General features: G+C 44.8%; 2 protein-coding genes, 1 long non-coding RNA gene, 2 other non-coding genes and 1 pseudogene across 5 annotated transcripts; 2 read left to right on the top strand and 4 right to left on the bottom strand.

The window, feature by feature from the left end:
• Window positions 1-5,001: 5,001 nt before the first annotated feature.
• Window positions 5,002-14,403, bottom strand: LOC115323865 (late histone H2B.L4-like). The gene is made up of 2 exons (XM_040220607.1): window positions 14,148-14,403; window positions 5,002-5,345 (listed from the first exon to the last, which is right to left on the bottom strand). The coding sequence occupies exons 1-2, from the start codon at window positions 14,298-14,300 to the stop codon at window positions 5,079-5,081; spliced, it is 420 nt and encodes a 139-aa protein (XP_040076541.1). The 5' UTR covers window positions 14,301-14,403; the 3' UTR covers window positions 5,002-5,078.
• Window positions 14,404-15,202: 799 nt separating this feature from the next.
• LOC120848610 lies at window positions 15,203-19,352 on the top strand (annotated as a pseudogene).
• Window positions 19,353-30,972: 11,620 nt separating this feature from the next.
• Window positions 30,973-100,536, bottom strand: LOC120848609 (collagen alpha-3(IX) chain). Its single transcript, XM_040220609.2, has 39 exons — window positions 100,456-100,536; window positions 99,472-99,638; window positions 92,706-92,922; window positions 77,723-77,896; window positions 75,207-75,278; window positions 72,394-72,510; window positions 69,212-69,301; window positions 68,367-68,411; window positions 68,156-68,209; window positions 67,952-68,005; window positions 67,749-67,808; window positions 66,635-66,685; window positions 62,950-63,003; window positions 61,136-61,189; window positions 58,708-58,761; window positions 57,428-57,484; window positions 57,256-57,309; window positions 56,321-56,374; window positions 55,757-55,810; window positions 55,264-55,317; window positions 54,380-54,433; window positions 53,541-53,594; window positions 52,724-52,777; window positions 52,178-52,231; window positions 51,980-52,033; window positions 50,837-50,881; window positions 49,568-49,621; window positions 48,299-48,352; window positions 47,056-47,118; window positions 46,892-46,963; window positions 45,921-45,956; window positions 45,698-45,751; window positions 45,488-45,520; window positions 44,962-45,108; window positions 43,155-43,209; window positions 39,471-39,572; window positions 35,032-35,121; window positions 33,177-33,254; window positions 30,973-31,189 (listed from the first exon to the last, which is right to left on the bottom strand). Exons 1-39 carry the CDS (start codon window positions 100,534-100,536, stop codon window positions 30,981-30,983), a joined length of 2,979 nt encoding a protein of 992 aa, XP_040076543.2. The 3' UTR covers window positions 30,973-30,980.
• Trnav-cac lies at window positions 83,608-83,680 on the top strand. Its single transcript has one exon. It is a non-coding gene; the product is annotated as a tRNA-Val (tRNA).
• Trnav-cac lies at window positions 83,866-83,938 on the bottom strand. Its single transcript has one exon. It is a non-coding gene; the product is annotated as a tRNA-Val (tRNA).
• Window positions 100,537-100,653: 117 nt separating the features above from the next.
• Window positions 100,654-125,559, bottom strand: LOC120848612. Its single transcript, XR_005717740.1, has 4 exons — window positions 125,520-125,559; window positions 103,425-103,485; window positions 101,623-101,700; window positions 100,654-100,803 (listed from the first exon to the last, which is right to left on the bottom strand). It is a non-coding gene; the product is annotated as an uncharacterized LOC120848612 (long non-coding RNA).
• Window positions 125,560-129,848: the final 4,289 nt, after the last annotated feature.

Below are 129,848 nucleotides of genomic sequence, written 5' to 3'. Positions count from 1 at the left end.
GATTCACGTAATGCGTTGATTCAGCGTGATGCCACGCATTTGAGGGTGTCTCTTGGATCCTTGCAATGCTCGCCTTTGACAGTGGCAAAATGGTGGCCGAAATAACACATAATTTGCCTTGGTTTTCTTTTCGGGGAAAATATTGCGGGCTTATTTTTCGGCTCTGTACAACACTCAAATATCGATGACAAACGCACGTTCAAACGAATGAGGTGAGTGAGGTATCAAGCAGGAACTAAAACCGGTAAAGATAACGGTACGATTACCGTTTTTTCTTCAAATCGGTTTCATTTTGGCGTTTTAGGGTTTCGGTTTTTATCATTTCGGTTACCGGGTAACCACCCATAGAAACTTTTTTTTTTTTTTTTTTTTTAATAAGCCGATTTGTCTTTGTTATATTATGCAATCCTCGATCATCCGCACCGGTGCGCACCGGGGCACTGAGGTGCGCCCCTTTATCTTCGATCAAGTGCACCGGTGCGCACCGTACGTCCTCGATCAACGAAGCGCACCCTCCCGGTGCGGCTTTTCGTTGCCCCAACGCGCACCAAGAAAATCGGCGGTGCGCCGGGGTGCAGTCCCATCAGGCATTGCGGCCAGGAGCGGGAATCGAGAAGATGGCGGGAGTAGCAGACGCGCAGACTATCGAGATGGCGATCTTGCAAAAACGAACACGCCTCGCAGCTGCACTAGATGATTTCCTCGGGTCTTCTGACGGCGAGACGACGAGCTTCTCACAATTGCCGCGATTACTGGCGATTGCTGCGGTGGCAAGGAGCGCCCGAAGAGCACGAACTTCGTGGAAAGCGGCGCGAGGCGTTTCGATGACAGCGAGGTACGGCTATTATCTGGCGTTTCGTTTTCTTGAACTAATAATGATGGCCAACATATACATGTGGAATTGTCACCCGCTTCGTGACCCCATCGACAATCACGTCCACGATGTTTATTTCTGTGGGACCGTGAAATCCGCGAGTAAAAAAATAGAAGAAATTGACAGCAGACGGTCACCGTGTGCTGACCTACGCAAAATAAACGAACAAAACGCGAAGTGACGCAAGGTGGAGCTCGCCGCGGTGCACCGGCGCGGCGCAGTTTGTCCTCGATGTTGCACCGACATCGCGCTGCACGACCGAGGAGCGCTGTGCACTGTGCTGGTTTCAGGGCGATTCCGGTGCGAGTTGATCGAAGATGCTATTAGTTTGGTAGCACATCACCTTCACAAAGGTGCTAATACTGGAAACCGGGGCAGTATAGTGCGTTTTCACGTGACGTCAATCCGCCATTTTGTTGTTAGATGTCAGCATGATGAAACTTTTCTTTTTGTGCACTGCCAATTGGTGGGTGTGATGAGAATATTCGAATGTTCGCCTTCTGCACGCGCAACACTATTCTTAAAAACAAAATAGTAGACGATATGACGTCGGTGAAAGCAGCCTTTTCACGGAACTAGAAAAGGACGAAGAACGAGAAGAGACGGCACTCAGCGCTGCGCTGAGTCCCGTCTCTTCCTTGCTCTTCGTCCTTGCCCAATGCGGAGACAAGTTCGTCTGCTACTCGCACATATGTTACAATGATGCCAGAACGCCGAGCTCTTATTGGCTAATTGAACAAAATAGTGGGTAGCTTCAAGGCATCTAGCATTAGGGTGTACCCACTATAGCCAGTCAGAGTTCAGCGTCGTACTGACATACCGTAACTCCTGCACAAGAAGCAGACGACTTGCACTCCACATTGCGCTGTTTTTATATACCGGGTGTCTCAAGTAGCGGCCAGGGTCTTTAAATCGACCGCAAAATGCGGTTTCTTGACCTATCGCGCTACGATTTTGTGCAACGTTGCCCACAGGTGGTGCATTTTTCCTATAAAATTTGCAAAGAGCGCACTTACCCGAGGAAAATTAAAAAAAGAAAATGAAAAAAGGCTTAACTCCTATGGAAATAATAGGGCGACCTATTGATTGAACGCCGGTGGCTTCGTTGTTTCCATAAAAGGTATGCTTTTTTTTTTTTTTACTTTTTCCTTGGGTAAGTTCGTTCTTTGCAAATAGAAAAAAAAAATGTACCACCTGTAGGCAACGCTGCGCAAAATCGTGGCACGATAGGTCAAGAAACCGAATATTGCGGTCGATTTAAAGGACACATGCAAGAGAAAAAAAAAAAAAAAAAACATATTTTTAAACAGCTTAGATGGAAAAATGATGTCATAAAACAATTTTACAACCAAGAAAAAAAATTTTAGAACTATATTTACGGCGCTATACGAATTTGTAGTAGGCGCCGGCGGGCGCCGCGGAAAAGTGGCCTTTGACGGGCCCATATTTGTCACGTGGTGCTTGCGCCCTTTCGGAAGCTTCCTATGGCCTCTAAAAGTAACTTATTCATCTTTGTTTGAAGTATAACACAAAACTAAGATGGATAAGTAACTCTTAGAGCCCAAAGGAAACTCCTGAAAAAGCGCAAGCAGACGTGTAGACCTGTGCGCCGGTCAGACGGCGGCGGCGGCGCCCCGAAGCAGACGAACTTGTGCGGCGGCGGCGACGGCAGCGTGGAGAAACGTGTTGAAGCGGCGTTCGCACAACGCTTTTTTCCTTTGCATGTGTCGTTTAAAGAGCCTGGCCGCTACTTAAGACACCCGATACTTCAATTACATTTTACGATATAGGAATCAACCGTTTAAACTGAGTTTATTGACATGTGTTGCCCCCCCCCCCCCCCCCCCCCCCCAAACAAAATCCTGGCTACGTGCCTGGTGCCTCCCCACCAAAATATCTGGACTTTCCATATGATCGTGTATTCTCTAGCTATCAATCACACTATTTCGGGAATAGAAAGGGCACATACCACGTCGAACAACCTTGAGCCGCTAAGCTTTTTTTCGCCAGTCGCAAACACACAGTGGCGTCAAAAGTATTTTGGAGGGGGGGGGGGGGGGGGGGGGGCGGATACGGTTGGGGGCTATGAAACAGTTCGAACAATATAAAATTTAGAGCGAAATTTCCCGCTAAATTTAGCAAAAATTTCTCCACTAAAGTTAGCGGGAAATTTACAAAAAATTTCTTCCCTAAATTTAGCGGAGAAATTTTTCCGTTAAATTTAGCGGCGAAATATTCCCGCTCAATTTAGCAGCAAATTTGTCCCTTAGCGAGAAAACTGAATTAGCGCTGAGGTACCGTGACGTGAATTTCCTCGCTAAATTTAGTGTGGAACCTTAACCTGCAGAATATAACGAGAAAATTTCCCCCTCTAAATTTAGCGAAAAATTTCCCCGCTAAGTTTAGCGGGGAAACGTCCCATAATGCAACGCGTGGTTACGTCGACACTAACGCCGACGCCGCTCAACCCGGACACGGGCTCCAGAAGAGCTGCGTTCTAAAGCGCGTTATTTTTTCGCTAGAACTGGAGATTGAAGCTAACGAAAGCACGCTGGGATTCCCATGTATTTTGTCAATAAAGGCAACGTGGGCGTTATCTTGTTTGTAGAAGTTCGTTACATGGCACGTAAGCAGCGTCTCGGTAAGGATCATTGCCTGGGCCCAGGAAAGGGGGGGGGGGCCTCTGCCCCCCCCCCCCTCCCCCCGAAGTCTACGCCTATGCCACGGTGTAAGATAATACTCTTCAGGTGAGGACAGCTCGCTCCTCGCGGCGTGCCCGATAAAGTTCGCTCTTCACTCTTTCTCACTATGGTTTCAAGCGGCGCCGGCAGGTGACTCGTCGACCCATGGGCACGTACAAGACGGCTCGTGCCGCCTCATGTGTCATATCTACATTTAATTTTACGCTATCTATACTTCGTTTTATGAGAGATCCACACTTCGCTTTATAGGAGATCTATACCTTATTTCATGAGAGATCCATACGTCGCTTTACGGTCGCGGATGAGTTCGTGGACCGCAAACACGCGTTTGCGTTTCCGGAACTCATATGGGGGGATCGGTGGCCGAGTGGGCTGAAGCGCACACCCAGCTCGACGCGGGTGGAGCGAAAGATCGCGCTGCAGAACCAAGGGATCCTGGGTTCGAGCCCCACCCCTGCCCGTTTCGATCTGGATGAGCATCGTACCGGCGTGCGATCGTGTATCACTACCGCGTGGTGCACGTTAAAGACCCCAGGCTAGCGGTTGTACTGCACTGGCTAAGTTGCTCATCTACAGCGTGTGACTTGTCGCAACTTTAATGGCTGACCAACTATACGCTTTATAAATATCCACACAACCCAATTTTTTTTTAACTCATGCGACCATGGTTGGGTCTACATGAATCATAGCGCATCGATACGAACAGGTACCAATCACACGGACCCTGTCTTTCCACTACTTCCTCTTCTGCCCATCTGCTACCAATCAAAATCAAATCTCGATTCCATGCGCTACGGCCGCATCCATGTAAATGCAATCATTGTAAACGCAGCCGATGGCAGGCTTTAAAAGGGGATGCTTGTGCGAGCGCTCAGGGGTCCACTAAGTTCATCCCCCAGAACCTTCATCCCGGGACACTTCACCCCAGACACTTTATACCAAAAATGTTTCGTCCCAAGACGTTTCGTCCCAAGACGTTTCGTCCCAAGACGTTTCGTCCCAAGACGTTTCGTCCCAAGACGTTTCGTCCCAAGACGTTTCGTCCCAAGACGTTTCGTCCCAAGACGTTTCGTCCCAAGACGTTTCGTCCCAAGACGTTTCATCCCAATACGTTTCATCCCAATACGTTTCATCCCAATACGTTTCATCCCAATACGTTTCATCCCAATACGTTTCATCCCAATACGTTTCATCCCAATACGTTTCATCCCAATACGTTTCATCCCAATACGTTTCATCCCAATACGTTTCATCCCAATACGTTTCATCCCAATACGTTTCATCCCAATACGTTTCATCCCAATACGTTTCATCCCAATACGTTTCATCCCAATACGTTTCATCCCATGTGCATTACATGTCAGGATATTTAATACTTTGAAGTCTCATGATGTGCACGCGCGTTCTTTACGCAAACACCTCTAGTTGACCATCAAGTTGCGTTTAATATACGCTCGCAGCAGAAACAAACAAAAAATGTTCGACGGAAAAGTCTTTGGTTTTCACGGTTGGGACGGGATGGCGAGGGCGGCGTTGACGTAGGACGTGTACTTTGCCACAGCCTTGGTGCCCTCCGACACGGCGTGCCTGGCCAGTTCACCCGGGAGCATCAGCCTGGTCACCGTCTGGATCTCGCGGGCAGTGATGGTAGACTTCTTGCTGTACACGGCCAGCCGGGCCGCCTCCTCGGTCAGCTTGTCCAGGATGTCGTTGACGAAGCTGTTCATAATGGTCATGGCCCTGGCAGAGATGCCCGTGTCTGGATGCACCTAGATGACACGAAGAAAAGTTAGACGTTTACAAATTTCTGTAATGCGATATTAGAGCGCAGCTATTGAGGAGGAGGGGAAAGTATGCCCCTCCCCCTTTCTCCTCCCCTGCTCCTTGTCCTCCCCTCCTTTGCTCCTCTTTTTCCTCCTCCTTCCATCCTCATCCTCTCCCCTACTCGTCCTCCTGCTTTCTTCCTCCTCTACCCCTACCTCCTCCTCCTTTCCTCCTCCTTCGTACCTTCCCCTCCTCCACACGTGACGTCCATGTTCTCGCTAATTCTTGCGGCAAATTGAATTGCTGTTGTGGTCACGTGACCTCGAATGCAATTATCGCCCCCATCCCCTTCCTAAAAATACCTACAACCTTAGAGCATGGTACGACAATGAACACGACCAGGCTTAGAGCATGGTGTCCCCTCCTCGGAACCAGCGGCTTGCCGCTGACGAGGGAGTCACTATAGTCAGTGCCCCTCAAAGGGAATCAGATATCCCTCCGCCACCTTTGCATCCAATAGCGTCCCACCGTTTCCGTGACGTCGCGGCCAACGCGCGAGGAGGGTCTTGCCTTTCTGTACATATTTGCTTTATCTTTCGACTTTGACTTAGCATTGTGGAAGCCACGAGAGGGAGATTAGAGTTCTCCCCCACCGACGGAAACAAATACGACTTTCGGGGATTAGCTTCCTCCCCGATGGATACAAAGGCTGCTTTCAGGGGCTTGGTTCCCTCTCCGATGAACACAAAGGTCGCTTTCTTAAAAAGTGGGATCGGAGACAAGTGGGAATCCATTGAAGCGGAACAAGGAGCGTTTCCAGTGAACTCTTCTTTCGACTGCGGAGAGATTTGAAACGGGCGCATCACACTTGTGGGAGGAGCTTCTCCTACCTTCTTGACTTGTAACCGACTATAGTCCTTTTTTGATTTATCACATTTCGCGATACAGATATACATTAAGTAAGAATTGCAAAAATACTGTACTCTAGAATGCCAATGAAAATGCTGTCAAACACAAGGAGACAGGCTTCGCCCAACTCACTACAGCCAAACAAGTAGTTAAAGGGCACAGTTTTGGGCTGGAATAAATAAATTTATATTGGGATTTTACTAATAGCACATCGTTCAGTGGGCCAAAAGAAAAAAAAAGTAGGAAGTAAAAAGCCCGACTTTCGGTACGAAAGTTTGAAAACACAGCGGACTATTTCGTACCTCCTCCCCTTCGTCCTTTTCACTGTGATACATCCGCGGTTCCCAAAGCGCGTCACCAGGTCCAAACGCACGTCACACGATACCGGACCTCACTTAATCCCTTCAACCCTAAGCTGACAGTGCGGTGGAAGCTACGCGCTTGCCCGACCAATCAGCCGCCTCCCTTTCATCACCAGACCTCATTCTCTGCGCGTGGGTATGCGCGAGAGAGCGTGATCACGTGGCAAAAGTGTGGCTGGCCCAACTAGGCCCAACGAGCACGTAGCTTTCACAGCACTGTCGCCTCCGGTTTAACGGGGTGGGGAAAGCAACTTTTGTCTGAATTTTGAGCGACGGGCTAATCTTCTAGGGGGATTCCGAGCAAGAGGAGGACTCCCCCTTTCCGTCTTCTTGAACTGTTTGGCAGAATGCCAGATTTATGAGTTGAGGAGAAAAGCTAAACATCAAAAAGTTTGAAAAGCGCTTCATGACCCCGTTAATGAGACAGGAAAGTGCGCCCGCAGTGTGAGACTTCGAATAAAATAAGGTATAGACCGACACTCTGTTTACAAACAAGCCCGCGTTTGCCCACACCAGGTGTGGGCACTGCGCGTGCGCACAAACCGAACTCGGGAGGAGTGAAGCGTCTGCGCACGCGCAGTGCCGTCGACAGCGCCACCGCAGCTGCGTGACGTCAGGGCCGCGTGTTGGTCCATACAGTTCAACGAACGATCCACCTACTTTGCGCGTACTCTCATTTCAGTTTTCTTTATAACAGTCTTTCTGTTCGAAATTCAGAAAATATAAAAGTGAGAACGGCAGACCGCTCCAAAATGAGTGCACGAGTGTAGAAGTCACAGATTGGAAAAAGCTAAGAACTTCACCTTTAATGATACGATCTTACAAAAGCAGAACAAAAAACTCCAGCATTATCAAAAGAAAAGTAGACCATGAAATATCAATTTCCTTAAAACAATCTTCTCATATACAGAACCCCAGTTACAATTGATTCCCGGGGCCAATTGCTGATCAACGCCTACCTACTGATTCATTAACGTTGACAATAAATCCAGGCTCTATCTGTTTTTGCTACCAGTAAATTTTTGGCAGTTTATATTTCTGGACTTTGCCATTCATCTATCCCTTCATCTCCCATTAGGGTGACCACCCGTCCCGCGACTCGCGGGATTGTCCCGCGTTGAGGGCTCGTGTCCCGCGTCCCGCGAAGAAATTCCCCAAATCTTCAAAATGTCCCGCATTTCATACTGTCGTAAAATTCACTCTGCAACTCATGGTGCTGCCGAACAACGGGGCACAGGGAAGCGCGGAGGTCAATGGTAATTGTGTGAATCGCAATGGTGTGTCATTTTCTGTCCAAGCATTGCGGGAACCGACCGTCGTTCTTGCAGGAGAACCGACGCGCATGCTCCTTTGTGCCTCTCCCCTTGGTGGCAAAATATTGTAAGAAAACTTGCTCGCCAAAAGTTTAAATATAAAATATTGTAATCACTTTCAAATCGCTGTGTCAATGCTAAAAGGTTGCTGTGGATTTTTTTTTTTTTTTTTGTGAAGGCAGCCACACGAGGCAAAGAGCCTGCAACTCAAAACGGTCGAAAACGAACATAACGTTAATAATGTGTGTATAGGACCATGTTGGTAAAAGTAAGCGTTGACAGGAAACAATGAACCGAAAAGATTTATTCTTTCTTGATTTAATTTGATGCACTAAGTTCTCCTGCAGTTGAGTTTTATGCTTTCAACTTTGACACATTTAATAACATATTTGGCATAAATATATCACTGGGAGTGAAAATTATTTTAGCCTAATTGTTGCAACACAATTTGCAGGTGTGCAAACAGCACAGGACATTAAATGTGTTTACAGAGCCTTGGTTCATATAGAGTGCTTGTTGATAAATCCCCCCCCCCCCCCCCCCCCCCCCCGCGTGTCCCGCATTTCGCTAGTAGGACAGCGGTCACCCTATCTCCCATAGTTTTCGCTATCACCAACCAAACCTTAGCCCTCGATAGGTAATGCTTGGTGTCTTTGCTCCATTTCAGAGTTCAATAAAATCAGCGCTGTCCACCTCTGTCTGGGGCTGGCATACCTTATCAACATTAGTTTTACCCGGAAACATCCATCGTTATTTAAAAGTCGGCATATATGTAAGTGTTAAGGTGAGAGCGGATCGTTTGACAAGCTGGATTTTCAAAGCCGGAGGTTGCTCATGGGGACCGGGACAAGAGTTGCCTGAATAAACACAGATGTCCCAGAGGTTACTCTTCTCTTCCTCCCACTAGATGGACTACCGTGATAAAAAAAGCGAGAAAAAAGTTCCCAATATTCTCTCATTTTCTTGACGCTTCTCGGCCAACTATGATGTAATAACATAAGGGAGTAGGTGGCGAGCTCTTAATCATGCGAGCGGGATGTCACGTGTGAAGGAAAATCCAAAGCCGGCAGTGACAAAGCGGCGTCTGACGTCCCTTTTCTGTGTGTGGGGTGGTGATACTGTGTTATAATCCGCCAGTCGGTTGTGCTGACGACTTGGTGTGAATTTGGTTTAGCGGAACTGCATTATCCGAAGGCGAAGCCCCCCAACCTCTTCAGAGGGTGATCACCACCACTCATGGTCGGAGTTTTTTGTGAATCGTCCGTACAAATGGTTAACAGGGAGTTTTCGTAGATCGTTCCCGCTGTCCCGCAACGTTCTGCGCAACCTGCTACGAAATCCGGGACTCTGCAGGCAAAGCTAGCGTCGCGCATGCGCAGCAGTCTTTTACGGCCCTCGAATGAGAGGTTATTTCTCCCTGCCACCGCAGCTCTATGTGGTGGCTGAGACCTTACTTGCTTCTCAATATTGGCCGCCAGCTTATTGCCTTTTATAACACCTCGGCGCACGCGCAGCCAAAGCCCGGCGGCCTCAATGTTTATGGCCGTACTGCGCAGGCTGGATTTCTCATCTATACAAGGACACATCAGACGCCCCGCTTTTCAAACACTACACTGTTCGCATGCGAGCGTTATATTTAGTCTACATGCTGATAACTTACCATCAACGTGTAATTTTAGATATGCTCACTGACGAACTGGTATTCCTATTTATTTAAATCCTTACTCGTATAAAAACAAAACAAGACTCCAAAATCACCTTTTTATGATCAGTACATCACCGACACTCGAAACCACGAGGTTCAGTACTGCTATATAAAACGACGGGCCTGATTTTTTTTAAGTCATTTTTTTTTATGGGAAGCTATTTTTAAGATGGCTGCCACTGTAGACTGCATGTCCCCTTTCCACCGGACTTCGAATGGATTTACGCCCATGTGGTGGATTGTGTGCACAGCGCTGCTTTTTAGTACGATGACGCTCCATGGCAATCCCAAGGACCCTTTCGAAGCTTTGAACATTTGAACGGACCAAAATGGCGATTGCCACGGCGACAAGAACCGTCTGCATATGTTAGTGTCTGTTTGTCTGGATATGTTAGTGTGTTTGTCTGCATATGTTAGTGTCTGTTTGTCTGCATATGTTAGTGTCTGTTTGTCTGCATATGTTAGTGTCTGTTTGTGTCCGGCTAGCAGGCAGGAAAGACATGGGCGCTACTTTCCCAGGACACGGCCGGACTGGAAGCGCGCGCTCTTTCTCTTCTTACGGCCTTTGCAATTGGGGTAATCGCCACCTCCCACCGCAATTCGCGGGGGGCGCTGTCACCTCACCCCTGGAGGGGCTTTAACCCCTGGGCTACCCTTTGCCGTTTGCACAGAGCGCGTCTGACAGTGTATCTCAACGCTGTCGCAACTTGCGGCCGAGATTCTTATAGTCACACCTGATCCTTACGTTCAGACCCTCATATACTCTAATGCGCTACTGATGAGCCCAAAACGGTAAATATTGGACGCACATCTCCGAGAGATTGGGGAGTAAAAAGTAGTAAAAAGAGACAGCGAATGCGATTGCGGAAAAACTATACTCGTCTTTACCTCCAGGACTTCTGTTGCAACTTAAAGGGGTCATGAAACGATTTTCCTACTTCTTCCTCCTTAGCTTTAATCCTCAACTCAAACGCGAATTGTTAAATCACGTGGTCGTGACATTCCTTCGGCCGGTGCAATGACTCCTAGCTTAAAGGACCGGTGCAATGACTCCTAGTTTCCACTGTGCTTTTTATGCACACTATAGAACTTGTTATTCCCCAGGGACAAGAAGTTTCGTCAGGGCACTCATTGGCCACGAACGCGAATCCGAATATTCGTCGACGGATTGGTTGTTGACGAGCGCATACGTCCGAGTGACGCAGTTCTCGTGTACAATGCAAGAGCTGGGCTCTGCCGACGTCAGTTTGGCGCCGGTGACGCGCTTTTGGAACCGCGGATGTATCATAGTGAAAAGGCGGACAGCTTTCGAAGGCGAAAAGGTACAAAATAGTCCGCTATATTTTCAAATGTTCGTACCGAAAAGCTGGCTTTTGACTTTCTAGCCTCTTTCGTTTGGCCAACTAAACGATATCCGATGAGTAAAGTCCCAGTTTAAAATCATTCATCACAACCCAAAATTCGTTTCATGGCCCCTTTTAAGAACAGGAGGAGATGGACCCCTTCTACATGGAGGAACTTTAAAGGGGCGATGCAACAATTTTCGTACTTTGCGCAAATACCACTTAGAACGGATCCCTGACATTGATATGAAACACGGGTTCGTTCTTCACCCCAAGCAATAGAAGTCCCAGAAAAAAAATTAAAGATAAACGAGCAGCGTTCACCCCCTCAACTCGCAGCCAGAACAAGCGGCCACGTGATCTGGAGCCGATTATATGCCGCCAATGTAGATCATAGCCACGCGCTGGGGTTGGCAAAGCACAGGGCACGCGCCGAGTTCCAGATATTGTTATGGCTCGGCTATTGTCGTTGCAGCGATTGGACACGGGCCCCCTACCCGAATGCTTCTCGAGCTATTAATTATCACGAGCCCAAATCGTGTGCCCACGCAATGCTCGGGTGCAATCTATGAACAGCATTCAAATATCGTCATATGGGTGTACTGCGATACCCAAGTTACGTCATGAAATTTTGCAAAGGAGAGATTGAATGAAAATGATCGCTTTTGTCCTTGAAATTACACCACAACAAAGGGGTTTCTTGGCCAGCGGTGTTGCCTGCTAGTATCCTTGACTCCCACTAGTGCCAGTAAGCTCGTGTATAGTGAAAAACATTCCAACTGAATATCGTTGCACAGCTCCTTTAAATGATAATTCGTACACTCTCGCGAAATGTAAGCAGGCCCAATCTATCTATTGCCGTGGTCTGCATCATCATTTCATAGGCCTCACATGAAGTCGGTCAGCTGCTCTAGACGAGGGTGTAGTAGACTGTACAATTTTTGCACAGTGCATAATATAGCCTAAAGTGCTTCCTCGAGGGCTTGTGCACATGTCCAGCCGATTTTTCGTTACTGTTCGTGACCGTCTTTGCATTGTTAATCAGAAGTATTCTGAGGAACTTGTTGCAAATTAAACCAGCCAAGCGCTTTGAGTGACTGTTGTCAATGCCCTCTGGGCAACTTAGGATTGGCGCGTCTTCAAGATAGGGTGCAATGAGTTGCACCCTATCTAGTTGCAGCACCTCGTTTACATTTGTACGCGGAAGGTGCTTAACAGCCTTTAAAAAAAGCAACAATGTTGTCCAGAAGGGCGACGAACCTAGGATTTGGATAATGAAGTCCGCTTTTATCCTGGCCTTGCAATAAGACGAACAGAGGATCACCTCGTAGTCAACAGCACAACGCAGGCGTCGCACCCAAACTCACCAAGGAGTTTCACCAGATAGCCATCGACGTACACCAGACCAAAGTTGCCAAAAACTACAACCTACGAAGCTCGAACACCAGCGCAAGGCAGCTAGAAGGGACTCTCCGAGTGGGGTGAGGTGGTTGCGCCCCTGGCGGCAAGCAAGTGAACTACATACGGAGAAAAAATGACATTGACTCCCGGGCGATTGCGGAGGCCGTAAAGGGGTATTAATTCACACGAGGTATACACGGGGTATTCACACGAGGGAGAAATCCCGGGGATTTCTCCCCGGCACGCGCGCATCACGAGATGAAAACGCGAGGCTCTTGCACATCGCAAAGCCTGACGTTTTCGTCGTGGGATGCGCGTGCCGGGGAGCAAAGCCTGACGTTTTCGTCGTGGGATGCGCGTGCCGGGGATTTCTCCCCGGCACGCGCATCCCACGACGAAAACGTCAGGCTTTGCGATGTGCAAGAGCCTCGCGTTTTCATCTCGTGATGCGCGCGTGCCGGGGAGAAATCCCCGGGATTTCTCCCTCGTGTGAATACCCCTTAAGAAGACAAAGAGAGCGCGCGCTTCCAGTCCGGCCGTGCCTTCCAGTCCGGCCGCTTGTCCTTTAAAGGGGTACGGAAACCAAATTCTGGAGCTCATTTCTTTGTTTCAACACGACGCAGGTAGCAGCACAACCACAGAAACATAAATATTGCGCTAGAAAACGCAAGAAAACATATTTTAAAGTGAATTAAACGATAATCAAAAACCACCCGGTAGTTGGTTATGATTCATGAAGCTTCAATGGAATGTCGTGACGACAACATGCCTCTGAAAGCAGCGCCGCAGCGGTATGTCCGCTCACTGGTATAGATTGCCTAGGCCTGAACGCAATACCGAGGCGTCTTGCTGGAAAGAGCCAAAACGAAGTGAGCCACCTTGGTTTCAGCTCTCGCGCGACGTGCAAACGCGTGCTTCGGTTGTTCTCAGGTTTGGTGCGCGTGCTGGCCCCGCGATATCTACAGCCCTTGGGTACTTCGACAAAGCGAGATTGTAACGCGTTGACGCCTCCAAGTGGCAAAACTCGTCAATACGGTACGCTTGGTCGTCCGAGGCATGATGACGTCAAGACGTCTGCCGGATCTCCCGAGATGCATCGCGCTCCTCCATGGCTGATTTTGAAGCGCTCGCCAAAATCGCGGCATTTAGAGCATAAAATATAGCCATCTGCTCAAAATACGACCGTGCGATTATTCATTACAGGCTTAGCTGATCATATTGAACTCATTTCTTGATGTTTTCTCTATATTTCAAGTTTCGATTCCGTATCCCTTTAAGAAGAGCTACAGTACTGCTGGTGGTGCGAAAAGCGCCTAGTGGAAGCTCATCGGTATAGTTTGATATTAGCAGCATATAACCTTCATGTATAGATGTCCCGCCTTCAGCGTGAGCTTCCAGTCTTTGGCAACACTTCGTCGCACGTGCTGCCAAAGTCCGGCCGAAGCCAGTGAACGCGTGCTGGAGGCGGAGCTTCTTAGCCGGTCGGTCTGCATTTGAGGTGCGACGATACTCGTCTACGCTGTAGATGGGGAATTTTGCCAGTGCAGCGTACGACTGCTAGCCTGGGTTCTTTAACGTGCACCACGCGGAGATATATAGTGACACTTGACAGCACGCCGGCACGGTGGTCATCCAAATCGAAATGAGGGCTGGGGCGGGGATTGAAGTTCGAACCCGGAATCCCTGGGTTTTGTATAGCTCGAGCTCGAACTCCACGTGCTCCGTGCTGGAACTGCGCTAGCACAATCGGCTAGCTTGGCCACTAATATCCCACCTGTTTGAGCACCTTGAAAATATATGTGGTGAAGCTCTCCTTGCGCCGGCGGTGCCGCTTCTTGGCGCCGTTGGCTGACGAGGGGGTCTTACGCACTGTCGAAGGCGACTTCACCTTCTTGCCGGATACGGAGGGCGGTAAGGCGGCTGACATGGCGGCTCCTTTCCCGTCGCTGAAACGGCGAGGACTGACTGTTTCTGCAGCCAGAGAACGCTGCCCACGCTGTGTCTGCAGGGTGGCGTTCGGTGCTCACAACGAGTATTCTTATCAGGGACGACGCGAGTGGGTGGATGCGTCTCGAACGTATCGGGAGGTGTATTGCGCTGCGTCATCTGATGTGTACCGGCCACGCATCGCGAATAGATATTCCAGATCAGATAAATTGTTTGATTTGTTTGGTTTTCTTGGGAGCTCACGATGCGGAAGGCACTGCAACATTTTTTTCTTTCTCTTTTTAGTACACTTTGATTAAGGAACTTTCTTTTTCTTGTCATGCAGCTTGAATGTATCCTTCTTTTCATCTTAGGGTGAAGCAGAACTAAAGGTACGGTAGCCAGGTATAATAACGAGCCGTCTAGAAATCACGTAGTAAATTTATTAATTTATTTATAGTTATTTCAATATCTTCAATGCCACATGGCATTACAGAACGGAGCGGGGAAAAACAAAAGCCCAAAAGATAGAATTCAACATATATTAGTTGACTGTTAACATAATAGTTTTCAATGGCAGACTTGAATGCGGGAGCGTCTGTGATTGTGGCGATGGAGGTGGTTAGGTGGTTCCTGTCATTAGTAGTCCTTGGGGTGAAAGAATCAAAAAAGAGCTTCGTGTGACTGAAAGGAACGTTGACTCTATGGCGATAATCATTTCGATGGGATACATACGATGGTTCAGAAAAAAGGAAGAGATCAGTGAACCGATTTGATGCCTGAAGGAAGAGATCAGTGAACCGATTTGATGCCCGAAGGAACGCTTCAATAAAGGGCTGAGCTGGCAGGTGCCCTTTTCAGCGTTCGTGCGCATATCGTGAGCTTCGCTCGCTTTCCAAAGCCATGAGCGCATATGTATGATGCGGCCCGTATGAACCCTACAATAATCGCTACTTCGTCTACTGGGCTGGCAACCATGTAACAAGGTTGCCAGCGGGTGACTGGCAACCATGTACACACATCGTTATGCCGGGGGAAGGATGCGGGGAGGAAGATGTTTTTGTTTTTTTTTGTTTTTTTGCCCGATCCCCCAAAGGTCATTTTGGTGACACCCCACACTGCCTGGTGATACTTAGGGGGAGAAAATTGGCTTAGAAGGGCGGGAGGAATCATATGTTTGTCTTTTTAGACTTAAGCTAGTTGGCGCAAGCTATCGCCCTTTACAATAGCCTTTAGCATCCATCCATCCATTCGGTGGATTATCCGGCGTCTCTCAATCGGTTCAAAATCAAACAACGATCAAAGCACTACAAGATGTACTGAAACGTGCGTGCGTTTCAAATTGCCGCACGTTTTTAATTAAAAATTGTACTCTTACTGAAGGTAACTTTGATTTGGTTTTGAAAAGTGAGGCGTTCGAAGAGAGTTTACTATAGTTGGCCTGCTGCCAAATACCATGCGCCGCGAGTTAGCGTCGCTATAGCGTCGCTCTGCCTTCCATGATTGGCGGAATGCTTACTATACTTCGTTTCAGCTTAGGTCCGAGCGCGGCCGATGTAATGAGCCGAAGGGCCAATCGAACAGCGAAAGAGGCACAACGTCATGGCGTGCTCTCTGCAGTTGAAAGGCGGGATTCGCCGTCTCTCTGTGCGTGCTCCTCCACCCGGCTAGTCCTCAAGCGCAGAGAGCACGCCATGACGTTGCGCTTTTTCCGCTGTTTGCTTGGCCCTTCGGTTCATAACATCGTCCGGGCTCGGACATAAGGTGAAACGAAGTATATGACCTCAGCAAAGGATTTCTCATCGACGGAAGTAAGAGAAACATAAGAACTTCAATTTTGACGGTGTTGGCAGTGTTGGTTTCAAGGGCCATGACAATGATTTCATGATAGTGCGGCCACCAAACAACCATCTTGCATGCCTTTTTTTTTTTTTTTTGCTAGCGTTGCGGAGGCTGGCGGCAGCGTGCTAAAGACATGATTTCTACTCGCTCGTCGTCATTCGCCGAAGACGTTCTTTAAGATCCTCTGTGAGGCGTGATACTCGCCGTTGAGAACACGTGGACATTTTTACGAAAGCACAGTGCCGCAGGAAAAAGGCACAACTCGTCGAGAGCAAATTTCGCCGGTCTGGCGGCGCGTTCAAAGCTCCCTTGGCACGCCGAAGTGCCGTGTCTTTGTGCCTTCGCACGCTTGGATACCGACCAGGTACCGACGCCGTGTGGATATGTTTTGCGAGTGCAATCTGCGTGAAGCCGTATGTAAAGATACAACTCGTCGAAAGCAAGTGTCGCCGGTCTCGCGGCGTGATCAAAGCTTCCTTGGCACGCCGAGTGATGCATCTTTGTGCCTTCGCACGCTTGGATACCGATCAAGAATCGGCGCTGCACCAAAGTTCTGAAGGAGTGTCGCGCGTAGATGTTTTTAGATCGTATATATATTTATATATATATATTATGTAAGGATCGACGGGGGCTCCGCGGGTTGGCCGTTAGCACCAGAGTGCCGCCTGTTCTTAGGTGGTAGGAAAGCGTTGGCGTAAACACTTACCGTAGTGGGCGACCTTCAGAGACAGGCATACTTTACGACGCGAGGTTTGGAACGCGCGTTTTCTGCCGAGAAAATAGGAACGTGCGTTTCGGGCCGGGAGAACGCGATGGTTCTGGTATCGGTGTACAGTCTTTCCCGCCCGCGTGTTAGAGAGGGCTCGGTGGCACGGTATCACGACAAGCGTCATACCGCGTCTGGCAGAATGAATGAGGGGATGGCTCAGTCGGCGATATCCACACCGGGGTCGGCTGTCTGACTCGCCTTGCGAATTCTAGACATATATATATATAGTTTGCTTGCATCCGAACCCGACTGACCTTTGGCCATGAGATATACGCAGATCGCGGGGTCTCACGCGGGAATGTAAGCAATAGACCGGTCTCACCAAGCGTTCCACGGATGCGTGACGCCGCCATAACTGTAGTTCGAAGGAGGCAGATGTTCGTAGTTCGTAGTTCGTTGGATGCCAGTTCAAGAGACAGCTCATGCCAATCGTGCTCTGCTCGCGCAGACCTCCAGCAGGGTTGTCGCGCGTGCAGAACGACTACAGCTCCCACGATGCGTGTCGGCAGCGGTGGCGTACTCAAACTAGCTGGGGGGATCGGTCTATTGTACCACGGTGTGAAAGTTAGCCGATTGGTTGTGGCTTTTCGGCCAGTGGGAAACGCTTGCCTGACGACGCGTCGACAATTCGCCGGTCCACGAAAAGGGAATGGGCCAACGAGCGAATTTGAGTGGATACGCAGTAGGCGGTTTCAGTCTGTGCTGGAGCTCGAGAGCTAGCGCCCCGGAATCGAGTCAGGTCGTGGGATTCCGAGGGACCTTTGTCCCCGTATTCGGGACGTAATCGACAATAAAAGCTCTACATTTTTTAGAAAAAAAAAATAGAAACCGCAAACAAGGCCCGCGTTACTTCGTCGATCTTTTTCGCGACCTTCCCCATTTCACATTCTTTCAGTATTTCTAAGACATTTCCTTTTATTCCTTTCAAATTCACCGTGCAAGGCTGGAACAACCGAGACCGCTGCTCTTTATCTCTCTCGAAATACAAGACACCGACAGAAGCGCAAACCTACCTGTCTTGTTTTTTTTGAAGCAGACACCAAACCGGCTTCTGACTCTTTCTTCACCTTTTGAGGTCTATTCTTATTACTTGCTAACCTCGAGGCAGTCTTAACGGACCGGCCTGCCAAACTTTGCTTTTTAGCAACAGGAACTTTCGTAGCTAGGAACAGGAGCTTCGCAGGATTATCGAGGCCCTTGTGTGCTCCCGTGTACTGTACCAGCTTCCATATCTATCCATCACCAAGACTCAGCTCTCCAAATTAAAAGCAACGCTCCGAAAATACACCCGACTAGCCTTAGGAGTGCCACGATTTGCCGCAAATTTTCTAGTGGCCTCGACTGGTCTTTTTAACACACTTGAAGAACGTACCACTATTTGCCGCCAAGCACATATTGCAAGGCTTCAAACATCCCCCAAGGACGCAAGCTCATCGAGCATCAAGGCTACGACACCACCACCTTGCCCACTCCTACTCCTCCCCTCCCCCCCCCCCCCCCCCCCCCCCCCGGTGAGAGTCCCTACCCCGCGTCACAGTCATGTCCATACCTCAACATATGCGTCCGGACAAACATGCTGCCCGGCGCAAACAACTAGTCGAACGGATAGACCGCGAGACACCAGGAACGGATACCACATATTACTACACAGATGCCAGTCACAGTCTCAGCAGAAGCATAGCGGCTGTAGTAGGGCCTGGCTTTGAGCATATTAATGAACACAGCAATGTTCCCACCCCATCCGCCGCGGAGACCCTAGCGGTTCTTGAAGCCATCACTCGACCTCACCATCCTACTCACCACATTTGCATTCGAACAGAAAGCCAGGAAACATGCCGCAATTTTCGTGACGGTGCGCTACCCGGACATATCCACAGCCTTTTGCAACGTCACCTTGACGCGCATCCCTCCCTCCATGTTACTTTGCAATGGATCCCCGGACATCAAGGCGTAGAGGAACACAACCGAGCTCATGAGCTCACCCGCGTTACGAATTTTCCGGGTCCTCCGTGCCTCTGGCGGTCCGACTATGATCCCAAGGAACACAGAAAACTCTTGCACAAGGAGCGTACATCCCTCTTAAGAGAACTACGCGCTAACACCGCCACAATTATCGCTCCACACCAATCCCTCTCGCGGGAAGACAGCGCCATTCTCCGCAAACTTCAAACCAATTTGATCGTGACTCCCCTCTTTCGCCACTATATCCAGGGCCTTGCCGGACGCCCGAAATGCCCCAACTGCGGCGGATAGCCCTCTCTAGAGCACTGCCTGTGGCAATGCTCCTACATTCAACCTACCCTCCTATCCTCTCTTTCCTACCTATCCCACAGTTTTCAACCTCACTCAGGGATGGACTGGCTTAGTCCGCCTACCGATGCCCATATTCTCCTGCCGGCACTCATTCAGCACGTGAAAAACGTGTTGGGTGAGGACTGGTAGGTGAACACATACAACTGAGCGCCGGACCTTGGCGCATAAATAAAGTTTTTTCTCTCTCTCTCTGTTTCGTAGCTATGTCACGGATACTAGAAAGACTATATTCTCGAAGGCCCCACATTCAGGCAAAACTTGAGACATTTTTCCAACAGGGAGGCAGAACGCTTCGATATGTTCACGTTCATAAAGTTCATTAATTTTGTCACCTTTTTTATTGGAACCGAAATTTTGTGGCTTCTACTGCGTTGTTGTGAAACCCCAACATGACCAAAGCCTCTTTCCTACCGTGCCACTGAACCCCTCCAGGAATTGGCACTTCGCCGAATTAAGAAAGTCAACTCCCCACCGGGCAGTACAAAACGACTTATACAATTGTAAGAGTTCCTTGAGTTTCATGGTGAGACTACTCCGGTAGGACTTGAGTACCTTTGCCTTGAAATTCCAGTGGCAGCTCGAAGACAAATGCTTGAACTTCTGCATCATTTCTTGAATTGATTGTAAAAAAATACATAAATTGAAACAGGTCAAGCAATTTGTTAATTATAGTGGTGACGATAATGCAATTAATTCTAATGTGCAAGCGAGCTGGACAATAAGAAAGATATTGGAGATTTGTATTTGTCCTTTGTCTTTAATTGTCCCAGAGATTATTTTTATAATTATAGTTATGCGGAGGGCAAGTTCGTCTGCTTCTTGCGCAGGGGGTAGCAGTGACGTCAGAACGCCGAGCCCTGATTGGCTGATCGCGACCCCCTATCTGAGCGTCGTCTGCTCGCAACGTTGTCTGCGTCTGCCTTACCTTTGCTGCGACTTTCGGAAGTGCAGAAGCTAGATTCACGAAACGATCTTACGCCAAAAATGTGCGTAAGACAAAACTTAAAAACAAATTCGTATTCACGAAACGAAGTTTTCGTAAGTTTTGCGCAGGTTACGACGACAGCTCCGAAGCTGTCTTACGCACTTTTTACGATCAAATCAGCATGGCCGACAGCGTCGCGGTCGCGACGACCCACGGACGATTATTTTTCTACGTGCGCTTCTCACGCGTCCCGACTTCAAGCAGCAAGAAAAAAGTAAAAGTGCTTGAAACAGACCATGACGAACAAGAACGCTGGATCCACAAACACCCGGGAAAAGCTCCAACGTCCACGATATCACCGAACGCGACCAAGCGAGCTTTGCAGTGGCGACCGTCCGCCCACGACCGGCTGGCGTGCTGAATGGAATATGCCTGCGCGACCCTTGTGAACCCTTCCCGTATTATACTTTGATCGCTGACCTCAATTTTAGCTTAAGAGGTCAATTTCTTCCTCTTGTTATCTCCTTGTTTCCCGAGGCAATGGTGACTCTCACCGGTAAAAAAGCGGTGAATCTACAACAGCAGGAAAGGTAAAGCAGCCATCGCTTTGACTAGCAGACGTAAAGCAGACGACGCTAACTGCTCCAACCCGCCGACGCCGTTAAACAATGAGGGATCTCGCCGCACAGGAAAGGAGGGAAAAAGTATTTGGGAGGGAACTTGCGGACACTAGACGCTCACTCGGTTCTTAGCAAACAAACCTCGGCGCCTCGGGACACCTCGCCAGTGAGTCCTTTGACTTCCCCCCTTGATGTGCGTCTGCTAGTTGTTGGACAAAAACAACGTACCGCTCGAGTTATTTCGTCTGCCCTCTCTGAAAGGCGAAGTCGAGCTCGCTCGTAAAGACCTGCACTTCTGAAAGTCGCAGGATACGTAGACAGACGCAGACGACGTTGCGAGCAGACGACGTTGTAAAGGAGCAGACGACGCTCAGATAGGGGGTCGCGATCAGCCCATCAGGGCTCGGCGTTCTGACGTGACCGCTACTTCCTTTCTCATGCGCAGAAGACGAAAATGAGCCCACTTGCGAGGCGTATAGCTTTCGCAATAGAGCATAAGGAAACAAAATTCCGGTATAGCGAAAAAAAAAAAAAAGATTTCTTCCGGTCTTTCCGATTATCAGCTTGGAACAAAGCGTCCGATTTGAAACCCCCCTCTCTTCCCCCTTTATATATATATATATACAGGGTGTTTTTTTTTTTGTTTTTTTTTTAAGCTTAACAGATTTGTTTAAAAGAAAACCGTGAAAACCGTGAAATATTACACTTATGCCGCTTGTGGAGGTGAGTTATACGGCCAGGGGGACATAATATAGGGGGCTAATCGTAACGATCAATCGTCTAATTAATTAAAATTTGTTAATTAACTTTTTAATTAATACAAAGAGACATATGGTTCCAATTAGAAACTTGCTCAGCGTCATCGAAAACCACTAAATTAGTCGTCTTCAGAAAGACTTTCGGCGCGTGAGAAGCGTAGTATTGTACTAAAGTTACCACTCGTGGAGCAGGTACAAAGCTGGGGCTAGATAAGAGACGGAAAAATCGCGCGGGCGCCTTGTCGCAACCGCTAGCTTTGTACCTGCTCCACCAGTGGTAACTTTAGTGCACTACTACGCTTCCCACGCGCTCAAAGTCTTTGTGAAAAAGACTGATTTAGTGGTTTTCGATGACGCTGAGCAAGTTTCCAATTGAAATCATATGTCTATTTTCATTAATTAAAGAGTTAATTAAAACATTTCAATTAATTAGTCGACTGATCTTTAGGATTAGCCCCCTATAATATGTCCCCCTGGCCGTATAACTCACCTCCACAAGCGGCATAAGTGTAACTTTCACGGCTTTTTTTAAACAAATCTGTTGAGCCTTAAAACTCTCTCTCTCTCTCTCTCTCTCTCTCTATATATATATATATATATATACCCAGACAGCACACGACGTCGGGCCAATATTGGTATTCAATTGGCAAACAATGGTCCAATATTGGGCCAATGTGGCCATCGTAGAACCAATATTGGTGGTTCAGTGGAATATACTGGCCAACGTTGGCCTGACTTGACCAACGGCTCACCAACGTTGGTAATCGATTGGCTTAGGCCGGCCAACATTGGCCTACCTCAGCCAATGGCTTACCAACGTTGGCAATCGATTGGTTTAGACTGGCCAACATTGGCCAACCTCAGCCAACGGCTTAGCAACGTTGGGTATTGTTTGGCTTAGGTTGGCCAACATTGGCCTGTCTTAGCCAATTGGTTACGAACATTGGTAATCAATTGGCTTAGGCTGGCTAACATTGGTCTATGTTAGCCAATGAGTTGCCATCATTGGTAATCGATTGGCTAAGACAGGCCAATGTTGGCCAGCTTAAGCCAATCAATTACCGACATTGGTAATCGATTGACTTAGGCAGGGCAACATTGGCCTGTCTTAGCCAGTGGCTTACCAATGTTATATATAATTGGCTTAGTTCTTTTAATGTGCTGATCGCGCACGCTGAGAACAATCTCTAGCTATGCCTCCGGGGGGGAACGATTCTTCTGTTTTCACACGCAGCGCTAGTTAGCAACTGAATTAGAATGCTGTATGCATTGCGAGCTGTAGCAAGTTTGAACGTCCACGCAGAAAAAAACCGTGTTCGATGACAGGTTAAAAATAAACGCTGGGGAGGAGGTCGACTCCTCCTGATCTTTCGATCTACAAATATGGAAAGAGATGGGAGGAGCTTCTACCACCTGTCACCGACTATAACTAACACGCGTCTTCCCAAAACGGATAGTTATGCTTAGTAAATTCCACACAAAATACAAAATGCACGCTTCCTTCGATTTGTGTATATGTTTATACGGCAAAAAGCATAGTGCCTCTTCTCTTATGCCCATTTAGCGACGCAGCCGGGAAACCTTTCCAAAGAGGGGGGGGGGGGGGGGGGGGGCGGCGGCAGGGTTCAACCCCGAAATTTCCACCCGCCTCCCCAACCTAGGACACGGGTGTATTGTCAGCTGGATGTGATCTTAAAAATCTCAAGGCAACCCGCTTTGCTGAGCCGCAAAACGCGGCCTATAATTCAGACTGAACCGGACAAAATTAAAAAAATAAATAAAAAGCACTAGTAATTTTAGCAAAAAATAAAACGTTAAACAAATATCCAGCGACTGATTAAGCAATTACATGTCTTCACGAATAAAAAATTGCGTTGAATTAACATCTCGAACACCCTATGTTTGAGGTAGGAGGTGACATAAAGCTGATGCGCATTTCAATCCGCAAAGAAAGGTTATCACGCAACATATAGACCTTTCCAGAAAAGGGCTGCTGGCCGGTTTCATTTTCAGTGTTCGTGCATATCGCGCGTGATTTGCTCGCTTTCCGAAGCGACGCACACGCGCGCGCTGAGCTGTGGAGATCGCACGCTGAGCTGTGGATTTGTAAACATTGGAAAGGTCTATAACAGAAGAAGCTGAGCATTATGCCTGCTTGCCCAAAAATGACTTCAAAGTGCGTACAAAATACGGCAACTGCAGTACTGACTACGGTAGTGACAAGGCCCTCAGAAATATAAGCTGTAACAGAGCCAACGGGTTACCAAAGTTGGCAATCGATTGGTTTAAGCTGGCCACCAATTGCCTGTCTCAGCCAGTGGCCTACCAACGTTGGTAATTAGCGGCGAGATGTTTTGGTGGCGCCCTCCTATGGTTCCCCCTTGTGACGTCATTACCTTGCGAACAACAAGTTCGATGGTGTTTGTAAATAGCATGGTGGAAGCCTGAAATCATTGCGCTCTCAAAGGAACACTGCCAACACCGTCGAAATTAAAGTTCCTTCATTCTTATTTCCGTCGATGGTATACCCTTTCCGACGTCATAGTCAGCTTTCGGGCCAATCGTGAAAGGCCGACCACAGTGACGCTTTCGGTCGCGCACGTCGCCAATTGATTGGCTTAAGGACGGTTCAGACACTTGCGTTTGAGCGCGTTTGACTGCGTTGCGTCGAGTACCGAAAGCGAGTCACCGGCACATCTGTGCTTCGTATGAAGCGTGGAATCCAATTCAAGGAATCATCTTGGCACGCGATATAAGCAGCAGGGATGTCCTGGTTTCTCGCTGCCGCAACGCAGTAAAACGCAGTCAAACGCAACTGTCTGAACCAGGCTTTAGTCTGGTGTGATGAGCGATCCCGCGACCAGCCGAAGAGGACGAGAAAGAAGAAGACGAGGTGGGGGCATGCGAGGAGCGCGAGAGGGGATTCGGGCGGTTGACAAAGGACGGTGCAGACGCGACCAGGCCGGACCTCCGTCGGTGTGACCAGACGTCAAGAGGCCCGACCCACAACCCACTTCTCACGCAGTCCGGGCGCCAACCTTCCGGAGGTAGACAAGACTGCATGCGTGGCGCAGTTGAACACCCGCTGCCACTCCGTGCCACAGACGTTCTGAGCCTGACTCAAGCCTTCGGCCAACGCCCAACTGCCTCGTCGCTACGTCCTTCGGCCCAGACCTTGGCGGACACCTGGTCATAGGCTGCCACCGGCGTACGGGGCCTGATTCAAGCCTTCGGCCATCGGTCAACTGCCTCGTCATTACGTCCGGACCTCGGCCCTGACGTCGTAGACCCCTGATCATCGGCTACCACGGGTGCTACGCCGCAAGGACTGAAAAGTCGTGAGCGAGGGACTTTTTAGGGGACACTCGAACCTTAACATTTGTTGAAGTGCTGCTTGGGAGTGTGCTTTACTAAGACCAATGTGGGTTTGAAAGCGTTGATCTTTGACCTTTGGATCTTTTCGTAGATGCCATCAGTGCGAAGCTAACAATTGAAGAATCGGCAGCTTAAAAATGGTGCGGAAGTGGCTGCCAGGGTCTTGCGACACGGGAGGCTGCAGGAAGAGGCGTTCGGAAGCCGTAATGGCTCCCCAGCCCCAGGACTCGCCCCAGGACCTTCCCCAGGACCAGGCATAGGCTCCCCGCTGAGCTTCCTCCCTAGCCCCTTTCAATAAAAGTTCCGAAAAAAGTATTAATTGGTCTTGAAATAGTCATTTGCTCGCCAGATAAAATAGTGCACAGACAAAGCATAGGAGGACCTTGCCATTTGTGCCCAGAATGTTTTTCGTGCAGTGGGCTGCTAATAAGAAACAGGCCAGGGGTTCTTAAAACCCAATGTTGGAATAACCAGGATTTAAACACATTGCCATCATTGCATGGCCAGCATTAAAGATATGGCATTAACACTGGGACATGCCAATGAAATATGCCAATTTTGGCTTTCACACTAATTCAATGGCTATGCCATCATTGGTATACAAGTTCAATAATTGAATAAGCCGTTATCTGCAGTCAAGCTGATTCATTGGCATGTCCCAGTGTTAATGCCATATCTTTAATGCTGGCCATGCAATGATGGCAATGTGTTTAAATCCTGGTTATTTCAACATTGGGTTTTAAGAACCCCTGGCCTGTTTCTTATCCATCATTAGCCATCATTGGCACCTTTTTTAGGCCATCGTTAAACCAATATTTCAGCCATCGTTGGCATCCACACTATGTCGACATAGTGTGGATGCCAACGATGGCTGAAATATTGGTTTAACGATGGCCTAAAAAAGGTGCCAATGATGGCTGGATCATTGGTTGAACGATGGCCCAACGTTGGCGCCAATGACGGCTGGAAGGTTGGTTGAACGATGGCCCAACGTTGGTGCCAATGATGGCTGGAACATTGGTTGAACGATGGCCCAACGTTGGTGCCAATGGCTGGGCCAACATTGGAAGAAGTTGCGCTCGGCCAGAATACCAATGTTGGACCAACCTCCGGAGCCAGCGTTTGCCATTGTTGGCCCAATGTAGGTCCAACATTGGTGTGCTGCCTGGGTATATATATATAAATATATATATAAATATATATATAAATATATATATATATATATATATATATATATATATATATATATATATATATATATATATATATATATATATATATATATATATATATATATATATGAACGACTAAATTTTCGCGGGGACCTAGTTTTAGCGAATTTCGCGAATCGCCTATAATTCGCGAAAAATACGTCCCGTGAACAATTCGGGCAATATGTGAACGCTACGGAAGCTACACTCGATTCGCGAAAATTAGAACCCGCGAATAATTTCAAATTTTCAGCTTTGGCCCGATTCGCGAAAATTTGAGCCCGCGAAAATTAAGTCGTTTACAGTATATATTTATTTTGGGTCCATATCATACGAGCGAATGACATTTTAGCGAACAGCGACATTTGAGCGAATGGACGTTTTAGCGAATACCGGGGCGCGCGTTAACCCATCCCCCGCGCTGCGCTTTACGCCGCTTCGCAGCGACAGTCTGCGGCGGCTCATTACAAAGATGTGAACCCATTTGGCCCACCCGAAAACGCCGCTTCGCGGCGTCCGACTATTCGCTAAAGTGTCATTCGGTGAATCGTGGGCGTTCGCTAAAGCGTCATTCGATCAAGTGAGTGCCTCCCATTTATTTTTAGTATAAATTTCAAAAACAAAGGACTCAGTATATTGGTAGGGAGGCTGTTGTGGAACATGGGGGGCGCGCGTTTCTAGCTTCGAGAGGTACCCCTCACATATACAATGCTAAACAACGTTTTATGCCATTTTGCGAATTGGCAAACCAGCACGCGCCACAGACGACGGTGCGTGTTGCATGCTTTATGTTTAGATTGAGGACCAACCACAACGCTTAGAGGGGCGATGCGACAATTTTTGTACTTTGCGCAAATACCGCTTGGAACGGATCCCTGACGTTAATGACCTATGAAACACGCGTTCGTTTTTCACCCCACGCCAATAGAAGTTCCAGAAAAAAATTAAAGGAAAACGAGCACCGTTCACCCCCTCAACTCGCGGCCAGAACAAGCGGCCACGTGATCTGAAGCCGATTATATGCCGCCAATGTTGATCATAGCCACGCGCTGTGGTTGGCAAGGCACAGTACACGCGCTGAGTTCCAGACATTGTTATGGCTCGGCTGTTGTCGTCGTTGCACCGATTGGACACGGGCCACTACCCGAATGCTTCTCGAGCTAGTAATTATCACGAGCCGAAATCGAGTGCCCACGTAATTCTCGGGTCCAATCTATGAACCGCATTCAAATATCGTCATTGGAGTGTAATGCGATCCCCACGTTACGTCATCAAATTTCGGAATGAAAATGATCGCTTTTGTCCTTGAAATTACGCCGCAACAAAGGATTTTCTTGGCCAGTGGCGTTGCGTGCGAGTATCCTTGAGTCCCGCTAGTGCCAGTAAGCTCGTGAAAAGTGAAAAACATTCCAATTGAATATCGTTGCACCGCTCCTTTAACCAGGGGTGGATTTTCGGTTAAGCCTTGGGCAAAGGGGGGGGGGGGGGGGGTTGCAGAAAGATTTGACCTTACGGACGGATGTTACGTCACGGACGAAGGAAGGGTTGCCCAGATCTATTTTGTTTACCCAATATTTGCCTTTTCAACAAAAACAAAACAAAAAAATAAATAAAAAAAAGGTTGGTGTGTGTCGTTTTTCAATAAGAAAAGTTTCCTTCCCAACTTTAAATCCGACCCTGAGTTGAACCGTCAAGTAGTCAAGTGATATTCAGAAGGCAAGCAGTGCAACTGCGTTTTGACGCAGTCTGCAATAAAGCACCGTAAAAAGACAACCCGTTTTTTTATTTGGTAGGAACTTCTGTTTTGACATTATGTCAGACCCAACTCTTAATTGTAAACCTGTACTATCAAACGCTCAAGAATTTTTATTTTTACAGTATTGGGCACAGGGTGTTAAAAAAAAAGGAAACAAAAGAAAACCATGTCTTTTCCTTCACTGCAAACTAAAACAGGAATCGCGGAATGCATTGCCCCCGTCCAAATGTAGTGCTGGCAGTTGGAACCAGATGCCAATAAAAAGTTTCCGAACTTACCATCATCTAATGAAGTTCGGAAGCCCTCGGTCACTGTTAATTCAAGACCCTTGACAGTAAGTATGATGGTCTCAGAGAGGCTTCAACGGTCTGTTTCAAGCGAAAACTGCATAAACAACAAAAGCTGATTCTTTATTCTCGTTTTATTTGGCAGTGGTCGGTGAGGAGTACATCTGCCCATTCGCGCATGCGCACATCAGCGATGTTACATGGAAACGTGTCTGGATCTAGTACCGAAATGTCATCGTCATACGTTACCGTTAGCGCGTTCGCACCTGGCATTCAATGTCACCTGAGAGCTTCGGTTAAGGCCTAACCAAAAATGGGATAGAGAACCTTAGAACCTCTTAGCACCCAGCGCCACACCACGTCAGCGACTATTTTCTCAACCACATGCATTCTTCCAAACACAATTTGCGACGGCGGACTGTGTTTCTGAGAATGGCCGCTGCCGTGGCATGCCGCCAAGTGCCAAGATTACCCAGTTTGCCGTCCGTTTGCCCTCACTCTTTTACAGCGGTGGACAATCTCCCGTGCTGTCGGCGATGTGTCAGGCTTGCCCCACATAAAGGAGGCATGCTCCAGGTTATGCTATGCTCGAATATGACACATTTTTATTTTAAATGTTGCTTCGCATGAATCTGGCGTAGACAAGCTTTTTTCAGAGTGCCTCAGATCATATCCCTTGTCACAAGTCATTGTGACTGTGACCTTCCGCTACAAATTGTCAAATGCCCCCCCAAAAAAAAATTCATGAGAGCTTAAACCGCATAATATACTTTAAACAAAGCCATAGCACAAGTCCCTTCTTTGGAGAATGGAGTGACAGGATTCATGCAGCTGTGTCTTATTAGAAGTGAATGTCCTTCAATGTTCGGCATAATCTCATCGAAAAGAAAACGGCTTTAAGTAACATTTCACCAGGAGCAAAACTTTTCCTTGTGATCTAACGCAAAAGCTTTAAACCGCAGCATAATAACGGACATCATTCCCAGTCCACATCCAGAGTAGCATTTCCATGGGCTGGTTCCAGCTTGGACGGTGTTAAGATATCCTCTTTCTTGTCCGCTTGTTTCTTTTTTCTGAAAACAAGAACGTAAAAATTAAAGGGTAACAAATGCACCATAAAGCGAAGGTTCATCTTTAGAGACTTATTCTCTTTTTATATTTCTTTTCCAGGTTTGTGCAACGCTTCCTGGATCTTACAATGCACTTGGAATAAAAGTGCATTTAAACATCTATATGAATCATTAAAAACCTGATCAAGCCCTAAGCCAAATCAATTTGGCTTAGGGCTTGATTGACGAAAATAATGTCTAAAAACATCTATAGATGTCTCCACAGACATCATTTTTGTCAATCATGTTTTTTGTTCTGTTTGTGATCAGTTGATTACTCTTAGGATCTTAAACTGCTGCTAATAAACACGTAACGTGCCTCCAAATCAATAATTCTCGCTTTAATGGGAGGTCGGTGATAAGTTCTCCCAGAGTGGTTTATAATGGGAAATGTTTCGCCAGCTAGAAAAAGTCGACTTCCTTGTAACACTTCATGAGGTGTTTTCTCATCGAGAGACACACATGATTTGTTATGCTTTAGCAACACGAGAGGTGGCGGGGGAAAGACCACATTCCTCTCTTGTTACGCTTCCAGCCCTTGTTGCTATCTGCATCTCCGAAAGATTGCCGAGCGTAGTCCCAGTAAAAACGGGTCCGACAAGTTTCTTCGAGCCCAGATCCACTGTTAAAGCGATTAGCTTTCTTAGGATCTTCAGGCCACTTTGAGGTATGTTTCTAGCCGCTGATTTTCCCAACTAAATTTAGCGGGGAAGATGACGTCACATCAAGTGACATGACCCAACTTATGCCCAAATTCAGTTTGCCCGCTAAATTTAGCGTAAAAATCGCCGCCACGTGACCTCAACACCAACCTCGTTTCCCCATTGAACTTAGCGGAGAAAATGACATCACGACTTTATGTCACGTGACATGTACACAAATTCAGTTTCCCCGCTAAGTTTAGCAAAAAAATTGGCGTCACACGATGTCACTTGACTGACCTATACAAAAATTCAGTTTACCCGCTAGCGGGAAAATTGACACGTGACCGGTCGCGGCTCTTTTAGTTATGGCTGCAACTCATCGCTTAATTTTAAACAATTGGTTGGATCTGCCGAACTTTCTGTGGACGCCGCCATTTCGGTGCTTAGTAGTGCATAGCGGGTGCCATACGGCCATCGCGTTGCGACAGCAAAGCATGCGACCTCCCGAGATTTAGACATGTCATCGGGAAGCTCCAGCGATATCCTTTCGCTCTTTCGCGGACTGTTTTGAACATTTCTGGATGGACGGAAAGCAGTTTTCTTACGGCTTCAGATAAAACGCTTCGGACAACTGGTGGCGACAATGATTTTATGCCCCAAGATGGCCGAAGAGTGCCTTAAGCCCCGATCGCGCTGCTCCTAAAAATCCTCGTACAAAAAAAAAAAAAAAATAAATAAATAAAAAAATCTGCAGACAATGTTTTGCGCGTGTTCCTTCCTCATACGACGTCACATTTTGCCGTACAAAGAGTGTCTTTTGACATGTTCGAAGAATACGTGTATCTAAAGCGCTTCGGGCGATAAGCTTGTGGCGTGCCCGTAGGTAATTCTGTCATGTGTGTCTGCAGCGACGACACCGTGTGCCCAGTTTCAGGAATTCGAATGTTGCAAGGCGTGCCGAATGTGCTGGTCCTTACGGCCGCACCATGTGTATAGAGCAAGCAGTTCGCTTATTCGGTTGCTTTATTCGTACCTTTCGGGCTCTGCGGAGGCCACGCGCTTGGGCACGTGATCACTTCCCGGGCCCCTTGTTGTTCTCCCGGACGGTGTTCATGTGCAGCATGTTGAGGATGTCGGCGCTGGCGTAGTTGCACATCTCGCAGTAGCCCGGCGGGCCCTGCACTCCCGGAGGTCCGCGAGGTCCCGGAGCTCCGAGCCTCCCTGGAGGACCCCGCTCCCCGGGTCGTCCGGGCACGCCGATTCCGGACGGCCCCGGAGATCCTAGAACGGGATTGGCACCGTGTATCCTGGACTATAGTCCACAAACTACACATGTGTAAAAGTTGAAATTGTACGCGGTGCGCACTATCTCCAAATACGGTAGCTTTATAGGACCAAACAATGTCAGAAGCCATGTAAGCATGAAATTTGTAAGTCGGTCAATCAGTAACCGTTAAACGATGTTAAAAAAAATAAAAATAAAACGGTAACCACGCTGTCAGGGATTAACCCCAGTCACCGCCGTGGAGGCTGAGTGTGCTGTTAACTCTACGGACCCAGCACGCAGGAACGGGAAGAGCAGAGGCAAGTGGTGTGAGAAGGCGCGCGGAGCAAAGATGGGTAGAAAGGGCAAAAAAGACAGGAAAACAAACTGCTCGGTAAAAAAAAAAAAAAAAATAGCGCGGAACCAGGGGCACAAACAGGTGGTGTAGAAAGAGTGCGCGGAACGAGGAGGACAGTGCAAAGCGTGGGAAGGCGAGCTTCCCCTCTCTTGGTGATCCAGAAAGTTCAGCGCAAAGGCTTTGTATATCCGGGTGGTGCTGAAGGGAAGCGCGCTCAGTGTCGCTAAGTGACAACGGTGTAACGTAATCTGGTTCCATACAAACCCTGCCCTAGTCACCACCTGAAGTAAGAACACCACCCCCAGGCACTGAAGGACTAAGGGGTCATCTTGCACCACAAGAACAAAGAGCTTCACCTACCCTATGAAGCTACCACATTTAAATGTGTTTGGCACAATAACCAAACCTGCAGTCAACTTGCTTGACACAAAATGTGTTTCATCAGCTTATTTGCATGGTTCCGTAACGCTTGGCTGTAACAGCCGGCTGGAACGAAAAACTGAAACTGAAAAGAGTTATGTCCATACATAAGGAACCTTTAAGAAGACTTCACTCCCCGGCACTGTTTGAACTCCCCACCGTGAGATTGTGAGCCAAGAAAATTGTGTTGCTTGTATGTTTAGACAGCCTTGATGCAAGTACTATGCCTCAACGGGTGACAGGTCTTTAGCTGCAGATGAGAAATTTAGCCAGTGCAGTACACCGCTAACCTCGGGTCTTTAACGTGCATCACGCAGTAGTGATTACGCAAACGCGTGCCGGTACGAAGCTCATCCAAATCGAAATGTGCAGAGGGTGGGTATCGAACCCAGGAGGTTCCGCAGTGCAAGCTTTCGCTTTACGCTCCGAGCTGAGACGCGTTATCCCAATCGCCTACCTATCCTCTTTCAGAGCCAAGTGCTCTGCCGACTGAGCTATCCTGGGCCGGTGTCTGCTAGCACGCAAAAGCGAATCCATTTCCGCGGCGCGCATAGGCGCAGTCGCGCGCGCCTCCCAGCCGCGTGCGATTAAAACGATATGCGATTAGAAAAATCCCAATTTATCCCAGCCAAAAAATATTTTCATGGTCCCTTTAAGTACTGATTTTCGTGCTTCTTAAGACTTTGCAGGTAAAAATCGATGCCAATATTTTTTTTTTAAAGGTATTTTGAGCCTGATTAGGTGTTCGAGAAAGAATCCACATAGGAGATTCGTAGTACCGAGTGTTTTGAATTTGAGCAAAAGCTGCGGCCTGCAAAATGCCGAATATTTCACTTATTGTTCTAAAACGCGTACAGCGATAAGTAGATGTTATTCTTTCCATCGACTAGCATTACTTTCTTTTCATGTCCTGTAAAGAATGTAGCTATTTAACTAACCTAGTCTAAAAAAAAGCACTTTCGAGTAATAAGATCAAAACGATATTGATATTAGATTGTTAGGATCGTCTGTGGCGATTCAGAAAACGTTTCAAAACCTGGCAGGTCCCATTCGTCAATCCGCCTGAAAATTTCGGTAACATTTGTAAATATATCCATTTGATTCACTTCGACATCGCGAAATGGTGCTAACTGCTCTTCATTCCTATTGAGAAAAGTAAGCACTGGTACCCATCAAGTAATATCACCTTATATTCGGGTACATATCGCTGTGTGCACGTCTCTTACCCGGGGATCCATGAGGTCCTATGGGTCCTTCCATTCCGATTCCCTCGGGGCCACGATCACCTTTGTCACCCTTTTCACCTGCGGTGTGTACGGAATGAGGGAAATCGTTAGTAGATCACATCTCTGGTGATCACTAAATGCCGGAAAAATCGAGTGTTTTTTCCATCAGTCTAAGTGACGACTCTCTCGTCACATGCATGCAGAAAGCAAATATGTATGTATCTGTCTCAGGGGGTCGTGGTCAGTCAAACCGCCTGTATTCCAAAAAGTACTGAACGTAAAGCCGGGGTCGTACTGCTTGTACATCATACAAAATACAGTCTGCACAAACAGATTCGAACGCGAGTCACCGCGATAGCCGTGCTTCGAATGCCGCATGGCAATGAGTTCAAGGGGAAAGCTTGGCACGCGGCATTCGAACCAGGGACATTGCGGTGACTTGTGCTTGCAAACTGTTTGGATATGTATACGAGCAGGGTGACCCCGGCTTTAATGATCGGTTATCGGCGTTAAAATGAAACACAGCCAGCGTGCTCGAAGTTTGAGAACAGTTCAAACTATTATCTTTTTGCTTTTAGATTACCGTTTTTTTCCTTATTATTTTCGTAAAGAGGAAAGAATGCCAGCATCAGTTGCGTCTTGCATCGTTCTTCCTCTTGTATTCACAAGACAAAAAACGACATTACGAAGAAACCAACAGATGAAACAGTTGAGTAACGCTTTCAAACTGACCACTATCTCTGCGTGTACTGTTTGCCTTTCCCCCCCTAAATTGATTCGATTGTGGTTTCCCCTCTTAAATATATTAAACTGTGGATGTTTCGAGTGGCTAAGTTGAGAACTATTACCCATGGGGACAACAACAATATGAATTAAGACGGCTAGTTGGGCTAGTTTGCTGTTCATCCTTAAAGTTAGACGCCAAAAACAATGAAGACACAAGAAGAGATGCAGACTGGACGAGGCGTTCACTCTGCATCTCTTTTTCTGTTCTCGTTGTCCAGTCTGCATCTCTTCTTGTGTCCTCGTTGTTTTTGGCGTCTAACTTTAGGAACAATATGAATTGTTTGCTCATGACTCTGACGCCAAGCTGGACCGGGGGCTCCTATTCAATCAATAGAGAGTTTTAGTCGATCGTCCCGATGACTCCGATTACGATACCCGGTACTCCAACGCCGCCTTTGCCCACGCATCGTATCGTTATCGGGGGTATCGGAACGATCTACTAAAACTCTCTAATGAAACACCGACTGGGCACGAGTCCCATTTGAACGCCGATGCTCTAATCGTGTTCAACTCAAGAAGCTCTGTGGAGCTTCTGAGTTAAACCGGGCTCTGTGGAAAAGAGGCTGGTCAAAGCGCCCTCTATGCGCAAACTCAACTCTTAGACCTGACTCCACTGCGGTGGCGCTGCCGTCTGCCTGCGCATGCGCAGAAGCTTCATTTCACGGGACTCTGGTTCCTGCGCACACGCGGTGTCCACACCTGGTGTGGGCAAACGCGTGTGTACGTTTGTAGACAGGTTGTGAAGACTCATGCCACAAAGACTTTGATCTCTCCCTTTAAACTCCTCTATTGACGAGAAGATCGTACCGTACACACCAAAGCCTTTGGTGTGTATGGTACGATCTCCTCGTTAATAGAGAAGTTTAAAGAGAGAGGTCAAAGTCTTTGTGGCATGAGTCTTCACAACCTGTTTTTTTTTTTTTTTTCTCACATGTGTAGCAATAAAAATAATGACCCATGCGCTTCCGAAATTTACTAGGTCCATTGCTGCCACCAGTCGTGTTTCGTGCTTTGTTGCTTCACCTCATGGCTGGCGTGAAATCGTGACGCTGGATTTTCGAAAACTTACCAGTTGGCCCGGACTGTCCCTGTGGTCCAGGCAGTCCTGGAAGTCCCATGAAACCTCGTTCTCCAGGAAGTCCTGGTGTTCCGGGGTCCCCTGAGGTAATTATCATATAAATTACTATTAATAGAAACACGCGACGATTAAGCAAGCTGCTTTTAAAAGAATAGTGTTCGAGATGTTGGTGACAGCACTTCAGTACCATAGTTTATACACCTATAGTGTTCTACCACATAAATTAGAAGTGGATTTTTTTAGTGATAAAGGAGGAGACTTGAAGCAAGGACAAAATGGGGTAACTTACTCAATGCCTGGTACAAACCACGCATAGATCGATATAAAAAGAATTCCAATGACTATTCATAAGAAGACAAGACTGCTCAGATGAAACGGAAGATGATGTTACAATAAGCAAGGAACATCCCCAAGAAGAACAGTGCTGAAAAAAAAAAGAAGATAAAAGAAAACCCCGTAAGAGTGAAATAGTTGGGTCTTTCAACACGCGACGAAGTATTCTTGATAGGCCGACTGATTACTTCACTCTTTAAGTCCCCACCACAACCGGGTGTTTTATTGAAAAGCAAAAAATAAAAGGATTTAACCATTGACCTTATAAAGTCACCATAATTTCAGCAAACCCTCTAACCTACCTCGCCGTAAGAGGTTCATCAAGAGACAGTAACAAAATATTTCACTGGACATTTCGGCGACCAGTTTCGCAGGTACACTTTCCGCGCGAGGTGACATGCAAAAATGCCAAAAGCAAAGCGACGACGCTTGATATCAACCTAGCATGCAACAAAAAAAAAATATTTTTTTTTTTGAACCCATCTATTATGTGAACAAGAGGAAAGCGAAAGGACACACACAGACGTCTCCACCATTTTCGAAATTCGCGGTTCCAGAGTTTTTTGGGGCACGAAAACTTGCTCGCGTTCCACGAACTCACGAGCGACCATGACAGGTCTTCACGCTATGCGGGGGGAAACTGAGGGAGAGGAGGAGACAAGAGAACACGGTGACGTCAGAACACCGTGTTCTGATTGGGAGGATGAGGGGGAGGGGGGGGGGGGGGGGCGGACGCCAAGTTCGCCTCTACCCGGCGTCTTCCGACGAGAGGTCGGCGCGTCGACGTCCACCTCACGTTCTCATCTTCTCCCATGCCGACGTTAGTATATTATGCACCCGCATACACATAACAGCAACCTTCGAAACCGGTGATTTACGAAAATGGTAAATTTCCTGTCTATCATAAGGGCCTGTGCCATTCGTTTCCGGGAACTATGATGCCTTTTCTTTCTTTTCCTTTGTTGCATTTTTGAAGCGACTTACCTGGGATGCCCTGTCGTCCCGGTTTGCCCGGCGGTCCCGGTCGGGATTTCCCGGGGACGCCTCTGGGACCTCGGAGGCCGGCCGTTAGCTTGTGCATATTCTCTGTGGTCCATGGGTCCTTCTCACTCACCCAGTCAGATAATACAAGTGTCTCCTCTACTATAGTCACTCCGCTCTCTTTCCTCGGGTGGACGAATGCATGTTTGAATAATTTGTGGATGATTGTGATATGGAAACCAATCCCGCTAATGGGCTCATTCGGTTTACCTGCACCTGCTGTACCAGCCGCACTCTGCGTACACCATTCGATGTACGAGTGCAGCGCCTCAAAACATGTCCGGAAGTACATGGCACTGCACTTTTCTGCACCGCGCTACGCTTACCTGCACCGGTGAACACTCTCTTTGTCCAATATAATGCACCACAAAACTTCAATTCGACGTATACAGAGCGCTATAGTCGAACAGACGGCCCCAAATTTTACGAGGGGCTTGATAACGGTGCGATATGACTTCTTAAATAGCTAAAGTACGTATCAAAGACCACATAAATAAGACACCAAGTTTTTGCAGTAGGGTCAAGAAAACTCAGATTACTTTTTTTTTTTTTTGTAGTCAGTAAAACATACATTAGCTATTTTAATAAGCTGTAAAACACGGCTATCAAGCCCCTCCTAAAATTTGGGGCCGTCTGTTCGACTATAGCGCTCTGTATACGTCGAATTGAAGTGTTGTGGTGCATTGTATTGGACAAAGGGTGTAACGATACACCCTTTTACACCTTTTTTTTTATAGTGCAGGTTGATGCGGGTAAATCAGATGAGCCCAGGGTATACGTTTTTCCAGTGCTTACGAGCCAGGTGAAAAAAGAAAAATGCCGAGTCACCATGGGTTGTGAAGGCATGCGCGACGTCAAATATTCTGCAGAACAGAGCTAGCGCAAATATCCAGAACGTTTTCCACAAGCCCAGTAGACCGATGGCAGCGCGCAAAAATGGAATTATTGGAACAGTCAATACACCTCCCAGAGGTTCTCAACGTATGATAAACGCTGAACGATACATTTGGCGGTTCAGTCGTTTCCGGCGCCGGCAGTCCGACGTTTATGGCTGCCGGCGCCGGTTACAAATTGTTTAGAATACCATTTTGTTTTTCTTCGCTTTGATTCTTGAATCAGACAGTGATTTAAGTTTCTTTTTGAAATGCCTAAGGGTTTTATTATACGAAGGCCCGTTGTTTAAATGGCAAGTTTTACGCGCCGTTCATGCAACACCCTTTTAGGAAAAAAATTGCTTTAGATATTTAGGTATATATTCTGGATAACAGGACGGGTTAAAATGCGTATTCAGAGTTTTAGGCGTGTTTTTAATCATGTTCCATGTTGTGAAATAGTCAAAGGTGAGATTAGGTGTCAAAAAAGTGGACTCAATGTATGCGCATTTTGTAGCTATAAAATACCTAGGCTACAAGGCAGTTGCATAGTCAGGACTATTTTTCTAAGATGGCTGGGATGTTCATGACTTCTGGTGCGGAGGGGGTCAAAATGCATGTGTGTATTATACTGTTGGCTAAAAAATATGAAAAAGTGTAGCTGCCAGTATTTTGCGATATACCTTAGCAAAAGAAACATTCATTTCCTTTAAACTTATTCTGAGTTTAAAATCACGCTATATTGTTTTTTTTTTTTTGTTTCAATTTTGTGACATGATATTACTAGCCTAAATATACAAAAATAATGATAAAATATTGTTGATGCAGTTTAATGGCTCATTAATACGTGAGACGTGTACTTTATTCTACTCCAGCAAGCAATGTAGACACTACTTAACTCCCTGCAGAAGTAATCCCGTAAAAATACTCCATTTGGGGAGTAGTTAGACTTCCCTACTCCTAAAACTGTGCGTTTCATGTTGTCTCCTAATATAGGGAAAGGTAAAAACTACTTCCAGATTGAAGTAGCTCTATAAGCACTCTTGACCTAACGAAAAAGTTAATATTGGTCACATTCGATAGTCCAATCGAAGATCAGTATACCGACAGGCGAAGTTCATTAAAAAGCTAATGTGAAGTTCTTTTTTGTGCGACGAAAGAGCGTTGGCTTTGAAAATAATGTAGTAAATATATGGTGTGCCAGTGCACTAAGCATAATAAACAAAAATATGTCTCTGATGACAAACACTGACCCGAAGACAAGAAAGCGCTTGTCAAGTCTTCTATTTTGTCTTTGTCTATCGGGCTATTTTTATATTGTTTCATAAGTAGAAATGATGCGTAAAAGAGGAGATTACTCACCTTTAGATCGTCTTCAGCTGAATCGTTTGACCCACGTGAACTTTATATGCTACGTGGGAAAGCAATACCCATGCAGTTTTAAGCGGGGCAAGCGGGCATACACTTACCTGAAGCATTTCGTTCCAGTTCCCATTTCTAACTACAAAAAATAACCATTCGAACGCAGCCTCCAATTAGTAGCAAGTACTAGTGACGTCACAGACAGGCATCATCAAGGCACCATAGCTGATATTTATCTCTGGCCCGTCAATCTTTCTGGCCCCATTTGAATACTCGCAAAAAAGTCAATCTCAATCAGAAAAAGGGCGGGTCAAATCTTGATTTAGATCAACGTGGCAGTACAGGCGAGTTGGTTCATGATTACAGCTGGTAGCAGCGCGCAAAAACACAAGAAGAAAGGAAGGGCAAAGGACAAAAGCGTGGAGGTGTCGGCGTGACAACTGGCCCAGATGTCACGCCGACACCTCGACGCTTCCTGATGCGACTTTCGACGCTCGTCGCTGCTTTCTCGGCTCTCGTTCTTTCTTTTGTTTCCGGCACAACTTCGTCGACTGAACCTTTATTTTCAGTTTTTCGCTCGCCGGTCCTTTTCCATCTGCGACAATGTGAAGCGGCACGCTGACTTAACGCCGATACAGCGCGAAGTCGCAGTTATAGTGCTAAGCAGTAGGGCAAACCGGCCTTCAGGGTGTAAACATTTGATTTTTTTCATAAACTTTTTACATCGAAATGTTTCGTCTTTCTATTTCCAATAAACATTTTAGTTACCTCGAACAAGCAAACATCCGATTTATGGCTACATCATGGCGTCTTGGAAGTTACCTGGTGAGCCCTGGGGCCCCGGTGGTCCAGCCCTCCCTGGCTTTCCTCTTCCTGGGAGACCGGCAGGGCCACGGAGCTTGGCCGTCAGCTCGGCCAGTTGTTCTGGGAAGTTCGGGAAAGAAGGACGAAAAGAGCGGAGTGCCGGGGGACTGCCCACCACTTACTTTTGGACGACAGCGTGTCCCACAGGTTTACTTCATTCACTGTGGGTAGTGTGTCACTCTACAATCTTAGAAGTTGTATGCTTCGTCGAGATGCACTCGGAAGAGGGCATTCAAAGGACGCCATATTGTTGGGATAACTTGAAGCCAGACTTTCTTTCGAAAGTCTGGCTTCAAGGACTGTGCTTCCGCAGTGCTTTGGTTGCGCGTGCACGCTCGAGGGTCACGAAACGCCGAAGCGCTACCGAAGGTAGGGAGGTCCCGCTGGAGGTGAGAGAACCGAAAGATATTTCTGCCATTCTAACCGTGCCAGTGACTATGGCCCCCTTTTTATCTTCTGCCAAGAACAAATACATTGACTGGGAAGAACCCACGATTACGCACCCAATCAAGACCGTTGTTCTTGGCAGACAATAAACAGGAGCTAGTTTCCCAGAATTCGCTACGAACAAGGCCCAAGAGTATGGTGTTCCGTGAATACTAGTCTTTGCCAATAATCCCAAGCAGCACAGATCTGGCCAATCATTCGCCGATGGCTGGCAATGGTTCTTTGGCCAGTAGCCAGACAGTGCATTGGCCAATGACTGTCCTTTCTCTGGCCATCGGCCAAGCATTAGCTGATGAAGAGCCACTCCTTGGACATTGACCAAAAGATCATCGCCAGCCATTGGCCAATGCTTGGCCAAAATCCGTGCTGCTTGAGATCGTTCTATAATCGGACTAGCAAAGGAGAAGGGCGAGTATGTTATCACGCAGTCTCGTGGCCAAAAATGTCCGACTATTTTGCCATTAAGCCCGCAATGTCAGTAGAGCCTACACCACATATAGAAAAATAAAAGTCAGTTCATTAGCATCTATACTTCATCACGGTGAATTTGAGCAGAGACGATGGACACGAGTACCGTGTCAGCGCTCGGCTGGTCCACCGTGTCCAATGAATGCGTCGAAGGACGTAAAACGTCGGACTCTGGCCCAATAGCTGAGTAGGCGCAATTCAAGTGTGATGATGTCAGGTGGAGAAAAAGGAGGATGTTTACAGGCTCTGATTATTCTAGGTGATGTTGCATGGCGCCTGTCGTCCTTTCTGATCGTTTGAACCGATCAAAGAAAGTCCAATGATTGGTGTTCGGACTGAACAGGGCTGCAGAATGCAGTCAGCGATATCTGACAGTGTAATAAATCTCCGTGCGTCTGTCTTTTTTTTTCTTCTTTTTTTGCTGTAGCGCCGGCAGCAGCGCCACAGCAGTGCAGTGATGTCAGAGGGCTAAGTTAGTATATGTAGAATCTGCTTGTTTTTTTTGTTTTTTTTTTTGAGTGCAGGGTGCTTTTTGGAGTTTTTGGATGTTGATTGTCGGTTTTACTTTATGTTTAATGTCGTCGGTGTTCATAGCGCTGCGTATTAAATGTACGATGAGGCTGAAATATGTGGATCGCTTGACGGAAATGCACGCTTCCGTTTGAGTATAGAAACGCAAAATGTGCGACACCCTGATCGTTAGAGCGCATTGAACAATTTAGTATATATTTGTTTTTATTTTGCATTTTATACGGTTTGTTCAGAATTGATTTTAGAAGTCATTGGTTAAGAATTGTCATTTAGAAGTACAAGACAAAGCGTTCACTTACGCATTTAAATTTTTTTTAAATTTTCTTTGCGGCATGGAAATTTTAAACATGCATGTACTGCAATAATTATATAATAACAAAACTCTTAAAGCAACACCATCGTTTTAGTCATGCTCTCACATAAGCAGTTAATGGCATGTTTATAAGAACCTACGCAACTCGACTAAAACTAGGTCTTAAAATATATAGCGGTAATGATATGCATTTGGTATGGGTTCTCCCACAACTTTTTTTTTAGAAAAGGAAAGAAAGCACGACTTAATGACGAAATGAAAGAAATAGGCTTAAAAAGGTTAATGTACAACATCGTATTTAATAATTATTCATTCGCTTTACCTTTCCCGAAGATATAATACACTATGCAAGGCAATTAAACACTGACTACCCAATTACCACCACCCCAAATAAAAGAATTAGTTGATTAGAAAACATACCAGCATATTGACATTAATTGCTTAATGAATAAATAAGCCATACTTTTTAATTGGTTTCGCATAAAAAAGTAGTCAGAAAACCAAGTGCTTTATAGTTTGTGACAGGTCAAGTACGAAGTGGGAGCTCCTCTCACTTCGTTCTTGATCGGTCACAGGCTATGGGAACCTTCACTTTACAGCACTTAAGACATATCTTCGCTTAGATCGCTCGTTTTAGCACTTTGTTCCCCAGTTTCTACACAACTCACACCTCCATATTACGATCACTTTTGTTTAAAAATATACTCACAAAACAAAAACGTGTTACGTTAGCAGACAAAATGCTCATGCGAGAAAATATCTATTTCTCAAATTGTATTACGTAAAGCAAGAGTGTTAGTTTAATTATGTATACATCAACATGAGAGCTCAGTTTCTGTAAAATCCCGTAAGGACGCCCACCCAAAATGAAGAGATAAATGGCGAAAACCATGGGGAGGACTATCTTTGGGGATGCCACAGCAAAACTTCATCAAAAATTAATGATAAGCGCCGGGCACCCGCTACAAACCACGTGACGCGGGAACTGATACCGCAGATCGCGGACACGGCAAATTCGCGTTTCACGATGCGATAAACACGCGGGATTCGCTACAAACTCCTGTGTCACGGGAAAGGATGCCGCAAGTGGCCGACGCAGCAGATTAGCGTTTCACGGTGCGAAGGACTCGCGGAAATCCGCTAAGAACTCGCATCTCACGGGAACGGATTCCGCAGATCGGGGACGCAGCAGATTCAAGTTTCATGGTGCATGCAATTAAGACGCGGGAACCCGCTGCAATCTTGCCCGCCACGAAAACCGATATCGCGCGCGCAGATAGCGGACAAAAACACGGGAATACGCTACAGACTCGCGTGTCACATAAACGAATACCACAGATCGCGGACGCAACAGAATCGCATGTCACGAAGCAATATACACGCGGGAACAACTCGCGCGTTTGCTTACACCTAAAAATCGATATCGCGCGTGCAGATCGCGGAAAAAAAAATAAAAAAAAAATAAACACGGGAATTTGCTCACGAACTCGAGAATGGAGACCGCAAATCGGGAACGCAGCAGGTTCACATTTCAATATGCAATATACACGCAGGAACAACTAGCGTGTTACGCGAGCCGATATGGCACGCACATCGGTGACAAAAACGCGGGAAAACGCTATGAACTCGCTTCGCTTTTCGGACACACCGGTATACCGCCGATCGCGCCGTTGATGCGGGATTGCCGTCGGACGTCGCTTGACGTCCACCGGGAATCGGGGGGTGGGCGATGTTTCGGAATATTTATGTTCCGATATTCAGCCACAATAAAAACGGGATGGGCGATCTCTCGGGGGAGGGCGCCCTTACGGGATTTTACTACTATTTTCTCAGCTTTTAATATCGGTACACGTCAGTAACGTGAAATATTTGAAGCGACTTACCACGGAGCACGGTGGAGCACACTTCTCGCATCTCCTCTTCGGTAAAACCACGACCCTTTTAAAATCCACCAAGGAAAGAAAAACGTAAAATGTAGTTACGTTTATGGAATCCCCAACATTGCCATCTTATATGTGACACATCATATACGCATCATATATGTACCATGACGTGTCTCACCACCGAACTTCTGTGTTCAAATTTTTCAGAATCAAAAATAGATGCCGCATGATTTATACTTTAATACCTTTTTCTGATCAACGCCAATATCGTGTCCTCTGCATCCGTCCTCCAATCTAGTGCAGAACCGAATTTTTTTTCCCATAAGTTTTTAATAAACTGGCAACACAATCAGGCTCTCTCTTATGTCAACTCTTAAATCTTTCTCCATATCACACCCGCACCGTCGGAACTGAGAAGGAAACAAATTGTCGGTATTATTCTGCGGCTCTAAAGTTGACTCAATCTCAGTTTACGACAGCTCAAAGTAAGGTGTTTGACGAAGTCTTGTCGGTTCTTCGTCGGCTTAGCCAGAATTAGTGTTACCCAAAGTCAATCTAAATGCTGTGCGGGCACAAGATAACCGAATCTTGCTGCTTTAGCAAACACGTAGTTCCATTTCAATAGAGAGTACGAAAACCGTCAAGTATTTCTGGTTTATTATGTTTAACCCTACCCCACTCAAAAAAAAAAACAGCAACAACAATTACAACAACTAGACATTAAAAACAAACGACCATGTTACTAAATAGACTGCAGGTAAGCAAAGGGCTACGTACTATCACGATCAATATGAGTATGAATGCCGCTCCGCGTGACTCACCGTACTACCAGAGCCCCTTGTTGAATTCTCAGTGGGAATAAAGATACTTTGCGGACGAGACGTATCGCCTCCAACGATCGTTGTACCACCCTGCCCATCCGGATCGTCTGCTAGCGAAGAACGGTCCGCAGAACCGTGAAACAGTTCACCACTTGCTGAGAGCTTCTTTTCGCTAACAGTGTGAGATTCTGTGAGAGTAACTTTTTTATTATTATTCGCTTCAGGTGCCTTTTGCGAGGACAAAGGGCCGCAAAAGGCGTTGTCAGAAGCAACAAGTTATTGCGGTGCAAGAGTAGGCAATATCTTTCGTTTCCTGAAGTTGTAAAAGCAATGCATGACACAGCATAAATCAATCGCGAACTTAATCGCTGAAGTTCAATGTCGCTTTGAATTTGTTTTCACGCGATAATCGTTCCACTACAACGGTGGAGGGAACGTTCTAAGCATGCAGACGATCTGGAAGTGAAGGGAGGCGCAAAGAACGCAGATTGTTACTGGTCTTGACCACATCATGCAACCACGCTTCGCGGAGCATTCTACAGGGGACACGCAGTACCGCGTGCCACGCAGAGCGGTGTTCACACGCATATTGATTGTAATAGTACACATAAAAAGTCTGAAACACAGCTAGAAACCTGTTTCACTTGAAAAGTGCGTAATAGAGAATGCCACAGAGACACAGAACATTTCAAAAGAAAGAAGGAAAGCAATATCCCTCTAGGATTGGTGTGGAAAGAGGGTGTTTGCTTTTCTACTTTCTTTTGCGACGTTCTGTCTCTTTAGTTGCATTTCACATTTAAGCACCTTGCAAGTGAAATAAATGTTCAGCCAAGCTTCTTTTTGTGTGTGTCGTCTTCTGCCCCCTTGAAGTCTCGGGGTAACGTTAAGTCTAAAGTTACTCCGCGTTGCACGAAAATATGTAGCTATTTAAATCAGCCGTCCACTATAACTCTAAGCTCTTGAGTAACCCGGAGCCAGAATCTTACCGGTGGTCCTGGCAGTCCTGGCATGCCTGGTTGTCCTCTGGTACCGGGTGTCCCTGGTACGCCGGGAGACCCCAAGGGACCTGGCATGCCCAGTTGTCCCGGAGATCCTGGTGGTCCCCTGTCCCCGCGGGCCCCCCTCTCCCCGGGCTGCGATTGGCCGTCCATGATGACGTCACAGCATGGTAACATCGTGAGGTTGTGCACCCCGTGTTTTCAAGCGTCAGGTTTTTTGAAAAATAGGACGAATATTTGTGGTCAAATAGTACAAATGCGACTGGATAAGAACGTGCCATGGCTGATATGTTTCGTTATTAGAAAAAAAAATCGAGTCCATTTATCGCGCAATGCACTTATGTATATCTTGTAGACAAAGGTACCCGATCACTTCATGAAATGAGGTGTTTTCACAACGGCACTGATAGAAAAAGGATTTACCTAATCATTAAATACTTATGCGTGTTTATATAAAAAGAGACTCGATTTAATTTGTCATATTCGAAGGGTTGTAGAAAGACACATAGCATACCAGTCCGGGGGGTCCCATAGCTCCAGTTGCTCCCTGAAAACAAAATGGTGTAAGTCTTAGGGGTTCAAGAACGCGTATATATCCCATCTTCCCGGGGACTTTATGGAAATGTGCACATTAATTAAGGAAACAAATATTAAAAGGACGAAGAAAACAAGTGCAAAAGTTGCGTCTACGACAAATTAAAAGAATAAAATGTTTTCTACTCACTGTTCTGCTATGACCCACGTGGTACTCCTCCTTTGTCTGGTAAACACATTCTCCCTGGAGAGGTTCAAAGGCACGGAGTCGTCATTGATTTAATCGCGAATTACGCACAAATAATGGACTCGTAAAATAGCTTAGCGATGAAATCATGGAAATGCTTTCTAGGGCGCAATCTCAAGAGTTTGCTTAATAACGAAACTGCGTCTTTATTCGGAACGAAACCAACCTTTTCGCCTGGCAGACCGCGAGATCCCTCGGTTCCCTGAAGCAAACAAACAAACAAGCAAATGTTGACGTTACCCCTCCTTCAAACCCATAAGGGCGACTGTCCCTGAAAATTCGCCGAGTGTTTAGAGTCACTGGCATAGTGAGAACGGCAGGGCGCGTTTTTCGAACGTTCGGCCTGCAGCACGCGCTCCGTGCCTTCCGCCGTGCTTTTGCTGCGCGCTCGCACTCGAGGTGCACGAGACGCCAAAGCACTGTCGAAGGTATGCGGAGCGCAAGTTCGTCCACTTCTTCTGCCGGAGTGGCGGTGACGTCAGTGAGGCACTAAGTTCTGATTGGCTCTGACTGATAGTGGGTAACCCTCAAAGCTGCCTTGAGGTCTACCCACTATCCTTCAATCAGAAGCACTCAGAGCTCGGCGTCTTTATGACGTCACCAAAACCCCTGCAAAGGAAGCGGACGAACTTCCGCTCCACATCGGAAGTTCGCGCTGGTGACGGGCCAACTGCAGCTCTTCCACGCCGTTCTTACCTTCTCAGTGACTATGAGTGCCCTCCAGTTTGCGAGCTAATAATTTGAAGGCAAGACCATGCGGTTGCTGGCATCCGAGTTGACATGAACACATGAAAAGTGAAGATCAGTGTCCCACCGCAGATTTTATTTGACCCTGAAAACGTTTCATTTTGAAGAAAATAATCTCCTTGTCCAGCTCGCTTGCGGCTCTGCTTTTAATTGCATTATCATCGTTTTATTTTCTTGTCTTTGGCCTATATTTCTCCTTACATTGCGGTGGATTGCTCTCCAATCACTGCTATGCAAGTACCCACGAATACATTTGCTTTAAGATTTGACTTGCCGTATTCATTTGATTTATAAAAGAACTTTTCGAGAAAATTTTGAAAGAAAAGGCTGACCCTATAAGTCCCAGTCCCTCCATTTTATGACTCGCCAGTTGCTGAAACGTCATCTTACCTTAGGTCCCATGGGTCCCATCAGACCTGGTAACCCTGGATGTCCTGGAGTGCCGGCGATACCAGGGGGGCCCTGAAGAATTGGAGTATATTAACTTAAAGTATGATCACACGGCACCATTTGAAAAGGCTGGACATTATAAAGCAATAAGGAAAAGGACTTGCCTGGGGCCCTGGTAGTCCTCTTTGACCTTCAGGGCCTCTAAGTCCTTTGTCACCGTGGGTGCCCTTTCGAAGAAAAAAAAAACACGAAGATGGTGTCGTATGTTAAGAGTTGCAGGAGGTTAGGGGCTGCGATCTCACTTCAGCCTTTTCAGTAGGCTACGAGTTAACCAGCCCCAAATGACTTGGTTCTAATAGCACTGTGAGTCACTGCCACATTATGAACTAAAAGAACGCTGATTTTTATAAAGCATCTGCTTCTTTAGAACCTTGGGACAATAATTTTTTTTAATCTGCCTTTCTTTATTGTATCGACGAGGAAATTTAATCACGTCTCCTACAACTAAACGCATTACGTGTTTCAAGCAATGCAATAACATTTTGAAGATATTGCAGCCATTCAATCATAATCTTAAGGCTGAAACATATGTAAAGATATATCTGAAAATTGAAAGAATATTGAAACATACAAGACTCATTCAATGCAATATTCTAAGACGTGTCGAAAAAAAACCTTTACCGCACAGAAATCGCAAATATGGTTTTCGTAAGAGTAACTTTGAAATTTCCTTGTAGTAAATAATATAGACATGCATTTTTTTAAAGGAACGGTCGTGAAATATTTTGCTTGTTTAGATTTTCCTTGGATTTCTTACTTTTTTTTTCTAACATGTGTTTTAAGTTTTGTAAATCATAATCTGGTTAATGTTAGATAATTTAAAGATCAAGCCCAGATGAAAATCTTGTTTTGTATATTGCGAATGTTAGGCGAGAAACAACCGGACATCGTTTCGCTGTCTTTGAAATGGGGTTTTGGGCAAAACGCTTGCTCTGAGCTTGCCACTGAAAACGCGCGTTGCGCCCGTATTGTGGAATTTCACACAATTTTTTGCTGATCGCCATCGAGCAATGAAGTCCAGAACTCTAACTATTTTTCCCTTTAAATTACAGAAAGAAGATTTCAGCATCTAAATTTTTTCTAAACCTTACTGAAAAAAAAAATGTTCAGTTAAACACAATATGGCGATTTTGAAGGGCTTTCATCGATCACCCGTCAATCCATTTATTTACTCCACACCCGATGAGGTCACTAAGCCAGGCGCATGGAGCATAGGTTTCCACAACATCTAATCATGTATCCATCTACAACCTAATCCAATTTCGCCAAAGTTGCCCATGTAAATCAGTTAGAAGAATCATAAAAAAACAAAACAAGTTGGTTTAGGTTTGTGACTCAGGGTCTTACTTTAGGACCTGGTTTTCCGGTCGATCCTTCTCGTCCTTGAGGGCCGACCTCACCCTGAGGACAACGGTTCCAACGTTTGGGCAGCAGAAGAACTTCCCAACATTGCCTTCTCTTCATAAGTGCGAAGCGTTTAGCTTTTAGTTATAGGCAGCCATGTTTCCGAAAGCCTGGCGGTTATAGATCATTCCGCTAAAGAGGTTCTGGCAGGTGGCATCTTGAGAGTTTCTTCGTATGACGCCTGCCTTGCTCGGATTCCCAGGCAACGGGTGCGCACGTGTTGGGTTGCAAACCTTCACGCTGTGTTGTGCAGGTTATTTCACCTTGAAAGCGGATGCATCATGCAGAGGAGCTCAAGGGGCTCGAGCCCGAATGTTGTTGTCATGTTAGAGTCTGTTTCGCAAGATTCACATGCAGAGAGTGTATAAGTTGCAGTCAACAAAATTAAAGGCATTTGTTCTTGCTTCCTTTTTATTAGACAAAACAAGCAGATATATCTTTATTATTCAGATATAGAGATTTAGTGACTTCAAAGGTGTCAAAGTGGTTAATTGGGCTAGTTAATACATAGTTTAAAAAGTAAAAAAAAAAAGCAACGCGAATTAAAAGGAAATAACACATGGTGCCTTGTTTTTTTTTTTGTTTTTTTTTTTCTTCTTTACTTTTGTTTAATCCTTGTTATCTTTTTAAACATCGAAAGTGACTCCAAAAGGTATTGTAAAACTGCGTTTTAATTAGTTTGTGAAAATAGATTTCCTCAGAATGTAACTGCAATTTGTCAGTTTTACTCGCAATATGTAATAAAAATATAGAGTATTATCACTGTTCAGTAAACAACGATTACATATCGTATCACCTGCTCTTGTTTAAATTCTTTCAAAGTTTTAAGTTTCCCGAAATCTACGGCTTATTTAGTTTTATCGCTGGCATGCAAGTCCAAACTAAAGTTAATTGGGATAGTCAACATATTCATCATGTGCAAAGTCAGATGAATTGATATATAAACAAACATGCGCAGGAAATAAGGTGGTAATTTGGGACAGTTGGTTCATAGCAAAGGAAAACAGCGCCGAAGTAACACGAAGACCAAGGCAAGAGGGACAAGACAAGGTGCCTCGTGTTGTCCCTGTTGCAATTGGTCCTCGTATTATTTAGGCGCTGTATTCTCCAGCTATGGGGACGAACTTGGTATAAAGTTAGTAAGAACGCGGTAAAACGGTCGCTGGTTAGTTTAGGCTAAGCTGGGTTAAGCTCATTTAAAGAATAGTTTACGGATGGTCCTTCGAGCCCCGGCGGCCCGATGTCTCCTTTGGCACCCCTAGGTCCCTGAGTTTGTCGGGAAGAACACCACTTTATTAAAACCGGAACATCGAATAAATTCCACTCTAGGATGCGACGAGTAACATCGAGATGTTACTCATTTATTCCCAGAAGAATCTTATAAACAACATTGTAAAAAATGTTTATTCGCACGAGTTAAATTATAGAGCGATTGGATTAAATGCATACGTAAACGACAGCCCGTAGACTAGATAACAGTATACCTTAATTAATGTTGCGATGCCGCAGTTTTAATTGCTTAGGGGCGTTTAAAATGAGGTTGCGGTACAACCCACTGCAGCGTCCAAACATCCATAAATGTTATCTTTGGTTTATTCGCGAACTTTCCATTGATTGCGGACGAAAGCCACGAGCCACCTCCACCAATTCCGTGCCTCTTAAGCGTCATGTGACATCGCTCCGCGTGAACACAGCCAAACCTGGATACCCTGTCACGTGTCAGAATATGCAGTTTCGACTTTTCGAACTTCTATGGACAAGTTCAACGAAATTTCGACTGAAGTTCGACTTTTTGTGCACGTGCGCAAAATTGAAAACGAGCTGATTCCACCTGGCGGAGGAGAAGCGCAATATTTGTTACGCTTATTGTTTTATTGCCGCACATTACGAAACAAACTTAAACATTAAAAGGTACACATGTTTAAAATTTTATCTTGAAAACATTGGTGACTATTGTAGAAATATTAAACAGCTACTTTATAAACTAAAGTTTCCCAATACTCGAACATTTTCTGTAGAAGTATGGCAACACTGTACACAAGTCGAGCTTGGTCGAATTTCGCTAAAAGTTCGAAGATTCGCCAAACCAGTCGACCCACAGGTTCGACAAAAGTTCGCGACACCCTTAGTCACGTAACGAGTTAAAGCACGAGATTGGTGCGGATGGCCGCTTGTACAGTTAAGACTTCTAATCAGAGTGAAAAATGAACGAATTATAATACACAGATTAATGTTCCTCGCTTCGTGAATCGTCTTTCTGCGTTCTTATTTTCTAATGCTGGAATCTCATTAACTGAGGAGCGATAATGAGATGCTTGAAACTCGCCACGTCCCGCGTTTCAGTGATCATACACATGGTAAGCCACACCCTTAAGCTGCCAGTGGCTTGATTTGGATTGACTGTCTGTGCAAGTATCGCAAACAAAGAAATATATGAAATAAGCACAGTCAACAAAACAAAAAAGACACAAAAAGAAGCACCTCGGCGCCTTGCTCTCCCCGTACTCCTGGTTTCCCTGGGGGTCCCTGTTGAAACAAAAAAAAAAAAAAAAGTCGAAATTTGTATTAAATACTGAACTGGCAGAAACGAGGTTTCAGTGAAATGTTTATATTCAGAACGTTGATTACGAATGGACCGCATACATCTTCATAACAGCGTAAGTATTATGTATGGTTTAGTTGAAATGAGATCTCTCAGTTTGCCTATTAATACACAGACTGTTTCCTTGTATATTGTATAGTTGTATACTGATTGCTACCAAATGTTTCCTGTAATAACTACGCGTCGAAAAAAAGCAAAAAAAAAAAAAAAAAAAAAACAAGCATACCTTTTTATTTACTTCTAATCGGTCAGTTTATGGGATCTACAGCGTTTCACACACACAAACGCACACACATACACAAAAGGAGTTTTCAAGTAGATTATTTTTATGTAAAATAAAAGCTTTGTTTCAATTTGGAACTTGCTGAATGATGGTCAAAACCCACTAAATTAGTCAACTTTAGAGGGTCCAAGGCGCGTGCAGCATTTTATGGTATTCCTGGAAAAGTAGTACCCGTAATGGCCACTCCCAAATATATATACTGCGGCCTGTCACATGCATGTCTTTTTTTATCTTCCATCGATTCCAATCATCGCCTTCTTCACGCTGCCCTCCTTGTCTATTCTGAGGTATACTGCACTGCGGAGTTACACTTAACCCATAAAGACGTAAACTATGAGATGATGTGAAAGACAGTTAAGAACATACTTGTGAAAGCTCGGCTTTCACAAGTACGTCACGTTCAGCCGAGCTTTCACAAGTATGTTCTTAACTGTCTTTCACATCATCTCATAGTTTACGTCTTTATAGGTTAAGTATAACTTCGCAGCGCAGTATACCCCAGAGTGTCAAACCAACTAGCCCGATATCCAAGCATTGCTAGTCTCCTTGTCTAGTATGCTGTGGAACGCATTCCGAACTTGCCCAGCAGCCGTCCTCGGCGGAAGATCAGACGCATGCTTATGCATCCACGGCTAAGTGACTCGGCATTTTTCGCCTGGACGATACAAACACCGGAAAGGTGCTAGCTGTTGTAACGGTCACGAGCGAAGAATATAGCTGTTAAAATTTTACAACTCACAGGCAGTCCTGGAGGTCCGGGAAATCCTCTGGGACCCAGAGGTCCGATGATACCCTAATAATAAAACACATTTTGGCGAGTTAGAAACAGAAATAGAGCCATTGGGTGTAATGGTTAGCAAACTTGCCGTCACGAGTAACGGTTAGAAAAACGCAACTCCGACATGTTTAGAAACCGAGACGAGGTCAATTATCTCACCATCCGACCGTCAGCTCCAGGCTCTCCTTTAGGACCAGCGACGCCTGGCGGACCCTGCAATTTTAAGAGGAAGAACTTCTGTACAAGGTGGCTTCATGAAACGCCTTTTTTCGCTTCCGGTAAACCGCGTTCCGCCCACCTAGTAAACAGCGTCCGCTTGTTTCTGTTTTTTTTTTTTTTTTTTTTTTTCATGCAAGCAAATTGTTATTGACATCTTGTAAACCCTGAGATGGGGAACGATAAAAAAACGGACGAACACAACAAAATCTCGGGGTTTACAAGATGTCGATTGTTTACCAGCTCGCCTGCACTCTCTCACTGCTTGTTATTGAGCCTTTTTTTTTTTTTGTGATGATAAAACGTACAAACTTGGCGAGTGGTTCTGATGCCGACGGAGCTCGGTAAGTATAACCGAGCACGTACAAATTAAGGATTTTCATAGGCCTCTACAACATGTAACTTGGCACTGGATATAATCCTCGGTACCTTTTCTACTTCACAAAAGTTTGAAATACATCACCGACGCATCGGACGACGAATTCTCACCTGTTCTCCTGGGTAGGCCACGTCTCCTGGTTTGCCGACCTCTCCCTGCTCGCCCTGAGATGAGTCAGCATATTTTTATTAGAACTCCGATATTTTACGGTAAGGAATCCTTTATATTATACCAGGAGCCACGAAGCCAAATAAAGAGGCACGATCCCATGGTTTAAAAAGCGGGCGGTGAGGCTAACATTATTATTATTATTATAAAATGTAGCATACAGATTCTTGTATAAGGACAGAACGAGCGGGTTGGCATGGATAATTTTCTTCCTCAAGTTTAATTAAAAATTCCTGTATCTTTCTTTAGTTTCGTGGTTGACTTTATGCTTGTTAATGCCAGTTCATCTTTAGCGAAGACGCGTTGGAAAAGGGAGGTGTTTGTCTAAAATGCACTTGACTGAATGGTATAATGAATGGCACATACCGCACCAATAATACTTTGTGCCGCCATTAGCCCGGGGGAGGGGGGAGGGAAGAACTTATTTTGGCGCATATGATGCTATTGCCCGCCAAAACTGCTTTCTTCCAGCTAATTAAACCAACAGTGATTCAACGTGTAGGACGTAAATGGCTTCCTCCCTTACACAAGAACCACGAGTTACAAAAGCGCAGCAGCACAAATAAATTACAAATATATTACGCAGGTGGCTCTTCATCAAATATCATAACAACAAATAGTTAGCGAATTAAATACATTATTTGGAATTTATGAAGTATAGTCTATATGTCTGGAGTGAAATAATGGTAAGGCAATATCCCATAAATGCCCCGCACAAGAACCCGAAGATCTAATATATGGTACAAAAACGAAACATACTTTTTCACCCTTCTGGCCCGACAATCCTGACGATCCGTCTTTGCCGGTGGGACCCTGTTTACAAGGATATCTTAGGACCTCATGCAAAACCCAAAACAAAGGTGGCTATTCCTTAAAGACCGCGTGTTTTATAACAATCAGTATTTAGATCACCATATAAGTTATGACGATATTTTTTTACAACCTGAGATATTTGTTTCTTTTTTTTTCATTTGTAAACTTACTACATGTTATGACATCCAGTTTATGATGCGTCTTTTAGGTCGCTGCTGCAGACGTGACGTCACTAATTGAACAATCACATAATTACAAACACAAAGTTTTAAACTTTGTGTTTGTGCTGTCCATCTCTTGTCTCAGTTTCGTTTTTTTTTATCATTGTGTTCAATTTACAACAGTTCCTTTGAGCTCTTAGTTTTAGTTCATGTGAACAATAGTGCCTGAACAGCACATGAGCACATGTAGCACGACTCAAGCTCACACCAATGTAAGCACATTGGCGCCGTCAGTTTCATGGTATCGCTCAGTAATGCAACAATACCTTCGTTTTGGCGACCATTTTTATAAATGAGGCAGCTATGTTCAATATTATTAATTTCTTTCGCTCTTTTAGGTTCGATTTTAGGCCACGCGTCGTGCCCCGATACAAGAGTAAGAAAATTTATGTCGCGTTACGAAACACTTTAAAAGCTTTTGCACGTTGTTATGGCTGAAAAGAGAAACAAGGCATATCTGGGTTAACACTTTTTTTTTTTTCACACGCCATTCGAAAATTATTAATAATAAAAGCATCCCATCATTACAATTTTAAATACGTGGAGAAATAACTGGCTTTTTACAGGGAGGCCGATGAGTCCGGGTTCACCTCTGCTACCATCAACTCCGGAGGGGCCCTGCGCAAAGGAACAAAGTTTGCGAATATTATGAGTTTTTTTTTGTGTGTGTGTTTCTTTAGGGAAGAGGGGGAGAAATTGTTACTTTATTTATTTATTTTTTGTATTGTCTTCTTTCCGACAGGGTCCGATAGAGGGGCCGGTGCAAAAGGCTAAGAAGCTTACGAGGCACTGGTCCCTTTACAGTTCACATACGTACACAAATAGGCAGAAAAGAAATGCCTTCAGCTGAAAGCTTCAAACTCAAACATAGTGATCGGCTTCCACGATACCATGAAAATAGATTAATAACGACGAACAATAGGAAATGCTCAGTATACAAAAATGATTGAATATGTGAATGTAAAGAGAGCGCAAAACACCCCAAGTGCTTCAAAACCAAAAAAAAAAAAAAAACTTTACACGTTTTTTTTTTTTTTACTTCGAATTTGTAAAGGGTTAGTTTTCCCAGTGTCGTGTCCGTGGGCAAACAAATCTCAACACAAAAGTCTGGACAGCTACCTCCGTCTGTTAACGACGGCGGCAACCAGAAAACCGGCCTGCCGGTTGTCTGTTTGCCGCCGTCGCTCACTGATGGCGGTAGCTGTCCAGCCTTTCCAGCCTTCTGGCTTGCCGACTTGCGGCCGGCCACTACCTTATTCCCACCATAGTACAGCTTCGCTGGTCTTCCTTCTTCACTAGAGTGGAAAGGCTGAAAGTTTTTTTTTTCCTTGATTGAAATATGATATCGCTTCCTACCAGTAGTGCTCTGCATTTTCTTTTTTTTATATATCTGAATGACTGTGTACTTCACATCGGGTATGCTTGACTTGATTTTCCGCGTGACTTACCCTGTCACCCTTTGGCCCCGAGTCGCCTTGGTACCCTCTCTCTCCTCGATCTCCCTGCAAGGATGTGACTCTTGTTTAGCTTATTAACTCATCGTTGAAACGTTTCCGATGACAATAGTCTATTGTTTACAAGTTCATCGAGCAACACTCGCGGCCGCCATCTTTCGGGCTTCGCTTCCTACACGAAGCACGTGATGGGATCTGAGTTCGCAGCGAACACTGACGTAACACTCCTATCCAATGCATGGTCAAAGCGCATGCGCAAAATAGCGACTACGGAACCATTTCCTCGTGTTTTCCTCTAGGTCCCCCCTTCTTCTCTCCACCCCCCCCCCCCCCCTTTCCCCCCGTAATCAGGGGATGTGACGTTCTGAAAAACGCGCCAATCGGTGTTACCTGCAAGGAGTCTTCTCTTTATGTATGGTCGTTGGTGAAATCGACTAAAGCTTTATGACGGTCGTGGTGAAACAGACTATAAATCTTTATGACAAACCTTCGGCCCAGTTGGTCCGGGAAGTCCAGTGATGCCGCGGTCGCCTTTATCTCCCTGTAGGGAAAAAAAGAAAGGGGGAAAAATTAGATAATTGTTTTTTTTCGCTGGCTGTCCTTAGAACGAAAATGATGAATGCTTGGAATCGGTGAGAAATGAAAGTCTGCGTTATCATCATCGCTAATCCTGACACATATATTACTTTGTGAGAAAAATACTTATCCAGATCAAGTGACCTTCCGATAGATACGCAAACCGCCCAGCTTAAAGAATGACCGAGCAAATCAGCTTTATTAACCTAACACGTTTGAATTTTTGGATTGCGCGGGAAATATGCTAGCTTTGGTTGTTGGGTATAGTATTTCTTTATAATCTGTTCAGAGTTGGTAGCTATACGTCTTAGATAGATCGCCGTGTTATGTAGACAGAAATCGAATGGTAGTGAATTCTACCGAAGATAATCAATATTTCGCAAAACACAATTGTCGCCATCAGTACCATCTCAAACGCTAACAAAAACAAAAGTAAAATATGATAAAACAAACGGCATATCTGCGTTAAGATCACCTTTTCTCCTTCAATTCCTTGAATGCCCGGCGGTCCTCGACTCCCCTTTTCTCCCTGAAGACAAGGAGTTAACACATACAATAAGTATCAGCATCTAAACAAATGTCTCCTGTTTTGCTGAGAAGCCAGCAAGCACACTGTGCGGCACCGTTAGCGCGAACAAGCGATCGCCAGTGTTTTTATGTTGTCATTTTAAAATAAAAGAACAGTCATTAAAAAAAGAATCTCTTATTGTGAAGTAAAAAGTTAATTTGGAGCGCTAACCTAAGCGGTGAAATTTCATGCTCGTTAATTACATGTTTAGTGAAGTACGGAAAGAGCTTCCATGTCGTATTCACGCTGACAGTGTCACGCAGTGCACATCGATAATAGGTAAAAATCCAGGTTTATAAAAAATAGATCAACTGTTTTCAAAATTAAGATAGCTTGATGATCATTCCTAGAGTAATCACGATAGGTCAAACATTCATTTATTTATTTATTAATTAATAGGTACATTGAGGATCCAGACATGTGTGATCGGGGGCAATGAACAATGCAAACGTAGGCATATATACAAAACATACACAGGCAGCAGAGAGATGTAGAACAATGAACATTGCATACACGTTAGCATTTATATGCACCCTACACCAATAGCATAAAAATATATATGTTACACAATTTTATAGAACACTGCAAGGACGATGCCTACAAACTTAAGAAATCGGTTACACAACAGTATAATAATGATAAACATGCACAATAACATAAAACGCCGCATTACAACTCACTGGTGCTCATTATTAATTTTACTACAATGGAAATAATTGTTTGGCTCCATGTGTCCTAACTGTGCTCTAATAAATTGCACCTCACACGCGCTGATTATTTCTTAAAATTATTTTTCAATTAATTGTGAGGTACTAATTAATATAGGGCTCCGCCGTACTTACGGGAGGTCCTTGAGGTCCGGTCTCTCCTGGTATTCCCGGAAGTCCCGGTACGCCCTAATAATTAAATAAAAAACAACAATAATAATGTAATGAATTTAGACTTGTACAGCTTACTCAAATAAAGCAATACAGCCTATAAAGCTCAACTCAGACTAAGAATATGCAGACTTACGGGAGATGTAGACGTTTCTGAGGTGGTTCCTGGAATACCATCGCGCCCAGGAGGACCCTGGGAATGGTATCAAAAAGTGCAAAATTAACGGCTCATTCTAAACTACACGTGATCAGAAGTAGTCAATTTAAAAACCGATCAGCTGATACGGTATACTGCCCCGTATTTAGTAAATTGGTTCGATTACGTAAGTTAGTTGCATCACGATTACGTAAGTTAGTTGCATTCCAAGTTGGCTCGCTGCTTTTTTTTTAGTAAATACTTTTTTTTTCTCCAAAAAAATTTTTCTAGTAGAATTATATTTAGTAAAGCAATCAGATGAGCAAAAATATTAACACAAATGGTCAATCACCGAATTTACCACCGATCTGCAGATTGTTTATCCAACTGCAAGTGTGGTCATCTAGTCGACTATATACACGTAAAACAATGCCATGAGTTTACTCATGATTAACCTCATAGCTGTGATACAAACTCTTTACGCTTAAATTTTTTCGTATATTCGTGCCGTTTTCTTGCAATGAAAAAAAAAAAAAAACACGTTTATAGCTTGAATTAAAATTTAAAAAAAAATATAGGACAATAATTAACCAATGAATCCTAAGATGTGATGCTACAATATATATTTTATTTCATCCATTTATTATTAAAGCATAAAATGCTTTTTTTTTTCAGAACCCCCTATTCCAAAACTTTTTTCGTTGGTCTGTGCGTCAGTTCGTGAATTTCCCGCTAAATTTAGAAGGAAAACTGAATTCGTTCTTACGGTACGTGACGTCAATTTATGTCACGTGTCACAATTTATATCACACCAATCAAGATTCTTCGCCAAGGCGGCCACGGTCGATGGAGAAATTGATGTCACGAGACGGATGCACCAAGCTTTCCCACTCAATGCAGCGGGGAACTGGTAAAAATAAAGGTTCCTATTCCGACCCCCGAAGCGACGGTTTAATGCCTTCTAAACAATTTTAAACGATTGCACCTTAAATATTGCGATTCATGCATTGTAGTACTTTGAAGGTAAAAGTCGCTACAATTTTTTTTTACAACTTATTCACTTTGATCACGGACCTTTCAGGCACTTCGAAGCGTTTTATTCATGCTTTCTTTTACAGATTTCCAGCTTTCTGAATAAATAAACATTATTCAAAAATATAATTAGTGAACATTTTTGTCCGTAACCTTTTCGTTTCGGCTGTCAGCACGTCTATTGCGTTTATGTGCCCACCGGTCTTTACAAGGAACGTGTGACCAGAAGCCAAGAAATGAACACTCACTGCAGGACCTCGTATGCCTTGCTCTCCTTGCAGTCCTCTTGGACCAGGCTCTCCCTGGTGCGGGAAAATAATAATGACAAGCAAGCAAGGATTGATGACCCAGTGCATCGTCAGTGTCTACACGTTTTCAACAAATATATATAACTTGAGCCAAGGTTTAAAAATATTTTGGGGACGTTTATGAAGACGAAATCAAACGAATAAGTTTGTTTAGTGTTTGGAGCAACTCTGGCTATTTTTTGTATTTTTCCCAATTATCTAATTAATTAGGATTAACGAACGAGCTTTATGAAATATTAAATTTAGAAGTAACACTTTTGGCGGGCTAGTAGGTTCATGACCTCTGTCCTCGTCCTTTGCGCAGTTCATTTATTTCTACAATTCAATTTAGAGCACAAGTTCCAATGACCAAGTTGTAGAGCGGCCTCGGAAATAACTATTACAGTGTTTTTATCAAGAAATCTCTAACAAGTTTCGTTTTTCCGGGCTTCACAAAAGTGCCTGAATTATAGAAAAAAATAATAAATACAAACGCGAATTTATTGACAGCGCCCAGTCAACAGTGTACTATTCAACAGGCAGGCCTAGTTTATTCAAGCCACGGCTGAAAGCACTGGAATACAAGGTGCACATGGGGAGTCACACGTTTTTTTCATAATTCGCAAACTTTTTTCGAAGCCCACACACAAAAAAAGGTGTTAATTATGTTTTTTTTTAATAAAAACTACTGAATTGAATGCTTCTGAGGACACTCTACAGCTTCGCCATAAAAATTGTTGCTATAAACTATATATTTCAAAATTTATATAATTAATCTTAATTATTTAGTTAATCGGGCGAAATACAAAAACAAAAAGCCTGACCTGCTCCAAACAAAAAAAAAAACTTATTTGCTTCAGTCTTCTTAAAATGCACCAAAATATTTTAAACCTTGGCTGAAGTTCCGTGGAATACCCTCTATATCCATATCTGTTAAACGCGACGTTAAATGAGCCTAATTAGAGGACAATGCGTCTGACCAAAAAATATTAAAAGCTGATTCAAAACAATTAAAATTAAACAAAACAACGGAAACTATCATGTCATAAAACTAAGAATATAAAGTTGGTGGCGGTAGATGAGCCTGATTCACTTTCGTCGTAAACAGGTTTTTTTATATGTGACGATCATTTCACAAGGCAAATATGATGTCTAGGAGAAAATAAGACGTGATTTCTACATATTGTGGCTGTCCGCGAGAGAATAATGAGAGGCACCTAGCGTTAGGAAGGAAACCAGAACCGTGCTTCTCTCACTGCAAGAATACACATAGCGCATTGCCGAACCCAGAATCTCCGCCAAGATGCAGCGCTATAGGGGTCCGACCCAGATCTAAAAGTTTCAGAAGCTTTAATTTAATGATTATCGACGGTTTCAGAAGATGTTCAATGAAATTATAAGGAGTATTCCTGGATGCGCTTGCCATTCGTCTCCATGTATATGTGGGCTCCGTTGGTCGCCATCTTCTCATTGAACATTTTTTGAAAATCCCTTTATATATCTTCCGATTTAGATAACGGTAAGTTCTGAAACCTCGGCATCGGGTCACAGCCACTAGTACTATAGATTTGGACCGAGGCTGAGGTACGGTGATTCGTAGTTTGTGTTGTCAGTAGGAAAGACAGGGTTCTCTTCTCTGGCAAACACTTGGCATTTGTTTTTTTTTGTTTTTTTTAAACCAAATTCGTTACCAAAACGCAACGTGATTACAAAACTTAGTTTGCGCTTGAAACAAAATTGTCTGACGTTGTTCGGCAAATAAATAGAGCGCGAAGACCGAGCGCTACGCAGGAAGATATTGCTGAACCCCAAGAAATGTTTTCTCCAAGTCCACAAAAATCAACAGGACAAGAATTTTGTGTGGGTACGTATTAATTTTGAGTTAACCTTTCATTTTCGATAATATCCCCCCCCTTTTTTTTTCTTTTTTTGCTTTTATTACGGAAATTATAGGTCGTAAGATCCCCGGTTGCGATAACACAAAATTTCTCAACCAAAACAGTTGGGACCAATCTAACCTTTTCATCAGACCCCGCGAAAAAAATTTCTAAAATTGACCGCACATGTGTTTATCGAATTCACTACAAGTTTCTGTTTAATTTATTTTACATTTCGCATACATTGCACACATAAGAACAGCACGCTCTTGGACCCCATGAAGCTTCTACAAAACCTCACAGTCCTGAAGCTTATCCAACGTAAGTCACCCTTACCTTAAACCCACTTATCGTAAAACCATGATTATACCACAAGACCATGTCTATTTCATAGGACCATGTCTATGCCAGAAGACCACGCTTATATCATAGGCCCATGCTTACCGTAAGACAATCCTCAAAAGGAGACTATACTTACCGCGAGACCATGCTTACTGGAAGACTGTGCTCACCGTAAGACCACGGGGGCCCGTCTTCCCCGTGACTCCTCTTTCGCCGGGTTCGCCCTAGAAGTTTAGATGTATATGTTACGCATATTTTTAATTAATTTTTTTTCTCTCGGAGCTAATTGCTTGTGGCAGCTAAGTTACAGGAAACGTTTAATTTTGTATCTATTTCTTAAGGTTTAGGTTTCACTCATAAGCGCGTTATATACTTAAGAATGTTTTAACGTTACACAACTAGGTACTGATCACATTATTCTAGATTTCCAAATATTTCGTATGTTCCTATCATATTGTGCCGGTAACGCGTTTCCAACTGCTGCGTTTACCGCGTCCCAAGAAGTGGTTCCTCGGTTTCCGTCTGATAACGTCACACAAGTGTCGCGCTGTCGCCGACCGCGAATCTGGCGGCGTCCCAACAGCTGTGGTTAGTGTGGCAGACGCTCGTTCAGCTGCAGGTCGCTCTCTGGCCAGCTTGTGACAGTCTACGGAAACTTCGGCCGTCAGGAGTTGGGACACCTCGACGACAGCGACATGCTTTTTGCCGGAACTTCTACGACCGACCGCCAGGATCGCGTCATCCGACAGCACGACCCTCCGACGTCTGCGACGCCATTTGTCGCCTCTTCGGAACCACTTTCGATGCATGTGTGGAATGGGTCGATATAAACGCACCAGTCGGGGACGCGAACTGGACACCGCAGTTTCTACCTTTGGTATACTGAGCCCAAGTCTTCTTAGATGATGACTTTTATCACAAGCCATGATCATGTGATGGAGACCTGACAAGACTCTGAAGAATCTTAAGATTTTATGAAAAAATTAGCTTAATCTCAGCCACCGGTAACTTTTTTAAAAACATACAGTGAATTTCGGTCAATGAAAACCTTTATTGCACATTTGTGTTCGCTGATTTATGACAGCATTTTTTAGCACCTTATTTGAAACCGTGCTGATGTAAACAAGAAAAGAAAAATCGCTCTCTGGACTTCGCCGGAATCAAGTCTGGTATTATTACGTTACCGAGACTACGAATCCCGGCCTTCTGGGGATACTCTTAGTCATAAACCATAGCAAAAGAGAGTTCTAGAATTCGGAAGATATGGTCGTGTGAAAACGCACTCAACTATGGCGTACGACGCCTATTTTAACGTGAAATGTTCTTTGGGTAGATGTTCGGCATTTCGTGAAGCCCAAAGGTGAGGCCCAAATAAAAGCGTGGCCGCGAGGCTTGACACTGATTGGCTGACGAGTGGGAGAGGTGGAGTGAAAGGTTCGACTCTGATTGGTGAACGGGGAAGTCATGTGACTCGAGAGGTAGGCAAGGAAGAACTCGAGGCCGCGAGGCTTGACACTGATTGGCTGACGAGTGGGAGAGGTGGAGTGAAAGGTTCGACTCTGATTGGTGAACGGGGAAGTCATGTGACTCGAGAGGTAGGCAAGGAAGAACTCGACCACCTGTGCGCACTGAGGGAGAGGAGCTCGAGAGTATAGGAAGGCTCCGGAAGACCGCCATGTTTATCAGCCCGATTAGCGGTAGTATCGCTTGATTCCAGGAACCACTATCAGGTATACACGTAATGCACGTTAAACTATCTGATGAACTCCGTGAACGTAGGTGTCTGGCGTCTGCGAAACTCAGAGTATCGCTAAACGTTCGTGAAGCAAGATGGTTTCACGTATGCAATATAATTGCCTAGCAATTTGCAATGCTTCTATTTTTTTTTGTTCCCTGTATAACGCGCACAAACCTTGCATAACGCAAACAACAACAACTGCACCTTGCGACTCTAAATAACGGTTAGAAATAAAGGAAACAGCACCTTGCTTCCTGGGGGACCCACTGGGCCAGGTAGCCCCTGTAGGCCCTGTTCACCCTACAAAAAAAAACAAAAAAAAAAACAAGTTTGCAATATATATATATATATATAAACGTTCCAAAATAGCGTTTAAGCAGTAATGCTCGAATAGAAACCACTTTCGCAAGTCCGCGCCATCGCCTGTCCGCCGTTGCTTGACTACGTGCTCTGAGCTTTTATTGGACGCGAGGGCTGCGTCAGCGATCGTCGAAGACTCTGAGCCAATCAGTGTTGCGGAGTTGCCACTCCGGAGTTGGAATGATTCCAGAATCATTCCGAATTTTCGCGACCCCGGAATGGAATGGGAATGGAATGGCGGCAACGTTGAGGGGAATGGAATGGGAATGGAATTAGATGTATTTTGCCCGGAATGAAATGGGAATGGAATGAGCCCTGTTCTTCTATTATTATTATTTTTTTTTTGTGTGTGTTTACGGTCAGTGAAATTGAGCCAGTCAGCGAGCCAGTTGCTCAGAAATAAAAGGGGCGGGCGGGAAACAGCTAACCCACGTAGAGCTCTAACAGACTTATACGTAAAAAATGCAATACAAAAAAACGTCAAAGCAAAGAGCAGAGGGGGGAGGGAGCGGGGGGGGGGGGGGGGGGGGCATTGGCGCCTTTGGCGCAGGCGACGAGCTTTACTGGCGTTACACGAGAGCGAGCGAAACAAGAAACCAAGCACCAAGCAAACGAAACGAAGGTATGGAGCATGCACGCGCGGAAGTGACTCATAACTCGCAGAGCTCTGATAACTCGTTGACTCGCGCGCCGCCGAACGATGATCAGTTATTGTGTTCTTATAGTTCGAGGAGCGTTGTTTAACAGGCGGCCAACCCTGCTGCCTTCCACGTTCATTCGCGCGCGCTCCTTTGAAGTGCAAAATCTGGGTTTGCTTCGGCATTAAAACAAAGCGAGATTCACTTCTCTCTTCTCCTCTTGCACTTTGCTCCGACGCGTGTCTTTTTATACTACATTTGCTCGTGTAAGTCCGCCTTTTACTTGGTCTTTGTTCCGATGCTTGTGTTCTGTGTTATATGTTTTACATTCAAGTGGGTTAGGTTTACAAGCCAGCTAGCAGATTCCCACTCATTCCTTTGACTTTAAGGCCCGTTCACACTCTTGCGACCGAGTACGACTGAGAGAGACGAGATCTCTTACAACTTCTTAAATGTTTTTAGAATGAGGGAACACACTGACATTGTGGCGCCATCTAGGCGGTGACCCTGGAACTGCATTTCACAAGAGCGAAGGTTTTGCAGGATTTTCGAGGTCAAATGTGCGTAATACCCATAGAAAGGCTCGTTTATAACATTGTCAAAAGTTTTTCGAGCCATGAAAGAAAGGATAATGCTCGAGAAATAAAAAAAAAATATGCCGGACCGCCGAGTTTGCACTGCTTCCCAATAGATGGCGCCAGTGTGTTTTCTGGTAACCCAGGTTTAAGAGGTTTCATGGTTTCATCTTGTGTTTCATCTTGCGACAGACCGCTGCGGACGCTACGAGTCACCCCAGGCAATCCAGCGCAGTGAGGGGGACTACACATACGGCGCGTTGCTACGCCCCAGGGTCACGCGGCACTCAGAAGGCACTGAATTGATTTCGATGGGCTCTCGTGCGGTATGTTGCGGTTCATCGTAAGGTGAAGTAGATTGTCGTCACCACTCTTGTCGCTTGACCGAACTGAGTAGACCTGCAGAAAGGCAGTTTCGTGACATGGTCTATACAGCCTCTCGTGCTCCGCCGTAGAGGTTGCACTTTGTCAGAAGATGTGTTCTTGCCACTGTGCGTGGAGTCGCTTCCAGCAGCGTCCTAGCCGTATTGCTGTGCAGGTATTTGAAGAATACAATAATATAGCTTATTTCTGCGCCACGTGTAAACTGGATATTTTTATGGTCTTATTAAACAAACACGCTGGCCACGTATGTCCTAGAAAACAAATGCAAAAAGGTTTGCCAAAAAAAATGTGTGGATTTAGGTTTTGCTGTTTGTTGCGAGCCACGTGGTCGAAAGACCGATGTTTTAAGCAAGCATCGACTTATCAAGGGGCTTTCTTTATGTTTGCAGTACAATGTAAACAAACACTTTGTGCCACCAGCGCTCCGCTTAGTAAAATTAGTGCTTTTTTGAGGCATTTTGCATTTTTTGCAATTGTCTATGCGTTTGATAATGTCAGTTTTATGATGCTTATGCCGGCAACACAATGTAGCTCTCAAGTGCCAATTTTTACGTTGAGGAATTAGAGGAATGGAATGGAACAATTCAGCCATTCCAGGAGTGGGAATGGGCCCAGGTCCCCATTTTTAGGAGTTGAAAGGAATGGAATTATTGAAAACTCTAATTCCCCGGAATGGAATTAGAATGGAATGGGAGTGCCCATTCCGCAAAACTGGAGCCAATCACGCGCTCCGTGCCCAACAAATGGCGACCGCCGATGTTGCTCGATGGACTTTTGAAAACGGTCTATTACTTTATACGACGCACTCCGTTTATCGGTGTCGTAGCTCTAGTCACTAAAAACTAAAAAAAAACGCGAAGTGTAATTTTTTTTTTTTTTCAAGCTTCGCGGTTTTTGATTTGATTTTCAGTCGTTTTCATAGTCTAATGCCGCAATATGATTGGCTGCAGTACGATAATGAGATGTTCGAGATTTGTCGCGCCCTGCGTTCCATCTGCCAGTGACTATGCGGGTAGAAACTGAGGGAGACGAGGAGGAGACGAGAGCGCGCGGTAACGTCAGAGCGCAAGGTTCTGGTTGGAACGATTAGAGGGTAGACGCAAAGCTATGCGGGGAGTAAGTTCGTCTGCTTCTTGCGCAGGAGTTGCAGTGACGTCAGAACAGCGTCACCGCAGCTCTGATTGAAAATATAGTGGGTAGACCTCAATGCTAAATCCCTCAAAGTTTTTAACCAATTTTTTTTACCTCAGTCAGCCAATAAGAGCTCGGCGTACCGTACTGACGTTACTGCAACTCCTGGGCAAAAAGCAGACGAACTTGCGGTCCGCATAGCTGTCTTCGTGTCTACTCTCTCCTCGAACGCGTCTGAACGCCGAACACCCGCGTCAGGCGTTCGCGTTCGAACGCATTCGTGCAGTCAGTATACATTTAACTATAGCTTGGCCTCTACCCACTAATCATTCCAAGCAGACATGAGTGTTCTGGCGTGCCCTGCGCGTTCTCGCCTCCTCGTCTGCCTCATTTTCTACCAGCATAGAGGTACGTCGCTTTGAGCTCGACAGACGCAAGAAATTACGGCACCAGAAAAAAAAATTATAAATTATTCAAAATAAAACACGTTCTCCGGAACTATAAAAAGATGATTAGAAGAAACTGCGTTAAGTCACACAAACTGTGTTGGTACCTACAGACGTCTGCAACACTTTGTACAACCTAAAATCACACATAGGTATACGCCTTAATTTAGTAGAGACACGAGAAAGTAATCAGTATTATAAAGTTTTAGTACATGAGTACTGCAAATTAGTTGCGTACGCCGAAAATACTGTTGTCATGGGTTTCGTACGCAACTCTATTGTTCGAGCGTACGGAACTGCTTTACAGGCGCTGCACTAAAACTTGATATTGAGTCTGTAGTGGATCATCAACCGGAATAGGTTGTCGAGAGTCTGTTGAGTTCAACGGTAACCTTACCATGGGCCCCGGTGGTCCGACTTCTCCGGGAGGTCCTATGGAACCTTCGGTCTGGAGGGCGTGGGGGAGTCAGCCCAGCATGTAACAGACAAATATTATATTCATCCAAAAGGAGATAATTTGTGGAAGCATGGGCATGCCGGAGGACTGTGGGAATGGTTGCAGTTTTTATCAACTCGAGAAAAAAAGCCCTATGCATGCATGCTACACCGTGCGTTGCTGTACCAAAATACTGCTCCCTGACTCTAGAAGTGAAACGGGGTTTCAGAAATAAATTTAAATTGGATCTGAGTTACATTTCATGTACGTGATAGAGCATCGTTAGAAATAGTTACTCAGAAAGTCCGAAATTTAAAGCGGTTACATTGCATCGTTCAGTCTGGAAACAAGTTATAAGCAATATCATAAATTTAATTCGTTTTGTCGCAATAATTGACTCACTTACAAATTTTATGTTATAATATTAAATTTTCTGTTGTGGACCCAACAAAGATTCAAGGTACTCAATCATATTCCAGTAGGAACGCGTCACGTTTACAAGTCTCGGAATTGAGAACAATTACCGTGATGACAATCGCTTTTAATTTACTCGTAATCGCTTGCGTCTCCCATCATTTCATGTTGAAAAAAAAATTGAACGCTTGTCCTTCATTTTTCTGTCGAATACTCGGAATGTACAAAAGGACGGCCTTTGCAAAGTAACTTGTGTTATTGGGAAGGAAATCTGTAGTCATGGCGCAAAAATTTATGTCTCTAGACACTGTAGTCCGTTGCAACTCAAGAAGGTAGGGCGAGGGAAAGGAAGGCCAGAAAGGAGGAAGCAGACGGAACGTTGGAAAGAGGAGGAGCTTTCCCCTTCTCCTCTCCAGCGTTTCGTCTGCTTCTTCCTCTCCAGCCTTACTTACCTCCGCCCTACCTCCTTCAGACGTAACTTACACTAGCAAAAGGGAACAAATGTCTTGTGAACGACAGTTTTACCACGGCCACTCGATCAGGGGGGATCGAGTGGCCGTGGTTTTACAATGAAATGTGCTGTGTCACTGCACTCATGTAGGTGACGACGAGTCACGCGAAACATTCCCACACCAAAACGTTTGAACGAACAATATGGTACCACAATAGCGCTTCCAGGAAGTCCTTGTGGTCCCCTGGGCCCCATCGTACCAGGGCTCCCCTGGAAGAAGAGATCATGTATGCCAATGCCACCCTTTTTTTTTTTTATTCGCTTCAAATATGCTGATGTTTTTAAAGTCATTGCGAGGAACGAATATGAACCTCATAACATGCAAGATATCGGATAAGAAATTCGAACTATACCGGTACGCCTGGTTCGCCAGGAACTCCGTTGTCTCCCTTCTGACCCTTCAAGCCCTGTGAGCCAACAAACAACAGTAGATAGCTCGATGATAACTGAACATCAACAACAACGGAAAACTGCAGATGTTGAAGGAAACTAGGTGCTACTATAATGCCGGTAAAAAGTAATATAAATTTAAATAGGCTATATTTAAGCTGACTCACCGGTGCTCCTGGTACTCCGGGGGCTCCGGTCGAGCCTTTAGATCCCACAGGTCCCTGTGGATCTCAAAGAAAGGACGATCACGAGAAAACATTTCCCATTATGACGATTTAAATCGTCATAGACTTCAACCTCAAACTATCCTCAAGAAGGTAAAAAAAAAAAAAAAACGTTCGAGGCGGTTAAAGTTTTGCGATGACGACGTGAACTTACGGTTGGTCCCGGTAGTCCTGGTAGTCCGTCCAGTCCCGGTAGTCCCTAGGCACCACCGGCGTTCCGCTCTTAGGATTACGCAGCTCGTCAGTTATTAATACGCAATTTAGTACAGGGTTTCTGGGTTAAGGAGTCTTATACGACACGTAGAGTTCTTTATGACGATTATGGGGTTAGGGGCCAGTTTTGTTCCAGGGTTGATTGAAAGCTTATGTTATGCTCGTTAGGACGATGATTTTATAGCAGAAGCTTGATTAATTGAAATGTAGGTTATATATAAATCAACTTCTTTTTTACTTATTATAGTGTTTTGTATATTACGGGGAGGGCACCACGGCTGTAATTTTCGGGTACAGTATTTGTTTCGAACTTTCTTAATATATGGCGGGGGCACTCTACTCTACAACGGCTACAAGAAAGTATATATCGTATTTTATATAGGCTCTCAGTGGAGACCGCGTAACTTACTTTGTCGCTGAAATTAGAACATGGTACAAACTAAGAACAAAATTAATAAATAAATCAAGAAATGAGTTTCACTCAAAGGATAGTTCGAACCAAAAAAAAAAAATGAAAATGTTGAAGATTAATTTTTATATCACACCTTATAATCGCAATCAAACCAAGAATTGTGGGGCGGAAAATAGTTGAAGTCGTGCGAATGTGCCCCCAAAAAGCTTTGCTTCCGAAAAAAAAAAAAAAAAGAAGACAAATAATAGTACATATTTTTTCCCCTCAATTGCTGTGATTACATTGGACAGCACTGTATCAACGTTTCATGCACCGAGATTCATGGTGCCCAGCAATATACCGCTGGCGTATAGCGAACAGATATACCCCCTTACCGGTACCCCGGGATTGCCAAGTTCTCCCTTCATCCCCGGCACTCCCGGAATTCCAGGTTTTCCGTCTGCTCCTGGGAGGCCTGGAACTCCCTTTTAGGGAGAAATTGGGAGAGTGACCGGTTCGCGAGTTACTGAATCCATAGGGAGTTTACGTAGACCGTATTCGCATACCCCTCAGCTATTGGCCCTCCGCAACGAGGACAGCAGTAATGCGCATGCGCGCCGCTATAGCCTTGTCCGCGAAGTACCGGATCTCGTTTAGCGGGTTGCGAAGAGCGTTGCGGGACTGTAGATACGGTCTACGAGAACTCCCTAAGGAAAATCGTGTACTGGAGCACCGTAACGTCCTTCGACAAAAGTGCTATCGACGCTTCAACAGCCATACCAATGTGCGAGTTCGAGTGCAAAGGCGTAACCGAAATGCAAAGGTAGAGCTCATAACAAATAAATGGGAAAGTGGCGTAGTTTTGGGCTTTCGGTACACCACAACACCTACTCGGCTTGTGATAACCCTTTCCGTCATTTTCAATCGTCTCCCGCTTTTCCCCTCCCCACGGCTGCATCTGTTCGCGGAGCATGACGTCACGTGACCTGTGGTTCCCGAAATGGGACTGACATTATCCCCAAGTGTAGGCTGTAGCCCGAAGGTACGGGTCACGTGGTCAAGGGAGTGTTACGAACATAGGAGACCGATGCGACGACAAGGACGCGAGTGGTCGATGCTCGCTCATCTTTGGACAGGACACCCAACGTGAAGGGCCTTGGCTGGTCCGGCACCAAGGAGATGCATGGGCACCGGTCCGTCTCCATTGGCGCGGGCGCTGCCTGCCGCCACCACTTGACCGCTATGGACCGCTGAACTACCGCTGAACTAACGCCGACTCGATCGAGCCCCCGCGGGATCATGACGTGAGCAAATAAACAGTGGCATGAGAGCTTGTCTGCGATGCGAATCCATTCGGAGGCGATCGGTCAAGAATGTGGAAACCCTGACAAGGTATGCGCTCGCACCGGCAGATTTCTAACGCCAGTCAAGGTTTCTGAACTGCTACCGAAACATGTCTGAATAAAATGTCAGCGAAACACGAAGGAATAACCCTTATTTTGTCAATTTTGATTGAACCCTTATTTTATTCTTCTTTATTACTTAGGAATATCATCTGTAGGTGTAATCTCTTCTGACCTTCCCCTAATCTTGTTGCCTTCGAATTTTAATCCGCCTTCAATTCCATCTTTTTTGTGTTCTTTCTTTGTGACGTCACTATACACGGCCCTAGAACCCTATAAATGACTTATCAAACATTGTAACGGGTGTGGCACATATTATAGTTGAGGTGCTGCTATTTGGTGCATCTTTACCGAGGTGTCGGAGCCACACCAGAGAGTCCCCTGTGGAGTAGATTATGGACTTCACCGCAGGACAGAATTGCTGAGCGCTTAGCTGGCCCCATCACACGGAAGACACGCGTACCATTCGCTCTCCCCCGTGCGTCGCGACTGACCGGAGCCTGTAGGCATTGGGTGCGTTCAGTAGCGCCTCCCTTGCCTCCGAACGGAGTGCCTCGAGTCGGAGTCATCGGAGCGCCTACTGAACGGCAAAAAACCCCGCGGCTCCAAACCTGCTTCTACACAACTTCCGCTTCCTCCCCTGTGCCAGACGGTCTCCGAATAAACTGGAAGCAGACGATGGCGAGCACGATCGCTTTTATTTGACTCCGGTTTTGAAGAAGTCTTTATACAAGGTCGTCAGCGCTGCTGTTCGAAGCGATGCTTCGAACAGCAGCGCTGCTGTTCGAAGCGATGCAACGCGATCGAGCCCTTCGCTTGGCGGTGCAAAGGCAGCTACTGTTATAAAAGCCGACAAAAATCGTCGTCAGCACACACAAAATACAGAGCTCAGCGAATCTACCCCGTCGGTTGCGATACTTTTATACGGCCAAAAGTTTGTTCTCCCTTCGTAACGAACTTCCTATAAAATGTATTCGTATACACACGGGAAGTTCGGCCGCGCTTGGCGATCAAGGTTTTGTCGGCCGAAGCGAGCCTCAGCCAACGTGCACCCCGATTTAGCTACGCAAACAAAACATTAATCGGTATCATGCTCTGGCTCTGCGTGAGTGTCCAACCGGCTTCCAAAGTCGCGTTCATACCCTGTTTTGCTCTGTTGAGCGCGGACAGGACTATCGTCAATATTACCGAGTTTCCGTGCAACGGCGATCAAGACACGGCGTCAAATGAACGTTTACGTTGTTTATTAGCATATTCAAACCAAACAAAATACGGTCCAATGCATTTTCCGAAAGAGCCTTACCTGAAAAAGATATTCTAACGCGTTATTCGTCTTACCTTGAGCTCTTTTCATTAACAAAAGCGAGCAAACGGCGCACCCGCGACAGAACCGATGCAGCTTATCCCGCCATATTGTTTGTTTTTTCCTCTTTTAGCGCCGGAAATCGTCACCAGTCAAGAAATTACGTCATTTTAGCTCCTTTGACTCTACGTGCACCGTCTCCGGACTCGGTACTTCGGAGCTTGACTCCGAAGCCCCGGAGTTACGTGCACCGGAAGTGACTTTTGGCCGTCCAGTGGAAGGAGTCAGTGACTCCTTGACTCCGGGGCCGCTACTGAACGCGCCCATTGTGGCACTGCAAAGGCCCGTTCATATATGTATACACCACAGAGGTAACTCAACGCCGAGACACAGCACTGTATCAACACTCCGTTGATTGTGAATCCTTCATTGCTTAAAATCGGAGGGAAACAAGCGCTCGAGGTGCGCAAAGAACAGACTAACTTGCAGGCCGTATACACCCGCAGTGCAGCGCTAACGTAGCGCTGTATTAACGCCGGCAGTATCACTGCTGCGGCGCCTTATTTATTTATTTATTTATTTATTTATTTGTACATACTGCTGGCCCGTGGGGCCGTTGCAGGGAGGAACAAACATACACACACAAAAAAAAAAAGAATATGATTCATACCTCCAACAGAGCTACGAGCAATAAAGTGGTTACAAGATTAAATACAAAACGCACACCTCTTTGCAGTATCTCGGCGCTGGCTAGCATTAATCTAGGTTTCCTCGCTCGCCTTTTTGCAAGTAAAAGCTTTATTCAGATACAAGCACATATCCGTGCGACAGTGCACGATTAGAAAGTCGCGAGTAGGGAAGCGCTGCCCACCTCTGTTCCGTTTAGTCCAGGAGGTCCGGGAGGGCAGTCCACGCACACCGACTCTATCGGCACTGGCGGAGGGGAAGGGACAGGCAACGTAGGCGGCACCGTGGGCACCTTTTTGGGCTGAGAATGATGTTCCGTTGCGAGAGCACAAACTTGCAGCACGACGTACAAACACGACACCATGCTTTAACGGGAGCGCAATTTTATTTTTTTACATTAAGCTTTTTTACTCTTTTTAGCGGTAGCGCACCACGTGTAATCGACCTTGTAGGTGCAAGTGTCAAAGCGGCTATTTCTTTTGTTCAGCTAGACGTTTTGATACAGCTTAATTTTCAGATCTGCTGGAAGTCTTAGTTTGGCTCGGACTACTCAATTTGGCTGGAGCGCGGATGATGGCTTGGTTTGCTCAGTTGAACCTGGAGTTTCAGCTGGGTGATCGGCTGATTTTCCCTCACTTTCGTCAAGGAGACTCCACCTTGAAGTGCCAACTTTTAAATCAGTCATTCATTATTGATAGTTAAAATATGAAGAGTCTATGCACCTTTCTGTTTAAGTGCACTGTACAAAGTTTAATCTTTGAGAGAACTTTCCGACAAGCTACAGAATGAGGTATACAGCTACGGCACTAATTAAAAGTCGCTTAACTTAGCAAGAAAATCTATAGTAAAAACTATTTCTGCAAAACATTGGGTATTTCTGAGCTTCAGCCTCAATTAAAATATATGGGAAGAAAGGCTATATATTTACTACGCTAAAATTTGAGCTTTGTCCATGCAATATATCAACTTGAAAATGTTCCCCATTATTGGGCATTTTCTGCCCATCAGAAACGTCCTTTCTGGCAATTAAAGTTTCATTTAAATAAAGAAATAGATATCTAGCCACATCCCTTAATAGATTTCAGTGCAGAAACGTCGACAACGAAGAATAAATTTGATAATGCGTCGAAACGATAGATCTCCTCAAATAAAAGTTGCAGTGAAAAAAGTGAAAATGAGAAAGAAAAAAAAAACTGTTTCAAGCTTCTACATTTTATTTTTGTGATGGTGGCAAGTGATAAGTGCTTTATTTGCGCAGGAACGGTGCGTACACGGCGGCCTCCCAGGCAAAGCAGAAAGGTAAAAACCCTTCCGCGTGGCGACTAAAAGGCACCAGGGGCACATAGGCAGTGCCTTCCGCTTCCATGCATCTGATCTGCTGTGTGGTTTTGCTGAGCGAATCGGAGCTTCAAACGCTTTCTTCGAGTGTGTTTGGTTGTCGTCGTATGGACATTGATTGTGAAACGAGTTAAAAATTTGATATGCTTCCGATACACAAACCAGCTTCAGCGCTTGTAGGCGGGGCGAGCGTCGTCGCGAAACAAAGCAGACGAACCCACATGACTCCCTATAAACGGATGTCGGTTCTATAGTTTCAGGTTTCTATTCAATCAGGACGGGCCTTCCGAGTCTTGTTCGTGCGCACAGCCTCTTAAAAGTGAGATTTATATGGTGTTCTTATCCTCATGTAGTGTTTACTCTCGACCGAACTTGGTTAATGTGTCGAAATTGTGAGGCGACGAAGGCTCTTTCTAACGCGACTATAATCATTCTAAGCCTAACCGACGCGGAGCACAGCAATTAGAGGATAACGTGATTTGGCATCGTCGGATCACCGATAATGTTTTATTTTTCTGTAAATATATCAGACATTGCAATAAAACTTGATGAGAGTGTGCGCTATTAGTTGCAAAACTCCGATACGTTAAATTTTTAAGATTTGTTTTTCGAATTTCAGGTCGCTGTGTCTTTCTAATGACTCCGAAGTATGCCTGCATCTTGCTTTAACGCCTTGAGTTTACGTCATGAAGTTCATAAAGTTGAGAAGGTTTTACAGCACTTTACGCAATGTTGCGTTATAATATGTCAAATTAGTGTACTAATTTTGCCAACTCAGTCTATACGGAGCGCAAACTCGTCTGCTTTTTGCGCAGGGGTGGCGATGATGTCGGAACACCGAGCTCTTATCGGCTGATTGAAAAAATAAATAGGGGCTAAACCTGAAAGCATCTGGCATTGAGGTCTACCCACTATCCTTTCAATCAAAGCCAATCAGAGCTCGGCGTCATTATGACGTCACCGACCTCCTGCGCAAAAGCAGACGACCTGCTCTCCGAATTAACAAGCGTCGCATGCTATATTCCACCGTCAGTACCACCGCCTAGCTGATGTCAGAAGCCAGCCGGGTCGTTTGCATAACTCTCGTGGGTCACATGATTTGGGTTCGGTTGAAGACGCATCTAAGCCTGGGTAGTAGCGACGCGTTGGAGGCACTGGGTGGTTGAATATAGCCTTGGCCTCCAGTCGTGCAGAATAATGTGTCAACGACGAAGTCTGAACGCTCTCGGGTACGTTGATGGCTCGACAAGGGTGGATGATTATCTCGATTGATGCAGTCATGTCCTGGCTCGATGAACGTCTTAACCTTTTTGAATGTTCTGATACAATGAATGTTCTGACTGAATCGCCATGCGACACATTGGATATTTTGACTCACCGCGTGTTTCGACACGTTAGATTGAATGGTCGGACTCGGCTGGATCCATTGATTCGATGAATGTTTCGACCTACTTGAATATTCGACAAGATGTCGTGACTCGAATATTATGGCACCTGTTGTTTCCGGTGTTCTGGCTCAGATATATCGAGTCGTCTGTTGGACACTTTTGGTAGTTTGATGCTCTGACACACTAAATACAAGCTTTGAACATCGAGCTGTTCGTCCCAGTGCAACCATTTTTCTACAAAAGGTTGGAAGCTTCAGGTTAGTTCACTTACCGGAAGCTCGATGCACGATTCCCTTTCCGGTCTGGATGGATTGCAGCTCATCACCATCCACTGGAGATCCAACTATAAAAGAAACCTCATGGTTATGAACTCAGCAACAGCCCTGCACGATATCCAGCGTTTTCCAGATTTAGGGCGAAGAGCCATTGTACGAGCTGCGTGTATTGGGGGATCTTGATCAGAGATGGCAGTAATGACATTACTGTAATGGAATTACAGTAATTAAATTACTTTTTCGAGTAATTAGTAATGTAATTAATTACTTCTCTAGGCTAGTAATTTTGTAATGTAATAATTAATTTTAGGCAGTAATTTCGAGAAAATTATTAATTACTTTTGTCCTAAATTAGAAAATTCGTTGGCAAGCTAAGAAAGAAGAGAAAAATTATTTTGCATGGTGAAATGTTGTGAAAGAGCATCAGAGGAAATAATCGACGGCCACCTGAGCGCAAAGCCTTGTACGAAGAGCTGGACAGACGCACAAAGGAGGGCTGGAAAGGCGAAGGAGAAAAGTTTACGTGTATGCGTGTAGAATAGAGTCACTGGGTTAGACATCGCTAGAAGGCAACGGCTTACGAACTCCAGACACGACAGATTCACGGCGTCGCGTCATCACGACGATACTATACTTCGTTCATCCCTAAGCTGACAGTGCTGTGGGAGCTGCAAGCTAACCAGAACCAATCGAACACCTTCGTTTAATCACGTGCCCCGTATCTTTCTCTGCGCGTGGGTATGAACGAGAGCGTGGTTACGTTAGCGAACGATAGACGTGTGACTGCTCCAACAAACAGGTCTTTCACCGTTCATCCCTAAGCTGGGGGTGCGTCAGCTTAGGTATGAACGGCTCCTAGGCTACAAGGTGACGGGCACATCACCGGTGAGTTAAACATAATTTAAAACCTGAGAGGACAAGACAAACAGAACCCCAGCCTTGTACTTTCGTCAAGCAAGGTCAAACCGTAAGCTTCGACCATTGTGAACAACAAACGTCCGGAATAAATAGTTAATTCCAAATGCCTTGTCAAAGCCCTAGAGCGTTTCGTGCGTCCTCGAGCGAAGCAGCTGCCGCTCGCGGTATGCCTCGCTTCCTTCCGCCTTGGGAAATTTATTCGGGAATAAGCCTACAAGCAGATATCGCCCTCCGTTTGTTGGGAAAGTACAGAATTTAGGAAGCTCGCGCCATTCCCCAACTGGCGACGCTTCTACTTAGCAATTATCCGGGCCCTTTGTGTGACAATGCGCAAAAGCTTGGACTCTTCGGGTGTTTCGGAAAAATGCTCCTTGAAAGGAATGACCGAGAATAGGTCAAATATACTCGGCGACAACTTTTCTTGGCAATGCAATGGAAGGTACAGGCACGCGTTCCATCTCCCATTTTAAGCGCCGAGCAAAGCTGTACGCGGGCCCTCCTCCTCTCCACTGCATTGCCAAGAGACGCTATCGCCGAGTATAGTGCTCTCGGGAGAATAGAATTAGATTGCGTCCCAGGTGGAAGGGAAACGTTTCACGTGACGACTCCTTGTAAGAACGAGCTGCCATTGCCTGACTGAACAAACTGACACGAAGTGCAACTTCTAAATCAGGAAGACGGAAACATATCCCCCTTTTAGTAAGAACCTTCACCGTTGAATGAAGCGCGAAACCGGTGAGTCGACTGTCTTTCTGAGTCACACCTAAATAAGCTATTCATCATGTCTAACACTAATGCCGTGTGCGCCAGCAAAACCACTGTTCAGTATGGTTCCCTTTGAGGCACATAAGGTTGTTGCGGTGCAAACAGGAAGATCCGAGTTTTGGTACATATAGACCAACTCAGCTCTTTGACGTGACATCACTGCGGTGGCGCTGCTCATGCGCAGCGCAGCGGTGGGGGCAAGTGAGGGCTTGTTTTGTAAACACTCTGTTGGTGTATACGGTAACTAAAATGAGCACGAATTACTGCCTCGAGATATCAAAAGTTATGTCAAAGTAATTTCAAAGTAATTTTATTACTTTTGAAAAATAATTGTAATGCAACCTTTAGTCTGCAGTATTGTGTAATGTAATTTAATTACATTTTTGCTGTTTTCAGAAAGTAATTAGTAATGTAATTGAATTACTTTTTGAAAGTAATTTTGCCATCTCTGATCTGGATAGGCATGCAAGGTAGCAATAAAATCTTCCCCATTTTGTCCTTTCATCCGCACTCCAAAGCAATCAAACTCTCACCGCAAAATAAAAATAAATAGCCTCATGCATGCAATTTGCATATTATTTTCAAACGACCGGCTCTAAGAATATTTAATCGCTTTGCTGTGTCATTAGCAAATGAGCATACCTGTTTTTGCAGGTAGGCTGATCATGATTGCAACGTCATCAAACGCTCTTTCGGGCAGACAGTATATGTGAGTATTGGTTAAAATATATTGTTTTGATAACGGACGGCGAGCACGGGATGAATCATGAAAGGTCGAAAAGACACTCAATGTAAATCGCACAAGCCTTTAGGTTGGACCGTGTCTCACCGGCACGGTGCTGAGGTCTGCTTCGAACTTGGCCAGGTTGACATCGCCATTCACGTCGATCGGAGCCCGAGGCGTGGTGAGCTCGAGGCTGGAGTGCTTCTCGCAGTCCAGGTACAGCACCACGTGGTCACGGAACACGCTCAGGTCCACCTTGTGCCACTCGCGGTCGTCCACCTTAGGGCCAAAAACATGCATGCCGTCAGCGCTGACCCTTTGCAAGTTACGCTCTCTGCAAGTATATCCAGAAATCAGTGTTTCGGAGTCACCACTCCGGGAGTTGGAATGATTCCAGAATCACTCCGCACTTACGCGACCCCAGAATGGAATGGGAATGGAATAGCTACAACTATACTCGACGACAACTTTTTTTTTGGCAATGCAGTGGAGAGGAGGAGTGCCCGCGCACAGCTTTATTCAGCACTCAAAATGGCGGAGGAAACGGGTACCTGTACCTCACGCTACACTGCCAAGAACAGTTGTGGAGGAGTATAGCGCTAAGGGGAATGGAATGGGAATGCAAATATAGACGCCTTTTGCCCGGAATGGAGTGGAAATGGAATGGGGGGTCAGGTTCTCATGCGAGCTGCGCCGATTTTAATCTAGGGCCTACAAGCTGATGGCGCAATTCGCTAGCGCATAAAAACTGGCTATTGAAACAGCATCATTTCACTGCAGGGGACTGACGGCTGGATTGTCTCACTGGCTCGTGAAGCAACCAAAACTGAAGAGTTGTTGATAGACGAGGTGGTGTTCCGGGCTCCGCGAGACGCAGCAAAACGACTGTTATAATCATACGCGATTAGCAGGTAGATATTAAGCATAATGCCGAACCCAGCCCAAACCGAAAAACGAGCAATATTGTTATTTTAAACTGAACTGGAACAGAACTGTAATCCAAACCACACATTTGATTTTGAACATGAACCTGGACGAAACCGTAATCTCATCTGGCGATTACCGGTTATGGGAAACGGTTCGGCGTGATAAAATGTGAGAAGCGCCTTCTTGCGGGTGGGGGCGCGAAGTAAATAAATATGCGCGACGGTGGCGTTAGTGGCTCAGTGTTGACTAAACAAACGGCAGCAACGACATGGAGACAGCTCAATAATAATGAAACTTAGTAGGTGTATTTCACGTCTATGTGCAGCATTAATTGGCGCCGGCGAGTCGGTGTAGAGGCGAACACTTCAAAAGTCACAGGGACTCATATCCCTAAGACGACTTGAAGGCGAAAGCCCCAAGCGCCGATGCATTAAAGACAAACACCCATGATTTACTTAATTCACTTCGATTCCTCTTAATTCGCTTTGTCATCCTTCTTAATTTCATTGCCTCTAATTCGCCTCAGTGGTGACATAAGCCTGATAGCGAACCTCCGAAGACAGCGCGCTCTCTGACAACGCACTTTTGGCGCCGTTTCATTGGCTCACACGGATCGTGGCGTTGACTGTGATCCCGGTAAGAGCGAACTTCCGAAGACAGCGTGCTCTCTGACGAAGAACTTTTGACGCACTTTTGGCGTATTTGCGTCGTTTTCGTATCGTCGACATGTTTTCGCTCAAGGACTTTGAAGGTCGACTGAACGATGAGACGGATGAGACATATGAGGCTTTCGCCTTAAGAATTTGTTTCATGTTCCGATGAACTGCAAAAGACGATACATGCCACCGGAGGATGTCACGTGCCCTCCTGGTTGGGCGGAGCGACGCGGGGAGCGCGAAGTCTCGACACAATTGCTACGATCTATGGAATGGCTCGTGTAACTTGTAGCGTCCATCGAGGTACACCGTAAGGTGGAACGGAGAATATCTGACTATGCCGAGGCTAAAGAGTTACCCTTTCTGTGTCTGTGTGTGTATTTTCTTTTCTCGTTGCTAGGGATATTCCTCAAGAAAAGAGAAAGCGAACATAAGCATCAAAATAAAAACAAAAAGTTGACTGCTGTCGGTGCGTTTGTTCCGCGGTTCCGCTTTCGTTCGTTTTCATCCATGTCACCCTGCGGTCAAATGCTCAAATGCGTATATAACCTCGTTCCATACCACGCGTTCTCTTTCTGACATGGATGAAAGCGAACCAAAGGCTCGGCATGCTGCGGCTCACCGTCTACGCAGACAAGCACCCCCAGAGCTTCGCCACAATCAACATCATTCACCACGTGGAGATGCGGTTATTGTTTTTTTTTCTACACGAGCAGGAGCACGTGCACCCGACGGCGGACGGACATACGGACATATGGACATGGCTAGCCCCTAAGGAACTTCGCCCATAATAAATAAAAACGTGCTCTCCTGGCGCAAGCGGTTGAGGCGCCGGCTGACTCCACTGCTATTGAATTACGCACACATTCACATTTGAGCTAGTTGGTACATGGTCAATATGATGGTGGTGAAACAGTTTGAACGTTAAACGATTACACAGAGACCGGACAAGACACACAGAAAGCTGCAATGATGGTGGGGAAACAGCCTGAAAATTAAAAGATTACACAGAGACAGGAGATTAACCGATTGCACAAAGACGAAGCAATCACTCAATTTCGAAGTGGCGCGCTGCAGTCGCGGTGACGTCAATGATTGCGACCATTAATTAAATAAAGCGTTTGCTCAAAATTTTGAGTCGTCGTATTCGCAGTGAGCCGCGTCGTGAGTCTCATGACGAATGCCGTTGCAATTCATAAACAATAAACAATAGTGGTTTTTGCAGCCAATAATTTATTTGTTTGTCCAAATTTAACTGATTAACCGGTTAGAAAAGTTAATCGCAATTGTAGCATTAATCGAATATTCGTAGGCGCATCGATCAAGTGTCCAGCCCTACCTAATAGCTACGGTTTTTTTTTTGTTTTTTTGTTTTGTTTTTGTTTATAAGCATCTCGACTTTAACTAACTATAGGTGGCGCCACTCATTTTCCAAAATGGCGGTTATAGTGAGGGTCAGAGATGCGTGCCGCAGTTGAGCCTGTCTAGTGTGCTGGCTTACTGAGCGACACAAATTATTTCTGGTAATACGAGAAAGCTAGGGTGTTATAAGTGCAAGTTACATCTTTACCCCGAAAACAAGAACGGTGTTTAGCGTAATATTTACGCAAGGATGCGCGTTTTAATTTTGGAGCGAAACCGAAACCAACTTCTATTTTGGATTTAATTTCTCGGTAGAGGTCTTAATTTCGGATTCTTTCATAACTCAAGATGTGTCTCACATCGTAATTATTTAGTTGGAGCAGTTGTTCGAGGAAACTTTATTTTGTGACATACATGTTTCAATCCAGGCTGATAGTTGTAGTTATTGAAAAAATCAGTGCTGACATTTGTGCGATCTCGCTGCCTTTTCTCGCTCACATAATTATCATGAAAAATAATGAACTGCGGGCCTTTTAATGGGTATTTAGATTATTAATTGGTTTAACATTATTCCCACCACAAGGATAAGAGAATAAATCCAATTTTTACGCTATGTCCACAAAACGTATAAATTAATAAACGCTGTTCTCACTGCAACAACCCAAAGTCGGAATCCGAGTCAGACAGTTGAAGTGAGTGTGTGTTTTTTTTTTTTTTTTTTTTTTTTTTTTGCATCGCGTGACGCATAGGACTTTATATTACATCCAGTGTTTGACTGTTTATCTACCTTGATAACGACGTCAAGAAATTTTCATATGCTAAAAACACAAAAAAAAAATTATACCTTTCTGGAAAGACTATTTTGGTTAAATGGCGTATTTTCGTAATCTTGGCGTTGATTGGGGGCATACATTGCCGCGATTTGTATTAATAATAATAATATTAAAATTCGTATATTTTATTGCGTAATTTTTAAGCTTTAATATATTTTGTTGCTTATGATCTAATTTGAAACGCGCGAACAAATATGACAATCAAAAGTGTACTAATTCTCATCACAGCTGCCAATTGCAGCATTTTCGCTTACCAATTAATAAAATAAAAATAGTATAAAATCAATGAAAACATTCTAGCTAATGTGAGAAATCCACGTAAAATTCTATAATTGTGAATAAAGTACATTTTGCTATCAAAGTCGCGACTTTCGACAATCGGCAGAACCTCCAAAGTCGCCGCCAATAGTTTCGACTATAAACCCAAAAGTAAAAAAAAAAGAAAAAAAAAAAAAAAAAGCTTTTTTTTATATTTTTAATTTTTTTAGAACATTTAGTTACTTTCATTTTTACGCGCCGCCGTTTTGCCAATCGCAGCCTTTCCAGTTCGAAGGAACGCCGACCTGCTTGCACGTCTGCTCACTGCAGCACGTTTCGTTGGCGGTGGAAGCTGGTGATGCAGTAGTGAGTTTTAGTATTGCGTATACGAGCGAACGCAAGCGGTATATATATATATATACGTGTTCGCGTCAGCTTGGCATGTTCCACACTGCGCGTGTGCGGAGCCCAAAATTTCGGTCTTGGATGGCGCATGGCGATGAGGCGCACGCACAACGTGGGGTACGCAACTCTAACGTAAACGCAAACCACTTGCGTTGGCTTCTATGCGCATTTTATGCGCAATACTAAAACTTTCCAGTAAGGTACAATCCCACACTGTCAGCAGCACTACGTTGGGACAGTGAAGAGTGTTGTTTGCATTCGGAAATGATATTTCGCGAGCCACGATCGCAACCAGTTCCGCCGTGCCCGCTGAGTGGGAGAATCGGGGGACCCTCACTAGGACAGCTTCCCGTTTCCACCGTGGGAGGGCGAGCGTCGAGCTGGAGACGTTATATTAAAATGCTATTTTTGTTTGATCGTTGTCATGTTTAATTTTGCTGGAGCTGACATTGCCCGAAAAAGCCGCATTATTTTTACTTGCCGATTGGAAGGGAGCAAAACACTTCACGATTTTTTTTTGGCTATTTATTTTTATTTTAGCTTGGCGAAACATTATTCTATTTTCGTTGCCGAGTTTACTGTATAATGCTGTGCATACCTGACAAAAGCCCAACGAGCTGCTATGGGAAACCCTTACAACCAACAACGTTTGTGGGGATCGTAGTGAAGCAATTCTACATAAAAAAGATAGCACGTTTAAATTGGATACAGTGTATAAATATGCGACATATCAATATTTTCGTCTAAGGAGTAATTAAACATGGATGCGCCCTTTGCGGCCCCCACCACTACAATCATCCATTTTTCCAGCAAAACAGCAGTAATGAGCGGGGTTAGTCTGTTGCTAGCTGGTCACGGCATATGATAGAACAAAATAAGTAATGCTGAGTGGCGTACCAACTTGTTTTTGAGTGGGGGGGGGGGGGGCAAACTAGCACACCTCCCCCTCCCTCCCTCCTCCTCCTTCTCCTCCCCCCCCCCCCCCCCCCCACACACACACACACACACTCTGAGAACTGGGGGGGGGGGGGGGGGCAAGCGGCCCCCTTGTCCCCCCGGCTGGTATGCCCATGGTAAAGATGGTATCGTGCTGAAACGCGACAACTTAATGTCTATGGGGTTTATTGACTGTTCAGCGCTGGATGATCCGCCTCGTCTTGAGGCAGTATAAATTAATATAACAACATTAAACGCCAAAGTATCGCGGAAAGTAGCACTGGTAGCACTTTGAATTTCCCGCCAAAGAACGCTTGCTTCGCTTTCTTACTGATGGTGATGACGATAGTGCTACCGCGCCTAACCGCGCCGCGCCTCGCCGACCGGTCGATCACCGCCGCGTTTCTACGTTGCAGCCAACAACTCTTGACCGCCGCGCAGGTCTGAATTACCCTGGCTGCACCGTTGCGGACAAGAAGACGAGCGACATCGCCTTCTCGTAACGAAAGGGAAGTTGCGAGATTTGTCCACATATTTCAATCGCTAAACTCAAAAGTCGTTCCATTGATAATCACTTTCTTTTCCTTCTGTTTTAGAACTCCTCGTTCAACCGGTTTCCGTGGTGTAGCGGTTATCACGTGCGCCTCACACGCGCAAGGTCCCCGGTTCGATCCCGGGCGGAAACATTATTTTTTCTTTTTTTACAGCACAATTTTTTTTAAATTATATTTTGGGACGCAAGTTTTTAGAGCGCGTAGTTTTAACAAAAATTAAGATATGAGGTATATACAAAGCTAGGTGCCCTCAAAGCTTACGTCCCGAAACGTAAAAAAAAAAAAAATATATTGCACTGTAAAAAAAAAAAAGTTACTGTTTCCGCCCGGGATCGAACCGGGGACCTTGCGCGTGTGAGGCGCACGTGATAACCGCTACACCACGGAAACCACTTTTTTTTTTTTTCTTTATTTCCTGTTTACATTTTGGCGACAAAACACAAGCACACACGTACACTTGAAGAATGCTCACAAAGAGGAAACATGTCAGCCACTTTGGGGCTAACACTATTGCGTTAAAATCTTTTCAGACACACTAATTCATTCAGAATTGGCAACCAATCAGGAGGTTCAGACATTGCTCGATAAACTTCCCGGATATATGCTACACTTTCTATAAAGTTTTCTCTTGCGGGGCGCGCATTAACGTCCGCATGTCGTACACTCATTCTTGTCTTCCATAGACTATGGAGGCCGAGAAGCATGAACATGTCGTAAGGGACTCCATTCCCGTTCTCGACAGGTAAAAAGCGGATGCCTTGTGCAGTTAGAGGAAGGTCTTTCTTCAGCGTACGCTGAAGAACGTCCCAGTGGAATACGGCGTCCCAACATTCTATGAAGACGTGTTCAATCGACTCAGGTTTTTTACATAGGATGCAGTTTATAGACCACGGTACAAAAATGCCTTTGTCCTTCAGCCAAGGCTTGACTGGCAGGACGCCACTATGCAATTGAAAGAAAAAAGACTTCACGGATGGCTTAACTGGCATTTTTTTAACTCTCTTTAGAACATCCTGCCCATCGCCCTCGCAGTACAATGACCTGTAGAGGGGCACTGGTAACAAAACATCCACTAAATCTTTATATAGTCTTTTCCGAGTGACTGAACTGAGGTAATCTAAAGAAAAACGTACCTTTAGCATTTGAAATGAAAGAACAACTTCGCGCATAAAGCCTTGAACACTAGGGCACAATAGGTTACTGGACGAAACAACAAATTCCGGCAACGCATTTTGTAATCGCACTTGCAGCACAGTACGTAAGAATACATCACTTTGGTCACGTAAAAACATAAACCTAGACACAATCTGCCGAATAAACAGGTGGGACAATCCCAGGCCACCACTTTGAACAGCGCGAAACAAATTTGTACGAGTAGAACGCTCCCAGACTGAACCCCAGATAAAGATTGCAAAAACTCTATGCAACTTTTGTACGTTGAGGCGCGACATAGCGATAACCTGCAGTATATACCACACTTTTGCTACTAAAAATAAATTACATACTGTAGCACGCGCAAACATCGACAAGTCCCTGCCCTTCCAATTCTCTGCTTTTTCTCTCACTCTCTCCGTCGCTTCGTTCCACATTTGGGTGCTATCTCTGTAGTGCTCGAGTGGCACACCAAGATATTTCACGGGCAAGGACGTCCACTGAACATTCAGAAAGATATGAGGCGTTGTGTCCCAGCTGCCGTGCCAGAAACCTGCACATTTACCCCAATTGATTACACTGCCCGTATTTTTGCAAAAGGAGGAGGCAACACTAATGGCTTCACGCACGCTTTCTCGGTCAACACAAAAGACAGCCACATCGTCTGCATACGAGAGAACCTTCACTTCACATGACTGTAACGTGAAGCCATGTATGTTTTCACTGTTGATTATTTTCAAACAAAAAGGTTCCAAATAGATCGCAAAGAGCAAGGGAGACAGGGGACAACCTTGCCTTACAGAAGAATTAACGTTCACACCGGCACTCAGATTTTTGTTGACTATTAGCGATGTTGTACACCCGGCGTATGCCATTTTTAAACCATCTAGAATTACAGAACCTACATTCGCATGCTCTAAAATCCGAAAAAGAACCTCATGTGACACGCGATCAAATGCCTTCTCCAGGTCTAGCTGTAACATCGCTACTCGGCGTTCAAAGGTGTCACAGCATTCAAGGACACTCCTGGCAACGTGAATATTCGTAAAAATGGTGCGGCCTTTAATACCGCATGTCTGGTGCGGCCCGACGAGACTTTTTATAACATTTTGCAATCGTCTAGCCAGGACCTTCATGAAAACTTTGTAGTCTACATTCGTTAAGCAAATGGGTCGGAAGGATGACACGGACAAAAGTTTTACGGTGTCATCAGATTTCGGAATGAGAACCGTATGCGATTTCAAAAACGACGGCGGTAAAATACTTTTATCGTACGCCTCTTTCAGCACTTCGTATAGGGACTCTGCAGCCTCCTTCTTAAACGCTTTGTAAAAACAAGCGCCAAGACCGTCCGGTCCGGGCGTCTTTCCCACGCTTAGCTCGTCAATGGCCGCTTCTAACTCGCGAACGCTAATCGGTGCTTCCAAACTTTCACGAACGTGATCCTCCAGCCTAGGCATGAGCGATAAAAATTCGCGTTCGAAACCATCGCCTATTGGTGCTCCTTGCCCAAAAACCTCCCGATAGTACTCCACAAAAGCTCGCTCAATCGTTTTCTTATCGCGGGTGATAGTATTTTTATACTGTATTTCTTTTATCTCGTTGCGCTGGGCTTGCCTTTTTTCATCGCTAAGCGCGCGCTTCGTCGGTCTTTCGTTCGACCAAAGCCTCTCAGAACGCGCTCGCACAACCGCCCCTCTGTACTTCTCACAATCGATGACTTCAAGCTGGTTTTTTATATCTCTTATTTCTAACGCAAACTCGCCGGGTTTGGCGCTATCTTCGATTAGAAAGATTTCTAACTGACGCCGCAGTTCTTTTTCTTTGTTCTTTTTCTCGTAATTTAAGGTGCTACTTGTTTCAACGGCTTTCATTTTCACCTCTTCTTTGAATAGTTCCCACTTTACACCCCACAATGTTTGTTCATCCTCGTGTAACTTCTTAAATAATTCATCTACTTTAGCTCTAAAGAATTCGTCCTTCACTAGGTTACTGTTGAGTTTCCACAGCGACCAATTCCACTTAGGCATTTTTTCTTTGTGACCAAGCGTAAACATTACCAACGCATGATCACTAAACGAGACAGGTTGGACGCTGTAGTGATCACAAAGTGGAACCAGATCAAGCGAGATATAGGCCCTGTCTAATCGGGCATGACTGAAGCCCTGGAAATGAGTGAACTGAACGCTACCTTTGGAAGAAAGGCATGCTACGTCTTCGAGTGCGTTCTCCGCGACCATATCATTTAAAAACAAAGCACTTTGATCTCGAATACGGACACTATTCGCACGGTCCTCTGGCGCGCAAACACAATTAAAATCTCCGAGAAGAATGATAACCTTATCACTATCGAGGTACGCACTCAGACCTTCAAAGAAAACCTTACGTTCACGCTCCCGATTCGGCGCGTATACACAAAGGACACGCCATTCAATATTTGAAAAAGAAAAATCGCACAAGACAAATCGCCCGGACGCACACGAAACAACGGCCGTTTCGGTAATGCCTACCGACTGGCGAATGAACAGACAACAACCCCCCGACATCCCCGCTGAGTGCGCAACGCACACATTAAAAAGTGTTCGAAAAGGTTGCACCATGCGGTCCGTCTGTTCCCGGCTCTCAACTTTTGTTTCTTGAACAGCCACAATATCGAGCTCGTTTTCCGCAAACAATCTACTGAGTTGGTATTGCCGACGTCTCGCTGCCAGCCCACGGACGTTAATTGTGGCAACACGTAGGGGCGCTCCTAATTTTAGGGCCATTCCACGAAGAGAGAGACCGCATGGTGCTTGCCTTAGGTCGAAGGCCTTCTCACTCGAATCGACGCGGAACTGGCGTTGAACCGTACCGAGTCCCGAGACGAGCTGCCGGCGCAGACAGTCACGGGGGTGGTTTGGCCACCCTTGGGTCGTCGACAGGAACCTTCGGCTTCATGTTGAGCCGTGGTCGCCTGAGCAGTGTCGCCTTCGGAGGCGGCTCCTCGTGGCTTGCTGTGCTAGGGTTCGTGACGTCGTCCTCGCGAGACCTTTTGATGTTAGGGCAGCTTGCCGAGGCCTCATCGTCAAGCATGGTCGCGTCGACGGCAGACTTCTCGACGACGCTGGTTTCTACGCTGCTCGTTGCAGCCCTCTCAGCCGGTGGAGCATCAGGCTCCCCAGCGTGCCGCGTAGCGTCTGCACCCAATGCAGCGTCGACCTTGCTTTGCTTCTCTTCGGCTTCCGATGCCGGCTTGACGTCTGCCCCGTCCGAGGCACCCGATGCGGCCTCCTCGGCGTCTGCAACGTCCATGAGGTGCTCTGAATTATCATCGAGCCCCATGGGTCCCGTGACGCTGGCGTAGGTACGGACGCACTGGCTCTCGTCGTGGCCGAAGCGGCGACAGAGCGCACAGCGCGGCACTCGGCACTCCCGTCGGATGTGGCCCTTGCCCTTACACCGCAGGCAAAGTGGCGCCCTGCCGGGCACCACCACCAGCGCCAGGTCACCTGCGATGCGGAGCTGGTGGGGGAGGTCGTCCACCGTGACTCCGGGCTTCAGCTTGAGGGATACCGAGCGCGTCGTCGAAGCCATGTCTGTGCATCCTGAGACGCGCCACTTGTCCCGTGTAACCCCCGTCACCTTTCCGTAGGGTGCCAGGGCCGCACGTACCTCGTCGTCTTGGACGTGATGCAGCAGCCAGTGGAGCTTCAAACGGACGTCTTGGTTACACGGGTCCACCAAGACGCAGCGACGGTCTTTAACCTTAAACTCGTCAGCTGCAAGCAGCCTCTTTTTCCCCTCGTCGCTTTTGAAGGTCACTGCCCACACATGGTTATACTGATACGCCCCCAAGGCAAGCACCTCGGGGAGAAGTGCCGCCAGTGCGAGGGCGTCTCGAAAGTGTTCCAGACGGTACGGCCTGGCTTTCACGTCGGCATGTAAAAAAACGGTGTTCTGAACGGACGGTCCTGACGGCAGCGTCGGCAAAAGAAGTTCGTAATCCTGAGATGCAGCGTCAGCACTCCTGATACCGCGGCCAGGCTCGGCCGCTGGAACCGCTCCAACGGAGCTCATGATAGTACGTCCGTACGCTTCGGCGGCCGGAAGTAGAATTACACCACGGAAACCACACGATGATGGATCCGTAAAATAAAAGGGAAAAGAAAGCGACTATTGACGGAGAGACTCCCCTCACAATTTTATCTTCTGTCAGCTGTACTTTACATACCGAAGCTCCTGGCCGCCATATTGATGAAAAATAATGTTCATTATATATATATCTATAAATGTGTGTGTTATTTCTCATAAACTTTTATTATCGACCATGTACAGTATTAGACCTGTCAAGATACCATTACCGTGTATTACCGACCAGTGATGTCGAGCAAGGAACGATTGGTGATGTCAAGGTAATTAAAATATAAGTAGGTCGCACGTAAACACTTGCCAAACTTTGCCAAAGATCACCGACATTATTTTTATAATATCCTAAACTATGACTCATAGAGCAGAAGTTTGAGAAGGTACGAAATGGCGAGCGGACAAACATCGATTCCCGACGGAGGCAGAAACGTACACATCTCAATTCAAGTAAGGTTTTAAATTTTTTTTCTTCTATTCTTGACCCTAAACAAGTCCTTGTTTTGGGAGCTTTTCAGATATGAATAAGAACGCGGATTGCAAACTTGGCGGGTTTATTTTCCCAGGCCATTTATAATTGAGGCGGCCGAGGTTGAACGTTTAACAGTCGAGAACCGCATGTTTGAGCGCTCGCTATTTCGTTATTTTTCGACATACTGCACCCGAACTCCTCTGTGACATCCTCAAAAACGACATAATTGTGCCTAATAAACTAAAAAATATATTTTTATAGTCTTTTTTCTTTAATTGTTAATTTGTGTTCCTTTGATGATTTTTGACAAAGTTTAGGAGGTTCTTAAGGGTTACCTATTTAAGATATTGTAATGACCGATTCTCATCACCAGGGAACTCAAACTTAGCTACTTTTAATGAGTACAAATGCAACATGGTATGTAAAAAATATAATATATTTTGAATGACCAAACGTTAGAATATCGAGCAAATGCAAAACCAAATAAAAGAAGAAAAATAAATATTTTTTTCCTTGTTTTGTGTTTTACTAGTCTCAATATATGAATGCGGTTTATCAAAAATAATCATGAACAACCTATGTAGTAATTTGTTTGTATAAACGCAATTAAAGCTTTTCAATCTTGGCCTTTCGTTTTGTGACTGCGTCCTCGCATAGGCGCTATTCTGGCCAACATTGTGGCGTGGATATCATTAATTACCTGATAATAACACTTTAGTTAACACGTAAGGTTAAAATAAAGAAAATTGTGCGAAATGCGAAGAAAATTATATATAGCACAAAGTTACGCAAATCGGCATGCCGTTTTACAATGTACATCAGAAAATATTCGAGCATTTATTAAGTATAATTAAATCTATATATTTCGAGAGTGTCAAAAAAGAGACTCAAGTCTCAAATCCCAAAAGCAGTATTTCAAGAAAAAAAAAATATAACGTTTGGGGATCGGTAGCCGAGTTTACTAGCGCACATGAGCTCGGAGGTGCACGTGGAGTGAAAGCTCGAGCTGCGGAACCCAGAGATCCTGCGCTCAATCCCCAGCCCTGCCCGTTTCGATCTGGATGAGCATCGTGCCGGCGTACACTCGTGTATCACAAATGCGTGATGCGCGTTAAAGGGACCCCAGGCGAGCGGTCGTAGTGCACTAATTAAATTTCTCGTCTACAGCTATGAGACACCAGACGCCCCTTGGAGATGACTTCTGGCTGTATAAACAAAAATGACACGCGATTCCCGACATGTCAAAAGAACGTCAGTTTTTTCTCCTCGGCCGCTTCGATTGTCAATAAATTGTTTGTGTGCGTGTGTGTGTGTGTGGGGGGGGGGGGGGGGGGGAGGGAGAGAACAAAATCTGCCAAGCTTGCTGTTCCGCTCTCTTCCACTTCAAGGATGACCCCAAAACATGTATTCTTTGGTCAAAATTTTAAAAATTCGACCTCATACCTGTGCCTGAGTTAAGAGTAAAACACGTTTTGATAGACACGTCCGAATTAAATAGTAACCCAAATTGTGCGCAATTTCTTTTTTCGCGAAGTTACGTAAGTTTTACATTTTGTCTGGGAGGCTCGACTGGCAACACTGTGAACGTGACGTCAGATGCAATATGGGGCATTACAGGTTTATACAGGTACGGGTTTAATGGTGTAAAATGAATGCTGCAGATTACGCTCACGCTAGTAAAAAAAAAAAAAACACGGGCAGAACAGTGTGCTTTTATTAGACTGTCTACTCGACTGGCAAGTTAAACGACATGTTACGTCACCCCGCAAGAGAGCGCGGTAAAAAATTTAGGTTGGTTTTGGCATCACCTATATTCGCCGTTTTTCTTAGTAGCTGTTCTTAATTCAGGTGTAATAAACAACAGGAAAAGAAGAGTAGCGATTTTGTATTTCAAAAATTAGTATAATTTAAAAACCTCCAAAACATCTTCTTTCTCTTATTATTATTATTATTTTTTTTTTTTGCCTGGTAATTTATCATGGTGTTGGAAGACAACCCCAGCAATATTTTATCACGTATATTTTGAATAAAGTAAAAAAAAGGAAACGCAACTGCTCGAAACCGAAACTGAACTGGGGAGGAAGGAGAAATATACAGAGGAGAGAGTTGCCGGAAGTCATGTGGCTGTGCAGCCTTTTTTTTTTTTTTTTTTTTCCCCTTTTGATCAACGTATTTGCATTTTTCTAGAAGCCACAACAATTGGTTTAATAATTTTTTTTTTAAATATTGAGTATGTGCTTTTAATGACCCACGACTTTGATCATAATTGGTGGTTGTGTCTAAACCACATAAAACGGCACGTGACCACAAAGAAGAAAGTGAGCGCGACTCAAACCGGCCAGTTCTCGATCGGCGGTTCTCGGGACGAGAACAAAACGAATTTCGAGCCGCAAATTGTGTTCTAGGTAGTTGGGCTCTCATATATGTCATGTACGAATAAAAACCTTGACGAGCATAAATACCCTGCAGTGTCAGTATTCCTTTAACCCGCCAGATCTTTCTTTTAGCGTCATTATCGTTTCAAAAGTAGGTGGAGCCTTGCAATGTAGGCCATGCGCGAAACTGCCTCTAGATACCGACTTAAAATTCGGTTAGAATGACGAACATTGAGATAACCTTCGAGTCAGTAGAGGACATTATGCGGAGAGCAAGTCGTCTGCTTCTCTGGCAGGAGTTGCGGTGACGTCAGAACGACGCCGAGCTCTGATTGGATTTGATTGAAAGGGTGGTGGGTAGACTTCAATACTAGACGCTGTGAGGTCTACCTCCCTTTGTTTTTCAATGAGCCAGTAAGAGCTCGGCGTTCTGGATTCATCGCAACCCTTGTGCAAGAAGCAGACGAACTTGCGATCCGCATACGAATCGCATCAGCCAACCCAGAGCTGTGAAGGTATCGCGTGATGACACGCCCCACCCATTGCTGCATCCCTCCAGAAGGTCACGTGAAGCTCACATGACGTGGGATTGACTTCGAGGACTTGTAGGGGTATTCTGCGATTTATCCTAAGGCGAAAGGAAGCGTATTTATCGTAGTCCAGGTCTCAGCAGGTTGGTAAAAACGGAAGCAGACCGCAGAAGATTGTAAGCGCTGACATCGGTGGTCTTGAGAGAAAGAACGAGAAAGAAAGTGACGGATGGCCGGAAAAAGCTGACGAATTCGGACGCCTTTTGCTGGCAGAGGGACGCCGTGTGTAGCGATTTCCACTTCTTGATTTCTAAATTTTTACTGGCGAAAGTTTGTTCGATGAAATTTTGATGCACAAGATCCACCACCTTGACTTCACCTCTGCGGTAAATCCTAGTGCGATACGTTAAGGAACCGATTTATGCGGTTAATTCAAACAGCCGACGATCCGTTTGACCTACGCGGTAGATGTAATACATCAACTCCGTGGTTCTCGGTGTGCTCACCCTGACGTTCATGAAGCGCAAGACCTGCCTCTTGCCGGCCACGTCCTGGGCGTATAGTTCGAGCCTGTTCTTGCGTCCGTCCACGCTGAGGCCGAACTGCGGCGAGCCGGCCACGTCCGTGACGCGCACCAGGAACCAGGGGTCCCTCCGGGTGTTGCGCTTGCGGAACGTGGTCACGAACGAGAACTCTTCGGGCAGGCCCAGAGGGAAGATGGCCCTGGAACGAGGGGAGCTCATTCGCGACTCCAGCAACCTGTAGAGGTCGCCACTTCTCGACAAGTGTGGCGGCCAGATGTACAACAGGTCGTGTCGTGCCATATATGCAGGATCAACGTACAATGTTCTTGTAAGTATTGGCTTCAAGTTTGCCCGGATTTTTATCCATTACGTTAAACACATGAAGTGGTATGTTGGCGCGAGCCAGCTCACATCTATGAATTAGGGGTTTAGCCTTCTTTGGGGAAGCAATCGATGGACTACCGTCCTTCTAGGGCGATAATGAACGTTGATAAACATGCAATGTCTGGTTCGCGCGGTTGCGTAAGTCCCGCTCAGCTCAATTTTGGCAACACGCTGATACAACAATATTGACAGAGTCACCCGCTGGGACGACTGTTCGCCCTATGTATACCGCATGAGAAGCAATTCAAGGCGCACCCAATTTGTTAGGCCGTTACGAGTCACGATTTCTCCTGCGGCCCTGTCGTTGGTGCCGTTTTTCGTTGCTGTAGACACAACCAACGCAACCCTCTCCGCTTTATTTCGGAGGCCTTCGCGCCAACCGCCGACAACATGCAGTCACGGAAGCCACGAGAGACGAGCAGAGATCGCGAATGGACCTGTTCCGGCCAGTTCAGTTTTTTTCCCCTCTAGGTGCCGTCCGTTTCGTTGGAGTTGGGACCACCTAGAGAGAAATCCGTATTTCGGGATTCTCTATATAGTACCTCACCTACGCAGCGCCAGCGCGTGCGGCACATTTAGGGTTCCGTGTTTTCGCGTAAATCCGATAAACTCTGAAAAATCGCTCGCCGGTAAAATGTTCGATCATTCGGATTTATCCGAAAAATTCCGAATTTTGAGAATGGCAAAATAAAAGAAATAAATACGGTATTTCACGAGTAAATTTTGCCAGATCACAGAGTGAGCAATGAGAGGCAAATTCAGTTTTCCCCCTTAACTCGTGCAAAAGAGAGTCCCCCGTTTATCTCGTCAATGTTCATACAGATATATAATGGGCCAAAGTGCTTCCGGACCACGACAAGAACCGCTGTTCTAGTTTCCAGTTCGGTTCGGTTTGTGCTTCTTAGAGAGAGGAGGGGTCGTTTGTTATTACAGTGAATCTGTGAACCTGTAAGATTTCATAGGATGAGAAGCGCAGCTGAATACGTTATGCGTCCAGGAGTTTGGCTATTTCAAAGTACCGACATTTATTGAAGTAACACCTGTTTTCAAGATTTGTCGTGGGACAGTAGTCCTGCAAGTCTTAAGGGCACCAATGTCAAAAGCAGCTTCCGGAATGTGTTTTGATATTGTGATCTTTTGATTATTTAGTGTACGTTTGTCCAAAGAATATTTTAAATTTTGAAGAAAAAAAAAGAGCAAAGTAAATTTAAACTCTGAATTTGGGAGAATTTGGAATCTATTAAAAATAAACTCTGATGAAAGGACTTCTCGGTGCACGGACTTTTCGGTGCACAGACTTTTCGGTGCACGGACTTTTCGGTGCACGGACTTTTCGGTGCACGGACTTTTCGGAGCACGGACATTTCGGTGTAAATATGTGCCTTGAATTATTTTTAAGATTGCAATTAAATTTTATATTTATAACTGTATTTTACTTTTTTTTTATACAGCGTGCAACCTCTTTAATGAGAGCAAACAGTGCACGTAGCACAGCGCGTTGAAACACTACAGAATACACAGAAAGAATAAAACACGCAAAGGACGAACACAGACGTACACATTTCTGTGTGTGTTTGTGTTCGCCCTTTACGTGTTTTATTCTTTCATTGTATTCCGAGAGCAACAGTTTTAAGCAAAATTCTAGGCTCACTGTTTTCTTTCTTTGCAGTTGTGGCCAGAGAACTTTAAGAGCTACAAAGTAGCACCAAAACGTATATAATAAATGACATATTTTTCGCGGGCTCAATATTTCGCGATTTAGGTCAAAGCTGAAGTTTTGGTATAATTCCCCGATTCTAATTTTCACGACGCGGTGGGATCTCAATATAGATTCTAATCAGTTTACATTTTACGAGAATTGTTCGCGGGAGCTTTTTTTTTTTGGCGAGTTGTGGGTGAATCACTAAATTTTCGGAACTTAAATCGTTTGCAGTATATGATTTTATTATCATTAAAAGCGCGGACATGAAACCATGGCTGAGTTGAGAACAAGCCAATGATCAAGCTTTTACAATGAAAAAGGAGAATCACTCGCCAAACATTTCGCGCCAGTATAGTTCGATGAAGCTATATTGAAAATGTGGTTCTCTGGAGTTAATTCTCTAAAACGTAACAGCAGCCAAATTTACAAGCACTTCTGTCACTAAATAAACTCCATATAAAACTGATATTGCAGGTCCTTGTGGGGGACCCGGTCAACTCGCCGAAAGCTGATCTATCGAAGAATATTCGAATTCCAACTTTTCAAATAAGCTGTATAGTCACTCGACAATTTGCGGAACAGGAAGCTCGTTGGAAAGGTCACCTGTCTAAGGAAATTTGTTGGGCTACTTGAGGTGGAGTTAGAAATTAAATTGTTCTTTCATTATTGGCCTTTCTTTTCGTTTTCCTGTCAAGTTAGTTTTGTTTTCAACTTGCCTGAAGAGTCCGACAGTCTACACTGCATAAAATCTGTACAAAGAGATTTGAAATTTAGGCGTATGACTGGTCCAAGGAGGACGTAGGTTACTCCGTAATCTGCAGAAAGCTGCAGAAAACACGCGCTTGCTTCCTGCGCGCGCGGTTCTTGCTTGATAGCGACTGGAAATAGAAACGACTCCTAACTTATGGCGAATAGACCGATTTCACCAGAGAGTTTGGGTGCGCCACCATTGCCGCAGTGCATCGAGGGAACTTTAGTCTTTCTGCACAGGCAATAACCTCGCTGGAGCGCTGCTCGTGCAGGGTGCGAGACGTCTGGGGCACTCCCGCCTGCCTCCTGAGAACTAAAGTTATGGCGGCTCCACGCATGCGCCGAACACTTTGTGAGATCGGTCTATTCCACAGGTAGTTTTGGAGCGCGCCGGGATCGACTTTTCTGGGGCGTGCCTATTTCGCTGGGCGATTGTGATCGAGACGGGCATATTCCACGCGTCGTTTCAGATCAGCTCCCCCTACGGATCTTAACCCGGATCCGACAAACGTCGCTCCGCCGATTTCGGCGGATTCGATCGGAAGCCACCCTGGCCAGTCCTCGGCGCACACACGTGGCTTCCTTTCTCGCCGGGCATCTCGCGTAGGAAGAATTCGTAATGACCGCTCGCGAAGTGCCGTCCGTTTTACTGCTGCTGCTGCTTGATGACAGATTGTCGCTAAGTTGCTCGAGGAGCTTCTCCTGTAACAGCGGCTCGAGTAGCAGTGACAACGAGGATTGCTTCTATGTCCCGCATAAGGTCTACTGCCTTTCGGGCAGTAGACCTTATGCGGGTCTACTGCCCGCATAAGAGATGTACTTGGACACCATTCACGAGTTTTCCGATGAAGAGGCAAACGGGCTACGCTGATGCACATCGCTTAACGACACACATCTTTCACATCATGCTTAACTTCGCTCGCGCGTTGAACATGTGTTGTTAGCGCAGGCTATTGCGAAAACATGTGCTTCAAGATCCGGGACCACTGGAAGGTGAATGACGAGAAGGCATCCGCCTATCCTGGAGGAGTGGTCATGTTCCACTTTGAATCCGGAGGTGGAGCGACTCCGTTCGGATCGCGTGCTCCATCTATAGGATCTAGTTTACTGATCCCGGCGAGCTCCAAAACGACCAATAAATTCACCATTAGTGAGTAGAAAACGGTCATTTTCTAAGTCGCAAACTTCAAAAGACAACTGCCATTGAAACTCATCAAAATGTAAATGACCAAACAACAACCCCCCCCCCCCCCCAAAAAAAAAAAAAAAAAAAAAAAAGAATCAGTAAACGGGGAATTTTTTATTCTTTTATGTGTATTTTTGCCACCCAAAGTTTAGAATAAAAGTAACATTGAAATTAATCGTATACTTATGGATAGTCTTTCCAAACTCTTTTGTGATGTCACTTTTTTAGCAGTCCGCAAGACTTTGGAGAAAATGAAATATCGTGTTTAGATTATTCTATATACGCACCGAAATGTCCGTGCACCGAAATGTCCGTTCACCGAAAAGTCCGTGCACCGAAAAGACCGCGCCGAAACGTCCTACGCCGAAACACCCTACACCGAAAAGTCCTAGACCCCTGCCGCCTTATATCTGGGTAGTGTCGATTCGATGGTGCACCATATGCGGGACTCTCGATGTTGTCCACGCTGTGTATCCAGCTGCGCATACGCCTGTGTGACTCCGTGTTCTGTACCTTTGTTTTCATGGTAGTTGTGTTGACCTCCTAGAGGTCGAGTTCGTTGCAGTCGACGAAGAATTCCCTTTCTTCGATACAAAGATTCCCTATTTGAGGTACGTTTACTCTGTAAAATTACCAAATACATTCATTCATTCATTCATTTTTGTGCTCAGGAACAGCTTTCGCTTTCGTAATGATGCACAATTAGCATACAGCAAAAGAAAGAATAATTTTACAAATTGACAAGAGAAAACTTGAACGCTACAAAAGATGGGTAAAAATTTATAGATTTCTAAGAGAAAACTTGAACGCTGCAAAAGATGGGTTAAAAACGTGAATGCATGAAGCATCGAAAGTATTATACAAAGTCTCGATGCGTGTCATGGGGCAGGTTTGGAAGTATTGAAGAATTATAAATATCCCTGCATATTTCCCTACATTTCTTTCTACCTTTATTTTCGCAGCAGCTGATTTCCGTGGTCATGAAAGGTCACTTTGCACGCATTTCACCCCAAAAGTCGCGTGAAATCGCATGTATAAAGAGAAGATAATGATACTGGTCAGTTTGTATTTTTATTGACTAAATGGTACAACCCTTAGACGCAGACGTTTCGCTGTGGTATGCGGAGGGCAACTTCGCCTGCTTCTTGCGCAGGGGTTACAATGACGTCAGAAAGACGCCGAGCTGTGATTGGCTCTGATTGGAAAGATAGCTAGCTGCCTTGAGGTCTACCCACTATCCTTCAATCAGAGCTCGGGGTTCTGACGTCTCTGCAACCCCTGGGCAAGAAGCAGACAAAGTTGCGCTCCGCATTGTTTTGCTGCTCCTAGAAGTCGTTCAGACACCTCTCCTTCCTACACCGCGACTTTTTCAGTTTCTCTTATTAAAACTTTTGGACCACAAGGTTTTTTTTTTTTGTATTTTTTTTAATATGTAGTTCTCTCTAAAGCTTTTTCCAAGTTTCCTCGTTCAGCCTTAAAATTCCTTGCCAATTATGTTAAAATTCCAATTTCCCTTTTCATCCAAATTCAGACCGAAAATTACCTGAAAAAGAGAAAATTACCTTCATGGAACATCCCTGTTTCGGAGCGATCGAGTTCGTTGCAGTCGACCAAGGCGGCTATCCCGTCATCAAGAGAGGTGGGCATTCGGGCACGTTTAAATTCACATTTCGTGGCGTCGATATTACATAGCATGCGTACAAAATCGCCAAACCACTCCAAACAAGCGTTGCCAGAAAGACCACCCGATACTAAAACTAATGGTAACCAACTCAGCTGTTACTATCTTCACCAAAGCGCCCCGGTTTACTATACCTTCAAGTTGTGGCGCTGCTCCAACTAGCATGTTGTCGTCACGACATTCCATCGAAGCTTCACAGACATACACGAGGTGGTTTTTGGTTTAAAATACGTTTTCTCGCGTTATCCTACGACATATGGGTATTAAAAAGTCCTACTTTTACCCGCTTCATGTTTAAGCAAAGAGATGAGCTCCAGAGTTCAGTTAAATGGCCACCAGATATGGACGCAAATGATCGAGCCATTTTCTGAAAATCCAGATAGACCTAGGAAATTTACGGATAAAAATCGGGGAACAAACGACCGCTGAGGTTGGCCGCGCTGGGAAGGAGAAGTAATGTTTTTCTTCAAAAACACGGAACCCTAATCTTATATTTAAATTAAATAATTATCGATGAAGAAATAATTATATATAAGACAGAAGACGGAGCAAAAAGCAGTGTTCTTCACGAGCAATCGAAGCGTTGAACTTTCTTTCGATTTTCCGCTGCGTTCATCAGTTCCGTAAAACAGAACGCAAAAGAAAAATGTTGTTAAGTAAACTACTTTAAATTCACAGCAACTCTGTCTTCCGCATTATTATGAGTAATCGGACAGTTTGGTTATTAGCCTGCAATGTTTAAAAATACATAATGTGATAAAAAAATGACCATCATTCGAGCTACAGTGATTTAAAACAAATTAACCTTATTTAAACTAATAAATCTGACTGAAATAAAATAAATCCAGCAAAATAAATTACACCTGACTTAAATAGAATAAATCCAACTAAATTAAATTACACCTGACTTAAATAAAATAAATCTGACTTAAATTAAATAAATGCGAATTGAATCAGCCATGTCCAATTTATTTGATCTTAAAAAAAATCACGATCTTTTCCACTCTATTGTCAGGTGAGGTGGCGTTGCCGCGTCATCACCGACCTGGTGGGCAGTACGAGCTCTGCCTGCTTGGACAGCCGGTACGCGGTCTGCAGGCTGTTGGAGCCCACCACTCGCTTCACACCCGGAAAGTCAAACTGGACGTCGTCCAGCCGGAACTTGCGAATCATGTCGAAACCTGAAAAGAAAATCAATGGACGACGACGCGTCTGAGTGAAATTATAAACGTGACGTTACACGCATCGCCGACGCGCTGTTTGCCAACAAGCCGCGCGTTCACACCTGGTGTGGCCACTGCGCACGCGTCGTGACGACGGCTGCGCCACCCCACCGCAGCGGCGTGACGTCATCGAAGCAATGCAGGAACGGAACTTTTTTTTTTTTTTTTAAGAAGCGATTTTATTTTACCATTTTGGTTTGTCTGGCTTACATTAAAATACCTCGGTCTAATGGCAAAAGTAAAAAAAAAAAAGAAGAAAAAAACAGGACAAAAAAAAAATGTCTTCATATTTTCGATTGACGTCGACTGGCCAGGCTATTTTAGAATTTATAGGTATCCTGAAAAGTGTAAGGTGCGACAAAACGTTTTGTAGACAAGATTTGCGTCACGTAATAAGGAATACCTTACATACTGTTCCTCAGACCTGTAATAATAAATAAATTTAAAAAAAAAACTTACAAAAAGTGATTAAAAGGTAGCATATCGGTGGAGGAGACGTCTCGTCAGTGAATAAATTTTCCGTATTAATTTTGACAGCGATTCAGATGATGTCCGTAACTATCCAGTGGAATGGTTGACGTTTGACCAATGAATAGAATAAACAATCAGTCGCCAATTAATGTATTAATTGATTAATCAATAGGAAATTCAATGAACATATCTATAGTCTCCGCTTATTTCTTTTATTTGTTGCTGTCCTCGTGATACTAGTGAACATATATTAAAATGTTTACGAGACTTTGTCACGATGTAGCTATACTTCAAACTGCATTAAGGTAGATGCTCTAAACACTGATTCATCCTACGTCTTCAATAATATAGAGAACGTAACTTTCATATAAAAGCGTACGTAGAACGTATCGACAGTAATTCCAAGGATAGCGCATAGTACGAAGCCAATAGAAGTACAAAACGTTCACAGGTGAGCAAATAGAATCATACGCACAGGTGCATAAAGTATAAATTCCACCACATATACGTAATTATTCATCCATTTTTTTTTCTTTCTGTTGCGCTTTTACAGTGTACATAAAAGTCAGTGATGTCATTATAATTTGTTTTTATATAAAGACGTCACAAGTTCTTACCAGGAAGATCATCTTGACCCGGTTTGGTCCGTGGACAGACCTCCATGACCTCGTTGTCTTCGTCACCTGTGATTACATAATATGGGCACCAAAGTATGTCTCACAACAGATTTCACACCCTAATCTAAAAAGAAAGTATTTATATGATGTAAATTGATATCTTTCACAATGATGCAGCGTAATCTGTGTTTGTTACGGGGTCTGTCAGTGAAAGAGTGTCACGCAGAAATACTATCAAGGTGCAAACAATTTATTTCCCTATAGCACCGCCATTGCGTGATGCAAAGTCTAAACACGCGACTCTTTTTTTTTATCTTTATGAAAAGAAATAAAAATGGAGTCTGTCCTTTGTATTAAAATGTGTGCAAGCATCTCTGAATTCAGTCTCATTCGTAGATTGAAATGAATAATGAGACAAGAATGACCTGAAAGTTGTTCGTATTGGCCGCAATCTTCGGTGCAGTGTTGCACACACACAGTATATCTCATTATTACGGACGCCGATCCGTTCCCTTTAAAATCGGTGATAATAATGTGAGTCGTCCATGATAACAAAGCAGGTTCAAAAGCATTTAATAGGAAACGTGCGAGGCCATGATATATATATATATATATATATATAGTCGGTGACAAGGGCCAAACTCCTCCCACCCCTTTTAGCTTCAGCAGAGCGACCGAGCGCTGGAGAGAAGGTCGCATCCTCTCCAGCGGTTGCTCCGCAAAATGGGAAAGGGGTTGCGGGAGCTTCCCCTGGGCTCTTGTCCTGTCACTGATCTATTTCTAGTATATAAAATTATTATATATTGTATAATGCCAAAATTTTTATTTATTGTTTTTTTTTTCTTTTTTTTTTTTTTTTTTCTTACCGAGGAATAGCCGGCTTACCGTATTCAGGAATCCTCAAACCCTGATCCGTTTCCCGTGTCGTCCACAAGAGGTCGTTGTCTACTTGACACCTCACAACTAAAAAAAGAAAAAAAACACACACACACGTTTGTGGTTAAATTAACATAAAAACTATAACAATCACGAGCCCTGTAAAAAAAAAACAAAAAAACCCAACAACTTCGCAGCGTGGGAAGGTGTCAGAAACCACACAGTAGTTTTATGTAATGAGAACAGCGGGAAATGTTTTTTAGTCGTGTGTTTGCACCTATACTCGTTTTCACCTGAAGAACCGTTGCAAAGAAAGAGTCCGGCTTCTCACGGATCATTAGTAATTTCCCCGCTTTATGTGGAGAAACCTAAATTTTGTGTAAGCGCACTTTGGATTAGATGTTTGTTATCTTATCAAGACGTACACGTTTCCAACGCCAAAGGCATCGCTCCTTCCTTCGACAACCAGATCTTGCAGGAACTTCTCACGAGAAATACAAAACCGTATACGAACCGCTGGTAAGAACTTCAAAACTGTTAGAACTACTAAGAACTACGCGTCAGAGTACGGACACTTCGGCAATCTTGGCGCTTATTAAACTTAATTGTTGCCCCTATCTCGAGCTTTATCTTAAACTGCAGGAAACGGGTGTTCCGGCTTCCATAAATGCTGAAACGGTTCGCGACGGTGCGATACGATATTACCAGAGTTTCAGGGCGCCCTAGCCGCATTTTTTAAACAAAACGATCGCGAATAAACTCCTTTTCAAAAGTCCGTCGAGCAACATTGGCGGTCGCCATTGCTTGAGCATGAGGCGCGTGATTGGATCCGAGTTCACGCCGAACGCTGACGTCACATTCGTATCCAATATATGCTCAGAGTATGTGATCGAGCAAACGGAGGTGTTGGCGCAGATTTTTCACTATATTGCGCGCTAGTCAAGAGGAAAGGATGGCGCGGACTTTTGAAAGAGGTCTATGTTGAGCGCCTCAAGAGGAAAGGATGTTTTGCGCATTGTTCCTACGCTGCGCCAAGTAGTTCTTAGAAGATTTGGTTCTCCAAAAAAGAGGCGATGCTTTTGACTTTTGAAATGTGCACGGCTTGATAGGGTAACATATGTGATCTAATCTTAAATGCACCCACATATATCTTAATTCTCTAAATAAGCGAGGAAATTAGTAATGTTCCGCGAGGAGCCGGACGACTTTCTGCTGCGGTTGAAAACGAGCGCATACTTTCTATTTTGTTCTTAGCCCGAGACTGAGGCAGGAAAAGAGGAAAGTTTCAAAGTAGAAGAAAAATGAACAGTCGAGGACACGTCTCTATTTTTCTTCTACTTTGAAACTTTCCTCTTTTCCTGCCTTAGTCTCGGGCTAAGAACAAAATGGTTAACATCCACCAGCTCGCCTGCGCAATCACTACATTATCATTGCATACTTTCTGTGTTTTTTTTTTTTTTTTTTTGGGGGGGGGGGGGGGGGGAAGGGGGGTTTATTTGCTTTTGAATTTGGGAGTGTATTTCTATGTTTTATTTCTGCATATTTTTTGTGTATCTTTTTTGCTGTCAAATAAAATGTCGGCGTTTATCGACGCTTCCTTCCCATGAAGCTTCGGGAAGTTCTTTCTTCAGGAACGGCTTCAACCAGGATTTTTCTAAATTTTCCGCGATTTATGTAATAATCAGCTCGGGGGCCACTTTTCGGGGTTTATCGGTATACATATAAAAAAAGAAAAACACGGAGCCCTATGCAAACTCGTCTAAATGCAATTTTTCTTAGCAGAAAAACAAAAAATGAAGACGCTCACTTACGTGTGGTGACGACTGTGAGAGTCAATAACCGTTCTAAAACCATCGTCCACGAGACGGTTTGCTGCAAAAGAGTTTATTTTATTTTAATTTATTTTATTTATTGATACCACCGGCCGCCGTAGGGCAGCCAAGGTAGGAGGGGTACATGGATCAAGTTTTACGAAAAAGCAAGCACAGAGTGTGGCAGCGCAGCAAAACAAAAACAAAACAAAACAAGAAAAATAAACTTTACATATATAATCACGAACACACAAAGAGCAGAAAAATATTCGTTTAAGGGGTATCAAGGCCTGAAACCTCAAAACTTTGGTAATTAATTCGTTTATCAATGCTAGAAACAACGTTAAACAATTTGAAGAGACAATTTGTTCGGGTAACGCATTCCAGGCATGGATAGTACGAGGAAAATAAGAGTACTTGTAACAGTCGGTCCTGTACTTTATTTCAGTGATTTATTTACTGTGTTTATTTCTTGTGACCCTAGATGTGTTGAAGTGAAAGTAATCTTGATAATCTAAGTTGTACTTCCCATTTATTAGATTAAAAATAAATTTCAGCCGATTGATCTTTCTACGTTTTTCTAAAAGCGGAAGGCCAGCCTGTACATAAAGCTCCGAAATCGAGGTGTTTCTGCCATACTTATTAAATATAAATCTTAATGTCTTCTTCTGAATTCTTTCTAATTTGTTAATATTACATTTTGTGTAGGGATCGCACACAGCGTCGGCATACTCGAGTACAGATCTAACAAACGTTTTGTACTCCATTAGTTTCGTTTTGCTCGAGCAGTCCTTCAGTTTCCTTTTTAATGCCCATATTTTTATTCATTGCTTTTCGGGAGATAAAGTCAATATGTGAGTTCCAACGCAGATCTGAAGTTATGATTAATCCTAGGTATTTGTATTCACATACCGTATTTAAAGCTGTTCCTTGAAGATTATAATTAAAATTCAGTGTTTTTTTTGTTTTTTTTCCTAGTTACCGTCATATGTGCACATTTTTGGTTATTTAGATACATTTTCCAATCATCACACCATTCTGAGATCATTTCTAAACTTTCGTTTAAGATTACTTGGCCATTTGAGCATTTGACTTGCTTATAAATTATACAATCATCGGCGAATAAGCGAATTTGAACGGATCTGTCCACTGTAATGTCATTTATAAAAATTAGAAAAAGTAGGGGTGCAAGAACTGATCCCTGAGGAACTCCAGATTTTACTTTTGATGTGGATGAGCAGGAATCTTGTATTTGTATAAACTGTTTTCTGTTATTTAAATATGCTTCTAACCATTTTAATATCTGTTCATTGTTTAATAACGATCTCAGTTTGAAGAGTAGTTTTCCGTGAAGCACGCGGTCAAACACTTTTGCAAAATCTATAAAAATTACGTCCGTCTGATATCCGGAGTCAATTGACTTTGCGAAATCATTCACAGTGAGCACCAGTTGCGTAACTGTAGATAAATTACGTCTAAGACCGTGTTGATGTTTATTGAAAAACTTATTATCTTCAAGAAAAAAGACGATATGCTTAAACAAAATATGCTCAATCAATTTTGCACTGCTGCTCAAAATTGATACTGGGCGGTAGTTATTAACATGATGGGAATCTCCAACTTTGAATATTGGGACTATTTTGCAGTTTTCTAATCGTCGGGGATTTGCCCTAATTCAATTGACTTATTAAAAATTACAAGCAAGAAATTTGAGCAGGATTCCGCATACCGTCTCAAGAAAATGTTTGGAATCATGTCTGGTCCTACAGATTTTTTAGTATCAAGGTTAAGCAATGCTGCAAAAATGCCTTCTTTAGATATTTTAACACTCGGAATGCTTTTCGGTGAGAATTCTATGGTTGGATTTTGGTTATTATCCGTGGTATACACGGATGAGAAGTATTTGTTGAATGAGCTGTCAATTTCGAATGGATCATCAATTTCTGTTCCGTTCTGTGTTTTGGTAATAATTGGCTGTTTTGATTTGATCATATATCACCAAACTTTAATAGGAATTCAAGATATGGAGTCCTTAAACGTATGCTGATCAGTTTAATATCGCGTTGAGGACTTCGATTTTGATAAACGACAAAAGTGTTAAAAAACTTCCTCCTTGGCCCCATGTCCACCGGCGGTTTTCATCCTTTATCAATCTTGAGCGTATTTCAAGACCCTTTGGCGAACGCACAGGAAGAACGTTAGACAGACGAAGCTGTCATATATATAACCAAGTTTGCAAAATAGCAAAATGCAAAACAACAAACATGACACGCCAAACATAACTCCAAACAAACATGATAAAGAAGTCACATCTGCGCACAAATATTTCGAAACTAAAGACATGCCAAACAATATATTACAAAAATGACTTAAAGGGCCCCTGAAACGAAAAAAAAAATGTTTTAACAGTTTAATTGGGACAGGCGTGTAAAAAAAAAAAAAAAACAATTACGCGAAAAAAAATGTAGGGCGATATTGACGGCGAGAGACTTATTTGAAATTCTGCGCGCAAAGTCCATGACGTCACGGAATGGTCATTCGCTCTTTCGACCTCAACGCAGACTTAGGAAGTAATCCGTTACAAGTAACGGATTACTTCTAGTCCGTTAGGTTTTCAAGTAATTTTGTAATGGGCACGTTACTTTTTTTTTTCAGAAGTAATTTGTTATTTAATTTTATTATAAAATATTGGTAAGAAATTACTTTAATTACTCGTTACTTTTTTTTCTTTCATATGACCATAATACGGTAACTGGAGCAATACAAGCAGAACATTCAGCAGCATTAAGAGAGCAAGCTCAACAAAATAGAAAACATCAGAAAGGGGAGAATAGCAAAAAAAAAAAACGATTTTTTGTATGACCAGGCACTAGAACCACTAGAACAACGGGCACGGCATGTACTAATATACGAAAGACAAAGATCAAGTAAGACAACGCCGAGTAAGTTCTCCGTCGCCCTCCATCGTGTTTTCTTCTTCTCCCGGGCGGGAGAAAGCTTTTCATGTTTATTTGTTTTTGTGTTTTACACCGTTTCACCCTTTCCAAGATCCTCGACGTCTCCCGCCACTTGCACAGACATCAAACGCGGGTCCGTACACCCTCGATTCGCCGCGAATGCGGACCCGGTACAACTCGCGTAAAAGACGCGAGGGCGTCGAATTCTCTTTGTCGTCGAATTCTCCTTGTCTTTGACGTGCGCTACTGTATTCTAGCACGCTCTTGAGGCATGGCTGAAAACTGAAAAGCGCCCGGCGCGAGGCTAAGAGCATCCGCTTCAAGGGTACGGATTAACCCGTAACCGCCACTTTTTCTCTGGCTGGTCGAGTTTTCGGTCATGGAGTAAACCTAGAGTTTCAGTGCAAACTTTGCTCGCCAAAAAGAAACAACACACATTGTCATCAGCAAGAAGAACAAGCTCTAATCTACGGAAAAATCAAGGTAAACTGGGACACCAGCACGTGCAATGATTAATGTTGCCGTTTCGGTGTGACCGCGGTTTTGAGCTATAGGATCCCACTGCGTCCACATCATACACCCGACAGCCTGCTGACTCTGTCGGAGAGCTGGTCTGGCCACCGTGGATGAAAAACGCCTTGTTCGGGCGCCAGTCTGGTAACCATGGATACGCCTCAGCAGTGCCATGATTGTATCAGACGATCTACACGCACCAGCAGCAAGATGGCGGCGTCATCTTGCTGCTGGTGTGTGTAGCAGCAACATGGCCGTCTTGAACATCCGTGAGGCGTATCTGGATGAGTTTCTGCCATCACGTCTGCTCCGAACGCCGTGTCTTTTTTACAACGTTCGAGCAGTGTGACGGTGGTTTTAAAAAGTGCGTGGCGTTTTCGATACAAAGCGACGGGGCCCTGTTTCGTTTAGGCGTTCGTGTCCGTCTGCTCGTATTTTTTTATATTTTCGTTGGGGGCGTGCTTGTGCCGTGTGCGTGCGCATGTGTGTGTGTAGGCGTGCGCGCCCCCGCGCATTTGTTTGCACGCCAGGGAACGCGTGGACGGCTATGCGACGGAGGAATTAACCCTAATCTAACCCTCCTTTCCCTCTATCGTTGCACTGCTGGTTTGCCCTCGGTTGACCCTCGTGACGGGAGCCGGAAAACCGACTCATTCAAAATGCGTTGCTCAGACGCCCAAACTTCTTTTTTCTTCTCCAACTTTCCATTTAAACCTAGCGCATATTTTTATTTTACTATAAGCAGCGCTGGCACTTAAAAAAAATATAGATATACATACGTACCCTAATACATCATACACATCATGTTTCTTTTAATCGGTTCAGCATTTTTTTTAAAGAAAACTTGCATTGTTTTTTGTGTTTTCTTTTAGCCCTGGGGCCAAGTTAATGGCACTGGTGGTCATCAGAAAAAGGTGAAAGTAGCAAGTAGAGAGATACTTAACTAAAACATTTTAATTAACTTTTTACATTTTCATTTTCAACGCATTTTGAGGCTCGATCCTCAATACGGTCTAGCAGTGCCGTGAAATTTTATTAAAACATTCGTAGCGGTGCGAGAAATGTTCCCCTTGTACTCGGCATGGAACCGAAACGAAGAGCACCAAGAGCGCCAGTCATGTCGATCCTTCTGCTCGCCCGACTCTGTAGGGGAAGCCGGCTGCGATGACGCCATTGTTTGACCGCCTAGTTTTAGTTTGAGGTCGTGTACGCAATATTACTCGCCTCGTAGAGCCCATTATCCATTTCTTAACCGGAATTTCATGGCACTGCAAGATCGTATTGGGGTAGGACGCAAATTCCTCAAATACCCTCGAAAATAAAAATATATAGCTACATGAGGTTTGTTAGTTAAGTAGCTAGCCGCCTCGGTGGCTCCGAGGCGAGAGCGGTGGCCTACGGATCCCCATGTGACGGGTTCGAATCCCGGCCGAGGTCCCCGCAGTATGACGGAGGCTTATTGTGGGGAAGGCGCCGTGTAACCGAGCTTTCGGTTGCACGTCGAAAGATCCCCAGGTGGTCCAAATTAATCCTCAGTCCTCCGCTGGGGCGTGCCGGATGCCCGCCGTTGATTTGGCACGTAAAACCACCAAATTTGACTTTGATTTAGTTAATTAGCTCACTTATTAAATGATATTACTTTGTTTTAGTGGCTGCCATGGCCACCAACTTTGCCGCAAGGCGAAAAAAAAAAACACTAGGCTGCGTTTTTTTTTTTTTTTTTCATCAAGATGTAAGGGCAGACTGTTTATAATAAGCTGTCTCGTTTGCTAGGCTAAAAATAGCACACCTAATGCAAATATATATTAATTTTTGCGAGGACCTAATTTTCACGAATTTCGCGAATCGCCTACGATTCGCGAAAAATAGGTCCCGCGAACAATTTCAGTAAAATGTAAACGCATTGGAATCTATATTCAGATCCCACCGCGTCGCAAAAATTAGAACCCGCGAATTATTCCCAAACTTCAGCTTTTACCGAAATCGCGAAATATTGAGCCCACGAAAAATAAGTTGTTCACTAATTGCTTAACCCTGCTGCACCTAGCCCTGACCTGCAATTGTCAGGAAATGTATCCAGTAGAATGGACAGATATTTCAGGAACATTTCCCTGTTATGCTAATACTTCGCAGCGCACAACAGACAACACACCATCAAAACAGATACACACAAAGAAACAACACTCACGCAGCGCTGACTGTCAACTCTCGGATATATTAATCTTCGTTCTTATCTTTCACCCTTACGCACTAAAAAAGAACTAAATGTTAACCAAGGAAGAACAGCGAAAGAAAAATAAAAATAAAAAGAAAGGGGAAAGATTAATATAGGAAAGAAAGATGGAAAGAAATGGAAGAAAATAAGATCTAGTCCTACTACAGTAAAATTACTGAGGAGGTTTTCCTAAATAATATAACTCTTTTCTTGATAAGCTAATCGACGGGGTACTAACGCATACTCCGTCTAGCAGGTCTATGCTCGCGGCTTCGATGATTTCTCGAGTTAGTTTGTTGTTGCTTCGTCCCAGTACTGTGCAATTGCCCAGAAGGGGGGAACATCCACAATCTCTACAATGAATGCCCAGATGGCCTGAGTTAGCGTTAATGGCGTTGCAGTTATGTTCCCGGAGCCTGTCATTGAGACAGCGCCCCGTCTGCCCAACGTAACGCTTCCCGCACGTAAGAGGGAACGAATATATCACTCCCTCTGCACAGGAAACGAACTTGGTCTTGTGATTTTTCGTGCAGCACTCTGTTCGAATAGGCTGCCCATTCACCCGCTTGCACAGGCTGGAAAGTCTCTGCGGAGCTGAGAAAACCACGTCGACGTTGACTCTGCTAGCTACTTTTTTAAGCTTGTGTGACATGTTGTGAATATAGGGCACTATAACAGGCCTTGTAGTGCGTTCTCTTTTTCGGTAGTTAGAAGCTTCGGCTTGCTTGACCTCCTTAAGTAGGCATTCAGAGACTGAAATTAATATCGACAAAGGGTATCCTGCTGAAACCAAGCGAGTTGTTTGCGTTTTGAAGCTCATGTCGGTCATGTGCACGCAGGATTTCTTGAGGGAGTTTTTTAGGCAAAGTTTTGCAATGCCTCGTTTAACAAGTTTCGAGTGTGCGGAACTATGATGAAGTAGTGGCTTTTTTGCCCTCGGTTCATAAGACCAGCAGATGTGACAGTTTTTGAGGAACAATCGAAGGTCTAAGAATCTTATGGAATGCTCGACCGGAAGTTCGTGGGTAAGTTTTAACGGATCAAGGTATTTCTGGAAGGTAGAAAGAACATCGGCCACCAAGGTGGGGAAGGTGCGACTGTTACTGTCAAGAAAAACCAAGTAGTCATCCACGTAACGAAAAACACGCACTATTTTTGAACTGTCTAAGTTTTGCTGTAAGATTCTGTTGTGGAATGCCAGAAAGAGGTCGCTGAGCACAGGAGCTATACAGGACCCTATACATATTCCTGTTTTTTGTAAATATGTTGATCCATTCCAGGTGGCAAAGGTAGAATGCAAATAGGTCGATATTAGGTCCAGGAAACCCTTAATGGACACCCCTGCTGCATTTTGGAAGGCTATTACACCAAAGGAGTCAACACTGTCCTCTATGCACATCAGGAGCCGATCTTGAGGTAGGGCATAATAGAGATCCTTTACATCAATAGAAAAAGCCATGAGTCGTCTGTCCTTTGGTTCTTGAAGAAATTGCAAGACGTCATCCGAGCTTCTAATCAAATACGGATCATTTATGTCAAGAAGGTTTAGTTTTTCTTGAAGGAACAAAGCGATGGATTTTTGCCACGTGCCTCTTTCAGACACAATCACCCTGAGGGGGCACTCGGTTTTATGTGTTTTGGCATTGAAGAAAATCTCAAGGCTAGACAGTTTTTTACGGTCAATGGATGAAGCAAGTTGCTTCAGGTCCAGCGAATTACATAATTGCTTGGCTCTGCTTTTGATTGTACTTAAGGAAATGTCATAATGGCACTGAAAAACGGACTCTACGGCTGCACAGGCCTTAGTGCCAAACTCGCTTTTATGCATGAGCACGAAACCACCTTCCTTGTCCGCAGGAAGAAGAGATAGGCTATGCTCTTTTAAGTATGCTTCGACCTTCTTTATGGACAGTGGTCTTACCGGATGTTTATGATGTGAAAGAACGTCTACACCTTCTGAAATGCACCGATCAACGTCAGTGAGAGAGGCTCTCTGAGATACCTGCCGGACCAAAGATAACAGCTCAGGTGCCGACTTGCGGGGTTCAACCGCAAACTTGGGGCCAAAGCTGAGTACCTTTCGCACTCCTGGAGGCAAGGAGATGTCACCAATGACATGAAGAGGTAGGCTTTGGGTTCTTGTCTTGCGAGGAGTGATAGATCTAAGATGCTTTAGGGTGAGTCGCCACAGAGACTCAGTTGTACGATCCGTCAGGATGGAGTACTCGCGCCACACTCTTCCTCCATAGGGTGGACTCGCTTGGTTGTGCAAAAACACGTACAAACTGTTCCTATAAAGTCTTGCCTGTCGATACCACTCAGCTTGTAGAATCTTGCAAAGCCTTCTGCCGTGGCCTACGGACGGGGTAAAACCTCCGAACAGGACCTTGACTTCTGGAGGTAGAAGGTGTACTCGGAGGCAATAACTGAATGTCCGCGCTTGGCAAATACCAATAGCAATAAGGGTGACCAGGACGTTGGGATGCAAATGGTAAAACTGAACGGAGCCCGATGTACTAGAAATGAACTTGGTCAATACTTCAGCTTGGGCGAGTTGGTTAAACATGCTAATACTTCGCAGCGCACAACAGACAACACACCATCAAAACAGATACACACAAAGAAACAACACTCACGCAGCGCTGACTGTCAACTCTCGGATATATTAATCTTCGTTCTTATCTTTCACCCTTACGCACTAAAAAAGAACTAAATGTTAACCAAGGAAGAACAGCGAAAGAAAAATAAAAATAAAAAGAAAGGGGAAAGATTAATATAGGAAAGAAAGATGGAAAGAAATGGAAGAAAATAAGATCTAGTCCTACTACAGTAAAATTACTGAGGAGGTTTTCCTAAATAATATAACTCTTTTCTTGATAAGCTAATCGACGGGGTACTAACGCATACTCCGTCTAGCAGGTCTATGCTCGCGGCTTCGATGATTTCTCGAGTTAGTTTGTTGTTGCTTCGTCCCAGTACTGTGCAATTGCCCAGAAGGGGGGAACATCCACAATCTCTACAATGAATGCCCAGATGGCCTGAGTTAGCGTTAATGGCGTTGCAGTTATGTTCCCGGAGCCTGTCATTGAGACAGCGCCCCGTCTGCCCAACGTAACGCTTCCCGCACGTAAGAGGGAACGAATATATCACTCCCTCTGCACAGGAAACGAACTTGGTCTTGTGATTTTTCGTGCAGCACTCTGTTCGAATAGGCTGCCCATTCACCCGCTTGCACAGGCTGGAAAGTCTCTGCGGAGCTGAGAAAACCACGTCGACGTTGACTCTGCTAGCTACTTTTTTAAGCTTGTGTGACATGTTGTGAATATAGGGCACTATAACAGGCCTTGTAGTGCGTTCTCTTTTTCGGTAGTTAGAAGCTTCGGCTTGCTTGACCTCCTTAAGTAGGCATTCAGAGACTGAAATTAATATCGACAAAGGGTATCCTGCTGAAACCAAGCGAGTTGTTTGCGTTTTGAAGCTCATGTCGGTCATGTGCACGCAGGATTTCTTGAGGGAGTTTTTTAGGCAAAGTTTTGCAATGCCTCGTTTAACAAGTTTCGAGTGTGCGGAACTATGATGAAGTAGTGGCTTTTTTGCCCTCGGTTCATAAGACCAGCAGATGTGACAGTTTTTGAGGAACAATCGAAGGTCTAAGAATCTTATGGAATGCTCGACCGGAAGTTCGTGGGTAAGTTTTAACGGATCAAGGTATTTCTGGAAGGTAGAAAGAACATCGGCCACCAAGGTGGGGAAGGTGCGACTGTTACTGTCAAGAAAAACCAAGTAGTCATCCACGTAACGAAAAACACGCACTATTTTTGAACTGTCTAAGTTTTGCTGTAAGATTCTGTTGTGGAATGCCAGAAAGAGGTCGCTGAGCACAGGAGCTATACAGGACCCTATACATATTCCTGTTTTTTGTAAATATGTTGATCCATTCCAGGTGGCAAAGGTAGAATGCAAATAGGTCGATATTAGGTCCAGGAAACCCTTAATGGACACCCCTGCTGCATTTTGGAAGGCTATTACACCAAAGGAGTCAACACTGTCCTCTATGCACATCAGGAGCCGATCTTGAGGTAGGGCATAATAGAGATCCTTTACATCAATAGAAAAAGCCATGAGTCGTCTGTCCTTTGGTTCTTGAAGAAATTGCAAGACGTCATCCGAGCTTCTAATCAAATACGGATCATTTATGTCAAGAAGGTTTAGTTTTTCTTGAAGGAACAAAGCGATGGATTTTTGCCACGTGCCTCTTTCAGACACAATCACCCTGAGGGGGCACTCGGTTTTATGTGTTTTGGCATTGAAGAAAATCTCAAGGCTAGACAGTTTTTTACGGTCAATGGATGAAGCAAGTTGCTTCAGGTCCAGCGAATTACATAATTGCTTGGCTCTGCTTTTGATTGTACTTAAGGAAATGTCATAATGGCACTGAAAAACGGAAATATATCCGAGAGTTGACAGTCAGCGCTGCGTGAGTGTTGTTTCTTTGTGTGTATCTGTTTTGATGGTGTGTTGTCTGTTGTGCGCTGCGAAGTATTAGCATGTTTAACCAACTCGCCCAAGCTGAAGTATTGACCAAGTTCATTTCTAGTACATCGGGCTCCGTTCAGTTTTACCATTTGCATCCCAACGTCCTGGTCACCCTTATTGCTATTGGTATTTGCCAAGCGCGGACATTCAGTTATTGCCTCCGAGTACACCTTCTACCTCCAGAAGTCAAGGTCCTGTTCGGAGGTTTTACCCCGTCCGTAGGCCACGGCAGAAGGCTTTGCAAGATTCTACAAGCTGAGTGGTATCGACAGGCAAGACTTTATAGGAACAGTTTGTACGTGTTTTTGCACAACCAAGCGAGTCCACCCTATGGAGGAAGAGTGTGGCGCGAGTACTCCATCCTGACGGATCGTACAACTGAGTCTCTGTGGCGACTCACCCTAAAGCATCTTAGATCTATCACTCCTCGCAAGACAAGAACCCAAAGCCTACCTCTTCATGTCATTGGTGACATCTCCTTGCCTCCAGGAGTGCGAAAGGTACTCAGCTTTGGCCCCAAGTTTGCGGTTGAACCCCGCAAGTCGGCACCTGAGCTGTTATCTTTGGTCCGGCAGGTATCTCAGAGAGCCTCTCTCACTGACGTTGATCGGTGCATTTCAGAAGGTGTAGACGTTCTTTCACATCATAAACATCCGGTAAGACCACTGTCCATAAAGAAGGTCGAAGCATACTTAAAAGAGCATAGCCTATCTCTTCTTCCTGCGGACAAGGAAGGTGGTTTCGTGCTCATGCATAAAAGCGAGTTTGGCACTAAGGCCTGTGCAGCCGTAGAGTCCGTTTTTCAGTGCCATTATGACATTTCCTTAAGTACAATCAAAAGCAGAGCCAAGCAATTATGTAATTCGCTGGACCTGAAGCAACTTGCTTCATCCATTGACCGTAAAAAACTGTCTAGCCTTGAGATTTTCTTCAATGCCAAAACACATAAAACCGAGTGCCCCCTCAGGGTGATTGTGTCTGAAAGAGGCACGTGGCAAAAATCCATCGCTTTGTTCCTTCAAGAAAAACTAAACCTTCTTGACATAAATGATCCGTATTTGATTAGAAGCTCGGATGACGTCTTGCAATTTCTTCAAGAACCAAAGGACAGACGACTCATGGCTTTTTCTATTGATGTAAAGGATCTCTATTATGCCCTACCTCAAGATCGGCTCCTGATGTGCATAGAGGACAGTGTTGACTCCTTTGGTGTAATAGCCTTCCAAAATGCAGCAGGGGTGTCCATTAAGGGTTTCCTGGACCTAATATCGACCTATTTGCATTCTACCTTTGCCACCTGGAATGGATCAACATATTTACAAAAAACAGGAATATGTATAGGGTCCTGTATAGCTCCTGTGCTCAGCGACCTCTTTCTGGCATTCCACAACAGAATCTTACAGCAAAACTTAGACAGTTCAAAAATAGTGCGTGTTTTTCGTTACGTGGATGACTACTTGGTTTTTCTTGACAGTAACAGTCGCACCTTCCCCACCTTGGTGGCCGATGTTCTTTCTACCTTCCAGAAATACCTTGATCCGTTAAAACTTACCCACGAACTTCCGGTCGAGCATTCCATAAGATTCTTAGACCTTCGATTGTTCCTCAAAAACTGTCACATCTGCTGGTCTTATGAACCGAGGGCAAAAAAGCCACTACTTCATCATAGTTCCGCACACTCGAAACTTGTTAAACGAGGCATTGCAAAACTTTGCCTAAAAAACTCCCTCAAGAAATCCTGCGTGCACATGACCGACATGAGCTTCAAAACGCAAACAACTCGCTTGGTTTCAGCAGGATACCCTTTGTCGATATTAATTTCAGTCTCTGAATGCCTACTTAAGGAGGTCAAGCAAGCCGAAGCTTCTAACTACCGAAAAAGAGAACGCACTACAAGGCCTGTTATAGTGCCCTATATTCACAACATGTCACACAAGCTTAAAAAAGTAGCTAGCAGAGTCAACGTCGACGTGGTTTTCTCAGCTCCGCAGAGACTTTCCAGCCTGTGCAAGCGGGTGAATGGGCAGCCTATTCGAACAGAGTGCTGCACGAAAAATCACAAGACCAAGTTCGTTTCCTGTGCAGAGGGAGTGATATATTCGTTCCCTCTTACGTGCGGGAAGCGTTACGTTGGGCAGACGGGGCGCTGTCTCAATGACAGGCTCCGGGAACATAACTGCAACGCCATTAACGCTAACTCAGGCCATCTGGGCATTCATTGTAGAGATTGTGGATGTTCCCCCCTTCTGGGCAATTGCACAGTACTGGGACGAAGCAACAACAAACTAACTCGAGAAATCATCGAAGCCGCGAGCATAGACCTGCTAGACGGAGTATGCGTTAGTACCCCGTCGATTAGCTTATCAAGAAAAGAGTTATATTATTTAGGAAAACCTCCTCAGTAATTTTACTGTAGTAGGACTAGATCTTATTTTCTTCCATTTCTTTCCATCTTTCTTTCCTATATTAATCTTTCCCCTTTCTTTTTATTTTTATTTTTCTTTCGCTGTTCTTCCTTGGTTAACATTTAGTTCTTTTTTAGTGCGTAAGGGTGAAAGATAAGAACGAAGATTAATATATCCGAGAGTTGACAGTCAGCGCTGCGTGAGTGTTGTTTCTTTGTGTGTATCTGTTTTGATGGTGTGTTGTCTGTTGTGCGCTGCGAAGTATTAGCATGTTTAACCAACTCGCCCAAGCTGAAGTATTGACCAAGTTCATTTCTAGTACATCGGGCTCCGTTCAGTTTTACCATTTGCATCCCAACGTCCTGGTCACCCTTATTGCTATTGGTATTTGCCAAGCGCGGACATTCAGTTATTGCCTCCGAGTACACCTTCTACCTCCAGAAGTCAAGGTCCTGTTCGGAGGTTTTACCCCGTCCGTAGGCCACGGCAGAAGGCTTTGCAAGATTCTACAAGCTGAGTGGTATCGACAGGCAAGACTTTATAGGAACAGTTTGTACGTGTTTTTGCACAACCAAGCGAGTCCACCCTATGGAGGAAGAGTGTGGCGCGAGTACTCCATCCTGACGGATCGTACAACTGAGTCTCTGTGGCGACTCACCCTAAAGCATCTTAGATCTATCACTCCTCGCAAGACAAGAACCCAAAGCCTACCTCTTCATGTCATTGGTGACATCTCCTTGCCTCCAGGAGTGCGAAAGGTACTCAGCTTTGGCCCCAAGTTTGCGGTTGAACCCCGCAAGTCGGCACCTGAGCTGTTATCTTTGGTCCGGCAGGTATCTCAGAGAGCCTCTCTCACTGACGTTGATCGGTGCATTTCAGAAGGTGTAGACGTTCTTTCACATCATAAACATCCGGTAAGACCACTGTCCATAAAGAAGGTCGAAGCATACTTAAAAGAGCATAGCCTATCTCTTCTTCCTGCGGACAAGGAAGGTGGTTTCGTGCTCATGCATAAAAGCGAGTTTGGCACTAAGGCCTGTGCAGCCGTAGAGTCCGTTTTTCAGTGCCATTATGACATTTCCTTAAGTACAATCAAAAGCAGAGCCAAGCAATTATGTAATTCGCTGGACCTGAAGCAACTTGCTTCATCCATTGACCGTAAAAAACTGTCTAGCCTTGAGATTTTCTTCAATGCCAAAACACATAAAACCGAGTGCCCCCTCAGGGTGATTGTGTCTGAAAGAGGCACGTGGCAAAAATCCATCGCTTTGTTCCTTCAAGAAAAACTAAACCTTCTTGACATAAATGATCCGTATTTGATTAGAAGCTCGGATGACGTCTTGCAATTTCTTCAAGAACCAAAGGACAGACGACTCATGGCTTTTTCTATTGATGTAAAGGATCTCTATTATGCCCTACCTCAAGATCGGCTCCTGATGTGCATAGAGGACAGTGTTGACTCCTTTGGTGTAATAGCCTTCCAAAATGCAGCAGGGGTGTCCATTAAGGGTTTCCTGGACCTAATATCGACCTATTTGCATTCTACCTTTGCCACCTGGAATGGATCAACATATTTACAAAAAACAGGAATATGTATAGGGTCCTGTATAGCTCCTGTGCTCAGCGACCTCTTTCTGGCATTCCACAACAGAATCTTACAGCAAAACTTAGACAGTTCAAAAATAGTGCGTGTTTTTCGTTACGTGGATGACTACTTGGTTTTTCTTGACAGTAACAGTCGCACCTTCCCCACCTTGGTGGCCGATGTTCTTTCTACCTTCCAGAAATACCTTGATCCGTTAAAACTTACCCACGAACTTCCGGTCGAGCATTCCATAAGATTCTTAGACCTTCGATTGTTCCTCAAAAACTGTCACATCTGCTGGTCTTATGAACCGAGGGCAAAAAAGCCACTACTTCATCATAGTTCCGCACACTCGAAACTTGTTAAACGAGGCATTGCAAAACTTTGCCTAAAAAACTCCCTCAAGAAATCCTGCGTGCACATGACCGACATGAGCTTCAAAACGCAAACAACTCGCTTGGTTTCAGCAGGATACCCTTTGTCGATATTAATTTCAGTCTCTGAATGCCTACTTAAGGAGGTCAAGCAAGCCGAAGCTTCTAACTACCGAAAAAGAGAACGCACTACAAGGCCTGTTATAGTGCCCTATATTCACAACATGTCACACAAGCTTAAAAAAGTAGCTAGCAGAGTCAACGTCGACGTGGTTTTCTCAGCTCCGCAGAGACTTTCCAGCCTGTGCAAGCGGGTGAATGGGCAGCCTATTCGAACAGAGTGCTGCACGAAAAATCACAAGACCAAGTTCGTTTCCTGTGCAGAGGGAGTGATATATTCGTTCCCTCTTACGTGCGGGAAGCGTTACGTTGGGCAGACGGGGCGCTGTCTCAATGACAGGCTCCGGGAACATAACTGCAACGCCATTAACGCTAACTCAGGCCATCTGGGCATTCATTGTAGAGATTGTGGATGTTCCCCCCTTCTGGGCAATTGCACAGTACTGGGACGAAGCAACAACAAACTAACTCGAGAAATCATCGAAGCCGCGAGCATAGACCTGCTAGACGGAGTATGCGTTAGTACCCCGTCGATTAGCTTATCAAGAAAAGAGTTATATTATTTAGGAAAACCTCCTCAGTAATTTTACTGTAGTAGGACTAGATCTTATTTTCTTCCATTTCTTTCCATCTTTCTTTCCTATATTAATCTTTCCCCTTTCTTTTTATTTTTATTTTTCTTTCGCTGTTCTTCCTTGGTTAACATTTAGTTCTTTTTTAGTGCGTAAGGGTGAAAGATAAGAACGAAGATTAATATATCCGAGAGTTGACAGTCAGCGCTGCGTGAGTGTTGTTTCTTTGTGTGTATCTGTTTTGATGGTGTGTTGTCTGTTGTGCGCTGCGAAGTATTAGCATGTTTAACCAACTCGCCCAAGCTGAAGTATTCCCTGTTATGCAACGCGTTACTCAACTCAGTTATTTAATACCCCTTTAAAGACACCTAAACTGAACTAACACTCGGGATCATGAGACAAAATTAATTTATTATATAAGCACGGGCGATATTTCCAACGAGTGACTAGGATAGCCCAGTTTGGGAGCTTCACGCAATAGATCGTTCCCAAAATAGAAGGCATACAAAGTAGAACTGACAAATTTAGTTTCAATCGCTATCGGTCCAGAGACTATCTCTTGTATAACGAAGTCCGATGCAAACTCTCCGATGTTAACCATCAGGATGATATTGGTTTCGATAGAATTATTTTTAGCACGCTATCTGGTCCTTACCTCATTGATGTTTATAAATATATTACGTATGCCAACTGTGATATCACAGCTAGAACGAAGCAAATTCATTATGTCTCATTGCTTTAAAGGGATACCATCAACAAAATTTCCGCGCTTATTTTTTCGTCTATATGTGTTCAAAGGAGCAGTATCACATCGAACACACCAATATCTCGTTAAAAAAGTCACGAAAAGGATTTTTAAAACGAATCAACGATTTGCCAAAAGCACCTGGTGGATGTCGCTAACGCCTCGTTTCTAATAGCCGTCTAGGAACCTTGAGAGGTAGTGACGGTAACTGTCTCGCCTCCGGCCGCGACGAGAGAAGAGGGAAAGGAGGAACTCCCCTCTCCCCGAGAATGCCTTTTGTGTGTCGCATAGGTCGATATTTTTCCCCCTACAAGATTACAGAAGATTAACCCCTCACTCAAAATTCGTACAAAAGCAGCCGCTTCGGTGGCTGGAACGACTAGGCCACCCTCTCGACGTCAGCTTCGCCGCAGCTTTGCTCGTCCCGAGACGAACTACGTCACGATTGCGTTGAACGTCACGTGGTCTCCGCTGGCTGTTCTCCGAGCGCTTGCAAGAGATGGCCGTTTATAACGAAAAATACAGCCATCAATCACAAACATCCGATTGTCATTTACAGATATTGTGGATCATATTCAACCTATTTTAGAACACGACGGGTATATTTCAAATTTCGTTGAAGTATTCCTTTAAGACGGACTATTTTAGACACCCTTTCTTCTTAAATGTATCGAAAAATGCTGTAAATATTGCAAACGTCTCTGCTTTTCTTGACAGCATTTTTGAATACTCAATATTGCTTTTACATTTAGCATATCCACCAACCTCCAAAATGAATAAATTAAATAAAGATAAATGTTGTCAGTAGTTAAAGCAAAGATAGACGTGTTTCATTTTTTTTTTTTTTTTCAAAAAAGCTCATTAAGCAACATTGGCGGTCGCCATTTTTCGGCCACAAAGCGTGTGATTGGATCCAAGTCCCCGCCGAACGCTGAGGTCACATTCGTATTCAACACGTGCTCAATGTACGCGCTCAAACAATATCGAACTTCGAGCATTGACGCACCATCTAACAAATGGCGTGCCCCTCTAAAAAAAAAAAAAAAAAAAAGGTCTATTAGAAATTGGCGAGTTCAGACTTCCCCGAAATCGTGACACTCGAAAGTGACAAAATGTCCTCGAAAAGTCTTTAAAAAATAAATAAAATCAAAACAAAAAGAATTTATCTAAAAAAAAAAAAAAATCCTATTAGAATCGGAGTGCATAATAGCAATAACGGAAAACGAAGAAGAGCTTCCGAGATACGTATCCTTGCCCTAGTTTTCTTTTTTTTCTTTTTTTTTTCCTCCCAGAGTTTCAATAGGAGAAGCAAAGCGACGAGTGAGTGACCAAGATTGTCCCTCAAAGGAAAAAACGTTCTCTCTCTCACCCCCCTCACCCGGACTTCCTTGAACAGCCGAGCAGGGACAGCGATCATTCACGACGTGAGGCTTGCCACCACAATTCACACTTCAAGCTGTCCGTCAACAAATCGGATGCCAACTCGAGACTGCATCCGTCCTCCCACGTATAACAGATGAGACCTTTTTTATATATATATAGATTTAATGTTTATTTCCAGGCGGACAGTGCGGTGGAAGCTACATGGTGCTCCTCGGGCAAGTCGTATGGCTCTCAATCTCGTCACGTGATCAGGCTTCCCCAGGCAGAGTGAGCTGGGTCAGGTGATGAAAGGGAGGCGTTTGATTGGTCCGGCGAAACGTGCAACTCTCACTCCACTATCAGCTTGCGAGTGGACAGAGTATAAAAAGGGAGCCAAAACGACAACAACAACAACAAAATAAACGACATATTTGCGTTAGCCAGTGGCAGTGGCAACAGTGCCAGAATGTGATACCGTAACCCTTCTCGATGAGCTGGTTTGGGGCTCCGATGCCTCTCCAAGGACGTATGTGAGCTCTCTGTTCCTTCACTTTCGCTCCCTCTAGTCGTCGACCACAAGCTAGCGCAGGCCCTCGATCCCGGTCCCCTTTTCAATAAGTATTTATATGCACATCCAGAACGTATTTCTCCAAGATATTCGATATTATCCGGAACGTATCCGGTGCTCATCCTGAACACGTTCGGAACATGTTTGGAGACATGGGTCTGACGTTCGGGGCGGTTTTAATTACTTGCTTATATCACTTCGAAAGTGGTCCTCGTCTGTGCGTCTGAATGTCGCATCTTTTCTCTGCCCTTCTTTTTTGTTCAGTAGGGGATGAGTTCAGTGCATACAGCTCAAATCATGAGTAGTTTGGCTTCGCTTTTAATACAAAATCCTGATAATACATTTAGCATTATTAGCGTTCTGATAACAAGATTAACGTTATGATCAAGCTAAAAAGACTCGGCTTTTCGCAGCTCCATGGTTATCAGCAGTTTTCCGGAACCGATAAAAGCAGTGAAGTTATTTGCATGATTTTTAACAAATTCAGTCGCGAAAATTAATATAAAGATTGAATTACTGAATTAACACATTTCAGGCCTGCGGTTTATATGTGGATAATGAGATCTTGTTCTTGACCCTCGTTTTCGTTTCATGATGATAATGCCACATTCTTACAAGAGGTACTCTGTATGCCCTCTGTATGCTACATCACTTTTGTTGAGAATTTTAGCATTATAAAATTTATTTTAAAATAAGCTTTACTTTATTAGATTTTTCTAAATGTCTAGATAACATGGGTTTATCAAAATAAGAATGAGGGACTACTTGTGGTAACAACTCGTCTTTATATCAATTTAGCGTTGGATATGAATATGCCGAAAGTAAATAAATGAAGGAATTGTCCTTGCAGGAAGGACGTATTTCTGAAGATTGCACGCAATAATCGATCTAAGTTTTCTTTCTTCTTTTTTTCAAATAAATATCTACATAAAGGTTCCTCAAAAACTGTGATGTCATGCATCTAGGTTTTCACACAGAAGCTCTATGAATTCCGCATGCGCAGAAAGTTTTTTTTTTTTTTTTTTCGAACAGCGAAACTTCCGCGCATCATGCATGCGCTGTTTCAAAGTAGCATATCCGTCAAGCCCTTGACGCCAAGCTTGAGTGACGTCAGGAACATGACATCACACGGCCTTGGCAATTTCTGTAGACAAGGCCGTGCGGAAATGCCAGCCTTCAAGCTTCCACTTGCCGGAGAAAATCTGATTTGTGCGAACGGTTGCACTTTCTTTGCAAGTGAAAATAAAAAAAAAAAATATTTTGTTTATTTTATTCATTAACTAAAGTATCTTTGTCCACCAGAGCGTGCATTCTGGCGGAGCTTTTTTATTTTGTATTTTTGTACAGGGCGCCTCCTTAAAAAAACTATAAAGGCTTTTTTTTTTTACCGCGAAAATAAACAATGTATTGCCGAACACTTATTCTCTGCCCAAAGCGTAGCATGAAAGCGGTGCAAACCACATGCCAAAGTTTCAAAACCAACCATTACCTTATTTAAAATTTTCATGTGCTTTTCTGAAAATTCTTATTGGAAGTTGGCAGGCTGCCAACGTTTTCTTGAAATACATGCAGTTGAGTGGCCCCAATTACCGAGAATCCGGCACCATTTTAGCCTTCAAATTAAAAAGAAATCATTTATAACTTTTGAATAAGATAACAGCAAGTCCTGAAGCTTTGGCCACCTGGTTCGGATTGCCAGCGCTACATTTAGTCGGAAAATGCGCGTTCGGCGACGCATAATTTTTTTTTCTTTTGTATTTGGGGGGCGCTTTTAGTTTCAAATTTCCCAAAAAGTACTTAGTTAGAGCATTACGTTTACCACACCTTGAAGAGGGCGCTGATGCTCGCTCACGAGATCAATTACTGCACCGTGTTCGGTCTCAATAGAATGACGTTTCGGGCCCATGGAGGTAGGATGAATGTCCCTCATAAAATACAAACAAAAAAATTATGTACCTTCTGTCATAAAACGCTTCCTGACCTAGGAAAATTAGATACAAATATGCGTCAATTTGATTTTATTGTCGGGGCAATGAACAGATACCAAATTCTTTATTAATTGATACGGACGACTCGATGTGTGGCTTCGCTTGTCAAACGAAATATCGAGCAGATTAAATGGCAGTCAAATATAAAGATAAGATCATCCTTAATCTATCTTCCTAACGATAGATTACGAAGCTGGAGAGCGTGTCGGTAAAGGTAGTCAAAACTAAATCATTTAAACCCACGCACCTAGAAAAAAGGTCGCCGAATTTACTTTCCCGCTGAACACAGAGGCGGCCAATCGCGGCTTCAAATAGAATGATCCTAGCCAATCCCAGCGAACAATAGAATGATTCCAGCCAATCATGGCGAACAACAGAAGAATCCCAGCTAATGGCGCTGCAAATATTATAATTAGACAAAAAAAAATGCGATGTCCGCAAAAACGAAGATTGAGTCAAACGTCACGCTCATTGTCTCTACGCGTATCGCACCCTTCAGGGCTAATCGTGAGTTTCGTAATTTGCTGGTATCCTTCTGCTGTTCGCCGTGATGGCTGGAACCGTTCTATTGTTCACCGCGATTGGCTAGTATTCTTCTATCGTTCACAGTGATTGGCTGAAATCCTCTTATAGTTCACCGTGAAACGGCTGAAATTCTATTGTTCACCGGCATTGGCTGGAATCCTTTGATTGTTCACCGCGATTGGCTAAGATCCTTCAATCGTTCACCGTGATTGACTGGAATCTTATTGTTCACCGCGATTGGCTGCAATCGTTCTATTGTTCACCGCGATTGGCTAGTATTCTTCGATCGTTCACAGTGATTGGCTGAAATCCTTCTATAGTTCACCGCGAAATGGCTGAAATTCTATAGTTCACCGGGATTGGCTGAAATCCTTCGATTGTTCACCGCGATTGGCTAAGATCCTTCAATCGATCACCGTGATTGACTGGAATCCTATATATTGTTCACCGCGATTGGCTGCAATCGTTCTATTGTTCACCACGATTGGCTAGGATCCTTCCATCACCCACCGCGATTGGTTGGGATCTTTCTATCATTCAACATGATTGGCTTGGATCTTTCTATCATGTCATGAGACCATCATGAGACTGTGGTGCAGAAAAGGAAAAACTTTTAGTCGAGGCGTTAACTTCTGTGTCTGTTCCTTTGACTACAAGATTTTTGTTTTCCTCCTTCTCGACACCAGTCTCAGGTGTTAAAAGACATGATTAGCTACCACCAGCTCGGCTGCACACTACTTAGAGTCTTTTCACCCTTCTACCGTTAATCGTGACTGGCTGGGATCCTTCTATTGTTCAACAACGTCTCTGTGTTGTGCGGATCGGTGAACTAACATATATGAATTTTCGGTATTCGTGCGCAAAATCAAAAGTCAGAAATTGCATGTAAAAGCTCGCTCCATTGTACGGAAATGCATATACGCCCCGTCACGTCGATATGCATTTTGAAAAGGAAAGACGTCGAAACGTGTGACAATGGAGAAACACCCGAGAACAATGGGCTTTCTCCCGCTCGAGTCGAGTGACGTCACTGCTTTACATATATAGAAGCAGCAGCTTTTATATATGTAAAGAATTATACCTATACATGCCTTGCACGTGACGTCATATGGCACCGTACCAGCCGCCATTTCTCCGTACCAGGTTCCTGTACGGAGCCTTCTGCGGCATACATTTGGCACCATCGAATCTGCTCTTATCGGCAAGCCTTGACCAGAAAAACAAATTCGATGGTGTCAAATGTGGGCTGCAGAATTTACGGCACAGGAGAACGGTACGGAGCAATGGCGGCTGATGTGACGTCAATGCAAGCCATGTATAGATTTAACTTTAGCAAAGAATCTCGTCAAAGTTTTAATGCAACCCATTAGCGTATACCACAGTGATCACAAAGCAGTCATCACTACCATTTAAAAATGATGTATATACCCTGTAAATAAACATTTGGTGAAGTGCTTTACTGTGTATCTTGGTGAAGAATTTGTGGTGGTGCTCTAAAACTTCGCTGGGCAACCACTTTACATGCTCGAAGCATGCATATATGTGAAGCAAACATTCTTCGAACATATATAGAGCCGAGTACGCAGCCTCAGCGGTCACCGTTACCGTTGTTCAACGTTGCAAAACTCACCGAACGTTGCAGGACGGGCCCTCTCGGTGCACTCACGTAAGGAAGAAGGAGAGAAAAAAAAAAAGAAAAAAAAGCGATGCGCGGCGTAACGTACGAGCGATGAAGTCAAGGACAAACGAGAGCTTCTTTTTCCCGCTTCGTCACTTTCATCGGCTTTCGGAATCAGTCCCAAGATTTCATCTCCGATGACACAACAAGCGACAGAAACACAAGGCGGTATACATAGACCCCGAGCGTCCGCCTCCCTCCGCCGCTCAAGTCGCGTCCCGACTGCCGTTAGGGTAGGAGAGGAGACTGCAGATGGGGCCCCCTTTCCACGTCTCGAGCCCGCCGCTGATGAAGTGCGGAAAGAGCAAAGCGTCGCGTTCACACACTTGCAACCGAGTAGGACGGAGAGAGACTAGACCGCTTTTTAAGCCCCGGTTGGTGGCACACGCGCAAGGCACGCCGAGCATGCGCATGAACTAACTTCGGCACCGCCCCCCCCCCCCCCCCTTTTCCCCCCACAAGCAGAAACATGGCAGTGTCCTGCTTGTAATCATGTTTGCAATGCCATTAAAGGCCGCTGTACAAACGGGACGTTCTGCAGGGAAGAACCTTCTCTCCCGAAGCTGGAGACGGGGAGGGAAAGGGCCTGCGTTGGGTGGAAAGGGCGTCTAGAGAATAGGATTAGCCTCGGGGCGAGCCATCCTCTCCAGAGGGAGTGGGGACGGAACAAAGCTGCCGTGGGTAGGGAGCCTTCATGTGCGCTTTGCTGGGGGTTCCGGCTACCAGGTGGAAGATAAGCTTGTCAAACGGCGACCTCGGATGCGAGGACGGGCACGTCAGAGAATTTGAAAATAGCTGCTTGATTAGCCGGAGGACCCAGTGCGGTCTACTGGCTCTAGAAGGTGACTCAGATGAAGAAACTCGTTTTGCTCCAAAACTCTAAAAGCATTCTGGAACGTGAACTCTTGACACAAATAAAAATAACACATGCATGAAAAACTTCGAAGGCACCTAAGCTTTCTCCTATGATGTGAGAATGCGTGAGCATTACAGGCAGAGTTATGTTGGCGCAACTTACAATAAAGAAAGAAAAAAAAAAAGTTATGTTGGCGCAACTAGGCGCCACGAATAGCGCGCTAGTTTCACGATCAAGAGGGCCTAGCTTCGAAACCGGGCAGGGGATGGTTTTTTTCTCGTGTTCTTTTTTTATTTCGCTTATTTTTTTTTTTTGTTGGGTCACGTGACAGTAAAAATCACATGAACAGAAATTTTTTTGGCCACGTCACCAGAGATTTTTTTTTCTTATTTCTCCTATTCCTATTTTATTTCGCTTATTTTTTTTTGTTGGGTCACGTGACAGTAAAAATCACATGAACAGAAATTTTTTTGGCCACGTCACCAGAGATTTTTTTTTCTTATTTCTCCTATTCTTCTGTCTTTTTTTCCCTTTTTTTCGGTTTACGCTCCCTTTGGCAAAACTCTTGTCAGCCAAATAATTTTATTTATGGAAGGGGATTCTGCCGTACGTATCTTATGTTACTATTACCAACCCTGGCTTGCAATACGCATAGAGAATTTCGTCCGGCAACCAGTTTGGGAATGACGAGGCCAAATTTGTGTTATAGTTTTTTTGATGTATAAGCATAATTTCGGCCTCGTTATCCGTCGGTCTCTAAGATTAGCTCGTCAAGTATCTTTTCGGAAAGAGTAGACGACTGGCATTTTTACAGTGCACGTGTGTCGACCAGAGTGAACATTGCTGAAGCGCCTCCAGTGGGATTTTGGCCGTAAATAACTGGAGGCCCCGGGCAAACTCACCCTATGTAGAAAAGTATCTACCTTTCTGGTTTCATAGAGAGCTATCAAAGGGACGAATCCCAGCCGAGTCAAACTACCGGCTTGCAAACGTAATCGTGTTGGCAATAACTCTAAGGAGTTTGTATGACTCTCTCTGGCGGTGTGCAGAGGGTAAAGGTACGGAGGTAATATATGCTTTCGCCTAGTCACCTCGCAAACGGTTGGGTATTGGCTACAGAGATCCATTTCGCTTTGTTTTATCACCGGGATTAAAGCTTGATTTCTGTGTTCCTAATTTCACAGACAGAACGAAATCGCTTTTCTCGTGTGGCGTCACGGCGGTGAGACAGAAATCAATCAGTGTACCGGAATTCGACGCTTGTGCTCGTTCTATAGCGCTTCTAAAAACCGTGCGATCACGGCTGTGCAACGTCAACAATGCATAGACCGCAGTTACTTGTAAACGTATTGCATCGTGAAGGAACGACTATGACTGGGTAAGCAGGAATAGGGAGAATGGGTGCGTGTGATTTGTAGAAGTTCGAATCAACAAATCAGGCTTCAACGAATGCGATAGTATTGCATTGACTCAACCAGCTATATGAGTTTTCAGACGGTATATACCTTCCAAGTATGCGATTCGTGTTCTGCCAGTGGTATTTCAGCTAAATTAAAAAGCAAAATCCACGTTGAAAAAAAAAAAAAAAAAAAGTTTACGGTGACTCGAGCCGCTTCCGCGCAGAATCATGTTTCACGTAAGCGTAATCTTGGGGTCGATGCACGACGAGAGGTCTTCAATCATAAAAATAGTTTGATAACGATTATTGGCAACGCTAAAAATTTGAAAGTCAAGCAGTGAAGACAACGGTGTTCTTATAAATATTATATACATTTTATTTTACACTGTTTGAATACGCTGCCGTCGTTATGTTCTTGAATTATTGGCTAGCTTGTGGCGGACAGGGAAGTCTTGCAGGACCATATGATAGGACCTACACTAAACCTGCCGTCCTGCGAAAAATGTTAGTCCAGTACATACAAGCTTGTTCAAGGCGGACGGAGCGTTGCGCATCCGGCAAAGGGCATTCGGTCGCTGCCCGCGGCGTTTTTCTTTTTTTTTTTTTTTTTTTTCGAGCAGCGAAATAATTTTTGGTCAAGCAGCAGGCCCCCTCTTCGGCGGGTTAGGCCGGATTAACGGAGGCGTCTCCTAATCCATTCTCCGTGTTGTTCCCTCGGGGAAGGGCGGTAAACAGGGGGGGGCGGGCGGGCGGTGAGGGAAGGAAAGGAGGGCAGGGGAGGAGGAAACGCAGAAAAAGTGGAAAGCGCGAACTGTACGGCGGCCTTTAAGCGTCTTTTTCGAGGCGCTGACTCTGTGCGAGGCAGAGACGCATCATGTCGTTCTTTCTTATTGTTGGAGTGGCCACCAGACTCCTGAAAAGACGTTCCTGCATAGAGACGTCAGCACAAAACGTAAAAGTTGGCCACGGATGCGTCCACCGATTTCTATTAGCTGCAATATTTGGGACGCCAACTGGTGTGGCTGCACAGATGTTAAAGGGATACTACAACGAAATTTCGGAGCTCATTTTTTTGGTCTATATGTGTTCAAAGGAGCAGTATCACATCGAACATAACAATATCTTGTTAAAAAAGTCTGGAAAGGGGATTTTAAAATGAATTAAACGATTAGCAAAGAGCACCTGGTGGATGTCGCTAACGCCTCGTTTGGAATGCTCGTCTAGGAACATTGACAGCAGAGATGGCAGTAATGACATTACTCTAATGGAATTACAGTAAATAAATTACTTTTTGGAGTAATGAGTAATGTAAAGAATTACTTTTCTGGGCTAGTAATTTAGTAATGTAATGAATTACTTTCAAGCAGTAATTTCGAGAAAATTAATCATTACTTTTGAAATTACTTTTGTCCTAAATTAGAAAATTCGTTTGCAAGCTTTAAGAAAGAAGAGAAAAAATATTTTGCATGGTGAAATATCGTGAAAGTGCATCAGAGGAAATAATCGACGGCCACCTGAGCGCGAAGCCTTGTACGAAGAGCTGGACAGACGTAATAAGGAGGACTGGGAAGGGCGAAGGAGAAAAGCTTGCGTGTAGACATCGCTGGAAGGCAACGGCTTACGAACTCCAGGCACGACAGATTCACGGCGTCGCATCATCACGACGATACTATGCTTCGTTCTTCCCTAAGTTGACAGTGCTGTGGGAGCTGCAAGCGAACCAGAACCAATCGAACACCTTCGTTTAATCACGTGTTCCGTCCCTTTCTCTGCGCCTGGGTATGAACGAGAGCGTGGTTACGTGGCGAACGATAGATGTGTGACTGTTCCAACAAACACGTAGCTCTCACCGTTCATCCCTAAGCTGACACTGCGTCAGCTTAGGGATGAACGGCTCATTGGCTACAAGGCGACGGGCACATCACCAGTGAGTTAGACATAATTTAAAACCTGAGAGGACAGGACAAACAGATCCCCAGCCTTGTAATTTCGTCAAGCAAGGTCAAACCGTAGGTTTCGACCATCG

The sequence above is a fragment of the Ixodes scapularis genome, unplaced genomic scaffold (assembly GCF_016920785.2).
Source record: "Ixodes scapularis isolate PalLabHiFi unplaced genomic scaffold, ASM1692078v2 PGA_scaffold8__174_contigs__length_109621045, whole genome shotgun sequence".
Lineage (NCBI taxonomy): Eukaryota > Metazoa > Arthropoda > Arachnida > Ixodida > Ixodidae > Ixodes > Ixodes scapularis.
This window is presented reverse-complemented; position numbering and strand designations above follow the sequence as displayed.

Coding starts and splice junctions, on each gene's coding strand:
- LOC115323865 (XM_040220607.1), bottom strand. CDS start 14,300: ATGTCAGCCGCCTTACCGCCCTCCGTATCCGGCAAGAAGGTGAAGTCG. Junction 5,346..14,147: donor TTTTCAAGGTGCTCAAACAG/GTGGGATATTAG, acceptor CGTGTCATCTAG/GTGCATCCAGACACGGGCAT.
- LOC120848609 (XM_040220609.2), bottom strand. CDS start 100,536: ATGCGCTATCCTTGGAATTACTGTCGATACGTTCTACGTACGCTTTTA. Junction 68,210..68,366: donor CAGGACTACCGGGACCAACC/GTAAGTTCACGT, acceptor TGAGATCCACAG/GGACCTGTGGGATCTAAAGG. Junction 45,521..45,697: donor ACGTGGGTCATAGCAGAACA/GTGAGTAGAAAA, acceptor TTTTGTTTTCAG/GGAGCAACTGGAGCTATGGG.